The sequence below is a fragment of the Carica papaya genome, chromosome 8 (genome assembly GCF_054855325.1).
Source record: "Carica papaya isolate Zhongbai chromosome 8, ASM5485532v1, whole genome shotgun sequence".
Taxonomy (NCBI): domain Eukaryota; kingdom Viridiplantae; phylum Streptophyta; class Magnoliopsida; order Brassicales; family Caricaceae; genus Carica; species Carica papaya.
In genome coordinates, this window is record NC_142316.1 from 25,156,799 (window position 1) to 25,300,585 (window position 143,787).

General features: G+C 34.2%; 12 protein-coding genes and 1 pseudogene across 23 annotated transcripts; 5 read left to right on the top strand and 8 right to left on the bottom strand.

Annotated features, from left to right (window-relative positions):
- The first annotated feature begins 7,527 nt into the window (after positions 1–7,527).
- Positions 7,528–10,014, top strand: AMT2 (ammonium transporter 2). The gene is made up of 4 exons (XM_022035317.2): positions 7,528–8,347; positions 8,417–8,702; positions 8,844–8,947; positions 9,439–10,014. Exons 1-4 carry the CDS (start codon positions 7,703–7,705, stop codon positions 9,877–9,879), a joined length of 1,476 nt encoding a protein of 491 aa, XP_021891009.1. The 5' UTR covers positions 7,528–7,702; the 3' UTR covers positions 9,880–10,014.
- Positions 10,015–21,387: 11,373 nt separating this feature from the next.
- Positions 21,388–24,550, bottom strand: BAG4 (BCL-2-associated athanogene 4). Its single transcript, XM_022035363.2, has 4 exons — positions 24,129–24,550; positions 23,182–23,438; positions 22,957–23,103; positions 21,388–21,769 (listed from the first exon to the last, which is right to left on the bottom strand). Exons 1-4 carry the CDS (start codon positions 24,343–24,345, stop codon positions 21,572–21,574), a joined length of 819 nt encoding a protein of 272 aa, XP_021891055.1. The 5' UTR covers positions 24,346–24,550; the 3' UTR covers positions 21,388–21,571.
- An 11-nt stretch (positions 24,551–24,561) lies between these two features.
- Positions 24,562–26,047, bottom strand: LOC110809500 (PEBP (phosphatidylethanolamine-binding protein) family protein). 2 transcript variants are annotated; one of them, XR_015814025.1, is made up of 3 exons: positions 25,545–26,047; positions 25,300–25,424; positions 24,562–24,699 (listed from the first exon to the last, which is right to left on the bottom strand). XR_015814025.1 is itself a non-coding variant. In XM_022035360.2 (2 exons), the coding sequence occupies exons 1-2, from the start codon at positions 25,974–25,976 to the stop codon at positions 25,350–25,352; spliced, it is 507 nt and encodes a 168-aa protein (XP_021891052.1). In that variant the 5' UTR covers positions 25,977–26,047; the 3' UTR covers positions 25,062–25,349. The 2 variants fall into 2 exon arrangements, 1 of the variants encoding a protein (XP_021891052.1); XM_022035360.2 differs by lacking the exon at positions 24,562–24,699 and having other exon boundaries at positions 25,062–25,424.
- A 9,865-nt stretch (positions 26,048–35,912) lies between these two features.
- LOC110809465 (receptor like protein 28-like) lies at positions 35,913–39,953 on the bottom strand. 3 transcript variants are annotated; one of them, XM_088209803.1, is made up of 2 exons: positions 39,047–39,188; positions 35,913–38,951 (listed from the first exon to the last, which is right to left on the bottom strand). In XM_088209803.1, exon 2 carries the CDS (start codon positions 38,848–38,850, stop codon positions 36,076–36,078), a length of 2,775 nt encoding a protein of 924 aa, XP_088065929.1. In that variant the 5' UTR covers positions 38,851–38,951; positions 39,047–39,188; the 3' UTR covers positions 35,913–36,075. The 3 variants fall into 3 exon arrangements, with proteins under 3 accessions (XP_088065929.1, XP_021891011.2, XP_021891010.2); XM_022035319.2 differs by having other exon boundaries at positions 35,913–38,961; XM_022035318.2 differs by having other exon boundaries at positions 35,913–39,953.
- A 9,049-nt stretch (positions 39,954–49,002) lies between these two features.
- On the bottom strand, positions 49,003–52,846 carry LOC110809468 (receptor-like protein 39). Its single transcript, XM_022035320.2, has one exon. It carries the CDS (start codon positions 52,586–52,588, stop codon positions 49,400–49,402), a length of 3,189 nt encoding a protein of 1,062 aa, XP_021891012.1. The 5' UTR covers positions 52,589–52,846; the 3' UTR covers positions 49,003–49,399.
- A 13-nt stretch (positions 52,847–52,859) lies between these two features.
- APTX (APRATAXIN-like protein) lies at positions 52,860–56,855 on the top strand. Of its 3 annotated transcripts, none has more exons than XM_088209804.1 (6): positions 52,860–53,184; positions 53,301–53,416; positions 53,670–54,619; positions 54,724–55,381; positions 55,461–55,631; positions 56,220–56,855. In XM_088209804.1, the coding sequence occupies exons 1-6, from the start codon at positions 53,148–53,150 to the stop codon at positions 56,553–56,555; spliced, it is 2,268 nt and encodes a 755-aa protein (XP_088065930.1). In that variant the 5' UTR covers positions 52,860–53,147; the 3' UTR covers positions 56,556–56,855. The 3 variants fall into 3 exon arrangements, with proteins under 3 accessions (XP_088065930.1, XP_088065931.1, XP_088065932.1); XM_088209805.1 differs by having other exon boundaries at positions 53,304–53,416; XM_088209806.1 differs by lacking the exon at positions 52,860–53,184 and having other exon boundaries at positions 53,579–54,619.
- A 288-nt stretch (positions 56,856–57,143) lies between these two features.
- On the bottom strand, positions 57,144–60,476 carry LOC110809469 (pyruvate decarboxylase 2). Of its 3 annotated transcripts, none has more exons than XR_002538835.2 (7): positions 59,649–60,476; positions 59,283–59,446; positions 58,553–59,203; positions 58,346–58,463; positions 57,961–58,149; positions 57,611–57,853; positions 57,144–57,439 (listed from the first exon to the last, which is right to left on the bottom strand). XR_002538835.2 is itself a non-coding variant. In XM_022035321.2 (6 exons), exons 1-6 carry the CDS (start codon positions 60,171–60,173, stop codon positions 57,683–57,685), a joined length of 1,818 nt encoding a protein of 605 aa, XP_021891013.1. In that variant the 5' UTR covers positions 60,174–60,476; the 3' UTR covers positions 57,482–57,682. The 3 variants fall into 3 exon arrangements, 1 of the variants encoding a protein (XP_021891013.1); XR_002538834.2 differs by having other exon boundaries at positions 57,144–57,443; XM_022035321.2 differs by lacking the exon at positions 57,144–57,439 and having other exon boundaries at positions 57,482–57,853.
- Positions 60,477–68,897: 8,421 nt separating this feature from the next.
- Positions 68,898–76,221, top strand: LOC110809479 (kinetochore protein SPC24 homolog). Of its 2 annotated transcripts, none has more exons than XM_022035337.2 (6): positions 68,898–69,394; positions 71,379–71,610; positions 71,914–72,055; positions 72,579–72,680; positions 75,604–75,677; positions 75,826–76,221. In XM_022035337.2, exons 2-6 carry the CDS (start codon positions 71,433–71,435, stop codon positions 75,933–75,935), a joined length of 606 nt encoding a protein of 201 aa, XP_021891029.1. In that variant the 5' UTR covers positions 68,898–69,394; positions 71,379–71,432; the 3' UTR covers positions 75,936–76,221. The 2 variants fall into 2 exon arrangements, with proteins under 2 accessions (XP_021891029.1, XP_021891030.1); XM_022035338.2 differs by having other exon boundaries at positions 68,940–69,394; positions 75,604–75,715.
- A 445-nt stretch (positions 76,222–76,666) lies between these two features.
- Positions 76,667–78,454, bottom strand: LOC110809487 (gamma-interferon-responsive lysosomal thiol protein-like). Of its 2 annotated transcripts, none has more exons than XM_088209517.1 (5): positions 78,047–78,454; positions 77,847–77,912; positions 77,544–77,653; positions 77,350–77,440; positions 76,667–77,258 (listed from the first exon to the last, which is right to left on the bottom strand). In XM_088209517.1, exons 1-5 carry the CDS (start codon positions 78,332–78,334, stop codon positions 76,824–76,826), a joined length of 990 nt encoding a protein of 329 aa, XP_088065643.1. In that variant the 5' UTR covers positions 78,335–78,454; the 3' UTR covers positions 76,667–76,823. The 2 variants fall into 2 exon arrangements, with proteins under 2 accessions (XP_088065643.1, XP_021891036.2); XM_022035344.2 differs by having other exon boundaries at positions 77,544–77,699; positions 78,047–78,452.
- Positions 78,455–78,840: 386 nt separating this feature from the next.
- Positions 78,841–80,587, bottom strand: LOC110809499 (gamma-interferon-responsive lysosomal thiol protein-like). 2 transcript variants are annotated; one of them, XM_088209370.1, is made up of 6 exons: positions 80,312–80,445; positions 80,147–80,238; positions 79,987–80,052; positions 79,756–79,893; positions 79,350–79,442; positions 78,841–79,251 (listed from the first exon to the last, which is right to left on the bottom strand). In XM_088209370.1, exons 1-6 carry the CDS (start codon positions 80,367–80,369, stop codon positions 79,078–79,080), a joined length of 621 nt encoding a protein of 206 aa, XP_088065496.1. In that variant the 5' UTR covers positions 80,370–80,445; the 3' UTR covers positions 78,841–79,077. The 2 variants fall into 2 exon arrangements, with proteins under 2 accessions (XP_088065496.1, XP_021891051.2); XM_022035359.2 differs by having other exon boundaries at positions 80,147–80,587.
- Positions 80,588–101,130: 20,543 nt separating this feature from the next.
- Positions 101,131–103,267, bottom strand: LOC110809486 (ferritin-3, chloroplastic-like; annotated as a pseudogene). Its single transcript, XR_015813988.1, has 8 exons — positions 102,876–103,267; positions 102,656–102,739; positions 102,494–102,566; positions 102,336–102,423; positions 102,153–102,214; positions 101,868–101,945; positions 101,585–101,648; positions 101,131–101,463 (listed from the first exon to the last, which is right to left on the bottom strand). The product of XR_015813988.1 is annotated as a ferritin-3, chloroplastic-like (transcript).
- Positions 103,268–112,619: 9,352 nt separating this feature from the next.
- On the top strand, positions 112,620–122,422 carry LOC110809484 (N-acetyltransferase). The gene is given in 14 exon segments (XM_022035342.2): positions 112,620–112,872; positions 114,150–114,212; positions 114,757–114,854; positions 114,986–115,083; positions 115,256–115,307; positions 118,230–118,322; positions 118,527–118,637; positions 118,806–119,151; positions 119,516–119,991; positions 120,422–120,477; positions 120,479–120,529; positions 121,232–121,290; positions 121,390–121,577; positions 122,049–122,422. Coding segments are annotated over 14 exon segments (2,133 nt in total). The 3' UTR covers positions 122,238–122,422.
- Positions 122,423–123,321: 899 nt separating this feature from the next.
- PRFB3 (peptide chain release factor) lies at positions 123,322–127,307 on the top strand. The gene is made up of 6 exons (XM_022035354.2): positions 123,322–123,698; positions 124,512–124,729; positions 125,158–125,358; positions 125,974–126,183; positions 126,550–126,730; positions 126,994–127,307. Exons 1-6 carry the CDS (start codon positions 123,545–123,547, stop codon positions 127,284–127,286), a joined length of 1,257 nt encoding a protein of 418 aa, XP_021891046.1. The 5' UTR covers positions 123,322–123,544; the 3' UTR covers positions 127,287–127,307.
- Positions 127,308–143,787: the final 16,480 nt, after the last annotated feature.

The window sequence follows — 143,787 nt, forward strand, 5'->3', positions numbered from 1 at the left end:
TTTATGCCAAACAGACAACATACAGCATAAATATCTCAGTCATTCAATCCATAATCAGTAAAACAGTAAAATATGCACACGAAACTATAAAATAAAAACATCAAACCTCATACTGCATTTAAAACTGTAAAACAGGCCAAATAACAGTTAACCGACAAACACATTAGACTCGGGCTCCATTAGCGACCTTAAGCAATTTCACACATTCGTTGGTTCATGAAATACCGTTTTATCATTTATTGAACTTTAATACCGTGATAGGAAATAGGGTGAGGGGTCCTTACACGTTTCGGGGTCCGAACACGGCTTCACAGTGCGCTTACAGGCTGTCCCTAATTTTCCCTGAATTTTTCTCGGGGAACTGAAACGCACTACTGGTACCTGCATGTGTTCCAAAAAAAATCCCAAATTAGGCCCAGGGCTCCTTTCGGCCAATATGGCATTTCCGGCACGGCAGCTCCGCCGCACTCCGGCGACGGCGCCGCCGCTTGCGGCGGCGATTCGCCTCAGTTTGGTCGTTTTTGGCCGTTTCCGGCCGAATTCGGCCACACTTGCATCGATCCTTGCGATTAAACAACTATAGGGCCCTCGGGGGGCCAAAAAATTACGGAAAACCGAAGCTTACCGGCGGCGGTGCTCTCGGGTGCGGCGGCTCTCCGGTGAAGTTCGTGTTTTGGTGATTCGGCTCTGATCAACCTGTAGAGAAAAGAATGGTGATCACGGTGATATAAAAATTGGATTAAACGGAGGCCGGGAAGGGCCTAATCGGAGGCAAAAACCGAGGAGGGGTGCGGCGGCGCCGCTGGGCTTCGGCCGTGTATTCCGGCCGTTTAGCCGGGATTTTGGCTCCGATTTGGCCACAGGGGAAATCAGCGTGGAAAAACGAGTCGGGGGTATGAAATTTACCTCGATCGACGATCGGAAATCTCTCCGGTGCGGCGGTGGGTGGCGGCGGCCGGCTTCTGGTTCGTCTTCTCCGGCGAGGGCAGGCGGCTAGGGTTTGTGGTCTGGTATGGGGGTCTTATTTATACCCTTTTGCCTTTTGATCTCAGTCGTCCATTTTGATTTAATCTGGGCCGTCCTTTTTTGATTGAATCTGGGCCGTCTGTGCGATTGCATCTGGGCCGTCCGATCGCACGTTCGATCTGGATCGTCCGATCGCGCATACACGGATCGCCAACGTGGCCCGTCCCAGATCGACGTGGTCTTGCCACGTGGCAGGTCCCGGTTGGCCGGGACTGCTGACTGGGTCTGCTGACGTGGTTGCTGACGTGGCCCCCCCTTTTTTTTTCTCTTCTTCTTCAATTTCCCGGGCGCTATAAAAAGTATATCTTTCTCAAGATACCGAGCAATCCATTAAGACTTTATTTTTGAACATACTATTAACTTGTAAGTGGTACCTTGTAACATAAATTAAATACAGACAGTGAGAACACATCAAATAATAGATTTTCTTTTGGATTAATTTAAAGTTCACATGTTATACTGAATAACTATCATGTATTTATTATCTCAAATAGGAATGCAAGCATGTTAAATATTATTCTTTCTTTGGACCGATTAATTATATAAATTACATTCATGCAACCATTTACATTATAAAATAAATAAATTATCCATAAAAAAGATCACTTTGATGATATGTTGTGTAAATCGATTCATTTCAATATATATATACACATACCAATATTTAAATTTAAAATTAAAACCAAATTTAGATTGAATTATGAAGAAAATCAACCATAAAAATAACTATAAAAAAAAACCCTGATTTTATTTTTTTTCTTTTGGTCAAAAGATTGACCATTGACCGATCAAAATCAACGTTGATTGTTGATCGTTGACCGATTAAACGTTGATCGTTGACATATCAACTTCCAATCGAGTCAAGCGAGTCAGGTACTTGGTAAGTCGGCCTAGCCTAAACCTTGTCTGAGCTGTGGGCCACGCACATGGGGCCTCTTTTCTTTTCCCTTCTTTCTTTTCTTCCTTTTCTTTTTAGACCTAAGCCCATATAACTTCAAATTAAAAGTTAAAAAAAAAACTCATTTTGAGCCTTCGGCCCAAAACCTAACCCAAATATGTTTTTTTCTCCTTTTCCTCATGCTCGAAGGTGTTCAGGCTGTTTCTGTAACAGTAAAAAAAATTAGTCGTTGCACGCAAAATTCGGATCCATTTCAGCTACCAAAGGGTCACATGACCGTTGGGCTTTCTTCTTCATCTAGCGGCGGTCGGCCACTACTTTTCTTTCTTTTGCTGCATATATATACATATATATTTCTAATATACATATATATATATATATACATACATATTTTTCTTTTCTTTTGCTTTTAATATACTTACATATATTTCTATCTTAAATCCTAATTCCAAAATTCAAAATAAAAAAAAAAGTATGAATATCAAAAATTCAATACGAGAAAAGCTCTTATACCAATTGTTAGAAAAATTGTTCAAATCGAACCAGATATGATAAATCTAAACATACAATCTCGTACTGAATCAATGAAAAATGATAAACGGAAGCGTACTTGGATCTATTATGGAAGATTTGATTGCGTCCTATGATAGATAGTTCTAAATCAACACACGGCCTCAAAGGCTATCTTTTAGTTTTTAAAAAATGTGTGTGTGTATATATATTAATATATTTATATCATTAATTAATAATTTAAAATTTTATTATATATTTGGCGACTTAAAATGATTGTCATAGAATATACAAATACTCTATGTTTTATTACATTTTGCTTCAAGTAATAGAATTATTACTTTACTTACTTTCTAAAATCTAATTATTTTAGAAATTTTAGTTAATATAAATTTTAAATTATTATATTTATAATAATTTGAGAACTATATGATGAGAAAATTGTTATGTTTTTATGTATTAGAAAAACTAGTGGTTTAAGATTTTAAATACTTTAAATAAGTTATTAAAAGTTTTAGTATATAAATAGTGACAGAGTATAATATCCTAATATTATTATGCGAAATCTGTGATCTTGATGATGAGATTTAAGTATTATGTATTATAACATGTCAATAAATATTAAATATTGGTTAATAATTTATGATCCTATCAATGGGGGATTAGACATTGAATATTATAATCCTACCAATGAAAATTAAATATTAATCATACTAACATGTTAATGTGTTAGGAACTAGTTTTGGTATCATACTGTCTATGATAAAGTAGCGAACTAATCGTGATTTTATGACTTGTATTAATGAGATAATTATGACTCATGTTAAGAAAATTTAGTTTTCACATCATTATTTGTTAAAATTTAAAATACCATTATTATTATTATTATTTTTATGATAACAATCAATTATGAAGTATAGGTCGATTTATACATTGTCAAACTCACAAATTATAAGTTTCAAATTTTCAATAGGAAATTTATACATTAAAAAACTGGATGTAATTGTTAGAATTTATTTGATTAGTGAGTTTTGTATATTTATGAATTTTTTTTTATTAATATACAACATTACAACGAAGTTAAATCTCGGGTTTATAGTATTAATCATCATGAAATGAACCTCCCAAACTTAGTATTGTGATGTTATGGATAAACACATAAAATACATATGGGTGACCAAAAAAAAGTGGCGCCACAAACCATTTAAATCCATTTCAGTTTTAATCAAGTAAGAATTTTGATTAAAAAATTGAATTTAAGTTACAATATAAATTTATTATCTATTAAATTATGTAGGAATTAAAATATCTCTCAGATTTCATGCATTTTCAATAAGAAATCCAACACTTAAAAATAGAGAATTTTTTTCATGAATTCATAGATTTAGATAAGTTTTTTTTTCATAAAATTTTGAAAGTAAACTGTGGAATCATTTATAATTTTGCTATTAAATTATGTAAAAAAAAATAATAATAATAATAACATTTGCGTTATTAGCACAATACTCTAACCAACTGAGCTAAGAGGCCATTTGTCAGTGTAATATAACTAAGTAATGATTTACACCATTACATATATAAGTCTTAAGATGATAATTAAACAAATAAGTTAACTAATAGAAAAAGTTTATTTTGTACATTCTTAGCATAAAATCTAATAGGTAGTATGTGTTTATTATCTTACAAACTACATAAGATTGAAGTTAATACTTTAAATACATTTTAAGGTTTAACCCAATACAGAAGTAGAGAATTAATAGAAATATCCATCCTCTTGGGTGGGAGGGAAGTCCCTTGGCATGTTGGTACGTAGATACATACATACATATACGTATGTATGTCCAGTTCTTGAGCAATAATAGAGAGAGAAAAGAGAAAATATCTGGTACGTCCACCCAATCACTTGGTGCCACCTCAGCGTACCTTCATATCTAAATATGAAAATGGTGGCTGTCTGTCTTACAATTGACAAGTTGTACCACCAACCTAACATCTTGTATACATCATCAAATTTTGTGGTGGTAAGTTACCCAATCACACACGGAACTCTAAAAACACAAATAATTAATTTGATTAATTAATTAATTAATTAATTAATCTTTCTTAATTTCTTGTCTTGTATACATACATATGCATTTTCTCCATTAATTAACTGAAAATTGTCTACTCTTTTAGCTAGAAAGAATCATAATTCATGGGAGATAACTAATTATAACCTTAACTTAATTACAAATTAAGCTTTCAATACGGACTGAGCCAATTAATCATGGCAGATATATAAATAATATTGTAAAAACACATACATATAAATATATGTATATGAGCAAGGCTATAATTGATGCTCTATCTATATTTGTTGAAGGGTTATAGGTCTTGTACTCACTTGCACCCGCCATTGAACTGAATCATCGGAAGATTGGTTGGTAAATCGGGCTGGGAGGTCGACAAGTCATCTTTAGGTTGAGTTCGAAAGCGTTTTGTGTAGAGAAGGAAGAAGAGGAAGAGGAGAAAGATAACAAAAAGCAAGACAAGAATAAGCATCATGATCTCACCGTGAAGAGCAAAGTGAGAGTCGCCGGAGAATTGAAGTTGATCATGATGAAGATCATTAGGGGCCATCGAAGTTAAGAATACAGGAGTTGCAGCCATGGGGAAAAGTGCAGATATCCCAAGCAAAATATAGTGATGATTATGTTAATAATATGATATTTACATGTGGTTTAACCGGCAACGTATATGTTTTGTCAATTTTCGAAGGGCGCCAAAATGGTTGGTTCTATCATGGTAAAGTAGAATTGGCATGGTATAAACAGTACATCAATCAGTTAGAATTTGATTGGATATCATGTGCCAAAGCATATGCAAGGAAGGTTGTAACTCGTGATGGCTATATATACACATATTAGCATCCACACATAGATATGTTATGTATGTGCATGCATGCGACGATACATACATATAGTCCAGAATGTATATGTATGTGATATATATATATATATATATATATATAGAGAGAGAGAGAGAGAGCGCACGTTTGGATATATGTTCCCGACCAAAATTTAGTGGCGTGGGGCAGGAGGTGCCAAGACTTGTGCATAGAGGGATGTGTGGGGGTCTTTGCCAATGATTCCATGAATTAAGGATAAGTACTACATAATAACACCATTTCAATTCTAAAAATATTCAGAGGGTTTGGGCATTAGTAAATTATTTATTCTAGAAAAAAAATTATCGGCTAAGTGTATATAATTTTTATGTTCATTAAGACTAAACAAATCACATATTCAACATAAAAAGTTTTACGAACAAAAGGAGGAGCTCCATGGATTTTGCTTAACTAGTTGTTTTTTTTAAATTACTTGTTTAAATTTCTAGGAACCAACAAATTAAACCAAAAAATATTATATCAAATTTCCTACCATTAACACATTATATTATTACAAAGGAAGAAAACTCATAATTTTTTTTTATATTTTGTCTATATAATTATAAATAGTAAGAACTTGTTTCTATTTTAAAAAAAAAAAAAAAAATTATAAAGAAGAGAATTGACCCTTTTTTGAGGTGATGATAAAATAGTTGTTGCTTCCAATTTTTAACATCATCATCACTAGGTACTAAAGGACTAAAGTTCCTTACAAATATTATGAATGGAGGGAATAAAATATTGAAACGAAATTATAAATTTCTTATATGATACAAAATTACATGAATTAAACGTGACAATTTCATCTAAGCTGAAAATAAACTTAAATCATTAAATGTTTAAGAAAAATGAACTATCAAATTAACCGGTACCCATTATTTAAAATACAAAAATAATACTCTACAAATTAATTTAATATAGATAGTTGGATCCGGGTGACTCCACACGTCGACTACGTTTGAGAAATAGACCTCCACGAGGTTTGTTCCTCTCATTGCCGTAACATGTTTCTTTATTTCTACATATAATTTCACATACATTAATTTATGTAATATTTAAATTAGTCTTTGTAGTTTTTTTTTTTTTTTTATAATTTTGAATTTTATATTTAAATAATCATAATCTAATTATTGTATAAATGTATTTTTAAAAGTAGGAAGAAGTGAATTAGACATTTAAAATTAATTGTTACATTGATTTTTTATTTTTTAAAATTAAATTAAATTAATTGAATTATATTTTTTGTTTTAAAAATAATTGAAAATTTTAGCATTTCTCTTAAAAATACTTTTCAAGAGTTACGATAAAAAGATCGAATTGAGTAGTGGGTACTAAAGAATTTATTTTACCTGAATTCAAACTAAAGATTAGTCCAATTTTATTATATTATCAATAAAATACTAATTTTAATAAAACGAGATTGATATAGACATAAGTATAGTTTTAAAAAATACATGAAAACAAAATATTAAAATTACTTTATAATTAAAGCCCATAAAAATAATAAGAATATCAAATAGAAATTTTAAAATTTGAAGGACCAAATTCCATTGAACTTCCACATCATTTTTTTTTTTTTTTTAAATTTGATTTTAATAAAACAAAGTAGAATTAGAATAATAATAATAAAATAAAATAAAATTAAAATGGTTGGTTGTTCGTGAAAGAAACCTCTCATATTATAATAAATCTGACCACTACCGGAACATTGACTTTTGACTTTTGACTTTTGATATAATTTATTGTGAGTGAATTATGGAGACGGAGTCAAACTTGTCAAGAAAATTTCTATAGCTGCTCAAAAATTTACCCAAAAGAAAAGGTAAAAATGTAAGGTGTGATTTGGGATAACCGAAAGTTGATGACACTCATATTTGACTTTTCAACCAAACATATTCCTCATGCGTTGACCCACCCAATCAATTTCTCAGTTCTTTCTTTCGCAATATTTCAAAACAAACCCCCCCCCCCCCCAAGTCAACATATCAGATTCATGAATTACCTACCACTTATAAGCTCATCAACCAATTACTACAAATTTAAGTCTTTAAACTACAAATATTTATCAAACTTTCCTTGATAAGACGTTAACATTAACAATTAAAAGATTTAAATTCTTGAAATTTTCCATCTATAACAATCATAAATAACAAGACTTTGACAATTTCAACCTTTATTAACATATTCATACATGAAGCTTCCATTGAACTAAAATGAAAACACCTTCATATCAAATTCACTATTGTCTAAAGCCGTCATCATAAAAACATTTGACCCTTAACAAACCTCCTCCTCCTCCTCCTCCTCCTCCTCTCAAATCCAACCTCCTAAACGAATTAACCATGGCGACCTTCCCCATAGCCTACCAGGAGCATCTTCCATCTGTGCCATCCTGGCTGAACAAAGGCGACAACGCATGGCAATTGATTGCTTCCACTCTGGTTGGCTTACAGAGCATGCCGGGTCTTGTCATCATCTACGCAAGTATCGTCAAGAAGAAATGGGCCGTCAACTCTGCTTTCATGGCTCTCTACGCATTCGCCGCTGTTCTCATTTGCTGGGTCCTGGTGGCCTACCGCATGGCCTTCGGAGACGAATTGCTTCCCTTCTGGGGTAAAGGTGCACCGGCTCTAGGCCAGAACTATCTCATTGAACGAGCCCAGGTCCCGGAAAGCACCCACCATCGTTCTAATGGCTCGGTTGAGACCCCCATGATCCAGCCTTTTTACCCCATGGCCTCACTTGTTTACTTTCAATTCACTTTTGCTGCCATTACAGTCATTTTGCTAGCAGGCTCTGTTCTGGGTCGCATGAATATTAAAGCCTGGATGGCTTTTGTCCCCCTCTGGCTCATATTTTCCTACACCGTGGGCGCTTTCAGTCTCTGGGGCGGTGGCTTTCTTTTCCACTGGGGTGTTATTGATTACTCCGGGGGCTACGTGATTCACCTCTCTTCAGGAATCGCCGGCTTCACGGCAGCTTATTGGGTACTGCCAACTACTTTAATTACTAATTCTTTTATTTGGTTTGGTGGATACTAAATGATTGATTTGCAGGTTGGACCGAGGTTGAAGAGTGACAGAGAAAGGTTTCCTCCAAACAATGTGTTGCTGATGCTTGCGGGTGCGGGTTTGCTGTGGATGGGATGGTCTGGTTTCAATGGTGGAGCTCCGTATGCAGCTCATATTGACGCATCTATAGCTGTGCTGAACACGAATGTCTGTGCGGCAACTAGCCTTCTTGTTTGGACAACTCTTGATGTTATTTTCTTTGGTAAGCCTTCGGTGATCGGAGCCGTTCAAGGGATGATGACGGGACTTGTCTGCATCACTCCCGGTGCAGGTAAAGTTTTTCTACAGCCTCCATATTTGAAAAGTATGTATATGTATTAATTGGAGAAATAATCTAATTAATTATTTATTGTTTAACCCCGAAAAGTAGAATATATAGGTAGATAATGTAACGGGTACGTGATTGGTGCAGGATTGGTGCAATCATGGGCAGCAATAGTGATGGGGATTCTTTCCGGTAGTATTCCATGGGTGTCTATGATGATCCTCCACAAAAATTCCAGCCTCTTACAGAAGGTACATATATATATATATATTTTTTTTTTAAGATTGATTATCGTAAATTTCTGGTGCTTTGACAAAAGTGTTATGTATATGTATATACGTATATATATGTATATCCCCCATTTTCAAACTATCTAGTGATCATAGGGTTCTTTAGAATTAATGAACATTAATGCTTTAGAATTCTCGTACACAAGTCTCATCATAATAGTAATATGTTAAGACTTTTCCTGTTTGAAAACCTAAATAAAAAATAAAAAATAAAAAAATGAACACGTCCCTACCCAAAGTCTTCGTCGTATGTATGTATGTAAAATGTTTATGTTTGCATTGATTAACATATAAGAAGTTTGTTTTTAAATAGAAATCTAAATGTTTTATTAATTACGTCAGATTATAAAATAATTTTACATCGAGATTATACAAAAATACACCATCTAATTTAACTTTACAATCGCTTTTAAAATGATGACTTACTGACTATTTAGGCTAATGTTGAATAGGTGGATGACACACTGGGCGTGTTCCACACCCACGCGGTTGCTGGGCTCCTAGGCGGGTTATTGACTGGTCTATTTGCAGAGCCGCACCTATGCAATCTCATATTGCCGGTGTCGGACAGCAGAGGTGCGATTTATGGTGATGGGTTTCAGTTGTTGAAGCAATTGGTTGCAGCCATGTTCGTGATTGGGTGGAACATCGTCTCCACCACAATTATTCTAATGATAATAAGATTGTTTATACCACTGAGGATGGGTGAAGAGGAGCTGGCCATAGGTGACGATGCTGCTCATGGTGAAGAAGCTTATGCTCTTTGGGGTGATGGGGAAAGATATGACCCTAAAAAGCATGGCAGTAATTTTCAACAATCTTCTTATTCCGAGATTATTCCAACCACCTCACCCTACACAAATGGTGCTAGAGGTGTAACTATTAGTTTGTAAGCTTGTAGCTATACATACATAGACCTCCTAAAACTATACCCGCCAATATACACACATATAGGATGTCGGATATATATATATATATATATATATATATTATTCTTTGTATATACAATCAAGATTTATAATTTCTTATGTTTTATTGTCTGCAAGTTTTCATTTTAATTAATATTTATTTAACATAAATTTTTATAGGTTACGATAAAAAAAAATATATAATGCACACTCTATATAAAATCAAATATAATATTAAATGTTAATATTTTTTTCTTGTATCAATTAATAAAATTATTAATTAGTTAATAAACAAGAGTACAACCTTCAAATTAAAATACAATGGTATAACCCAATTCGAATTTATAATTTCTTATAAAAGAATAAATATATCAATTATTTAATTAAGAAATGATTGATTAAATACTACTAAGATGATTTGTGATTTATTGTATATGAACAACATGATGTTAAGAGCACATGATTTGGTTGGATGTGAAAATTTTGTAACCTAGTAGTAATCAAAATAATTTTTAATGTAATTTGTAATAAATAATAGATATTATATAAATTTTGTAATAATTACTATTAACTATAGTTGTTAAATTTTAACTAAAAGCACCACTTGTAGTTAAAATTAGTTTCCTTAATTACTTTGTATAAATGCCACAATCACCATTGATGAAAATCATCCTATTCATTTTTTTTCATTCCTGAAAAATCTCTCTCTCTCTCTCTCTCTCTATTTCTATCTCTCTATCCTAATGTTCCTTTCTCACTCGACTACACCTTGAATCAAAGTGTATTCTTGATATTCTAAGTCAATTTCTTGTGATTTTATCAATGAGATTATTCAATTTGGAATCAGAGTGATTTTAATCAAGTTTTTTTTTCTTAGAAGAAAAAGAATAAAGAAACCTTAGTTTCGAAGTTTCTGCGAAATCTTGTACTCCCCTCATCCCTTATAGTTTAAGTGTCGATATATTATTTGAAAGATTTATTATTGTCAGTTAAAGAGATTTTACATGAAAAAATCATCTACCTTAGATCTGTCAAAGATGGAAGAGAACTTTGGGAATCCATACTATGTGCATCTGTAGGAGAATCAATCACTGTAGCTCACCTTAACCGTTCTTATCGGTAGACGAATCGATCTAAGTAACTGAATAAGGATGATCTGATGTACGAGGCCTGGAAAAGATGCAACACCATAATTTATCTTGGATTGTGAGACTTTTATCACCTTCCATAGCATAGAGCGTGATATAGATAGACTATGCAAAAGATCTCTGGAAAAACTTACATGATAGGTTTTTGCAATATGATGTAGTTCATATTTCTAATTTACACGAGAAAATATACTCTCTAAAACAAGGTACTTATTTTATTACAAAGTACCTCACTCAGTTAAAAAGATTATGGGATGAGTTAATGAATGTGAGGCTTGTATTTGCATGTCAATCACATAGTGCCTCTATTGTGTCCTTAGCAATTAGAAATTATCAAGAAGGAGGTCAAGTAATAAGATTCTTAAAAGGATTAAATGAATCATTTAGTATCATAAATGCTAGAACAAAGTGTTTGCCTCATACTCCTTATAAAGTCATTACTAAGTTTGAACAAAGTGTTTGCCTTAATATTACAACATGAAAGACTTGTGAATGCATTTTACCTTTATAGAGTTATGAATCAAACATATTGTATGTAAATAAATGAGGTTTTGATAAGTCATTAAGGACCAAAAATACATATTGTAATTTTGTAAACATGACAAAACCCACTAAGAATGGAAACACCAAGAAGCCAACATGTATGTACTATGGTTTTCTTGGTCACACAATAGACATATGTTATAAGAAACATGGGTACCCATTAGGTTATAAGCCCAAACAAAGGAAAAATCCCAGTGCAAATTAGTTAGGGACATTTCCAACTAATTTAGATATTCATAGTAGTGATGTTGATTCTCATGTGAAATTTAGGAACCAGAGTATTGTTTCAGAGACACGTCATCTTTCATTTACCAAATAATAATATGATAGAATTTTTGCCTTGATTCAACCTACATTGTTAACAATCAATACAATCGATTACAATGCCCTAATGCTAAAAATCAACAATCTTTCAACAACATACAAACATCTAACAAAATCCAACAACATTTCCTCTTCAATTCCTCATTTATTTTCAATAAAAGTAGATGATTAAATAATAGATATCCTGACAAGAGACCATATAGTAAGTTTTATCGAGTTGTTTGCTAGTTATTAACCTATAAATAATGTTTTCATAGAACTGTCTTATTCACAAATAGTGAATGTAAGACATATTTGCAATATGCATCTTCTACCACATTCATACTCCACAATGCTCTTTATGTCCCTCATTTCTCATTAAACATTATATCAGTCAGTAAATTTGATGTAGAACCTGGGTCCAAAAAACGTAATTCAAAACCCCGTATATATAGCAACTAGAAACTCAAACCCTAAGTAAACCCTCCATACTTGACCCACACTGTGAAAACCAAGGTTATAAGGAAAGAAGCAACGAATTAGAATTGAAAAGATACCATAAAACTTACCTCGATAAGTGATTCCAATTCCTAACACAATAAATTAGTCGAAAATTCACTCACTCACTCTTGAAAACTTGAAATTTTAAAACAAGATTATAAACTTTTTAAATGCCTACAACTCTGAATTAAAGGTCTGTTTATAGTGTATGCTCTGTAAATAATAAGGAAAATAATCTCCTAAAATAATGAAAAAATTACATATAAAAATAAATCTAAAATAAAATAAGAAAACTTACAAAATTAAGAGGATTGTTTTCCAAAATAGGATAAATATTATCTACTTTTTTAAATAAAAGAGATCTTGATTAATGGAGAGCAAGATGGCTGCCCATTTATATCCTAAATCGTGAGATTTGGCTTTTAAATGAGTTTTCCCCCTTTTTTTCAATCAACTTGTGATTTTAGGAGCATCTTCCCCTTTTGGTCGATTCTCCTCACTTAAGGGAAATTCTTTCCCTTTTTCTTGTTTGTTTCCCTATTGCACCTTGAGTGAATTGTATATGCCATTATACCCTTGGATTAATGGCTTTGCTATCTTCTTTCTTTGGGCTTTTTTAGTGGATCTAAATTCATTTTCCTCATTGATCCACACTAGTACAAAAAGTTGAAAGACTTGTAATCTTTTAGCTCTCTCTCTTGTAATGAGCCCACTAGGCATTGAGATATCTTCTTCATCCATCCTCTTTCAACCACCAACTTGTCTATTCTTTTGGGCTTAGCCATCAATTTGTCCATTTTTTGGGCTCGGCCGCCATTCATCTCCCCTTAATTGTTCATTTCATGATCCATATTCATGCTCACATCATCCCTCCCTCTTCAAAAAGATTCGTCCTCGAATATAATATGCATAAAAAAGGAAAAAATAATAAACATTAAATGTAATAGACACATTGTACTCACATAAGAGATCAATTTTAGAAGTGTTGTCATCAACACATTCTAGGACTTGAAAAGGTCTGTCTCTTTGGGAGTTCAACTTAGATTTTCATTGATCGACAAATCTTTTCTTTTGCATATAAACTCATACCCAATCACTAGGTTAGAAAACTACTCGTTTCTTTCCTTTATTATCATGTCGTGTATAGTATTCATTTTTCTTCTAGATATCTTGTCAAACCTTCTCATGTATGGTTTTAATAAATTTTGCTCTCTGCTAACTGTTGATGTCCTAAATCTCCTTCAAAGGTAAAAGCGTGAGGTTCAATGAAGTTAAAGGATTAACATCATAAATAATCTTAAAAGATCAAAACCCTATAGTGGTGTGAATGCTCGTATTATATCTAAATTAGGTAAACAATCCTCCCATGTCAAATTTCGACCAGTTACAACCCTCAACAAGGATCCTAGGGCCCTATTAATGATCTCAATCTGATTATCAATCTAGGGATGACATGTAGTAGAGAATAATAACTTAGATCCTAATTTACTTCATAGAACTCCCTAAAAGTGAATAAGGAATTCTACATCTCTATCACTCACGATAATCTTAAGAATGCCATGAAGTCTCACAACATCTCTGAAAAATAAATTTTACAATATTTGTTGCATCATCAGTCTTATGGCAAGCAATGAAGTGTGTCATCTTCCTAAATAGATCTATAATGACAAATATGGTATCACTATATCTACTAGTCCAAGGCAATCCTAATAGAAAATCTATAAATATGTCTATTTAGAGTGCTGTAGATACAAAAAAATGTGTGTATAATTAATGAGGTAAAACCCTAGATTTACCCTGCTTACATGCAATACACCTACTACAAATGCGCTCAATATCTTTCGTCATATTAGGTTAATAAAAATGCTCATGTAATATGTTTAGAGTTTTAGCTACCTTAAAATACCCTATCAATCCCCCCATCATGAGCCCCATATACTAGTAATTCCCTAGGTGAACAGTTGGACACACATAACTTACCATTTCTAAGGAAAAAACTATCATGTCTATAAAATTTCTTGAATGCAAAATGCTCACATGCATAATAAACAGTATAAAGATTATTATTATTAGCATAAAAATTATTATCATTAGCATACATCTCCTATATGTATTTAAATCCTAAAAACTTAGTGCTAAGTATAGAAATCAAAGCATACCTGTGAGATAATGCATCAATAACAATATTATCCTTACCTTATTTGTACCTAATTATATAGGAGAATGATTCAATGAATTCGACCCACTTATCGTGATGATTGTTGAGTTTACTTGAGCCCTTTAGATGTTTTAGAGATTCGTGGTCTATATAGATTACAAATTCCTTTAACAATAAATAGTATTGTCATACCTCTAATGCTCTCATCAATGTGTACAAATCTTTATTGTAGGTTGAGTAGTTCAACAGTCTGCTACTAAGTTTCTCACTGAAAAAAGCCATGGGGACCCCTTCCTACATCAGAACTACTCTTATATCTATACTTAAAGCGTCATGTTCAAGCTCAAAAGTTTTGTTAAAGTCAAGTAAAGCTAAAATATGTGCATAATATAATTTATTTCTCAATAAAGTAAAAGTATGCTCTTGTTTTTCAGTCTATTCAAACTTTAAATTTTTTTTACTAGTTCATTCAATGGTGCTGCAATAGAACTAAAATCCCTAACAAATCGACAGTAGAAGTTCACCAAATCATGAAAACTCCTTACCTCACTGGCTAACGTCGGGGTAAACATTCTCTAATTGCTTTCACCTTATCCTTATCTACCTCAATGCCATATGAATTAACTACAAACCCTAAAAATATCAATTTTTCACTGTAGAAGGTACACTTCTTAGCATTTGCATATAATTGTTTTTTTTTCTAAGGCCTCAAGGACAGACTTGATATGCTGAAGGTAATCCTCAAAGATTTATTGTAAATTAGAATATCATCAAAATAAACTACCACAAATTTACCTAAAAAATATCATAGAACATGGTTCATAAGTCTCACGAAGGTGTTATGGGTATTTAATAACCCAAAAGCCATTACTAACCACTCATACAACCCATACTTAGTTTTAAAGATAGTTTTTCACTCATAGCCAGGTTTTATCCTAATCTGGTGGTATGCACTCTTAATATCTATCTTAATAAAAATAGTATATCAACTCAATTCATCCAACATATCATCTAACCTAACGATAAAGTATCGATATTTTACTGTAATTTTGTTTGCAGCTCGACAATCCACACATATTCTCTAGGAACCATCATTTTGAGGCACAACCAACACTAGAACAATACAAGGGCTCAAACTTTCTCTAACATATTCCTTACCTAATAATTATCCCACTTGCTGTTAAAGTTTCTTTGTCACCTCGGGATTACTTTGGTATGATAGATGGTTGGGAATTGAGGCTCAAAGGGTAAAATTTATCTGATGTTCGATCCTTTATAGTGGTGGTAGACCATCCGCAATCTCCTTCGGGAACACATATTCATATTCCTACAAAAGAGAGAAAATAAACTAAGTAAAGAAGTGCCAATGTCAAACAAATTTAGATAGGCATCCTTATACTCAAATATAATTAAGTTTTTCTTCTCACATGACACTCTTCTCACTTTTCTCTCCTTTATATATAAACACTTTTTTTTTCTCTCTTCTCTCACTTTCTCTCATTGGGCCTTCTTCATTTTTCTTTTGGGCATCTTTTACACTCAGTGGACTTTATTTATTTTTTTTAGCATCTTTTTTCTCTCAGTGTGCCATTCTTTTTCTTTTCGGCCTCTTTTCTTTTTCTTTCTTTTTATTTTTCTTTCTCTGAATGTTCTTTATAGGACCTTTTGATTTTGATTTAATCAGCATAGACCTCTGTTGGAGATAGAAGTGTCAGAATGTATTTTAGGCTATCTAGACATAAAGAATATTAATTTTTAAATCTGCCATGATGTACTTATCTCTCATATTGTCATGGTCGTCTAAACAGGAGATGATCGGCGTGTATACGAACAACATCACTACATATGTCATCTTTATACTTAAATATGGAATAGGGAATCTTGACTTGCTTGTGTACCCTGACTTCTTCATATTCATTAAGCCAATGTAATCTATACAGTTAGGATGTTTAATATATGACAAACCTAACTTGTCAATTAGAAAAGTGTTGACGATATTGGTGCAATTATCTCCATCTATGATCAAATTGTCTACCTTCCCATTCACATGACCTTTGGTGTGGAAAATGTTCTCTATTTAATCGTTGTCTGTCTCCTTAGATTGCATATTCATGGTTTTCCAGACAACCAATATCTCATCCTGCACTGAGGCTGCTAAACTGTCTTCACAATCATCTAGTGATGTTCTATTATCATCATCACTATTATACTCACTAACACTCTCTATCTTGCCATCAACTTGCAATAACATTATCTTTTTGTTAGGGCATTGCGAAGCGATGTGTCCAGAAGGCACCTAAAACACTAAATATAATTTTATTTTTAAGTAATAATAGGTCATTTAAGGTTACCTTTACATTAGTAGAGTTAGGTTTGTCCCTCCTTCATTTAAATCTCTTTCTCTCCTTTTTTTTGGGTAATCTGGAACTAAACTGAGAGGTAAACTAAGAATTACTGCTGGAAGAACCTCTATACTTCAGTTGTCTCTCAATTTTTATAGTCATTTGTACTATCTCATCCATATCTATGTAGTTATGTAGTTCCACAGCATTGGTAATCTCTATGTTCAGGTCACTCAGAAATCTAGCCATGATGGCTTTTAGACTCTCATAAATTATGGCGTGATCATTGTCATTTTTATCTCCTTATAGTAATCTTCCATAAATAAGGATCCCTGAGTCAACCTTTGGAGCTTCTAGTGCAATTTTCTTTTATAATAAGATGGGATAAACCTCTTTTTCGTTATAGATTTCATCTATCTCTAGGTGGATACATGTTAGTCTCTTTCTCTTCTCCTGAGGGCAGTCACTTGATCCCACCAAAAAAGTGCATGATCTATGAACTCGACTGTTGCTAACTTTACTTTTTTAGCTTCACCACAATTGCAGCAATCAAAAATCAACTTTACCCTCCATTCCCACAAGAGGTAGATCTTTGCATCATTACTCTAAACGGGGTATCTGCACCTCGATTGATATGATGTCAACATTTTCCCTTCAGACTCCTCTTTTATCGACTTCACTATTGTGCTCGTAGGACTCATCATCATCCTGGGTGTGTTGGCATTACGGATGGCTACAGTTCCTTCCTCTATTTCTCTCATCCATCCTTATTGTTATACCTTTAATAGTAAGTTCAGTCTATCGTACATGTCATCCATCCTAACCTCCATACGTTTTTCTAAGGTCATAGGTCGGTTAGCTTCAATAGGCTATGATATATCTTTAAAAAGATGTTAATAGAAAAAGAAAAGAAATCACTCTTACAGTTACTCGTGTTTATCTCTCCTGTCTTCTTTCGTAAAGTTATTAGAATTGGATCTCTTGAATAAGGATAAGTAAGGTTATTTTTAAGACTCTGTAAAAAATCCTAAAAGAGAGCTTGTTCTCTAGAAGTTTAAAAGCAAGGACACATAAGAAAAATATATGATGTCTTTATGTTTATTGCTAAGTGTTAAGATACAATTAACCACTTAGATGTATAATGGAATTAGAGCACTTAAGAAAGAATGAAAATAGGAGTAGAAAAAGACAATTCTAGACTTAAAGCGTCAAGGATATGATTAATCCATATGGACATAACCAGAATATTATACCTAATTATTCTACCCATAGGAGGGCTACACTCTAAAACTTACCTGAATTTCTGTTATGTAGATATTATTGCAAGATGTTTGAATGCAATACAGCAAAAATAAATAAATAAATAAAATACAAAAATTGGAAACAAAGGGAAATCAAGCACTTTTTAAAATTTTGGAATTTATCGTTAATGTGCGACCTTGCTTGTTGGTGGCTTGAATGATATTTTTTTTAACCAAGCTTCTAAGCTCTTTTGTGGCCGATTCGCCTTCCTTGAGGGCAGTCGATCTTTCTGGACTTTTTATTCACATAGTTCTTTTTCACATAATATTTTTTGTATTGTAATAATGGAATTTAAAATTCTTTTATAATAATTGAAAGAATTAGCACCTTATGCAATCAGTGGTAATTTAATATAAATCGAATTCAAACAATAAATTAAAAAGAGAGTAGATTTACCGAAATCTAAGCTCTGATACCAACTAATGCAGAATTGGGATCGACAATGCAATTCAAAATTCTCCATATACATCAGCAACTAAAAACTCAAAACCTTAAGTAAATACTCCCTGCTTGACCCACACTCGACAGGGGAGAAAAACCAAGGTTATAAAGAAAGAAACAAAGAAGTAGAATGAAAAAAACACCACGAGACTTACCTCGATAAGTGATTCTAATTCTTAGTACAACAATTCGGTCAAAGACCCACTCACTCACTCTTGAAAGGTTGAAAGCTTAAAATAAAAAAACTTGAATTTTATTGTTATAAAATTTTTGAATGCCTATAACTTTAAATTAAATGTCTATTTATAGTGTAGGTAATGTAAATAATAAGAAAAATAATTTCCTAAATTAATGACAAAATTATGTAGAAAAATAAATCTAAAACATAATAGGAAAAATAACAAAATTAAGAGGATTACTTTTTAAAATATGATAGTTATTATTTCCTTTTTTAAATAGAAGAGATCTTAATCAATAGGGATTGATTTAGGTGGAAAAAAATTAAAAAATTAGGGTTGGCCATTAAAAGAGCAAGATGGTCATCATTTATGTCCTAAACTGTGAGATTTGGCTCTTAAATGAGTTCTCCTCTTTTTTCAGTCAACTTGCAGTTTTAGGAGCATCTTCCCTTTTTGGTTGATTCTCCTCCCCTAAGGGAAATTTCTTTCCCTTTTTTTAGTTGTTTTTCTCTTGCACTTGGAGTGAATTGTATATACCATTATACCGTTAGGTTAATGGCCTCATTGTCTTCTTTTCTTGGACTTCTTTAGTGGGTCCAAGCTCATCCTCCTCATTGATCCATGTTTGGACAAATAGTTAAAAGGCTTCTTCTAATCTTTTAACTATCTCCCTTATAATGGGCCCATTTGGCATTGAGATATCTTCTTCATCATTCTTTTCTTGGCTGCCACTCATCTTCTCTTGGTCGTCCCTTTTATGATCCATGTCCATTCTCACATCAAAATTACTATAAAAAATCTCTATATTGCCTAGTTTTCAATGAAAAATATTATTTTATTTAGGAAACTCAAGAGTAGAATATGATTATTTTAGCGAAGGAAAAGCATGAATTATATCTTCTTCAATACTCAATGGACCAATAATGTTCTTACTCTTGGTTATGTAACTATACAAAGTTCAGCTAGTTCTATTGATTTTTCTAATGTTGTGAATAATCAAACTCTTAATCATCCTTCTTCACCAAGACTTGAAATACTTCATCAAATTGACAACACTATTATTCCTTGTTCATCTTTCATTTGTGATACATATCATTTAGCTAAACAAAAGAGATTACTTTTTACCTATAAGCAGCTCAAAAAGTGAGCACTATTTTGGTTTAATCTATTTTGATATTTGGGATTCTATCTCAACTGCATTCTTGTATGGACATCATTATTTTTTTTACCGTTTTTTAGGACAAAAAATCATACACTTTAGTTATTTTCATTAAAGTTTTTTTTTTTTTTTTTTTTTTTACATTCGTATAGATGCAATTTAATAAGAAAATAAAGTGCATTAAATCTGATAATGGAAAAAAATTTGCTTTGCAGCGAGAAAAGTTATCTACAAAATTTATTCAATACAGCATGGTGGAAGGAAAGTATCAAATGTAGCAAGATCCTTGAGATTCCAAGCTCACCTACCAAATGAAGTTACAGACAGATTGTGTCCTCCATGCAGTGTATTTTTGATTAACCGAATATCTTCTCCTGTCATCAACAACAACAAAGCACCATTTGACCTTCTATTTCATGCCCCTCCCAAATTTGATGTTTATATTATTATGCTTCTCTCTACTCATGATTTCCATCTGTTCAAAGTTTGATCCCAGAGCCACAACATGCATCTCTCTTGGTTATCCTTCTAATATCAAAAGAAATTAGAATTTAGAGTACATAATACTATATATCTCATAAAGTCTCTATTTCTATATATGGTAATTTTGTTGAGCATTCTTTTTTTTTTTTTTTTTTTGTTTGCTTCCTATAAACATGACAGGGTCAACAAAAATAGATGATTATGTAACAGTTGTTAAAAATGATGTTTTCAGGTCCTCAAAACTCATAAGATGATGTTTCTAAATTCATATATTTGAATCTATATACACTCTGTTCTGATAATATTATTCCAGAAACACATTTAGTACCTAAAAACACAGTCTGAAACCCAACACAATTTCAATTAACTCCCTGTGAACCCCTCCTTAATTTGTGTAATTACCCAAATTTTGCTAATTCCTTTTTTATTTATTTGAAGCAACAATATATATATATATATATATATAATCAGATATCATAATCTTACGAGTATTTGACAAGAATTCTTGATTTGACAATGGAAACCATATTTAACTTCTTATAATTTAAAAACCTGACTTTTTTAACTCTGCCTCCATCAAATCTAATCTCTTAAATCCACTATTCACAAAGACGCTGACGACTTCAACTTCTGAAGCAACAGCATGAAGCAATGTGAAGCCTAGGATGTATGACCTATTTCCTACTCATTAAACCACCTATAACCCCCTTCATATGCATATGAACAAGTTGAAGGCACGATCAGAATTCAAGCCTTGAAGAAATAGCAGCCTGTTGTTCAGCAAGTCAAGAAAAAGGGAAATTTTCCACCAATGGTGATTGGTGATTATAAAAGCCAAGAACATAAAAGTTTGATTTACGAGGACAAGACATCCATTTCTTTCACTCACCAACCAAATTGAACAGGTAATAAATGCAAGAATGACAAGCATTAATTGGATTTTAAACCATGCCGCTAATAAATAAAAAATTAATTTCTACATCCTTGGCGCAAAATGCAGCGCCGTTTAAGCAAAATATCATTCTGCTATCAGAAGAATATATGATTTTCAGTATGGTGAATGGTATATATTTTATGCACCAAACAATCATACAACCAGAATTACACAAGACATTAGTCTAATCAAACTGCTCCCAATCCTGAGTCACCTTCGTTGAAGTTGTTGCCGGGGGAGGTGCCTCCAAGCTTCCCATTCCAGATTCAAAAGTCTCCCATTTGGTAGTCAATGACACAGTCTTGCTACTGTTGATAACTGGGTTTGAATTTCTGGCCTTTAGATTATCCAGGGTGTCATGGAAACTCTGAACACGACATACCTATAAGGTAGAGAGCTATAAGTTGAAAGAGACACATCTAGCAACTGCATACTGCCTCGAAATGTATTTGCAAATCAAAATTTAGTAGTATAAAAACCATGCTGTCCAGATTAGCCAGTAGAGGATCATATGCCCGGTCTATTAATATAAAAGGCTCTTCTATTTTAATTAGAGAACAAAATAAGATGCAATAATATGACGCAACAATATCAAACAATGAAGTGGAATATTTGCCTCTACTAAAAGCCAATAGCTAAAAGATATGTGTGAAAGCTCATTTCACTTTCATAATCACATCCTTCAAAGACACAAATAGACCATAAAGGAGCACAACACCTTATGGAAAGCCAACTTCTATGCCCAGGTGAAACCAGCGCATAGCATCAAGCTAGTACTGCTTTTGGGAGAGGAAAATGTTCTGGATAAGCTTCTGAGGGCTGGGAGCGGGAGTAATGGGTAAGTTTATGGTGCATACTGTAGTTATATAGAGATGAGTCATAGTGGCAGAGTCAGAATAAACAAGTCACTAAACTAGGTATTCTAAATAAGCATTGGTATCTGCTAAAGAAGCCTCCAGTCACTTTAGAAAACATATAAGGCTCTGATATGAGTGGAATCATAAGAAAGAGCCCAAGGAAAGTTGAATATGAAAGGCATTGATCTCTTATTAATAACTTGTTTACAAGAAGATAAACAGGGATCCTTCCCCTCTTAATGCTTCATCGATATCCTGCATAAGATTCACTGCCTACATGATATAATAGAAATGCTGATGCACATTAACTGTTTGTCAACATTTCCAGTAACATATCTCATGACCTGCATAATTTTCCACTCCTAATCTCCAGCCTACAAAACAAACATCGAGTACAGAGATAACTTGGGACAACTTTCTCTCCAGTTCTTCCATGGGAATTTCATCAAACATGCTAGTAACAACATTATCCAACATCAGTTTATTCAAAAACAGGATTCCACTAACAAATTCAATAAAATGCACTGACACCTCATTCAGATTAAGTTCCTTAAAGAAATAACAATTAATAAATCCCTTCGACCTACTTGCATATGTGAAATGGTTTGTTTGTTTGTTTGCTTTTTTTTTAATTAAAACTGGTTGAAAGCATAGAAACCATTTAGAGAAAGGAACCAGCATATAACCTTCCTTTACAATGCAGAATACTTACCTCAGCCTTTCTCTGCATTTTTGCTTCTCCTTCAGCTTCAATGCTATCCAGTTTCAACAATTGTCTCATGAGCAACTCTGCCGACATATCAAATTCCTCATTCACAACCTTCGTGCCACTATTGACAGCCACTTCCAGGGCAGCAACCTAATAAAACCAACAATCAAAATGAGCCTCAATAGAAATGTGCGTTTTTGGAAATAGACATACAGTACACGGACTCACCCTTTCAGAGAGTTTATCAATCTCTTCCCTCACTCCAGCGACAGCAGCAAGAGCCTTTGACCTTGCTTCACTTTCCTCTGAATGCTCAACATTCTTCTCTTTACTTTCTGGGTCCTTCAAGAGCAAGACTTTTGACTTATCCTTCACACCAGCTGTATGCAACTCCTCATTGTCTTCTTTCTCTTGTCCCCGGAACAAGATTTTCTGCACTCCGGGCTCCAACCCAGTTTTTTGTGCAATAACTTTCTTCACATCCCCTGTTATGAAGGAAGCAAAGGAGAAGCACATAGTTTATATGAGTTTAAATTACTCTTAATCGTTGTAACAAAATAGAAAAGAATTTGGCCCGAGTTTCGGGCTCAAGGGGCACAAAGGGCCTTTTGGCACCACATGGAATGGGATTCGAGCTACATCTTTCTCTTTGTCTCAAGACATGTACTCCCCCTAGAAGGCCTTTAGGTAAAGGAAAAGAATAGACAGAACGAAAATTTTCGAAGGAACCATGACGTAATGCCTCCAGAAAGAAATTAACCTAAAACAACTAAGCCCTTATATGATTAACCTGAGAGTATACTCGCACAACTGATGTTTGTTACTTGCTTGATCATCGTTTCTAGAATATCCAAAAACCCAAATTCTTGGCTTGCAATAAAATTTCTCGGAAAATAAACGAAAAACAGAGAAACAACAATTTCACCAGAAAGTATTAACAATAAACAAGGATTGGACAAGGCAGTAGAAACAAACAGCGAAACCCTAGAAACGCCAACTAAGAAATTGAAACACTCGCGTATCGGTACCCAGATATGTGCCAAAATTCGGATATAATAATGGACAAGCCGTTCAAGCCTCATGAGGAATTAACAATAAACAAGTGCAGTAGCAGGAAGTATTTCGGGTTTCGAACAAGATAAATTCTACAACTTCTAATAAAATTGAAGAGTTACCGAAAGTGGAGTTCGCAGGAAGAGAGACCTCATGCTGAGCAGGACCATGAGAGACGTTGATTTTGATCGTGGATCCACTAGCAGCCGCTTCATGATGATGATGACGATGATGATGGTTTTGGTGATCATGTCCATTCTCTTCTCTTCTCTGTACGAGCATGCCACCTGGCCTCACCTCCCACTCGGCCTCCTCATTTTTCCCACTTAAATTGTTCATGGACCTCGACTCAAAAAATCAAAGAAATCAGAGGCGATCAACAAGATGTTCTCAGAAAGACGAAGGAAGAGGTGCGTCGAGAACTTGAGGAGGGAATCTGAAGGAAGGAAGAATTTATGTTTGACTAGCGATTTACTTTGCCGCTAGAGTAATCGAAGGACAGGGGTTTGTCGAAAGTACTGTGCGCGAGCTTATAACTGACGTTGAGTTTCTGACCTCTCGGAGAAGTTATATAGGCTGTGCTCCACTCAAGAACACTTTTTGAGACGACGACGATATCGCAAAGATACAGTTGTCATGTTCCCAAATGCAACGGCGCCGTATTGACACTTGAACTAAACGATGTCGTTTTTCCTGATTCCAAACATTTTAGTACAAACGTATGGAAAACATCAGAATTGCTGAGGTTTTATTTTGAGATTACAAATTATTTTATGCTTTAAATTTACGTTACATCCTGCCCTCTCATTTGTCATTTCTCTAAGCTTTAACATTCAAAATTCACTTTGTCTATTCTATAACATTTAATATAAAGAGAAGTCATTACTTTAAAATTTTCAAATATAAATTATAACTCTCTAAAAAAATTTCAAATTATCATTTTTAAACTTCTTAATAAACTCTCCTTAAATTATAAATTATTATTTTTTAGATTTTAGAGTTTCCTTACCTTATAAATTGTTGTTTCTAACAAATATATGTTTAATTTTGTAAAACTAAAAGAATGTTTGTACATAAGATCTTCAATTTAGCTGCCGACAGCCCTCTTTTAATTTTATAGTAACGTTACAGATAGTCTATTTTACCATTTATGATTTATCACAGATTTTATCTGGGTGTATGTAGCACATTATAAATATCTATTCGTTTATATATATATATATACATACATACAAACATACATATGTAAATCTTTATGTTGGAAAAGAAAACCTACTCAATCTTAATTCTTACATAATAAAAAGCACTCATACACTAATTTTGATCAATATTTTGCTGATTGATCAAAATATTGCCATCAAAAGTGCTTCCCCAAGCACGTGTCCTTCGATTGCCTCCAACAGCTTATCCCTCGTCACCTGCATTCCACCATACCAATCCCATTATTCAAACTCTTTATCAGGCTCAACCTTTATATCCAACTATATTTTAAGTATTTTACAAAAATGGTGCATACATGCATTCACGTGTATGATTACCTTATTTCCAAGGCGCACCTCATCATCCAACGCGTACAGCTTAAATTCGAACCGGTGGCCATGACTGGGCAACTTTGGTCCACGCCACCCGGGGATTTTCCAATCATTGTTGCCTTCTTTGATCCCGGCGTACTCACCACCCACCTCCTCCCCTTTCCCGGAAAATCCCTCAGGCAAGCCCTTTATGGCAGGTGGTATGTTAACCACAACCCAGTGAGTCCATGGGACGATCGGACCATCGCGGTCGGGCGCATCGATGTCCTGAACCACAAGAGCCAGGGTCTTGGTCCCCTCTGGCACGTTGTACCATTCCAGGGGTGGCGATATGTTTTTTTTAGCACCCTGACCCTCTTGGGTGTACTGTCTAGGCAACTTCCCTTCGTGGTCTATTGCGGGTGACACAATTCTGAACTCGTCGGCTGGATTTGCCATGGCTTATTGAAATTTGCAAAGCTTCTGTGATGGGTTCGGGATGAGGGATGTTGGGTTTTGGAGAGCAGAAGTGGCGTTTATGGGGAATTAAGGTTCGAGGTTGAGGGTGACACGTGGTGTCAGATGCTTCGAGATGCCCAGAGAAATTGCCAGTGCCCTGACACGTATGTGGCCACGTGGAAGGCGTGTGCAAATTTCAGATATTCAGTCTGATTATTAATTTTAATAGATGATTCGTGACGTCGGAATTGAAGTTTTTTTTTTTTTTTTTTTTTTTATTTAATACTCAACAATGGGTTGAAATAATCCAGTAAGTTCGTTCTGTATAAAAGCGAAAAAACAAAAAGAAAATAGTAAGTTTAGAATATTAGACTAAATTTAGTTGGAGCAATTCAGACCAAATTATTATTTTTAATTAACTTTAGTTAAAAATTTTAATAAAAAATAAAGAATAATAAATTTATAAATTATAATTATTTATCAAACTTAAAATTGAATAAAATAAAATAAAAAGTAAAGAAATCTTTTGATGAAGAATCACTATATTTTTTTTATTGTATTGATATAATATAGAATACATGTAGGAAATCATATGAGTTGAAAAGGAAAATAATCTATCTATTACAATCTATGTTAGAAAATTCATAGAATATTTTGCAATCCAACACCTCAAGCGGAACCCAAAAGATTAATGGATCCAAACTTGTTCAAGAGTTTGTGAAACTAAGTAGATGGTAGAATTTTGGTGAACACATCTACAAATAGGTCACTCGTTTGCATATAATGGTATTAATAACCTTACAATGAGCTTGCTGACAAACGGAGTGATAATATACTACAATATGTTTTGTTCTTTCATTAAACATAGAATTAGCTAAAATATGCTTTCCAGGTTAATTATCACAAAAAAGTATCATCAGAGTAATAGCTAAGCAATCTAGATCAATAAACAAGACTTTTAAGCCATACAAGCTCACACATTACTGTTGATATAGTAAGATACTCAGTTTCGGCATTAAAGAGAGTTACCATGCGTTATTTTTCGCATTACCACGAGATTAGGTTACTACCAACAAACATACAATAATCAATAATAGATCAATGATCAAGAGTCTTTCCAGTCCGATCTGAATCAGTATAACCCATGATGTTAGAGTGCCCACTTCTAGTCACTATTATCCCATGACCTATTTGTCCATTCAAATATCGAAAAATACATTTCACCATACTCGAATGATAAACAATTGGTGCATGCATATGTTGACTAAAAAGATTTACAACAAAAGAGATATCTAGCCGCATGATAATTAATAAATAAGCTTTCTCATAAATCGTTAATAATAACTAGGTGAATCAAGAGCTCTCCTCATTGAATCAAGTTTTATTTTATTATCTAGAGGAGTAGCTGCAGGTTTAATATGTATTATACCTACATCTTGAAGCAAATTTTTAATATATTCTCTAACTAAGGAGGAACCTTTTGCTATAAGTGATCATTTCAATGCCAAAAGAGTACTTTAAGGAACCAAGGTCCCTAATAGAAAATTGATGCTGGAGATTCTTATTCAACCGAACAATGTCAGAATTAACTAATTTTTTTTATAAAAATCATAAATTGTCAGTTACGAGTAAAAATTGATGTTGGAAGATACATATGGGTGGAATGAGCAAGCCACACACATGCAGCCACAATGCGCATGGAAAGCATCGCATACCTACGACAGCGCGCACATAGGAATCGTGTGCCTATAGTGCGCTTGTGCAGATAAGGAGATGAGATGACATTTGGAATTTGAGAAAGCTCGAAGGAACAATGAAGCTTAAAGGAAGAAAATGACAATAATTGGGGGACGAAAATAAAATTTTGATTGTTTTCTTAATTTAACGTGACAAACACTTCATGTGCCACATTATTGCTTATATGTCATAATTTTAACATATAAGCAGTCATATGTCCGAGACTTAACGACGTATAACCTATAGTTAAGGTTGATGGTGGATTCAGTAAAAATTTTAAAAAATGAGTAAAATAGATCCAAAAAATACAGGGGTTTAAATGGAAAAAATCAAACTATCACATGTTTAGAACTTAAAAACCAATAAATGATAGTATTGGAGCGATTCTAGCCATGATCATGATCATGATCACGATATTCTCATTGACTTTTGTATCGTGATATTTTTCTTAATTTTAGGTGTTAGCATAATTATTTTATTAATTGTAAATATTCTCTTGATATATTTATTCTCTCTATATATTCACAACTCAAGAGAATAAAATGACAATGAAAACTTTAGCCTCAAATTATTTACATTTTTACATGGTATCAGAGCTAAGTTGAGTTAAAAATATGTTACTATGGTTGGTGATAGGAAGAAAATAGTTGAAAAAGGGATTACCCGAGCCAACACAATTCAAATGTGAGGAGTTGATGGCAGGAGAAGTGTTGTGACTGATTCTGATAAAATATTAGTGGGTTGAGTGACAAACAGTGAGCCATATTGATTAGTATGTTAAACTCATACAAAGATGGTACTAATAAAAGGTTAATAGGTAAGACAAATCTTTTGCCTTGGATTATTGACCCTGGCTTCGCATCACAATACCGGGACATATACATATTTGAGTGACTTGCGTGATATTATGCCATGCCCGATTGGGTTGCCAAATGGAACGAAGACCATAGCTTTAAAAGAAGGAACAATGAATTTTGGAGAGAAATTAAAAATACGACATGTTTTATTTGTGCCTAAGTTGAAGTGCAACTTGATTTCTATGTTGCAGCTTCTAAATTATTCCAACTTTATTTTTTAGTTCACTAATAAAATTTGTGTTATACAGGATCACAGTTCGAGGAATTGATTGGAGCAGGTGAAAAACGTGAGGGGCTTTATTTTCTCTAAAAAGTGACTCTTATCCGTGTCTTTCGATCTCTAGCATAGAAGAATGGATCATCCCTCCTCTGAGATAGTAGGGTTAATTTTTGAAGTTAGGAGTGCTAGTAAAGTAATAGTTTCAAATAAAAGTTATGCGACATTTGTTTTAGAGTTAAACAAACAAGAGAAGAATTTTTTCCTAGTGATAATAAAACTATAGAAAATTTTGACTTTATCTATTGTGATTTATGAGGAGCTTATAGGATTTTTGCTTCTTGTGGAGCTATTTATTTCTTGACACTTGTTTATTCTCATCTCGTGTGGATATATTTATTGAATAGAAAAGATGAGATTATTTGTACTCCTAAAAAATTTATCGCAATGGTTAGACAAAAATTTGAGAAAGATGTGAAAATGGTTAGAAATGATAATGGTATTGAGTTTATGTGTTTGAAAAAATATTTTGTTGAACATCAAATTTTGCATTAAACTTCTTGTATCAGGACACCCTAACATAATGGACGTGTCGAAAGAAAGCATCGCCACATTTTAAATGTTGCAAAAGCCTTGCATTTTCAAGCATATTTACCTATTAACTCTTGGGGCGAATGTGTTTTTGCAACTGGATATTTGATTAACAGAATATCATCTCATTTATTGGATGCTAGAACACCATTTGAGTAAGCCCCTCAGCAAGTTCATTGCTCACATCAAAATCCTCAAATACACCATATCCTATAATACATTATGTGAATTGTGATAAATTTTTTGTGCAACACCGATCTTTTCTTACATTTATTACCATAGAGTATGAACTTAGTAGTTTTACCTCAGATAGTAAAGGATGAACATTAGAAAGAGGTGATGAGAAAATAGATAGATGCTCTTAAGGATAATAGAATGTGGATAGTATAATATTTGCCTCTTGAAAAGAAAATAATCGAGAGCTATTGAGTTTGCAAGATTTAATATAATTTGGAAGCATTGAGAGATACAAGGCACATTTAGTGATTTTTAGAAATAATCAAGTCGACGACATATATTACAATGAGACTTTCGCCCCAAAAGCAAAGACAGTGACTGTGCAAACATTTCTCGTCATTGCAGCTATTAAGAATTGGGAACTGCATCAGATGGACGTACATAATACATTTCTATATGGTGACTTAGACGAAGAGTTCTATATTGAAATACCATTCAGTTTTGTTTCCTCAACACCCAGTAAAGTATCTAGACTTCAAAAGTCATTATATGGTTTATGACAGACACCCAGGTACTGGTTTACCAAGTTAACAGTAAAACTAAGAACTTACAGATTTAAGCAGTCATATTCTTGTTACTCATTTTTTACTAATAGAGATCGACACATTTTGCTTAACATTCTTACATATGTTGACGATCTGATTATATTTGGAAATGATGGAACAGTTGTGCAAAAGTTCTATTTGAGTAAATGTTTTCATATGAAATATCTGGAAAAACTGGAATATTTGTTGGGGATTGAAGTAGCACGAAACTTGGAAGGTATTTTCTTGTGTCAGGGTAAGTACACACTGGACATCATTTCTGAGACTGATGTATTTAGAGGTAATCCAACTAATACTCCTCTTGAATAAAATCACAAATTAGTACTTACTAAGAATGCTGATTTACACAGTCTTGGACAGTACAGATGCCTAGTAGGGCGGCCAATTACTTGATGATTACTCGGCCCAAATTGTCTTATTATGTGCATATACTTGCACAATTCATGTAATAGTTGAATGACAAACATTAAGAAAAAGCTTTGAGAATTGTTTGACTTTTAAAAGGAACTCGGGGTCAAGGTATCATCTTGCGTGCTGATTGCACCTAAAACTGTACACTTATTTTGACTTTAATAGGGCAAGTTGTCCTTTAACACAATGATCATTAACAGGTTATGTTGTTCTTTTGGACAATTCATCAATCTCTTAGAAAACTAAGAAGCAACAGACAATGTCTCGGTCTTCAACTGAAGCAAAATATAGGTCAATAGCAACCACGATTTATAAACTAAAGTGACTGAAAGGATTGTTGTTTGATCTAAGTGTGATGCATTTAGGACTTATGTGTATGTATTGTGATAGTCAGACGGCTTTGCAAATAGCTGGTAATCCAATTTTTCATAAACAAACAAAGCATATTGAAATTGATTGCCAAATTATACGTTATTAAATATAAAATGGTTATATTTAAACCAAATTTGTCCACACTTCTATGCAACTTACAAAAATCTTTACGAAGGTTTTAGGCAAGTGACAATTTGATTTTCTTCTTGGCAAGTTGGGCATTTGGGATCTTCATTCTCGAACTTGCGGAGGGGTATTGGAGAGATTCTAGGCACAATCATGATCATGATATTCTTCTTGATTTTTGAATTGTGATATTTTTCTTAATGATAAATATTAGCATAATTATTTTATTAATTGTAAATACTTTATTAATGTATATTCCTCTCTGTATATATTTACAACTTAAAAGAACAAAATGACAAACAAAACTTTAGCTCCAAATTACTTATATTCTTACAGAATCTAGTTAAAGCTAACGGAAGATTCAATAAAATTTAAAAATTAAACAGTATAAGAGCTAATAAGATATTTTAACTTATTTTAGTCAAACTAAAATAATAGGAAAAAAAAAGGTCTTAATTTGGATCAAATTGAGGAAAGGAGAATGGAGATTTAAAGAGTTGAGTTTTTTTTGTTGTTGTTGTTGTTGAAATGATCAATTAACAATTCTAATAATTAAAGCAATACAGCCAAGTCCGAAGGCAGCCTTCCCCGTACACATAGAAATGTACATGGATCAGAACGGGGCCTCCCTTTGCAAAACTATGAGCAAGCTTGGTTGCCAATTAATAACAATCTCATACCTAAAGTGATAAAAATAGTTTACAATCGGAAGAGTCCTCCTTTTTTTACCATTTAGGACTTTGCTAACCCTCTGCGTGTCCACCCTGGTATATGGGTAGAAAGGTACTGCAGAATCAATCGACAGCCCATAAGCTCGGCCGTAAAAGATATATGAATCTTTTATTTGGGCAGGTCACATAACTTAAATATAACTACTACAATAATACTTTATTTTTATTTCTTTTGGTTTTGCCTACCCTTGTTTGCTATAATTAATTTTTTTTTTAATTTAAAAATTCAATACCTCATTTTTTACTAGTAATTGATCAAAAGTCATGGAGCATTATACTAATTATTTCTCTATCTTTTATCTTAAAAATAACAGGTAATATATTTAAAATAATTATTTCAGGTATTGGGATTAAACATAAAACTAAGTCTTCATTCATATTTAACTATAAAAAATGGGTAGGGTTAAGACTCCATTTTCACTAATTAGTACGTACCCATTTTATGATGGAATATTTATTTATTGATTCGGTGAGGAACAAGAAAATCTCACATGAAAGTTTTCTCCCTTCTCTTTCAACCGAATCAGACCCAACATTCAAGGGAAACAGTAGCCGACAATTTCCACTTTTTACACATGAAATAAATATATTAAAGAAATCAAGAAGAAGATAAAAGAAAAACAAAAAAAAAAAAAAAAAAAGAGAATTAGGGATCTTTTTCTTAACGTTTGTGTTACTCAACAACTGCAAAAACAAAACAGCAGCTCCTGTATCCTCCATAAACAGTTAAAAAATCTGTTGTCTGGTCTCAAAAGTGACTCGAGGAACAGTAGTTTGATCGGTCCTAAATATTATAATAGACGAAGAAAACGCTTTCTGGTGGGACCAAATTAATTAATTTTCTACGTTAAAAGCCTAATCCAAAATTCAAAACTGATACTAGCACCTACTCCTGTCGCAGCAACAGTAGACATGATTATATAGTTTTTTCTTCTTTTGATATAGTTTTGTTAACTAGTCTAGTCAAAAGCTTAGCTTTTCGAGTAGATTATTACCTGATCAGCAGCTTATATAATTATTATATATATATATGTGAAGATTGTATTTATGTTACGTGATTTATCAGCACTATCACATACACGGTGATGATGACTGATGTGGGTTGATGGCTAAAAAAGCTTTGGATTTGAGAAGACAGGTAATTTCAGCTCTACAAGAAAGAATTATTAGGGTTCTACCCACCCCCAACGTGAAAACCGGAGCCCCATGTCATGTGCTCTTCACCTCATCCTGTCATTTTTAACCTATCAATATTAATTATCAGATCGATTTGATTGATCTCAAAATTTTACTTTGTGAATGAGCATAGGTGGGATTCCTAAGTTCGTCCGAGCACTATTGGATTAAAGAAATTAAGAAGAAGGAGGTGTATGCAGATATATGTGGGTATATATTATATATACGTATACATATGTGGATTATATATATATATATATATATATAAAATAACTACATAAGCTTAAAAGCAGAACCCCGTCGTTTGTGTGGGAGGTGGGGTTTGTGAGAGAGATGCTTTTGAAGGGGATCTAAATTGAATCTAATTCAAACCTCTTTCGTTCTTTTTTTTTTTTTTAAAACAAAAAAATTCCCTTGAAAAGAAGAGCTCATGATATATAAATAATCAATCCTTATTCTTTTCTCCTCAAAAGAGTAGGAATCCTGGGAGCATGAATAGTTATTTTCCTTCACCTAACAGTGCTTAACCTAAAGATAAAAGGCATTATTATATTTATTCGTACACTAAAAAACCCCGCAAAGATTTTTGTTCTTGGATTTACACACACTCGATCTGCAACTATCATACATCCATTTCGATTTCAGAGGAAGAAGAAGGACCCCCCACTTCCCCCACCATCTCCCTCTCTTTCTTTTCCTGATGACTTTCACCTGACCAAATGTGTGGAGATGACTATTGAGTATCTGGTAAAGTTAGGCAAATTAAAACCAGAATTAAAGAAAGGAAAAGTGAAAACTTTTGCGTATTTTAGTTACTAATTAGTATCTTCTCCTTGCTGGCCTATAAACCTAGGGCGGAGACCCGTATCCTGCGCCAAAGATTAGCTGACTCGCATGACGACATCTTCTTTCCTTCATTCATATCAACGTCACACTTGTTGCTTTCCCATCTCTATTTCTCAATCTCTATCTCTATATATACATAATTACCGTCTTTACGTGACGATCAACAACGGCCCTCACCAAGTTCTGAACTTCAAACTCCAAATGGATCAGGATTACTATTTCTCTGCTACTTATCACAATCCTAACTCATCATCTTCATCTGGGTCAGTGTCATCTTCGGTTACCAACAAGGAGAAGAAGAAGGGTGGTATGAAGAAAAGCAAAGGAGTGAAGTTATCTACAGACCCACAAAGCGTGGCTGCGAGGGAGAGGAGACACAGGATCAGTGACAGGTTCAAGATTTTACAGAGCATGGTTCCGGGAGGGACGAAGATGGACACTGTGTCCATGTTAGACGAGGCTATTCAGTACGTGAAGTTTCTGAAGACACAGATTTGGATTCATCAAAACATGATTAACTGGGTCGATTTAGATGATCCTAGTTTCCTCGTTAATAATGCTTCTCTTCATCCTCACCAGAATATTTATGCAAACCCTGACTTAGATCCTCTGGTTCAATACTCCTCGCAGCTAGCACCATTGCCAGATTCGTGCTTCCAAACTCATCCAAACATTTCTAATTATGATGCATGCATAAATCATTAGAAACCATTAAGTTCTGGGTCTGTCAGTATGGGTATGGGTATGTGTATGCGTATGTGGGCGTTGTACAATTAGGTTTCGTCTTTATTGATTAATTCAGTATTATATATGTTGGGTCAGGTGTAATGAAAGCATTATTAGTCAGAGGTTCGGAACGTATGCATGGCTTATATATCTCTTAACTAATGCGCGAATCAAACTAAAAAGTTGTAATAATAATTAGTGTCTTGTGACAATTAAAATATCAAAGAAATATATACATATATATATATATGTGTGTGTGTATTAGATTCATTAGAATTAATTTGAAATGGATTTTTTTGAGTTGCTGAACAAAATCAATCATTAGAAAGCTGGAATTATATAAATCACATTTACAATCTTTGATTGATGTACAAATCAAGGTAATTAATTTTTTTCAGTTTAATTATTCATTTTATTCGCAATATTAGATTTTTATTTTTCAAACGTTTTAACTAACTTTTTTCTAATTAAATAAAAGTTAATTAATTATTTCTCATTTTTCAAATATTTTTATACATATCATTTCATTTAATTTACTTTTTATCTGTTTAATAGCGAAAGTATTTATATAACATCAATATTTGCTATATTATTTAAGATTTACATAATATAAATAATAATTAAGAACTTTATAGTACAAACAAAATAACTTGAAAAATTATATAAGTAATACATTCATGGCCAAGATGACCTTTCACCTCGTAAAATGTTCGCCGACCCCGAAGATATAGCGAGAAAGCTCTACAAGATATGGAGCTCAAGTCAAAGACAAAAATGGTACTGGAGTTCCAGTAAGATATTGAGAAAGAAACAAGTATTATTATAGTTACTGCCGACGCGATTCTAATAAACATATGAACATGGTGTTTTGTCCGTGCTGTTTAATATGTTTCTGATTATGATGAATATGTGTTTCGAGAAGGTTGATGTTTCTCGATCAATGAACACCACTTGTTTGTTAAAATTCCTCAACCAAAACGATACTATTTATATTCATAGAAATAAATTTTTCTTAACATGATTCAGTACATAGGAATGAATAATTTAATTTTAATAATTGTAAGTCTTGTTTTTTTTTCTTAATTAACATAATATTAAAGTAATGACTCCAATAATTTTACCCAAAAAAATGTTTTAAAGAGTAAAAATAAGAAAAATGTTAAGGCGGGGGTCTATTGATGATCCGCACGCAGATGATCAGAACCGAGAAACAATGGCGTTTGAAGGTAAACCAAAACTAATATCTACTTATTAATTCGTGCTGAAACCGGGAGTCTGAATTTTTTCCTAAAAATTTTCTGGTTGGATGAATATACGTATCTATCAGGTGATCTCAAAAGTCTCGACATGTTCGAAGAAATTCCTGAATGAAATAGTTTCTGTCGCATTATCATGCTGCGCGGCATAAACACACCCAAACCGGGAAGAAAAGATCCAGTCGAAAGAAAAAAAAAAAAAAAATCAAGATAATTTAAATCGATGTTTTTCTTTTTTCTCTTATCGCCCTTTACAGGGTTGATGCTCTCTCTATCTATGTACAGAGTGAGAAAAGAACGGGAAAAGATTCTCAGGGGAAGATGAGAATGAAGAGGAATAAGAAGAGGAAGATATGGGTGGTGAATCATGGCATGTACATTTGAGGTCATGAATGGCCGTTTTCATGATCATATCAAGTTTGGAACAATGTACGCAGTACCTCCCTTGAAATTCTTCGTCTTCTTTTTCTTCATTGTTCTCATGATCCTTTTCCGAGTCCTCCTTGTTCTCTTCTTGGGGATCTTCCTCTGCCTCTAGCATCCATCTATGGGAAGTCGAGTACGTTAATCCCAATATTGGAAGAATCACTAGAAGGAATCTATCAATACCATCATCAACGCATTTACCAGCTCTCTTCCAAAACATAATTGGTGCAGCAATGGCTCCAGCACCTAGACCATATCCTAAACCAGTGACTATGAACTGCAAATCAATTTTATCTCCTGCCTTTGTGGATTCATTGTTTGAATGTACCTCAGGTGATGCAGACTTGCAAGTCACGTTTAATGGGGATCCACACAATCCTTTGTTCCCTTCAAAGCAAGCTGCTGAAAATGTTCCAAATTGAGCTCCTATCGGGATCCTTCCCGTTAGTTGATTGTTTGAGAGGTTGAGGAACGAAAGAAAATTTAGCCTTGTTAGCTGCGTCGGTATCTCCCCGTTGAGGTTGTTTCCAGAGAGGTCTAGAGATTCGAGCTGTATCATGTTGCCTAAATCTGAAGGGATTTGGCCTGTCAAAGCATTATGTGAAAGATTAAGAACATAGAGTCCTCTAAACTCTCCCATCTCTTCTGGAATAGGCCCTTCAAACATGTTGCTTGAGAAATCAATGACAGTTAAGAGTGTTAAAACCTTCTCAAACTTTAATTCTCGACCTTTGCTGGTAACTGTTACTGAGTCCTGATAATAAAAATTGTTGAGTTGCAAGAACTTAAATTGGAGGTGGTCGTGATCTTCATTTACCATTATTGCCTTCCAAGTCTGCAAGCATTTTGGTGGTATAGTACCATTGAAATTGTTGGAAGCTAGGTCGACAATTTGAAGCATTTGCCAAGGACCTGTATTTGATACTGGACAAGCAATGGTGCCATAGAATAGATTGGATCGTAGAACAAGTACGCGCAGGCTGGATATGTTCTTCAACTGGCATGGGAAACTATCAAATATCCTATTGTTTCCCATATCTAACACTTCCAACATCTTACAGTTGGACAGAGACCTTGGGACCGGTCCTTCCAACTGATTTCCGTTGAGATCCAGAGTTTGTAAACCACAATATGCTGAAAACTTATCTGGGATGTTACCTGCAAGAATGTTTCTCCTTAAATTTAAGACACCTAGACTTGTCATTTGAAGTAGGCAGTCTGGTATTGGACCACTCAACTTGTTTCTTGAGAAGTCAAGCACTTGGATATACATAGCCTTGCATATAGATTCAGGAATTGCTCCAGTCAAGCTATTTTTTGATAGGGAAAAGAAAATGGTGATGGAGAGAGAATTTCCAAAGTCAGCAGGAATAACTGAAGAGAAGTTATTGGAGGAGTAATCTACATAGGTTGCAGATGGTGGTATCTTTGGCAATCCTCCATTGAGCAGGTTGGAGTGAAGGTCAAGAATGGTGAGAGAAGGAAGAGAATAGGGTTCTTCCAAATCCGTGAGGCTGTTTGATGACAGATTCACTTGATTGAGAGAGCCATTACCAATGCTCCAAAGCCAACGAGGCACACTTCCAGAAATTTTGTTCTCTGAAAGGTCCAAAGAGAAAAGTTTTGATTGCTTCTTCAGATCAGGAAACACTTTGAGTGAGCAAGAAGCCAGTTTTAATGTGGTAAGCTGTGGGAAGGATGAAATTGTAGAATAGTTACCACTGGCATTGACAATCAAATTGTTGTAAGAGAGATCAAGGTTGGTCAGGTTTACAAGAGTCTGGATCATGGCTAGCTGTATAGTTCCACTGAACTTGTTGGAACAAAGCTGAAGTATATTAAGTCCTCTGAGTTGAAAGATGGACATTGGTATTGGCCCTTCCAATTCGTTGCTGCTCAAATCAAGAGTATCCAGAAGATTAGAAGGAAGACTTTGAGATTCATGTAGTTGACCAGAAAATTGGTTGTCAGAAAGTTGAATCTTTTGCAGTGAGGGAAGAGAAAAGAGAGATGGTGGGATTGTGCCACTGAGCATGTTATTTCGTAGATCAAGATTAACAAGTTTTTGAAAGCCTTTCCAATGAGTTGGAATTGGACCTGATAACAAGTTATGAGAAAGATTTATATAGGTCAGATTCTTGGACATACGAAATGATGGTATTAATCCGCTGAACTGATTGAAAGATAAATCCAAATAAACCAATCGCGTGAGGTTTGCCATTGAGCTAGGAATTGATCCACTGAAACTGCAATTTACGAGGTCTATTCTTGACAGCATTGTAAGATTGCCAATTGAATCTGGTAATTTCCCCGAGAAATTTGTGTAACTTAGAACCAGAGACTGCAGAGATCCGTTTTGGGGGAAATCCAACACAGAGCCTTGAAGAAACTTGTTGAATGACAAGTCAAGAGTCTGTAGCGTTTGTAGTTGAAAGACCCTCCCGGGAAGATTACCCGACAATCCACAACTGCTGAGTCTCAAGGAAATCAAACTTGAAAAATTCCCAAAAAAATCTGGTACTGAAGTTGAGAAGTTGTTGTTATCCAGACGAATGATTGAAAGGTTCCGAAGCTTTAGCAACGATGGATCAATGGGCCCTGCAAGATTGCAGTTGGACATGCTCAACTCTCTCAGATTTGGTAGGGATGAAGATATGGCCTGGCACCATGTCTCCCCTCTTGCTGAGATTCTTACACCATCAAGATAGAGCTCTGTAAGGTCTGACAGGTTCTGAACAAGCATGGTTAGATTTGGGTTCTGAAGTTCCAGTGAGAACTTTCCTAGAAAAAAGGCAGATAAATCAAGGCTAACCAACCTTGTCAAACGTGAAATCTCAATCGGAATTTGCCCCCCGAATCCAGCGTTTGACAAGTTCAAATAAACAAGATTTCCTAGCATGCCAATCTGGGTTGGAATTTGAGAACGATTGAAGTTGTTGAACCCCAAATTCAGGCTCCGGAGATGCTGAAGATAAAAAAGACTGCTTGAGTTGTCAATTACGCCGGCAATATTTTCCGTACTGAGGTCGAGACCCGTGACTCGACCATCTTCATCGCAGCTTACGCCATTCCAACTGCAACAATCTACGCTCTGGATCCAGTTCACCAATTTTACAGACGATGCAGGACTGAAGTTGAGGCTGTTCTTGAGTTGGAGCAACAAGGATTGCTGATCACTTTGACATTCAGCAGAAACCAAACTTATCTCGGTGCAGAATAAAACTCGGAAAACTGCTAACAAAAGAAGCCATAAATAGATCGTAATTCTCATTGGTAGCAATATAGGGAAACACCCATAAAAGTGAGAGATGAATAGATTACAGAGTGAGTAATAGGTGAAGGAAGGAAAAGACCCATTAACATAAAGCTTATGAGCGATTGATTTCCATCAGAGTGGCCAACCAGAGGTAATTTTGGTTTGGAGAAGAAGAGGAAAGAGAGAGGGAGAGTCAGCAAGAAAAGAGTCGTCAAAATAAACCGCGTCTTATATTATTTTCGTTTATTGTTTTTTCGTCTCTTGCATACCAAGGAAAAAATCAAACCGTCGAGTTGACAATTCTTATTGTAGGTGAGGAGGAATCAGAAGTTGTTGATTGGAATTGGTGTTTAAGGAGGTGCAATAAAACCTACCATTCACAAGTAAGTCTTCCGTGTACAATTAAGTTCAGTTTTTTCCCACTCTTTCTTCAGACCTTTTTCTTTTCTCTTTATCATTTTTCTTTCCTGGTTTGAAGACATCCGTAATTTCATTTGCATCAGGCTTTTTATTAGTGGGCGCCCCAGTGTTTTTTTTTTTAATTTATATTTTTTAATAATCAATTTGTGTATACCCATTTGATAAATAATATTTACTAAAACATTGAAATTCCCAACAACAAACAAACAAAATATATATATATATATATATATATATCTCAATATGGTTTTATATATGAATCAAGTTCTAATTGTAAATATATATATATATTAATTATAAAAAAATAGATAATCAAATCTATTTCTCGATTCAATAGAAGCCCAAAAGAGGTGAATAGAGTCCCAAATAACGAGAGATATGTAAAAAGTAAGTCCGATGCATAAATTAGGGGAATGTTACCATGTCTCTAAAAAGTATGGTGTCTCCATAATTCAAAACTTTAGAATCAAGTAGAACAAAATTATAGTCATTGAAATTCTTTTTACTCTCTCTCTCTCTCTCTTATTGTCTAAAAGCCATTTTGCCTCTAAAGCACGTTATTACTAATAATAAAAGATAAAAATTGAGCTACTTAAAATTGGTCTATCTTTATTGATACAATCTCTTTATATATATAAAGAGAAAAAAAAGAGATTAAGTAAGAAATAAAATTGACTAGAAAATATATAAATTAAGTACATGATTATAAGAATCTATTAAGGAACATAATATGCCAAAATCATAAAATTAACATCACCATAATTAGAGTTAATTATGTTGACATCTCCCTTCAAATTGATGTTAGGTGTCAACAAGTATCAATTTGGAAACCAAATAATGATGAGGAGCATATGTCATGGATTTGGTAAGCAAATCAACAACTTGATCTTGAGAAGGCACATGATGAAGTTGTGGAATCTATTATTGTACAAGTTTACCAATATAATAACAATCCACTTCAATGTGTTTTGTACGTTCGTTGTGAACAGAGTTAGTAGCTATGCAAATAGCATTAATATTGTCAGCATAGAGAGATGTAGGCTTATCATAAGAAACATGAAAATCCAAAAGAAGTCGACAGAGTCAAATAATTCTAAGATGACATGGAGCGGTATTCTACTTCAGTTGAAGACTTAGCAACACGATCTTATTTCTTGCATTTCCATGCTACAGGTGTTGAACCGAAAAAGACACATCAACCACTAATAAACATCGTGTATCAAGGCACCCAACATAATCAGTGATAGTAAAGGCAACAAGCTCCATAGATGAAGTGGAAGAAAAAAAAAAGAAACCTCGATCCATTGTATCTTTTAGATATTAAATGATTCAATTAAGAGAAAAAAGATGTAACTTGTAAGGATCTGAAACAAACTTACTCACAAATTGACTGCATAAGAGATGTCAAGACGAGTCATTGTAAGATATATGAGACTACCAACAAGACGTCTATAAAGAGTAGGATCAAATAATGTTTGACTAGCATCCTTTGTTATTTTAAAGTTGAGCTCCATTGGTGTAGCACAAGATTAGTTGTCAGGAAAATTGGTCAATTTAATCAAATCGGCAGTATATCTACGTTGACATAGATATACACCATCCTTAGATTGTGAAACTTCTAAACCCAAAAAATAAGTCAATTCTCCAAGATCTTTTATGAGAAATAGGGATTGAAGAAGTTGTTTTAACTTATCAATACCATGTTAATCATTACCTGTGATAACTATATCATCCGCATATACTAACAAAATATTGATGCCATTAGAGGAATGAAAAGTGAATAATGAGTGATTATTGGAACTTTGTTTAAAACCAACTCATTTAATTGTGGATGAGAATTTTCAGACCATGTACGAGGAGCTTATTTGAGTCGATAAAGAGACTTGCGAAGCTTATATACCAAATTTTGATTAGAGAGTGGGTAGCTTGGTAGAGGTTTCATACACATAGTTTCTTTCAAGTCACGATGTAAAAAAGTATTTTTTTATATCAATTTGATACAAATTTTCAAACGCAACAGACAACATAATTCAACCATAGTCATCTTAGCAAGTGGAGAAAAAGTCTCCTCATAATCAATACCATATTCTTGTGTGTATCCTTTAGCAACCAATCTAGTTTTATACATGTCAATAGAACTGTCAAGCTTGAGTTTAACAGTATATACCCATTTACTACCAACTATTGAGCATCAGAAGGAGCAGGAACTAAGTCTCAAGTTAGGTTTGTCTCTAGAGCCAAAATTTTCTCATCCATGGCACTTTTCCAACATACAATTTTTACTGCTTGCTTATAAGTAGAAAATATGTAAATTGAATCAAAAATACCAAGATAGATAGTGAAAGGATCATATCGTTCTGGAGAATAACCGTACTGATTTGGAGGCTACCCAAAATTAAAACGAGTGGACCAATGTGGTTGAGGTGAACTAAGAGAAGGTGATGATGGTGATTGAGGAGCTAGACCTTTGGGTAGATGATCAAGTTGAGGCATTGAAGAATTTTCACTTCTCCTAGATGAATTATTTTATAAATTACTCTCAAAATTAATACAATCATTTGAAAATGAAGGCATAAAAGAAATAGATTCATTATGAGAAGTTATAGAAGAAGGAGAAGAAAAATAATACATATTTTCAAGAAAGGTTACGTTACAAGAAATGCACATTCTTTTTCCTGTAAATCATAACAAAGATAACCTTTATGTTTGTCACTATAACCACGAAACACACATTTAGCAGACTTGGGAGATAACTTTGTTCGTTTATACAGAGGCATTAAGACAAAGGACACACAACTAAAGACTCTAAGATGTGAGTAGTTAGGTACTTTATTGTACAAACAAAACGAAGATGTTTTATTTTTAAGCATAGGTGTAAGTTGTCAATTGATAAGGAAAACAGCTGTATGAATAGCTTCCACCAAAAACTCTGTGGGACATAAGAACCGAGTAAGAAAGTACGGGCAATTTCAACAACATGTCGGTGTTTTCATTCAACTACTTCATTTTGTTATGGAGTTTGGGGACAAGATAGTTGATGTAAAATTCCCTTTTCTTGAAAAACAATAACAAGTTATGAACAACAAAATTCTCCCCCAGAGTTAGACCGAGAAGTCTTAATGAGCTCAAATTGTGTTTCAATCATATTGACCAAGGGTTTTATTATATTTATAAGATCAGATTTAGTACACACAAAAAATACGTAAGTAAAACGTGTGTAATGATCAATAAATAATATAAAATATATATAACCCAAGCTAGAGAAAAATGGTGATGGTCCCCATAAATCAATATGAGCAAAATCAAAAGGTGCATCAACATTAGAAGAACTAAAAGTAAAAAATAACTTTGTAGTTTTACCAAGAAAATAACTGTCACAATTAAACTTCAAAAAAATCTGTCAACATCTAATGAAAATAAAAAACACTAGAGTAAAACATATGTTTAAGTCTATTTGCATTAGGATGTTTAAGGCGTCGATGCCAAAGACAACACTTTTTATTATCATTGTTTGAAGAAGAAACATAACAACAAAAAAAAAGATGCATGATCCTAGTAATATTGATTATCCACGTTCAAATGAAATAATCTTCCTTTTTTATGCCCTCTCCTGATCACCTTCCATTGTGAAGGTCTTGTATATAACAACTACAGGAGAAAAATTAACTGAATAATTTTGATAAACTAATTGACCAACATAAATTAAATTTGCAGTTAAATTTAAGACATAAAGAGAATTAGAAAGTAAAAGGATTTATTTAATGAAAGTGTTACTGTGCCCTTGATAGGTAATTTTTCTTCATTAGCAACAATAACAAATTGATTTAGTGGATAAGGTTGAATTTTTGAAAAATTGTGTTTATAGTTAGACATGTGGTTAAAGGCTACAGAATCAAGGAACTAAAGAGATGAATAACTGATTTTACCTGATAAAACCAACAACATAAAAAAAAAGGAAATAACATCTGGTAGAGTTGTTTGTAAGGTAGTTTGGATCATCTATTGTATGATTTCTCAAGTGATGCTCAAGTTACTACTAGAGGAACCACCAGTCTTGTCATGTTCTTCACTCAAACCATTAGTGAAAATGCATATTGATCTTCTTGTTGTTCTTTTGCAAGAGTCGACAACCAAAAAATCACATGTCCCTTCTTCTTACATTAGTTATATTCATTCTTCTTCTTCCAACGAGATTGTATGCGTCCAATTCTATTACAAATTGAACTTTGCTATAATCTCCACTTGATTGCTTCATTTGAGGCCTGTCACGAGAAACTAAAAAAAACATATCAACAGAATTAGTTTTAGCACCCAAAACAGTTTAAGTGTGTAGTTTGGTTTTCTCACGAAGAAAATCACCTAAAACTGAAGCAATATCTATTATTCATCAATTTATTACATTGGCTCTAACATTTTCATACTTAGTTCTGAGTTTCATGAGAAACTGTAGTACTCCACTCCTATCTTTCTCTTTCTTTAACTCTTGGTAGGCTGACTTCTCAATAAAATTTAGAGACACCATATCTAACTCAGTCCATAATCCCACCAATTGAACATAAAAATTTCTTATATCCCAATCATCTTGATTGAGTTTAGCAATAATATATTCAATTTTAAATTGTCTAGCTTGGTTTGTTTGGGAATACACTTTGTTAAGGTGATCCCATATTGAACTAGTAGTACAAAAAGATCTCAAACTCAAAGTAATATCTTTCTCAACAGAATTCAAAATCCAAGTAATAATTTTAGCATTAATTGTTCATCATTTTTCTTTTTCTTTATTATCAATAGGTTCCATCAATGATCCATCTAAAATTCCATTTAATTTTTTTCTTTCTATAAACATTCGAAAATAAAACTCCAAAACAGGATAGTTTTTTCCATTAAACTTAATAGAAATAATATCATATTTTGTAAAATTCATGAGATGGTAAGAGACAAAGTATATATTATACATGAAAATTTGTTGAAGTGGAAGACGAACACCAAAGTATGATTGCCTATAATAGTCGAGAAGCCAAACCAAAAAATATTTCTGACGAAAAAAATTCAGATTATCATAAATTTGATACCATTATAATAAAAGAACAGAAATTGAGCCACTGAAAATTGATCTACTTTTATTGATACAATCTATTTATATATACAAAAAGGAAAAAGAGACTAATTAGAAAATATACAAATTAAGTACATAATTGTAGGAACATATTAAGGAACATAATCTGCTAAAATTATGGAATTAACATCACCATAATTATAGTTAATTATGTTGACAATTATAATTTTTTCAATACTAGATGAAAACTTATTTACCAACATATTGTTTCATTTCTGTTGTAGCGGCAAGGGTTGGATGTAATTTATCGTATGATTTTAATTACTGAAAGAAGAATATAGAAACAGTGACAAGGAGAACTTAAAGCTACTACCAAATGAAATGAAACTTTTTTTATATGAAACAATTGTTATGTTAGTTATCAACATTATAGTTTCTTTTCTTTTCGAGACTTAAAAGATTCAGTACCAATGTAGTCAAACATGTTTAGTGTCATCCATGGGTAAAACTTCAACAGTTTCATTGGAAGGAAAAATAGGATTCAAACTAATATCCATATGTTTCAATATTTTTTTCACAACTTTCTGCCCCATTTATGCTTAATTTGAGAGTGATTTATGGTTTTGGAATTTTGACAAGAGTAAAGACGAGAAGACGAACGAGGTACCTAATGCTTTTTTTCATCCTCACTATCTAGTTTATAGTCGAATATGGAGAATATGAACTCATCACATTCTTCCTTTCGGTACGTTGTTATGAGCAGCTCTAGTGCTCAATATTGGGTCTTAGGTGTGGGTCGGATATTGATAAAGAGGGTTTGGTGGTTGTATAATTCCCAAGCTCTAAGTCATCTACTTGCAAAGTAGATGGGGTGATCAAGCGGCCCTTTCTGCGCCAACATACATCAAATGGCATAGAGTGATGTGTCTGTAATAGCCTGTGTCCCAAAAAAGAAGGCGCTACGCTCAGCCCTCCTTTGCTATAGATGAGATTAGGATGAAAGGGCTTGTTTTCAGTAAAGGTGCATAGCTTCTTTAAATGTCCCACTGATTGACTACTACATCTAGGGACGGGTCTGATCCCGAAAGAGAGGTCTTTCTCTCTGGTTATGAAATTGCTTAGGTTGAAAAGCAAGTCGATGATGCCATAAGTCAAATGGGCGGGTGAGAGTCCTTCATTGGAGAGGGTTGGGTCACCCTCAATTCTAGAAAACTTGGACTCATAATCATATATATAGTGTAGAGAACATTGTTAAAAATTGTATCTATATACTAGAGAATCTAATTACTATTAGGAATATGTTCTTGTTTTCTCTCTCTCTCTCTCTCTCTCTATTACTCTATCTCTCTCTAAGTTAGGGATAATGCAAAGAAAAAGAAAGCAACAATGTTTTTAAAAGATTGAATTCCATTATTTAGCCTTTAAATTGTTCATAAAATGTCTTTAGCTGAATGGAGTAAATATACAATTTTTAGTCTAAATTATTTGATTATTTTTTTAAACCTACTTTTGGTAAAAATGTGCAAATTTCATTCCAGACTAAAAAATTGAATTGAACTAATTAATTCAGTATACATTAGATCACATTTAGGCAATATATCTAGTTTATTCTTTGGTTCTCAAAATATCAAGCTAAATAATCCAGTTTAGACCTGGTTTGGACCAGTAATAAAAAAATAATTAAATATTATTTTACTCATAATTTACTCATTTGTATGGTTCGTTATTCAGTTTGGCTTATGGGGTTTACTTGGTTCTTATATGCTCTCAATTCAATCTTGTCTGGTTAAGTTTTGGACCGTTACGTGCCCCTACTTATTAGAACTTTTAAATTATTATAAGATTCGTCTCTTGTATCTAAGTCTCTCATTATAAGAGGATAGATTCCACATACTAAGATAAGATATGAAGTTCACCTCTATGCGAGAGACACATAGTATGCCAGAGATATCATATAACCTCCCTATTAATTGATTACTTTTTAATTTATATGATTAACTATAATTTTATTAAAAATAATTATACAATTTTAATTTATATGATTACCTATAATTTTATTAAAAATAATTATACAATTAATTACTACATATTATCCTAGTTTAAATTCAGATTTATACCTGATAAAAAAGTAAATCATTTACGTAGATATCTTATAAACCATATTTGGTCATAGAATTTCCATGAGATGACATTTTCAAGTTTAACATGAAATCATTCTTAGACAAAACTTGTTTTAGGTTTCTAAGTTGAATTAGTTTTTCTACTTTCTTAAAAACTAGACTACTTTTATTACCTATAAATAGATTATTTAGTTCTCATAACTAAACAATTTGAAATTTACAAATACTCTTATAAATTATTCAATAGAGTTTTAAAAGATATTTTAAAAAATCTTAAAATTTTTGGATTTTTTCTTTAAGTGTGTATGAAACATTAAAAAAAAAATTCTTGTATACTCATACCATAAAGTAAAAAAAAATAATAGTTAGTAAAACAATTGTTATATATATTTGGAAAGGTTCTGTAATCTAAATGAAAAACTAAAAGAACCCCAAGAAATTGTTCAAAATATAAACTCTAAATTAGTCATGATTGCAAATCTAGAAAAAGGATCACTTCCTGTTGCATGTTAGATTTTCATGAAATTAAACTCAATTTATATTTTATTTGATCAGAAATAATGAAAACTTTAAATTCCTTTAGACTACCTTACTTACAAGCCTAGTAGACATAATGTCAACGGAAATTAAAGAGACAATATTATTATGAGCAAGTCGAACTTACCAAATATATATATAAGTTAGGAGGTTTTCTCCTTGGTATTATTGTAGCCGTGAGACTTATGTTTAAGCCAACACCAAACATAAGTCTCATGTTGAAAAAGTATTCCTAGAGAATAGGGAGATAGCTATTTGAGACTATAAGAACATTATCATAATCACACAAGATTTAAAGACAAATCCATAATAGGACATGAAACACTTTTCATGTAGTGCCTATTATAACAAAAATGATTGGTTGGAAGACAATTTTGATGTGTTAGGCAAATGTTGCAGTTATGTTTACTAGAGCCGTTAGCTTTTCAAATTACTTCCAATTTCATCTATTATTCTATTGTTAATATCTACTAATGGAACAAAAAACTAACTTTCAAGTATGTTTTCCATATTTCTTAAGACTCTAGAAGTTACAACCAAGTGTGTGATCATCCTTGAGGAATAAAATAACTACAGTGACATTTTTTATAGTATTCGTTATAAGCCTTCAGTAGTAATTTTGGACAACATTGTTTACTTTAAGTCCTTTTCATCTTTGTAAAACATTGTTGTCTGTCGAGACCATAAATATGTCTCTAATTGTAGTATCATATATCGCACAATAAAATCATAATACCCTTATTAATACTCTATTCGATACCTTAGATAGGGTTTTTAGTATGAATAATACATTATTGTAAGGAATATTATGAGATTAAGCTTTAGTATTGAGAAGATTCCTTCTATTGCAATATTCTCCCTACACGTGATTTTTCAACCAATTTTGCTAATGTAAGAAAATTGACAAATAATGAGACTCATAATATATCACGTTAATCAACATTCACCATAATTTTTCTCTAAAAAATTGTCATAATATATGTAATCTTTGAATGAAAAACTAATCAAAAATTTAAAACTTATACTCATATTACAGAAAAATAAAGAAATACTTGTTTTTAAAACAAAATGTGTAAAGATTGCTTAGAATAAATAAATGAAGTTGTCTAAATGCTTTTCAAGATATAGTTTTAGTAGATTGAAATGAGTTGTGAATATAGGATCAAATTGTTGAACAATTTACTTATAATTCGTGAGACGTAATATTTGAATTAAACATTTATGGTTTGAACTGTAATTTGTAACAAAAAATCTACTATACGTAATACGATCGATCAGAAAAGAAATTCTTGTGAAAAAAAGAAAGGAAGAAGATTTCACATCTCTAGTCCCAATAAACAAAATGAGAAGGAATGGAAAAGAAGGTGATACAATAGAATTGAATTTAACAGACTATATATCTCTTTCTAAAAATTAAATTCATCGTCTGACCTTAATTAATGTTTAAAGAAAAGTACAAGGCATATATAAACAAAATTATACTAAGAACAATATACCGTATCCTCTTAGCACCTCCACGATGAGTGGTTGACGGCGGTAAGGGGGCGATTTGCGCAACAATCTTCTCCTATCTCTTCAGTTTTTCTTAAGAAAAATTTATATCTATCATTTTCCCTCTCTATTCCATTTTTCAATCATTATTTCAAATTTTTTGCTAATGTTTTAGCAGAATTGAGATGGTATTTTGCACTTGATTTTACCATTAACTAACACAATTAGAGTAGCTGGTTGTAGAACGTGTCGGATCACTGACCAAAGTAGGAGAAAACTGCATCCCTAATCATCTTCCCCATCGTTGCTGCCTGCTCCTTGCGTTATTTCTTCTTCCTCTCGTGGATCTACTATGACTTGTAGAAGCTGAGAGAATGAGTCGATCAACTCTTCCATTATACCATATCCTCCATCTCTTACAAAACACAAGAGGCAAATTAAAAATTCCCAGACCAAACACAAATCCAAACAAAGGACCTGTGAATTTCAAATCAACTCCTACCCTATCATTCCCTTCACTGTCTTCCGTTGTTTTAGCCTCTTCTTGGACTCTGCAAGTCACGTTTAACGGGTATCCACACAATCCTTTGTTCCCTTCAAAGCAAGCTGCTGAAAATGTTCCAAATTGAGCTCCTATTGGGATCCTTCCCGTTAGTTGGTTGTTTGAGAGGTCGAGGAACGAAAGAAAATTTAGCCTTGTTAACTGCGTTGGTATCTCTCCATTGAGGTTGTTTCCAGAGAGGTCTAGAGATTCAAGCCGTATCATGTTGCCTAAATCTGAAGGGATTTGGCCTGTCAAAACATTCTGTGAAAGATTAAGAACATAGACTCCTCTAAACTCGCCCATCTCTTTTGGAATAGGCCCTTCGAACTTGTTCCTTGAGAAATCAATGACAGTTAAGAGTGTTAAAACCTTCTCAAACTTTAATTCTAGACCTTTGCTGGTAACTGTTACCGAGTCCTGATAGTAAAACTTGTTGAGATGCAAGAACTCAAATTGGAGGGGGTAATGATCTTCATTTCCCATCATTGCCTGCCAAGCTTTGAACCATTTTGGTGGTAGAGTACCGCTGAAATTGTTGGAAGCTAAGTCGACAATTTGAAGCATTTTCCAAGAAACCTTATCTGATCCTGAACAAGCAATGGTGCCATGGAGTTGATTGGATCGCAAAACAAGTACACGCAGGCTGGATATATTTTCCAACTGGCATGGGAAATTATCATATATCCTATTGTTTCCCATATCGAACACTCCCAACATTTTGCAGTTGGCCAGAGACCTTGGAACCGGTCCTTCCAACTGATTTGCATTAAGATCCAGAGTTTGTAAACCACAGGATGCTGAAAATGTATCTGGAAGTCTACCTGTGAGAACGTTTCGCCTTAAATTTAAGACACCAAGGCTTGTCATTTGAAAGAGGCACTCTGGTATTAGACCACTCAACATGTTGCTTGAGAAGTCAAGAACTCGGATATACATAGCCTTGCATATACATTCAGGAATTGGTCCAGTCAGGCTATTGTTTGATAGGGAAAAGAAAACGCTGTTGAAGAGGAAATTCCCAATTTCAGCAGGAATAACTGAAGAAAAGTTATTGGAGGAGTAATCTAAATAGGCTGCGGATGATGGTATTTTTGGCAGTCGTCCATTGAGCAGGTTGGAATGAAGATCAAGACTGCTAAGAGGAGGAAGATAATAGGGTTCTTCCAGATCCGTGAAGCTGTTGGATGATAGATTCACTTCATTGAGAGAACTGTTACCGATGCTCCAAAACCAACTAGGCACACTTCCAGAAATTTTGTTCTCCGAAAGGTCCAAAGAGAAAAGCTTTGATTGCTTCTTCAGATCAGGAAACACTTCGAGTGAGCAAGAAGCAAGTTTTAGTGTGGTAAGCTGTGGGAAGGATGAAATTGTAGAATAGTTACCACTGGCATTGACAGTCAAATTGTTGTAAGAGAGATCAAGGTTGGTCAGGTTTCCAAGATTCTGGATAGTGGCTAGCTGTATAGTTCCCTTGAACTTGTTGGAAGAAAGCTGAAGTACATGAAGTCCTCTGAGTTTAAAGATGGACGTTGGTATTGGCCCTTCCAATTTATTGCTGCTCAAAATAAGAGTATCCAGAAGATTAGAAGGAAGACTTGGAAATTCATGTAGTTGACCAGAAAATTGGTTGTCAGAAAGTTGAATCTTTTGCAGTGAGGGAAGAGAAAAGAGAGATGACGGGATTGTGCCATTGAGCATGTTATTTCGCAGATCAAGATTTACAAGATTTTGAAAGCCTTCCCAATGAGTTGGAATTGGACCTGAGAACATGTTATGAGAAAGCTTTATATAAGTCAGGTTCTTGGACAAAACAAATGACGGTATTAATCCGCTGAAATGATTGAAAGATAAATCCAAATGAACCAATCTTGTGAGGTTTGCCATTGAGCTAGGAATTGAACCACTGAAACTGCAACCGGAAAGGTCTACTGTTGCCAAGCTTGCAAGATTGCCGATAGATTCTGGTAATTTCCCTGAGATATTTGTGCCACTGAGAACCAACGTCTGCAGTGACCCATTGCGGGGGAAATCCAAAACAGAACCTTGAAGAAACTTGTTGTTTGACAAGTCAAGAGTCTGCAGTTTTTCTAGTTCCAAGACCCTCTGAGAAAGTTTTCCAGACAATTTACAATTGCCGAGACTCAAGGAAATCAAATTTGAAAAGTTCCCAAAGAAATCTGGCACTGAACTTGACAAGTCGTTGTTATCAAGACGAACGATTGAAAGGTACCTAAGCTTTAACAATGATGGATCAATCGGCCCCGAAATATTGCAGCGGGACATGCTCAACACTCTTAGATTTGGTAGCGATGAAGATATGGCTTGGCACCATGCCTTCCCCCGTTCAGAGATTCTTACACCATCAAGATAGAGCTCTGTGAGGTGTGAGAGATTCTGAACAAGCATAGTTAGATTTGGGTTCTGAAGTACCAGTGAGTCTCCTAGAAAGAAGTTGGATAAATCAAGGCTAGCCAATCTTGTTAAACGTGAAATTTCAATCGGAATTTGCCCCCCAAATCCAGCGTTAGACAAGTTCAAATAGACCAGATTCCCTAGCTTGCTAATCTGGGATGGTATTTGAGAACGATTGAAGTTGTTGAAACTCAAATCCAGGCTCCGGAGATACTGAAGATCAAAAAGACTGCTTGAGTTGTCAATTACGCCGGCGATATTTTCCTTACTGAGGTCGAGACCCATGACTCGACCATCTTCATCGCAGGTTACGCCATTCCAACGGCAACAATCTATGCTCTGAACCCAATTCACCAGTTTTACAGACGATGCAGGATTGAACTTGAAGTTGTTCTTCAATTGAAGCAACGACAATTGCTGTTCCTCAAAACATAGTTGGCTACAGATGGGAAGGATATTTAGATGGAGAAAGATTGCATTTATAGTTAACAGAAATAGCCACAACTGGCGGGAAAATTTCATCTTAAAACCTGTAAAACCTCTCTAGTTAAAGAAAATGCGATGAGATGGAATTCGCAGATCTGAGGAGTTGAAAACTTATTAGGAAATTGGAAGAACACAAAATTCTTCACTTTCGGCGTGTCAATCCCGTCTGACTTGTCCAATGAAATCTCTTTGCAATGTCCATATAGTCATCAATTTGGTCTCCATCTTCCATTTTTAAGATGGAATAACATTAACATTTTTATAAATTAAAATTTTTGTAATATTTTTCTTTTTTAAAAAAATCTACCCAGTTGAAAATGGAATCGCGGAGGTGTTTCATGTTTGAATTCCCGTGGGCTTGGACCCATTTATTTGTTTTCAGAAACCCAACCTACTTGCCACTTCAAAGAAGTTTCTTCTGCTTTTAATTTTTTATTTTTTATTTTCATTTTTCCAGGATTAAAAAACACGAAAAAAGAACTGAACCCATCTCTACGCCTAGCCAAAGGTGTTAAATCAGAGAAAAGCAACTGGCGAAAAGGGAGGCAGGAATTTGAAATTCGAAGTCGTAAAAGACATTTTAATCAGATCAACAATGGACATGGACATCGATGGTAATTCTGAAACCAAAGGTATGCTCCTTCGGAACCCAGTTCCTAGGGTTTTATTATTGTTAATGATCAATGTCCGTAGAACTACTATTTATCTATTTGTTTGTTGTTTGTGTGTGTGCCTGAAAATGGTGAAGTAGAGAAGGGAAAAACGATCATGCTACTGTTAGTGGGTGCACCAGGGAGCGGCAAGTCCACCTTCGCTGACAATATCATAAGCTCTTCTTCTCGAACCTGGATTCGTATCTGTCAGGTTTCTTTCTCAAACTCCTTCTGTGATAATATCACGGTGCACGTCATACGTGTTTGATAAAATGCTTCACCAGGGTTCGGTTTATTTTTCCATATTTAGTTACTTCTATCAGGTGGATTGTTATTCATAAATGATAAACCTCCTCGATGCATCTCTTTTTAGGGGATAAAGAAGTCAATTGACCCGATTTTGATTCCATCATTAATGGGTCGAAGTGGTGGGGTGATCCAAATTCTCTTGGCTTCTTACGCAGGATACTATTAATAATGGCAAAGCTGGAACTAGGCCTCAGTGTTTAAAAAGTGCAGTTAGTGCTTTGAACGAGGGCAAAAATGTTCTTATTGATAGATGCAACCTCGACAAAGAACAACGTGCAGAGTTTGTGAAATTTGGCAACTCGCAAGTAGATGTTCATGCTGTGGTGCTTGATCTTCCTGCCCAGCTTTGTATTTCTCGCTCTGTGAAGCGAACTGGGCATGAAGGTAACTTGCAAGGTGGAAAAGCTGCAGCAGTTGTGAATAGAATGCTTCAGAAGAAAGAATTTCCCAAGCTAAATGAGGGTTTTAAACGAATAACATTTTGCCAAAATGATAATGATGTTCAAAACGCTCTTATCATGTACAGTCAGCTTGGTCCTCTGGACAAGCTGACTGAAGGCTGTCTTGGCCAGAGGAACCGAGATTCCAAAGTTCAGCTTGGTATAATGAAGTTCTTAAAGAAGGTGGATGCTCCATCTGGTGCAGGCTCAAATTTAAATAACATTCAGGAGCATGTGTCTCATCAAACATCTGAGGGAAAGAATTGCCCTTTTGCAGGAGAGGACGTGTCTTCAGCATGTGCTTCTTCCAGGGAGGCGGGAAAGAGAAGTGAAGACCTGGTAGCATCTTCTGTTGATCAGAATGATCCTTCAAATGATGTTCCCACTTTGGCATTTCCATCTATTTCAACTGCAGATTTCCAGTTCAACCATGAGAAAGCGTCTAATATTATTGTGGAGAAAGTGGAGGAATTCATGAGTAAACTTGGAACTGGTAGACTTGTTTTAGTGGACTTGACCCATGGATCAAAGATATTGTCTTTGGTCAGGTCTAAAGCTGCGCAGAAGAACATTGACCAAAAAAGGTTCTTCACATTTGGTGGGGATATAACTAAGCTTTCGTTAGCAGGTCTACACTGTAATGTAATTGCTAATGCTGCTAACTGGTAAGCTTGCGTAACTGTATGCATACAACCCTCTGATTGTCCCATGGGCTTGTAATTGTATGTATAGATCTCATGGAAGACTTACGAGTGACCATCCTGTGCAGGCGACTGAAACCTGGAGGAGGAGGTGTAAATGCTGCAATTTTCAAGGCTGCTGGTTCAGCGCTAGAGGCTGCAACGAAGGAACAAGTGAAGTCCCTTCTTCCTGGGAATGCTGTGGTTGTTCCTCTCCCTTCAACTTCTCCCCTGTATAGTAAAGAAGGGGTAACCCATGTGATACATGTTCTTGGACCAAATATGAATCCTCATAGGCCAAATTGTCTTAATAATGACTACATCAAGGGCTGCAAAATTCTTCGTGAGGCATACACATCACTTTTTGAAGGTTTTGTATCTATAATAAGGAACCAAGTAAAGTCACCAGCGAGAAGAGATGAAACCATTGGATCAGAGGCTTCCACATTGCTTGATCTCACTGAAAATGGCCCTCATCAAATTTCATGGAGTGATAGAAAAAAGAAAGACACTAATCATGAAAATGAGAGGAGCAAGAAGTGGAAGGGATCTCAAAATGAGGCTAGCGCTGATACAATTGATCCTACTACCATAATTGCACCTAGCAACAGTGGCAACAGTAATGGAAATGGCTGGGGCTCATGGGCTCAAGCTCTTTACCGCATTGCCATGCATCCTGAGAGACATAAGGATGTTGTGCTGGAGGTGTCGGATGATGTTCTTGTGCTAAATGACCTTTATCCCAAGGTAAATGAGCACTGTGTAATAAATCCTCTTTTCAAATCCCTGCTTGCAAGATCAAATATATAGCTCCTTCATTATGTAGGCACGGAAGCACCTATTGGTGTTGGCACGGTATGAAGGTCTAGATCGCTTGACAGACGTATGCAGGGAGCATCTTCAGCTGTTGATGACAATGCATGATGTTGGCTTGAAATGGGCCAATAAATTCTTGCATGAAGATGCATCATTGGTCTTTCGCCTTGGTTACCATTCAGTATGTTTTACATTCAAGATCCTTGTGTTGTTTAATTGTATTTCCCTTTATTCTCTCTCTTGGTGCTTTCTTCCTTATGCTTTTAGAAAAATGTTGGGTTTAGTTTATTGGAAAAAATTAATCATTTATTGAACAGAAATTTGGTATATAAGTTGTGACATGGTGAGTAGGGGATTCTCTGCTATAGACCTACACGCCAACTAGACAGTTCAAGAAGAGGATGGATAGAGGTTATAGATAGATTTGAAAATAATGCTAAACTTCAATGATCTGAAAGAAATTTAATTATTCTCTATTTCGGAAGTATAGCATTCTCTGATATTAGTCCTCAAGAAAATTTTGCCTGTTATGTTGTAATAAGTTTGGGCCTCAAATTCAATGTAAGCACTACAATTTTAAATGTTAGATTTTAATTTTGAAACTTTTCTTAGATATCAACATCAAATGGTTAGAAAACTAGTGCCTAAAATTTACGTTGTAAGCTCGAGTTTACTTTAGTAGTTTTGCTTATGAGTATAGATTGTATAATGAAACATTTCTACATAGTACAAATCATTTAGCAGGTTGCTTACCTGTATAATTTTTCAGGCCCCATCAATGCGACAACTACATCTTCATGTTATTAGTCAAGACTTTGATTCAAAATATCTGAAGAATAAGAAGCACTGGAATAGTTTCAGTACTGCTTTTTTCCGTGACTCTGTGGATGTAATTGAGGAGGTTAGCAAGCAAGGAGTAGTATCACTGGCAAGAGATAACAGCTTATTGTCAATGGAACTACGCTGCCACCGATGTAGAAGTGCACACCCCAACATGCAAAGGCTAAAATCACATGTGAGCAATTGCCGAAGCCCCTTCCCTGCCACCCTACTCGAAAATGGCCATCTGGTGCTCACACAGAGTAGCGGTGACAGTAAGCTGTAGATATCTACCGATCACATTTCATCAACTTTGTTGTTTGTATCTGGCGGTCCTCCTTATGTTTTATTTTGTATCAAGCTTTTTTGGTTTTTCGATGAATTGTACTAACAGAAGTCTGGCATTTAAGTGCGGAATTTTGTGGCTTTGAAGCATCAGTGTGGTAGCTTCTCTACACTCGATGGCTCCTTATGTTGAAGGGATCTATTTTTTTCGGGTCCTTATCATTTTGGCTTCATGTAATCTAAATGCTGGATTATGAAGACATTAAAGGATGTTAGAAGAAGGGATGATGACTTTCTGCAAGTAGTATTTGATTGGCATGTGATAAAGGGTCCATGAGGTGTAGGTATCCTCGCATGTTGGGCGGCTGAAAGTTCGACTCCAAAGTTAATATGCCATTAGAATAGTCTGATAAGTTCAAAGTCTGAACAAGGTTTTGGATAGGAATGTTGGATCACATCCTTTTGTTCATGACAATTCATTTTTCTAGTAGTACGATTAAGGAGAGTGTAGACAATCATGCATCTACCAAGTATTGGAGTAATTATACGGTTAATTAATTATGATTTTATGTATTAAATTTGTACTGGGTCCAACTCCAAATCAATCTTGATTTATTAAATCATTCACATAACATCTTTGGTTTTTACTAGATCAAGAAAAGAAACAGTATTGTTCGCTTAACTACTAATAGAAATATTTCTGCAATTAATCCGTGGAATCCACTCCTACTATTTCTTTTCTTTTTCTTTTGGCTATTTTCAGCAATTAAGAATTGACAGTCTCGGTCCGTGGAGATTTTTGTTTTTGTTTTTTCTTCTTGGGCCCAGCACCGTGCAGAACGTGGTTGTCCCGCGTTGTTTGCATGTGAATTTTACACCAATGTTCTTCCTTGTCACATGGAGCCATCGACAAAACAAAGAGAGAAATGAAAACCAGAAGACTTGGGGTTCTTTCATATAATCAAATTCAAAGGAAATTTACATCAAACACCAACATGAAACCCGCAAAATACAATCAAACTCTTTGAATACAACATATACTCATAACTTACTAACCTTTAGGAGCAATATAAGAGTTTCTCATCTACTTGGAATAACCCAATTGTTGCAGTGAGCTAGAAGAAGAGTCTACTGAGGATTTGGTGGGCGACTATTTGCAGCAGACACCCTGGAACCCCATTCAAGAAGCTCTTTGCTAGTATCATCCTTGTGAACTATCACCTCAATGAAGCACAAACAATCCTTCTTGGGCCCTGTTGCAGCAGAGATTGCTTCAATGAGTTCTTTCTCACACCGAACCTGCAGTTGCAAAATCAAACACCCATCTCACTGACTAATATTTTGTAAATTATATTTTATGTTTTAGCTATAAATGGAAATGATGACGACCCATGAAACCATCTAACCTTGGCTGTCCAGCACTTGCCTTCCCCATTGTGAATTGCATCAACTAGGGCAGTGTAGTTCCAGTTCTTGATCACATTGTATGGACCATCATGGATCTCAACTTCAATGGTGTATCCACCATTATTTATGAGGAAAATGATGCTTTTCTGCCCACATCTTATCATTGTTGACACATCTTGTGCCGTCACCTGTCACCCAGAAAAGAAATTCAATACCACAGAGCAAGAATAATAAAAAAGAAAAGAAAAAAGTAAAAGATTTCACGAGGAGATCATGAAACCCTAAACCGTGAGCTCAGCAAATGAGTTCATGATTACTGTTTGGTTTTTCCAAAGAAAAGAAAAGAAAAAAGTAGCAAAAGGCAAACGAGAACCACGAGCGTACCTGGAAGCTACCATCACCAATGCATGCAATAACACGCTTCTCTGGCACAGCCTGTGCATACCCAAGAGTGGCACCAACTGACCATCCAATAGATCCATATTGCATCTGGAATTCATACCTGCAAATCCAAATTCCTCATGTTTTAATAAACTGTCCGTAAAACCCAAGAGCCAAACATGAAAAATAACAACAATTCTCCATGCTCACCCGCATCCCTTTGGCAGTTTCAGCTTCTGACAGTTAAACCAAGAATCCCCTGTCTCAGCAATCACGGCACTGTCACCAGACAGCATATTTTGTATGTGCTGGAACAGAACATTAACCCTTAAGGGTTCTACAGGATCACCTTTCACAGGCTGCCCTTCAGGCACAAAAATCCTATGATAATTCTCATAAGCAGTATCGTTCTTCTTCAGACGTTTGGCCAGCGCTTTGAGAAAATCTTTCATCAAAACACACCCAAAAGCAGGCCCATTTGCAACCACCACACGATCAGGCTGCACGATGATAGCTTTCTCCTTCTTAAGAAGCAGAGAGTAGCCAACAGAACTGTAGTCATTGAAAATAGGCCCTGCAAACAAGTAAGCATCCGCAGATTCCACTATCTCAGCACAGAATGCAGTGCTCACCGCACCCCAGTAAGTCCCAATGAAATGAGGGTGGTGCTCAGGAACAAGGCCTTTAGCTGATGGCATGACCGCAACCGCGTAGCCGCTAGCGTCGGCAAGCTCAACAAATGCATCGCCTGCTTTTGCAACCCGCAGTTTAGGTCCACCAACCAAGACTGGTTTAACTGCCTTGTTCAAGAACTCTGCAGTTGCCTCCACAGCTGCCTCTAAACCCAGGTGATTACTCAATCTGTACGGACAAATTAGTGAATAATCATATCGTTAATCAAAGATCAAACCCTTATATACAAACCGAAGAGAAATATTACCTGGGGGAGAGGAAAAATGGAACAGGTTCACGAACAAAAGTGGGATGAGGGATTGCTGGCAAGTTACAGCTTATACTGATGTAAACAGGCTTGCTCTCTTTCAAAGCAGTTGATACCGCAGTATCAATCTGTTCATGTGCATCCTCCAAGTTATTCACCACAGCCTAGAAAACATTAGAAGCCATACCCCATTATTCATAAAGCAGTACCAAACAAATCAATATCCTACAAGATCACGCTTGCTGCCACTCATGGTCCAACTCACTCAACAACATTATCTGTCCCCATTACAAGTCATTAATATATAATACTGAAAATCTTGATAATTAGTAGAATATAAAAATACCCAGTTGGATTTTCTTTTACCTGATAGCAGGTCACAGTCTGGAAAGCTCTAAGCTCTTGGCTGAAGTCAGGCAAACCAATAGTGTGATGAAGAATCCTGTTAGTCCCATAATCGTTTGAGTTTGGGCCACCGACGATGCAAATGACTGGAAGATTCTCGCTGTAAGCCCCAGCTATTGCATTAAGCACGCTGAGCCCACCGACGGTGAAAGTAACCACGCAAGCACCGACGCCACGCGACCTTGCGAAACCATCAGCAGCATACCCGGCATTAAGCTCGTTACAGCAGCCAATCAGCTTGAGCCCCGGCTCGGCGATCAAATGGTCGAGCAGGGTAAGATTAAAGTCCCCGGGCACGGAAAAGACATCGGTGACACCGATTTGGACAAGGCGGCGAGCGAGGTGGCGGCCGAGGGTTGCCTCGTAATCCTTGATGAGTGTTGATGTGACGGAGTTCTGGATGGTGGAGACGTCACCGTTTGGTCCGCTTCCGATGTCGTTGCAGGTGGGTTTGCAGGTCTCAAGCGATCCAATCTTGGTGTCCATAGGATGTTTCCTTTGGAATACTATAATCCTTCCAAAGAGAGCTGATAATTTTCAGGAAAAAGAGAGTCTGATGATATTAGAGAGGAAAATTTTAGAAGGAAATTGAATAGGAGTGAGATTGTTGGTAGGGAAGGAATGAGAGTGGAGAGATTTTTATAGGAGGGAAAATGGATCCTCATACAGGGGGCGGTTTTCTGAGTGGCATTTTAGAAGATGCGGATTCTGTGGATTCCTCTAGTAGTATTTCGTATCAACTTTTTTCCCAGGAAACAAACAAACAAGAGGCCTTCACTTTTGCAGGCAAGAAGAATGTTGCGCAAGAAACGCGTGCTCACCACGCGTATACTTTTAACTCCTGAAAAACAGTTGCCTTAAAATCTTTTATGCCCCCCCCTACCCCTAGCATCATTAACATTTCCGTTAATATTCTTCCTTCATAAATTCATTTTTTTCACTATTATATTATTTGGTACTATAATTTATTTAAAATTCAATGAATAAAAATACTTAATAAGGAAAAGTTAAAATTAATAACTATTGTTAAATTTAATAATTACCCATAAATTAGAGAGGATTTTATTAAACGTGTTCTTAACTAGAAAAAAATATATATATTTCTTCTACAATTTTATAAGTTTCTCTAAATCAAAAATATTTATTTATATATAAGAGGATTTGGTATGGTGGTGTCTGTGAGAGTAGCTTTTTATTACATAGCGTCAAAAGTAAGGTGAATTTTTTATATTGTGTTTCAATTATTATATGAATTAATAATATATATTTTTGTATTTATATATTTATATAGATATATATACATATAGCATTACAATTTTGCAGGTATATCATATATAAGTTAATTATGGTTAAGTAATAATATTTAATACAGTAAAAACATCCTACTTAAAATTCTAGCCCGCCTTATATAAAAAATTAAAAAAATGTAAATAACAAATTGGGTTTCCCCATTTGAACATGAGAAAGTTCAAATGATGCGGTCACCAAAACACATACATAATATTTGCCCGACTCCCAATTTTGATCATACATACAACTACATCTTTGAATGTAGAGGAATCTTTATATATATATATATATATATGTGTGTGTGTGTGTGCATAAAATCTGCTGTTATTTTCATTTATTGTTTTTATGTAATTAGAATGGATAAGTATTCTTTTACCATAAAAAAAAACTAGTAATATAATTTCTCAAGTTATTCACATGTTATAAACCTTAAATGAGTAGTTTTCAACATTTACATTATAAAAGATTGCTGCTATGTAAATAAACTTGGTCATAGTAGTAGTTATCAAGCTATTTGTAACATGGTCTCTAGTCATATCCTATAATTTTTTGTAAGGTTTATTAATTATTAGAATGATTATCAAACTTTGTCTTATTTTGAAAAAATTATCGTCTCTTCACTAAAACTTTAGTTATGTGAAAATTCCAATTGGCTCTATTGCTTAAACAAACTTTATTAATCACTAAACCACTTGCTAAAGTGAATACAATTGAAGGTTCAATTTTTAATTATATTCCTGATCATGGACTCAAGGAAAATAGAGTCAAAACGTCAACGTTTTGGATTAACGGGAGCGTCAAACACTTGCGTAGCTGAGCTGTGCCATAGTTTTCGAGACATACACAATAGTTGGATTTATCGTGTTCTGAAATCCTAAAATAAAAACTATCCCACTCTCAGCTGGTCACGCGCACGACTAGTTATCAACAGTTGGCGCGTGGCATGATTAAGACAATGACTGTTTTTTAAAACCATAGGTGACGAGTCCCCGGTAATTTTATTTTTTTCTCCAAATTGCTAATCGCTTCTTAAATTAAAACGAGAATGACGCTCAATCAACCACGTGGTTTGCATGCGATGCAGTCTGAAAAAGTCCGTCAGGCCCCTTCCTACCGACACGTGTCATCAGACAAGTAATTGACACGTATCGTGAAATGCGAACATGGGTGATGAAACGCAAATTAATATATAAATTATTTTTTTATGGTTAAAAATTGATGAAACTTTTTACTGATATCATTAGGCTTGATTTTTGACTTTATTAAGAATTTATTCAGAAAATAAAGCAATTTTGTTATTTTCGGATTACATTGTATTAAAAATGTAAATTTTTTTAAAAAAATTTCATATTCATCTTTCATACCAATTATATAAATTAAGTAATAATTCAATTATACAAATTTGAACTACTTTTTACTTTCTAATTTATCTTATAATATGTTTATTTTATTCTTATGAAAAATGGACATTTTTCAAAATTTAGATGAGTCAAAATCAAGAGTAAAGATATACAATTAGTTGATAGTGCACCAATATATACCATATTAAAAGATAAAAAAATATTTCTCATTTAATATTGGGTTGAAGCCAATGTTAACACGATATATGGTAGTATAAAAGTTAATAATGACTCTAAAAGAGCAAGTATATTATACTTGGATGAACAAATATGTTTATAAACAATGCATCATTATCTTGTAAATTTAAAAATAAATTATTAAGTTATAGGGTATTTGTCAAAACGGATATCATATTAAAAAATATAATGAGAAAAATACTAGATGCTTCTGTATTACGAGTATCATCTCCGATAGAAAATGTGTAATAAAAAAATTATCGACAGTTTTTTAAAATTTGTACTCCAAGAATATTTATATAATTGAAATAAATGCAATAATAGACTAGAAGTTTATTAAAACAAACTTTTTATAGTTTGACGTAACTGATTAGGACATCCTGCTTCAATACTGATGCACATAATAATTAAGAATTCATATTGACATCCATTAAACAACCAGATGATTCTTAGATCGAATAGATTCTTATGTGCTTATTATTCTCAAGACAAATTAATTATTAAGTCATCACTAGCTAAAGTTGAGATTAAATCCCCTACATTTCTAGAAATAATACAAAGATATGAGCCCATCCATCCCCCATATGGACCATTTAGATAGTTTATGGTTTTAATAAATGCATCTACAAAATGGTTGTATGTGTGTTTATCATCAACTTCATTCTACATTTGCAAAGTTACTTGCTCAAATAATTCAATTAAGAAAACAATTTCTAAATTATACTGTTAAGAATAGTTTTTTTTATTGATATATATTTCATTAAATATTATAACTCTCTATATATAGTTTTTCATGACGTAAAAGGAAATAGATAATTAATTATAAATGGTATAATTTTATCTCTTTAATATCTTGATTTACTTCTTTTTTATTACCATAATTTTCTTTCTCTTTAATACCAAGATTTTCTTCTTTAATACTATGACTTTTTCATCTTAAACATTCTTACTCAAGCTAAGTAATAAATGTTGTCCATTCCCAACTTGCCGGTAAGAGTTTGGAATGTTGAGTTGTTTACAACTATAGCTAATAAGTCTATGAGTTGAGAATTGGTGAGTACATATGGCATACATATTAAGCCACTATAATTTTTTTCTTTGATAAAATATATGTCAATCTTAATGTATTTGGTCTTATCGTGTTACACCAGATTATGATTGATGTTTAACCTAACTTGTTATTATAATATAGTCGTATAAGATTTTTTCATTTGATTTTAAGATTTTACATAACTCATTTTATCCTTAATAGTTCATATACTTCTTGTACCATTACCCAAAACTCTATTTTCCGCACTTGATCTTGCTTCTTAGTTCCCAAGGTAACTAGGTTACCTATGATGAAGGTACAGTAGTCTGCAATATATCATTTATCTAAAATCGATCTTGTGTAATATGTATCAGTATAGGCTTATAGAAGCAATTTTTCATTCTTTTTGAATGCAATTCCTTTCCTTAGTGACATTTTAAGTATTGCAGCACTCTGTAGGCTATTTGTAGATGCACTTTTTTTAGATTATGCACGAATTAACTTATAACACTTATTGTATAGGTGATGTTTAGTCTTGTATGGGATAGGTTGATTAATATCACAATTAATCTCTTATACATTTCCTTATTTACTGGCGTATCTTCATATATTATTCCTAGTTTGTTATTAAGATCAATTAGAGTGTTACTTGGTTTACATATTATCCTCTTAGTATCTTTTAACAAATTATGAACGTATTTCTATTGAGAAATAAAAATTTTATATTTAGAACAGACAACTTGAATTCCCAGAAACTAGTTCAACTCGCCTAATTTCTTGATTTTTAATTCTTTTACTAGATATTATTTTAGTATTCATTGTTCCTTCTTATCATTTTCTGTTACGATAATGTGATTAATGTATATTAGAAGAGCTATAATTCTCCATCTCCATGAGGGTTTGATAAAAAGATTGTGCTCTCTTTGAGCTTACTTAAATGATAGATTTATCATCACCCTTGCAAACCTGTCAAACCTCTTGGTGATTGCTTAAGTTCATATAAAACTTTCTTTAGTTTACATACCTTTTTGGTCATGCTCCTCTGTCAAAGTCTTATGGAATATCCATGTACACTTTTTCTTCTAAATCTTTATGAAAGAACATATTTTTTTACATCAAACTGTTCTAATTGTCAATCAATGCGGATAACTAATGACAACATGATCCACACAATATTCATCTTGACTATTGTTACGAATGTATGTTGGTAGTATGTTCTATATGTCTATGTATATTCTTTTGCCACTAGTCTTACTTTATATCTCTCAGTTGTGTTATTTACTTTATATTTGATTGAGAAAACTCATTTATGCCCCATTGGTTTCTTGTCTTTTGGTAGATCTATAACTTTTCAAGTCTGATTCTTTCAAGTGTTTGCATTTCTATACTCGTATTTTTTAATTTTTTACAAGACAATGCCTCTGATATCATATTAGCGATATAATCATTATTTAAAGTTGTAAGAAAATTTCTATGGGTTGATGAACACTTATAAAATGACACAAATTATGATATAGGATCCATATAATATTTGATGCATTTTCTAGTATTTTATGAAGTGCAATAGGTATATTATTATCAAAGGATTGTACGAGTATTCCAGGACTTACCTCAATTTTAGGATCAAAGTTATATTCTTGGACCTACTTTGCTTCAATATTCGACATCTTCCTCCTTGTGTGCACTTGAAAAAACCTAAAGTTTGGTATGGTCTTTTGAGATAACGGATTTTAAAAGTTCTCTTGCTGTGATAAGTTTTGTACTGGGTTCTTAACGTTCTATTGTAGCGATAGCTTTGAGGTGTGTGGTAATTGTAATAGGTTAAAATTTGTTATGAATTCTGGGGGTAAGGCTCCCCTTAAATATATGTTAAGTGAAGTAGAATTCTTGTTCAACAAATATAATATATGTATACACATAAAAAATTTTGGGTAGATGAATAGTAACATTTATATCCTTTTTAAGTGGAGTATCCCACAAATACATATTTAAGGGTTTAGGCATTAAGTTTTTCTCTTTGGTGAGAACAAATATGAATAATGACAACACATCCAAATATCTAATGGACCAAATAATTTGTGATACTTATTGTTGGACAAAATTACTAAATTTTTTTGAGATGAATTATGGAGTCAAAAACTGTTGTAAATAGATGATTAATAATATATATATATATATATTTTTCAGGATAATGGTAAGGTTAAGTTTAATGTTGCTCTTACCTATAACTGTATTGAGAGAACCATTTACAATGTCAGTTTTTCTATTACTTGGACATGAAACATATGTATAAAAGTATTTAAAAGTATTAATCATATAATATGTGGCTCTTGAGTATATAATCCAAGAGCTTTTAAAGGATTTATATAAGACATTTAGTTCCTGTGAGATAGACATCATACCTGAGTATGTCAATAAATTAATATCTGTTTGTTTCTCTAAGGACTCAAGTCATGGTTTTCGTATTTCAATTTATACTCTGAATTTACTAAGATTTGAAGTTGTTATTTAGAATTTACTTTAGTAAGTTGGTTGTATGAGGAAAATACTAATTATGCATTGAGTTAACTCAGTGATTCCACCTTAACTTAACTTACTTATATCTTGACAAAAGTTGTGGTAAAGGTACTGGGAGCTGCCACGCATGCATCTATACGTAAAGAGTTGCGAGAGAGATGAGTTGAAGATGATGTATATCGCGATTTGGACTATGGTAATAAAGGGAGAAACAACGAATTCTAGGGCCAACTATGAAGGCTAACTAGAGGTAGAGGTGGTCAGTCTTCTGGTCACGGGTGACAGGAGGGTCTACAGTTATGAAGGTTTGGCTTTTAATATATTTTTTTTAATTTCGGCAATGAAGGTTGTTGTGATGTGAACTCACCTAGCAGGTCACTAGTTCGAACACGTATTATAGCAGTAAATTCGGATATCGTCCCACGAGGACTAATATAACAATCACTAAAATAACGACTAATTGATATTATTTGGCCAACAACTAAGAGAATGAGTATAAACTAAAACTTAACAACAACAAAAAAACAATGAATTAAGATTAATTAACAATCAAGATATAATAACGATTAAGATCTTAAAATCCACCCTAAGTTCAACTATGAATTTCCTTAATTCAATCTACAACCAGAACTTTACCCCAATTTCATTTAATCATGTAGTAATCTTTTTCTCGAGATCAATTATTCTACCTATTTCATAATAACACACATATCTCTATGGATTAGTATGAATCGGTGCATTAACATTCAATCATCAAATTTATAGAATCATTCCAACAGAAAGTTTAGTTACAGATTCTATACAAAATTGCAAGAATAAAATCTAAAGGAAACATGAAATGATTAAGAATAACCGACTAGAAGAAGTTCTTGGTATCTGTAGTCGTCTTCTTTTTCTCGTCCTCCGGTTTGTGTTTTTTTTTTTTTTTTTTTTTCAGATCCTCTCCTTTTTATATTGTTCAAGACCTAATTTTCTGATCTCGGACACGACCGTCTCTTCTTCAAAATTACGTCAATTTTCAGCTTTTAGACACGACACGACCATGTCTCCCGGACACACGGTTGTGTCTCTTTCACTTAGCGAAATAGAAATGCTGCATACTTAACACATGGTCGTGTGTTGACCCAATATAGGGTACACGACCGTGTCTTTTAGGAGCATGCCGGTGTCTCACTCCTCCTCAGAAATAGAAACACTGGCTCCATAATACATAGTCGTGTGTTATGGCCATGTCCCCCACATCTTCATGTTTTAACCCTTTTTCATCTAAATCTTGTTCCAATCCATTCTAATTTGCTTCTAAGTCCTAAAATCATTTTTGAAAAGTGCCAATGACAATCCAACAACATATGTGGCAAAAATCAATCAAAATCAACTCAAATAAAATAGGAAAATATCTAAAAAATAAAATAGGAAATTCACATATAATTTATAGAAGTTTTGTGATTTCTTAACTTACTCTAGTACCATGTTGAGAATAATTTTCCGATTGATATGCTTCTATCGAATATTATAACTCTATATATATATATATATGTTTTCTATGACATAAAATGGAATACACAATTAATTATAATTAATTATAAATGATATAATTTTACCCTTTAACTTGATTTACTTTTTTTTCTAGCATCATGATTTATTTCCTCTCGAACATCTTAATTTACTTCTTTTTTAATGTCATGATTTTTTTTCTTTTAAATATATATAATCAAGAGAATCCATCTTAATAATATTGATGAATTTACATATAATTTTTTTAATTATTACTATTCAACTATTAGAATAACTATCAAATATTCTAAATCTCATATTAATGTACAAAATGATTTGGCTAAATCTTTAATTAAACATCTCCAATTAATAGCCAAATGATTACCTTAGAGAACAAAACTCCCATTTTTGTTTAGAGACATACTATTTTACGTGCAGTAGCACTTATACTCTAAGTTCCACAAATTACCATAAGTTCTCTCTTTTGCAATTGCCTTATGGTCAGGAGCCAGACATTTCCTACATTAGAATTTTTGGGTGGACGATATATATTCCAATTACTTTGCAGCAATGCATAAAAATGGGTATTTAAAGAAGATAATAATATATATTGGATGTAAATTTTCATCTATAATTAAACATTTAAATCCACTCACTAAAAAATATTTTTACGAATTTAATTTGTTGATTACAAGTAAGGAGAAAAAATAAACAACTGATAAAGAAATCACTTAAAATACGTTGTGTTTATCACATATTGATTCACAAATAAATTAATCTGAACAAGAAGGTTAAAAAATAATTCATTCATAAAATATAGCTAATCAACTACTATATACATTCATTGACATTAAAAAAAAAAAAAACAAAATCACATGTACTAGCTATAAGTGCACCAATTGGTATTGACGTTCATGTTGGAAAATTTATATGTATCGTATGCACACATTAAATACAGTAGATGAATTGGTGTCATAGATCATAATACTAAAAAAATAAAAGGTTTATATTATCGAAATATTCAAATTGATGAAGAGATTAACAATCAAGATTCCCAATCTAAGAAGGTATGTGCTCGTGAAGGGTTTATTGACATAATTAATCATAAAAGTTCAAGAAAAAAAAAAGCTCAAAGTATGTAAAAATGATAATAATGAGACCTTGATAAATTATGTTACCACAAGAATTTGGTAGAATTGTGAAATATATAGAACATTTTTTCTTATAATGTAGAATGCAATATTATTGAAGAAAACAATGAGTATATTATTAAATCTAAATCTGTCAATGTAGAAATGATTGAATAAAATGGAAAGATGCAGAACAAACATAAATGCAATTATTCAATAACAAAAATGATTTTGGACTTCTTGAACTGCATAAAACCAATTAGCTACGAATGGGTTTTTTCCCTTGGAAATTTTAATTTGACGTGTGGCACCTTTGTATGATTCTAGGTCTTCCTTCCTCGTTTAAATTCGATTCCAAATTTGAGTTTTCTTTCTCTCTTACTTTTCTCTCGCCTGGGATAAATTTTATGCGGAGCCCGGAGTTACTCTATCTACCAAGTTCTCTGTCTCATTCAACGTGTGCACTCCATCTCCGGTATTGAGCTGTGGTGGCCATTTAACCACAAAGATCCTCGACGACTTCCTCAGTTCCGCGCCTGAACAGGAAGTTAAAGAAATTGAGAACGACCCGGCTTCTGGGTTCGGGATTTGATAAAGCAAGCAGAAATCTTGAAGTCGGTTCGAGGGGATTTCAACAATAAAGGGATCTTTATTTTGGGTGCTACCTAGGTAATTTTCTCTAAAATTCCTTTCTCAAACTTCCGTGATATGAATATCGTGACATTTTGCTTTACTATGTTTCCTGGTTAGTCCCGTTCCCTGGATATTGTAAGGGCTGCTAAATAATGAAGTCCAGGTATCATCACCGTCTTACTGCTAATTTGGGTTTTGTTTTGTGAGGAATTATCCATATTGTGCATGGTTATAATGAAAGACAGAGAGAGTAAAAGAAGGTCTTGGAAAGCTTGTTTAGGAAAAAGAGAGAGTGAGTTAGGGGGCTGGGAAGATTCATCAAAACTGAAGGAAAAGAAGAAACTTCAAAAGCACCTAGCTGTGGGTGATAAAATCTTTATCACTTCCCTTTTTCAAGTTCGTATTTCATTACGTTGATTGTTGGATGATGAATAGAAATGATTAGGTTAATGTTTGATCACGGAATCTATGACCAGGCATGAATATTATTGTCCCTGTTTATGGTTACTCTGATTTTGGGTTTAGACTTGTTACTATCCTCTCTAAGCTTGGGGTTTGAATTTTTAACACTAGTTTTAAGTAGCTGTGTACTCTTTAGACCTTGTCATGTTATTCTTAAAATATTCTAAGTTTGTTCATTATTTCAAATCTGTTTAACCTTCTTTAATAGTCCTTAAAATTTGGTTTTGGTCCCCTTGCAAGTATTGCAAATCTGTTTAAATCAAGTCAGATTGGGCTCCTCATTTTCTTTTCAATTTTGGCTTTATCTCTCCCTAGTGTGTCTAGATCTGTTTTGTGTTTTTGCTTTGGAATCTCAAATCCATTTTACGTTTCAGGATTTGTTTTGAACTTGTTATTCTCCTCACTCAATGGTGAATTGTGTTACAGCCCCAATTTTTTTCAGGAGGTTTGGGGTGTGTCTGTGTGATGCAATTTGAGGGTTTCAAGATAATGAGAATTGGTTACACAAATTTTGTCATTTAGGCATTCAGATCAGGCTTGCTTAGGTAAATGTTCATTGGCTACTTTTGAGATTCTTTTTTTTTTTTTTAACAAGAAGACAACGGCTATGCTGACAGATTTTGCTCCCCTCGAAATCTAGATTTTACTTTAGACATGTGTTATAAGCTTCTACAATTGTGTGAGTAATTTGGCACTGTTTGGAAGGATAAAGTGGCTACTTTGGCATGTTTCAGATGCAAAATTCCATTTTTAACCACAAATGCATAAATATTTCTATGGGTTTTTGCATCGCTTGACGGCAAACTTTTGGAATAATGTTTAGGTGACTGAATTGGCAGATTTGTTTGCTGTTCAGGGCTATCAAAAGGGTTAACTGACTGTTTTTGGAACCTTTGATATGGGAACATGTTTGCTTGGAAATAACCATGTTAGATCTACACAAAGAGTACCTTTGCAATCCAGGGCATGCTTGAGAAATGGGGATTCTAAAATAAAGTTTGATTTTGTTAGGATCTAAATGCATGCTTGGGAACCTTTTGGATAATTGAGTTTTACTCCAACTTGTTTCATTAGATTACTTTATTAACTGTTATCTTTGGTTCTGAATATTATCTTTGGTCCTAGATTGAGAATGTGTAAGCAAAAATTAAATTAGTCTATGGCTTCAGGTGGGTGTCTTACCTCCTCCAACCTGCTTTTTTTTTAACTTAATTTCTCTGTATTAATTTTTTTTGTGGAGTTTTGCCTGCATCATTGTTGTGACATCCTAACCCCTTGGTTTTAAATTAAGAAGGTTTAAGTTTAACCAATTCAGATTCAGTGATGAATGTTTCTGGCATTTGTTTCCATGCCAAATGATATTTATTTTATCACTAATTATTTTGAAATTTATCAGCATTTGTGGTTTTAATTTGCTTATTTCTGATTATTACTACCTTAAGTGTAGCCGATAACCACCTTTTGTTTGACAGATATTGAATGAACTGATCAGTTTATGCATTTGGTCTTCCTTCTTATGAAGCCTCGTTTTTTGATTTTGACTTTTTTCTTCATTTAGCTCAAATCACCAAACACATATCTGGCAATCTTGAGGATCTAGTGGTGTAAAAAAATGGGGAATTTCTCAAGGGAGACAGATATGGAGAAGTTAATTTCTTACAGCAACGATCTAATTGAGGTTTTGAAGGATAAGAAGGACATTAATAACTTGACCCAGTGTCTGGAGCACAGAGAAGTACTTCAGTCCTCTTGTGATGCTGATTTCGAAGAGATTCAGAAATCTATTGAAGGTACTTCTGTCTTCTCTAATCTTTGCTTGCCTTCGTGGTTATTTCTACTAGTTTTTCCTAAAAATTTTTGAGATATGATCATAAGCTAGGTTTGTGAAGTGATATAATTCTGAAATTGGATGAGAAATAAAGTCAAATGATTTGGGATTTTAGCCTTCAAAAATTTTTGGATTATACTTGGTCATTCTTTTCTATGTTGGATTTACCTTTGGAAAACACTGACTTCGATGAATGTGGATCATCGTAAATGAACATCTCTGTGACTTTTAAGCATTGCGACTGAAGAGTTTTTTAATGAGATAGATTATCAAAGGAGGATAAGCGCTTGCAAGGAGAAAACTGAGGCGGCAAAGTCTGAATTTGCTACTGATGCTGAAACTGACCATCTACAAAAAGAATTGGAAGAGGCACTTGACAAGGAGCGTATGCTTAAGGAGGAACTTAGATAAGTATATACAAAATGCACTTGTTGTATTTTTTAGTTTAAAGTGTTTGGGATTGCTTAAAGGAATATACTTACAACTGGGTGATGTTTTAAGTTACTTAAAACAGATAAATTCTTATTTAAAAAATAAGCAGTTATGCAAACATATAAAATGCTGATTGCAAAAAATAAGTAGTTGGTTTTTATTAAAAGATGAATGGAAAATACATTTTGTTATTTACATTATTTTATTTATGTATTGTTAATTTTAAAAAGATATCAAAAGGATAATTAACTAAATTAAGTCAGATAAAAAGATAAGAACCTAAAAAGTTTAAATTAGAGTGCCTATTTTCTACCTTCTAAAGTCACTTTAAAAAACTAGTAAGTATCCTGAATTTTGACGTTTCCAAATGCAGATGTTCGAGTATGAGTGCTTAAAGCTGATTATAAGCTTCAAATAAGCAATCCCGAATACTCTCCTAGCTGACTAACAAAGGCATTTATTCTTTTCTTCTGAACATCTTTTTTCAATTTTGAATACAGTAATAACCAATGAGATTAATGATCTGGATCAGCAAATAATTTGGATTGAAGAACGAAAGCAAGTGTTAAAGAAAGTCAATCAACAGGAGTTCAAGGAACAGTAAGTAGATAGACTGAACAATCTCATTTGTTTTTTCACCTTCATCCTTGATTGCATACTCAATTGTTGAGATAGTGGTAATAGTTAGACATTTTGATTTTTTAGCTTCTAGTTTCAAAAACCGAAAGTTTGATTTCATAAGGCTTTTATGTTCTTTTTCTGTCAGTAAGTTGGTGATCTGGGCTTAAGGCTTATAGATACTCATTCTGAATATACAGTTGATATTTTGTTTGATCACTTATTTAAAAAAGAAAGTTATTTTGTTTTATCTCTGGAAGAAACTGGCTTTTGTGTGAGCCTCTGTTGGAAAGGTTTGGGATAAAATTTCAATGGACATTGGCCATTTCCTAAATCTGGGAGTTGGTAAAGATTCAGAAGTATAGTTTTCTTCCATTGTTCAGTAGGTTCAGGTGCACTACTCTCAGTGTTTGGTTGCCCCTGTCAATGATTATCCTTTCTGGTGATTTGAGCCTGCATGTCTTTTAAATAGAACCAAAAGCCTAGTTCATTTTCCCCTTCAAAATATTTTTTGGGCATTTTTGTTGGGAGTTTTTCTTATAGACCCTGAAAGAACAGGTCTGATTCTCAAAACAGATTTTGCTTCTTGAAAATCCATCCTAACACTGCCATCATTCGTAATCATTAGGGGAATAAAGTAATGCAGCCAACTAGGGCTGGTTTGCTTTTGAATTTTTCATCACTTAACTGCATCTAGAATTTGTTATAGCCTATCTATCCTGATGTGGGATCCAGGATCAACAGTGCAATCGAAAAACCCACATATGGCAGTAGCATTCAGAAATCTTAAATCCCTAATTAAACTGTCCTTACTTAAACCATATTCATCCTGTGAATGCAAATCAAGATAACTAGGAGATAAAATAGAAATAGAAAAGACATCATGGCTTACCTGATAAATTGATTCGATTCTTTGACTCAACAAGATGGTTGAAACAACCTCTCTTAATTGAACGCTCTCACAATTAGCAACAAGCTAAAAGAAATAATCTGAAACTTTATTAATATGAAAAGTGGATGTATTGCAACCTAGGAGTGAGCCCTTTATAAAGGCATTCACCGGGTTAATTTTAAATAAAATAAAACTCTAAAGTTGTAATGAAATTCTGAAAATAATTACACCTAAATTATATTAAAATAATAATTAAAATAAACAAATCTAACTAGGATAGATCTTCTCCTCTCATGGCTGATTCTTGGAGTCGTCGGGATTGAATATTCTTCATCTTCTTGAATTGTTCTTTCATTAATTAATTGATTTCTTGAAATGTTTAAGTTGAAGAATAACGAAATTTCTTTGAGAATGGAGTGAGAGAATTCGGCTAGGACTCTTGAATTTCTTGGCCGATTTCTCCGTGTGATTTATCCCAAAGAAGCTGTTTTCCTCTTGCATTCTCTCTGTCAATCATGTAGGACTCTTCTTGTTGAATTCCACCTGAAAAGAAACACAAAGAAAAATAAGAAACATGTGAGAAAATAGGGGAAAGAAGTTTCCCTCTCGGACTGCACTTCTCCCTCGCAGGTAGGACTCTTCTCCTTGCGGGATTGTCTTTCTCGCGACTTCTTCTTCCAATAGAACTCTTCTTCAGTTTTCCCTTGATCCTTATCTTCCTCTTGCCGCTTCCTTAAGTCCAAAAAGGACTCTTCAATCGGTCTTTGAAAAGACAAGAGTTGTGGGTGAGGAGGGCTCCTCATGCTGCAAGGAGTCCGCGGGATCGGACTCCTCTTCTTGGCCGCACATGTGAGTTAGGACACTCACATGCATGGCATGCTTGGGCCATTGGTTGCCCCGGAAACTTGGGTCTTTTCTTTCAAATTCTTGGGCCTCCAAAATCAAGTCTTCAGTTATCCATTCTTTGTCCAAAAGTTTGGAAGTTTGTTGAAGTTTCTGGGCCCTATTTCTTGTGATTGGGTCTAAAGGCATCTGAATCCGTTTTCCTAATTCTCCAAGCCCGTCTTGAATGATCTTGGGCTGTTCTGGGACTTGTGACAGATTAGAAAACAAATTTGGGCCAAGATCGGTTTCTTTTCTGGTGTTAGGGCCGCAGAAATCCTCATGGAAGGAGGATTCAGTATTCCCGCAGGATAAATCCCCTTCCTGCGAGCGTGAGTATTCCCCCTGTGTGCACACGGGACCATCCCTGTGATGGGGTCCGCGTGCGCGGCTCCTATGCTGCGTGCATGTGCGCGATGTCCGTGGCGTGTCCTTCCCGTGTGTCTTCATGCGCGCGGGTGGCATTTCTGCAGGCTTGCTCGCGGGTGGCATGCTTGTGGGTATCCATGTTGTCCATGCTCACATCATCCATCCCAATCATGATGATATTCTTTGATTTTTCCAGTATAAAATGTATCTATTGTTCAAGAATATCTATATGGCCATGAGAAGTTCTTTCTGCTTTGGTGTCCTGTTGCCTACAGCCTATGGACTTTGGTATATGGTTACTTTATATTAATTGGGTCATCGCGGATTATGTGAGAAATGAACTGTGGGTTTGGGATGGGTTAAGTAGGGTGAAGAAAATTGTAAATTTAATACCACTTGCTATTTTTTGGATTATGTGGAAAGAGAGAAACCTAAGGGCATTTGAAGGAATTGAGGGTGGGATCTTGAAGTTGAGGGATAGATGGATGCATATAGGCTCTTCATGTTTCGGTCATGATATTAATAGGGTGGAAGATTTTGAGAATTTTATTAATATACTGATTGAACTGTAAATATTTTTATACATGGGCGTGGCACCCCTTTAGTTCCTTTTTGTTAATATACACCTCATACTTTCTATTTCAAAAAAAATGAGAACTTCTTTTTGTAATCTGTTGCTGGGTGGCTTATTTGTCCTTTTTCTTTCCAAGGAGGGAGATTGGTAGATGGTTGAAGATGAAATATTTTTGTCTGATTTTGCAGGAGAAAGCTTTCAATGTTAGCTTCTGTAACAAATATTATTCCAGACTTGAATGATGAATTGGAAATCTCAGGCCGTATCCTTGTGCTCTCATTTTTTTTTGGGGGAGAAAAGGTCCTTATTTCCCTTTTATAGAAAGTATCTTGTCTTGGTTTGCAGCTATATTCAGATCTAACGCAGTTTCAAATGGCACATGGATTGTCCTTAAATCAATTGAATAACAGATATTGTGGATAGGGACAAAAAAGTGCTCGAGAAATTTGCATTTGACCCAACGAAGATGACTTCCTATGATATATGTGACAACATTTGGAAGATGATAAATAAGCGATAGAAACTAAGAGGTCCTTCCACTAAGTTGTTTGTGTACTATATTTGATGTAATCTGCTTTTTGGCATCTTTTGATATGTAAACATATTGTTAGTGGTGACACATTGTAAACTATAGATTAACGTTTTTTTTTTAGTAGTAAAATTTAATTCAATCCTAGGAATTGACTTAATTCTCTCCATATCATACAGAACAAATTTGTGAGTCTATGTTATTTTGTTGTTTCTATGGCTGAGAAATTCAGGAAGTTATTGTACTGAAAATGCTGAATACAGGAGTTGTTGCAGTAGTGATGTCATGCCAAAGTATGATTATTTTTAGTTTTATGAATGCATTGAAGAGCCATCTTACCAAAAAAACAAGTAATGAAAGATGCTGAACAAAATTGTTATTTATCAGGTCTTTCGGTAAATTCCGATTCTAATCACACAAAAAATTTGATTAATATAATCTTAACATGTGTGTAAGATAAACTCAAAAATTTACCTATGTGTATTGTCACTAACTCAGAATGCAATAACTGGAATTTGCAATACCGTTCCACAGGTCGCCTCTTCTGTACAAAAGACCGACTTAAACTACTGTTGAGAATTCATGGGAGGAAGAAATTAACCTCTCCCCGTGGCATATTAATGAAATATATAAATGCTAGCATATATGAAAGTGAAAGGTTCAGTCAAAAGTCAAACCATATATATCATTTATATATATATATATAGTTTAGCTCGTGAAAATTTGCAGAAAGAAGTCACATACATACATATATATATTTTTTAAACTAGTCGACCTTCTTCAAATCCTTCATAAGTACAAAACCTTAAACCAAACACTAATAGCTGCATGAAATAAAAATCTCAACACAAATAACCAATGGAGACAAACTACAAAAGCTTATTTAACAAATAAGTCCTCTAAACCAGCAGAACTAAGTTGATGCAGAAGATCACACAAATTCATGGCTTTATCTTGAGCTTTGGAATCAATTAAAGCAAATCTTGTGGGCTCGGTGGTGGCTCGGAGTGAACTTCTATGGGTGAGTCTTGATGATAAAGCAAATCTTGTGGGCTCGATGGTGGCTCGGAGTGAACTTCTTCCTATGGGTGAGTCTTGATGATAAAGCAAATTTCGTGGGCTCGGTGGTGGTTCGGAGTGAACAACTATGGGTAAATTCTGCTGTGAGTCTTGACAATAATGATAATCTCGAACGCAAATTCCAGCCACACTTGAATCTGCAATCTTGTTTCTTGGAACTGAATTACGGCATACTTTTGGTTGGTTTTTCCCCTTGTAAGCCTTGCAGATATAACAAATGTAATCCATATAGTTCTGCACAAGTGAAGTATATTATTGAGATGATTATGAAAAGGAGATATATCATCATATGCAAATAGATGATAGAGAAGAAGTGTGTACTCACTTCCAGAGGTTGACCATTGACAACCACCCATGGTGTGAAATTCAAGAGGTGGATAGAGATTATCAGTTTCTTTACCATAAGCCAGCTCAAGCTACAATTAAATTTCTATTATCAGCATTAATCAAAAGCTAAGATTTAGGCAAGAACACAAATATGCTTTGGTTGGATTGATAAGTTTATGAATGGAGCAAAACCTGTTTTCCCAATCCACTTTCAAAACATTTCTGAATGGGTTCCTGAGGATACAGTAATGCCTTAGCACATTCTCGCCATACTTCACTTCCACGATATCCAGAGTTGTTTGCTTTTAACATGTATTCCATGCAATAAATCATCATGGAATGCTCAAACTGTTCCAAGTTACATTTGTGAAAATTTAAGATCAAACTTAACATATTAATAATTAGTATCATAGTACAAAAAAATTTATGATAAAAAATAGTTTATAATAATAATTAGTATCGTAGTATACGAAAGATTAAGGAAATCAGGTGTACCGTATCAGGTAACGCATGTATGATACATGCATAAATAGTATTGTAGTAGCATTCCTCTTCTCCATGCTGCATACAAAATTTTGGTATGTAATTTTAATATACTCATTAGAAATGAGATTCAGTAACTTCACAGCATATGAAGGAGAAAACTATAGAACATTTAAGAAAAATGATAAATTAAAAATGAAAAACAAGAAAACCTGGCAAACGATGGTGTCATTTTGTTTAAGTTCAGCATTGCCCCAGGGAACAAACCGAAGATTAACAATGTCGATGAGTCCATCTTCTTTGAAGAGCTTGATTAAGCCATTGCCATCAGTAATGAAGTACTGATAACCTGGACAAAGAGCTTCGTAGTACAGAGACAGGTTGACTTTCTTATCATTAACAGGCCTATAACAAATGGAAGGAGAGATGAACAAAAGCAGCAGCAAAGAAGTAAAGAGAAAGGAGGAGAGAAGTTGAGCAGGAGCCATTGTGTTTTTCATGAAAGATCTGTTTGTGTTGCGTGTTAGGGTTTATGTAGCAAAAATGTTAAGAGTGATTGGACAGTAATGTCCTTAGCTGATATTCAAGCTAGTTTCTTCTAAAATTATACTTTGATTATTCATCCACCGATATGATCTAATAATAGTGAAAAGTAGCTGAATACCACTTGTTTTTTTTTTTTTTTAAGATGGTTTACAGACTGAGATCATAATTTACTTTATCCAGGGTGGTTTAACTTGATACTTGAGCTATATATATATACAGTCATCCATGGTTTTAAATGAAATGCATTTTTTGACATCCTCTGGTTTCTTGCAAGTTGATTTGTACGTAAATAAGTAGAATGGTGACGAGCTGTAGCACCATCAAAATGTGGGTGTCAGCTTCTCTTTTTGCACAAGAAAATCGGAATCATACAATTTTGTTTTGATTTTCTGATTACCTTCATCTTTAGGTGCTTTATTAATCTTGGTTTTTATTCATTTATGTCCTATACCATAATTACTTCAAAAAGCAGAATAATCTTCAATTTCATTACACAAGCTGATATCCAAATTAAAGGCATCCCTCATGCCTCATATATACATACATGGGGCTTTAGTTACATCATCTATGCTCCGAAAAAATAAATTCAATTGGGTGTTCAGATTCAAATAAATCCCAGTTCAGTCATCATATTAATAGTGATCACTATGTATACATATAGTATATATATATATATATATACATATTGTGGTGATTTTCAGGGAATTTGGTTTGTTGCTGGTGCTAATGTATTGTTGGCATAGCAAACTCGATTGATTGAATTGGACTTCTCCACCCAGTACTCATTCTTCAATGGAAGCCCAAGGCACGCCTCTGGTAATCCATTGCCTTTATAAGCATTGCAAATATAGCTCATGAAATTTTCGTAGTCCTTGTATAGACACAAAATTTTAAAACTTTAGTATATACATACATATATATATGTTATAATTAAAAGGAAAAGGAAAAAATTAAAACCAGGAAACCAACCTCTTGCAGTGGTTGATTATTCACAACCAACCAGGGCACAAATCTATGCGGTGGATTTAGCTGACTAGTTTCTGCAAAATCTCTCTCTTCTAGCTGCATAATACAAGGCCAATATTTTTTTTCGTTTTACAATTATATTTTCATTGTTGATATATCACCCAAAAATTAGGATGGTGAATGTGCATTGGTAAAAGTTGTTATTAATTATTGAAATTATACAACGGAGAAATTAAACTTATGTTAAAAATTATATAAGATATATAAAAATAGAGTTGGCAAAGCATTCTATTCTATTTTGCTCCTACATCACCTAATACTTATTATATATAATTGGAGTCAAAAGAATAATTTTTTAAAAAAATAAAAAAATAAAACATAAAAGAGAGTAGAAGTTAAACAAACTTACTGATCTTCCATATCCATTTGTGTAGCAGTCAATAGGTTCCCTACTCAACCCAGCCATTTCAAAACAGTTGGCCCACGAGCTCAGCTGGTTCATCAATGTCAATCGCTCTATGCAATAGATAAAACTGAAATGCCTTTCCTATGTATGTATACATCGTAAACATTTCCAATTCAGCTTACGGAATATATATTAATCGATCTATATATATATATATATAATATATGAACTCACCACATCAGGGTACATGTTTATAGCGCATGCATCAATGGTATTCAGCAAGCATTCGTCTGGTCCATGCTGCACTCCAGAGAAGAAGAAGAAAACAGATTACCCAGATGATGATCAATATAAGGGATGTATGTATATATTATATATTAGAAAAGAAGCAAACCTGACAGACAATGGAGCCATCGGTTTTGAAGAAAGCATTTCCCCATGGAACCAACCTGAGATCGACAATGGAGATGAGGCCGTTCTCGAACACTTTGACCAGATGATTCACTATAAAATCAGCACAATACGGACACAGAGTTTCGTAGTAAAAAGAGACAGATACCTTTTGACCAGAAGATGCAAATACGAGCAACAGCCATACACATGTGAAAAACAAACATCGCCCACAGTCCATTTTCTTTTTTAGTTTCTTTGGAGAAGATGAAGTATACTTCAAAGCTTCCTCAGGTGGGAAGAAGAGCCTTGTAAGTAGAGGTGTGTGCATCTGTTTTCTTTAAGCTTCAACTTACGTTTAACTTTTTCTTTTCACTTTAGCTTTGAAATGTTAAGAGTAATTCCACTTGTTTGCTATCTTTTGAAAAAATAAATAAATAAAGCAAGAGAATTTTGGGTTTCTATATAGTTATCCAAGCATTGTGGGTTTAGAATCTTAGGTAATATCTTTTAAAAAAGAAAAAAGTTGTAAGCAGTAATTATGAAGCTTTTACGGTCATCATCTACCTCCTTTACGTTTTGCAGAAGACTAAATTAAGCAAGAAAACCAAGTAGGAGCAAGTAATGGACTTTGGTAAACTGGGTGAAATATTTTTATCCCAAGAAAGAAAAAGAAACCAAATTGCAGTCTAGCCAGAGGGTGAAGACCCATGGAGGAGAAGGGATAAAGCAACAGGACAAAACAACATTAAAATTTTGATGAGAACATAAGAACAATTACGCATGCCCTCCACTTATTTATTTTCTCATTGTTGTCTCTTGTTTTCTTCAAACTCATCTACCACCCATTTTTATCCCTCCCTCCTGAAGAAAATAGCGATAGTGACTAATAGAAGACTATCATTAATTCTGTAAAATGACAACTTTTATCAAGAAAATATTAGTGAGGAGTTTGTAGAAATTAGTCAATTGGCAATTATACCTCATCAATGCTACAACAATTTGTGAAATTTTCTGCTCTTAACTTGCATTCTTCCTCGACATCATGCTACTCTCACTTGATGTTTGGTTTTAAATTTATAAAATTTAGATTTTTAGAACGAAAATTTAAATTTCTACAATTTTCAAAGATTCAAAGAGAAAATAGACATAATTGCAAATTTTTTCATCCTTTTTTTTTTTTTTTTTTTTCTATTTTTTGTGTTTTAATTTTTCCAGCTGAATTTTCATTAATATTCAATTATATCCAAGGTTAAAGATTTAGATAATTCAATATTTCATCATAAAAATATTTCTTTTTTCAGGATTAAAAACATGGGTTGAAGTTTCAAAGTTTAAATAAAATTCTTTACGACCTTATGTTCAATGTTCTCCAAATCTTAATATGTAATCTTACCCCTACAGAAGAATTTCTAAATTTCTCAACATTTCTCATTACATTGTCATATTAAAAAATCCTAAAAATGCAAAGAAATACGTAAAGATAATTAATCGTTACATTAAAAATTTGAACACTTATCTCATTAAAAAATTTTAATAATAATATACCAAATGAATGAATAGCTCACAAATTAATAAGATTTTACTTTACCCTTTTATAATTTTTAAACATTATCCGGTTTCATTAAAAAAAAAAAAAAAAATTATTATTTCCAAGTATCTTAATTTATAAAGACAAGATTCTTACCTATTCAATATTGACTTATTTAATTTTAGGTTTCATTATGAGTTTCTTAAATGACATCAATATAGGTTTGCACGCTTGTGCAGGACAAGACAACCCACGTATTGCATCCTCCTTGAAATGGAGCATTTATGAGAATACTAACATATTATTATGCACAATACCCACACATATTAGATACAAGTTAAACTCCAAAATACAAATTCTAGGGGGTTTGTATTAATTTTTTATCTAATAATAAAAAATCACTATGGTAAATTTCGTTTGCTCCCTCAAGAATAGTTGAAATTTTAAGGATCTTACAAAGCTTATTAGGAAATAATAATACATATTCTCATACACAGTTATGTGATAAGAATTTACATAAAGTGAAAGTTTTAAAGAGTAATGTTTACCATTCCAATATTCACACAAACCCTTTAATGATGTATCGACTGCCTTGCTTGAGGAATAGTTTCATGAAAATGGAGACAAACCAGAATAACATCCAATCTTGTTTTTGGATTGAATGGAAAATGGATATATAAAGTTCGCTTTGTTCCTCTTTATATCTTTGTGATGGGTAAATCCCCATGAAAAGAGGACACCTTTTGTGTAGTTTATGATTGTACGTAACTATTAAGATTTTTTCTTTGATAAATCTTTCTCTTAATAGATTCTTCTTATTCCTCAATCTTTGGAGAATGCAACATTGTATTATTGTAAGTTCTCTTTTTTGAACATTTCTTGAAAGTATAAGACAAGTTTTAAATTTTAATGCAAACAAAGGATATCTTGATGAATCAATCTTTTTCACCATATCATGTATAATGGGAATTGAACGCCCTCTGCTGGTGGTGGGTGGATGGATAATGTTATACCTCGATCCAACAACTTCTCAAGAGTCGGTTTTGGCTGCCCCTTTCTTCAAAGGTAAGTTTTGAAAGGTCTTTTTATCTTGAGCTAGGGCTTTCATATGGACATGATGAAGACGTTTCATAGGAAAACCATACTAAGTCTCAAATATAGGTTAAACTCTAAAATATAGATCCTAAAATTTGTCAAAAGTTCCATCAGTGCCCAAAATGCAAGAGATGCATATGAAGATTGCAAAATAACATAAAATTAACTCCCTAAACTATACATGGAAATAATAATTAAAATAATGATCTACACCAGTAATATTCAATCAAAATTTAACTACTTCTTAAGTGGAGATGGCAAACTAACACAATAGTGACACATGGAAAAACTACATAAAAGAAGAAATTTTGACATCAAAATCATAAATCTTTTGAACGTGTGGCAACACTATCTTTTGCTAAAGAATTTATGATTCACATAGATCATAAATCTTTGAAGTATTTGAAAAGACAAGGGAAGCTCAACCAAAGGCATGATAAGTGAATAGAATTTATTGAGTCTTTTCCATATGTAATTAAGTATAAACAACGCAAAGAAAATGTTATGGCCGACACATTATCAAGAAGGTAGTATGATACGAGTAAGGGGAAGGCAACCCACGGGAATCAAGATTAAAGAATCTAATTTTATTTTTTTCAAGAATTCATTTAGGATTAGGAATTGCGAAAACATGGATGTTGGAGTCAAATTGGTATTCTAGAGTCCAAGAGGATTTTTTTTACTTCAAAAAATTAATTAATTAAAGAGAGTTGGAATAATAAAAGAAGAAAGAAACCCAAAGGAGGAAGAATTCCTATTCTTAACCGAATTCTCATCCTTAATTTGCTCATGGATAATGTTGGATTTCCTCTTAGATTTTCTCATGGAAGAGAAATTGTTTTCTACTTTAACTTGGAAACTTTTAAGGCATCTTCAACTCAACTTCTTCAACAACAATTAATTAAATATTGAAGTCCAAGTCCAAGTAAAATAAAGTATGGAGAATTCAACCACAACCCCACCATTTTTCAAGAGAGAAGACTTTTATTTTAATCATGTTTATGCTTCTTTAAATTAATATTTTATTAGAATCCTATATAAGTATGTAATTAGAGGTTTTTCTTTTTTTACAATTTAGCTTTTAAATTCTAGTAAAATTAGTAAAGCTTATGCCTATATAAAGGCCTTACTCCTTTGATTGTAAACATCGAAGTTGAGATCAATAAAATTAAGTTTTTAACTTTGTTTAGCGGTTGGCTAAGTTGTTTTTTAGAGAGGTTTCTTTAATCTTCTTGTTGAGAAGAGAATTGATGTTTATTTATTAAGGTAACTTGTGGTATTGATGCAAAACTCGGGATCAACTAATAAATCAAAAATTTTGCATAGAACATTAACATTCAGAATCATGAAACTCTTAATATATCCTCCCTAAGTAACACAATAATTCACTTGGAATTATGGACTAAGATAAGTTGGATAGTTTGAATTGATTAAAAATGCCACAAGTATGAATATGATAAGTTAGAAATTAATTCGAAAAAAAAATTGATAAAATGCCACAAGAAGTTACCTTGATAAGTTAAATCAATTCTCACTTAAAAAAAAGGTTGAACAAAACCTCAATAGTTGAAAACTAAAACTTTGTAATTTTATTGAATGAAACTTCAATTATTATAATTATGAATTAAAGACCTATTTATACTGTAGACCACATGCATTACACAGGAAATAAATCTATTAAATTAATTATAAAAAATACATAGAAAATTAATTCTAGACTTAAATAAGAAAACAAACAAAATTAAGATAATTACAACTAAAATAGGATATATATGATTTAAATGGAGAGTATTTTCATTAATTGTGGAGATACCTTCTTTTAAATGGAGAGTATTTTCATTTCTTGAAAGATTGATTGATTTAAGAAGATTTTGTAGTTAAATAAAATCTTTTGAAGATATCTTAATTTAATGAAGATGTTTGGATCTTGAGGAAAGTAAATCCATCCATGATCTTATGATAAATATTTAGAATCATTCCATGATCTCCCTTGATTTTTTTCACATGCGAATATTCTCTTTTAGGAAGACATAATGTTGGTTTGAAAACTTAGAAATATATAATTTTGATTCTCTCTTGATAGATTTCCACAATTCCTGGATTTTGGGTTCCTTTTTGACATTTGAGAAAGATATGGAGACGAAAAGGAAACTTTCCTTCTTGAGAGAAAAATATCTCTTGAGTGCGAAAAAATCTCTCATGAGTGGAGATAGATTTCCCATGTGTTTTTAACTTCTTTAAGGGTTACTTCCTTTCTTGACTTGGTTGCTTGCTTGCTTGAATTGTTCACACCCTTCGTGCTCACATCATACTCTCATTTTTCAAAAAAATTAATTTTTGAATCTTGACTTTCTTGAGCTAGGGACTTTTCTCATGAGTAATCAACGAAATCCAGTAAGATATCACCACTGAAAAAAAAAACCAATAAATACAGCTCATCTAAGCTGCCGACTTCTTCCCCTTCTTTTATATTTTCTGTGATATGCTGCTCAATTTTTGCGAAGCATGGATATTTTCTTGACTAGGAGGACTCTTTATCACATCATTACATGATCGAACCGCTTCTTTCCTCAGTACCTCTCGCATTGATTCCCTCCATTTGTCAAGGAGATATTGGAGTTTTCGCACACAATATCATATTTCACTAAAATCTTCATGAAAACTCATGGTGAGGAAGTTGTAAAAAAGGTTAATATAAACAACATTCCCTCAGTCACTCATGTTTTACGTATCTCTCAATCTTTTTTCCTCAAGTTCAGTGTCGGAAATGACTCCTCTTGAATCAAGGTACTCACACGTGATATATGCAGTGGGATATAACACTTGGATGTAGCTGGTGGGTGGGAGAGTAATATGACCTTTTTTATTATATGGTAGATAGGAATATACAGGGGATAACTGATGGAATAAAATAAAATGTAATGCAAGATAGGAAGACTTATCTCTAGCTATTGCTCTGATACCAAATGATGCAGGACTGGGATCAACTAACAAATTAAAACCCTCAAATATAACATCAATATTCAAATTCATAAAAACCCTCAATAGATCCTCCTTACTTAATTGAAAAATTCACCTAGAATTATGAATTAAGGTAATTAGGATAGTTTGAATTGATTAAAAATGGCACAAATATAAATTTAATAAGTCAGAAATCAATTCAAAAGAAAATTGATAAAATGCCACAAGGACTTACCTTGATAAGTTGAATAAACTATCACTCAACAAGAAGGTTGAACAAAACCTCATTAGTTAAAAACTAAAACTTTGTAATTTTATTGAATGAAACATCAGTTATTATAATTATGAATTGAAGACCAATTTATAGTGTAGGCCATGTGCATTACCAAGGAAATAAATCTACTAAATTAATTATAAAAATTACATAGGAAATTAATACTAGAGTTGGATAAGAAAACAAATAAATTTAAGATAATTACAACTAAAATAGAATATACATGATCTCCCTATGAGTAACCCTTTTCAAATGGAGAATATCTTAATTAATTGTGGAGATACTTTTCTTCAAAAGTTGGAGATTTAGTTTCCTAATTTCTTGAAAGATTGATTTATTTAAGTAGATTTTGTAATTTAAATAAAATCTCTTGAAGATTCTTAATTTAATGAAGATCTTTTGAAGATATCTTAATTTAATGAAGATTTTTGGATTCCTTAGGAAAGTAGATCCATCCATGATCTTGTGATAAATATTTAGAATCGTTCCATGATCTCTCTTGATTTTTTTCTTATGTGAATATTCTCTTTTAGGAAGATATGATCTTGGTTTAAAACGTTAGAAATATATGATTTTGATTCTCTCTTTATAGATTTCCATAATTCATTGATTTTGGTTTCCTTTTTGAGAGAAAAATATTTTTTAAGTGGGAAAAAATCTCTCATGAGTGGAAAGAGGTTTCCCATGCATTTTTAACCTCTTTAATCATTGCTTCCTTTCTTGACTTAGTTGGTTGCTTGATAGTTTAAGTCATTCGTGCTCACATCATACACTCCTTCAAAAAAATTCATCCTTGAATCTTACCTCATGAGTAATCAACAAAATCCTGTAAGATACCATCACCGAAAAAAAAAGAGTTAGTCAATAAACATGGCTCATCCAGGTTGCCGACTTCTTCCCCTTCTTTTGTATCTTCAATGATATGGTGCTCAACTTTTGCGGGAGCGTGAATCTCTTCTTCACTTGAAAGACTCTTTGTCACATCATTCCATGACTGAGATGCTTCTTCTGTCAATACATCTCGTATTGATTCCTTCCATTTGTTAAGGAGATATTGGATTTTTCGCACATAATATCGTATTTCACTAAAATCTTCACGAAAACTCATGGTGAGAAAGCTGTAAGAAAAGTTAATATAAATAACACTCCCTCATAGTCACTCGTGTTTTACGTATCTCTCAATCTTCTTTCCTCAAGTTGAGTGTCGGGAGTGACTCCTCTTGAATCAAGGTACTCACACTTGATATGTACAAAAAAAATTTCTAAGGAAAATGAGGATGTAGAAAGAATGTTATATGCAATGGGATGTAACACTTAGATGCAGCTGGTGGGTGGGAGGGTAATATGACTTTTTTTTAATTATATGGTGGACAGGAATATGCAGGGGATAACTAGTGGAGTAAAATAATAAGATTTATCTTGAGCCTACATTCTGATACCAAATAATGTGGAACCCAGGATCAACTAATTAATTAAAAACCTCACATATAACATCAGTATTCAGAATTATAAAATCCTCAACAAATCCTCCCTACTTAACCCAAAAATTCACCTAGTTATGAACTAAGGTAATTGTGATAATTTAAATTGATTAAAAATGCCACAAGTATGAACTCATTGAAAGAAAATTAATAAAACACCACAAGAACTTACCTTGATAAGTTGAATAAATTCTCACTCAACAAGAATGTTGAATAAAACCTCACTAGTTAAAAACTAAAACTTTTAATTTTATTGAATGAAACTTCAATTATTACAACTATGAATTGAAGACCTATTTATAGTGTAAGTCATGTGCATTACAAAGAAAATAAATCTACTAAATTAATTGTAAAATTACATAAAAAATTAATTCTAGACTTAGATAAGAAAATAAGTAAAATTAAGATAATTACAACTAAAATATGATATATATTATCTCCCTATGAAGAAACCTTTTTAAATAAAAAATATCTTAATTAATGGTGGAGATACCTTCTTTTAAAGGTTGGAGATTCAGTTTCCTAATTTCTTGAAAGATTTATTTATTTAAAAATCTCTTGAAGATTTTTAATTTAATGAAGATCTTTGGATTCCTTAGGAAAGTAAATCCATCTATGATCTTGTGATAAATATATAGAATTGTTCCATGATCTCCCTTGATTTTTTTCATATATGAATATTCTCTTTTAGGAAAATATGATGTTGGTTTGAAAACTTAGAAATATATGACTTTGATTCTCTCTTGATGGATTTCCATAATTTCTTATTTTTGGTTTCCTTTTTTCCATTTGAGAAAGATATGGAAAGGAAAAGGAAATTTTCCTTCTTAAGAGAAAAATATCTTGAGTAGGAAAAAATCTCTCATGAGTGGGGAGAGATTTCCCATGCACTTTTAACTCTTTTAATTATTGCTTCCTTTCTTGACTTGGTTGGTTGCTTGAATAGTTTAAGCCATTCGTGCTTACATCATACTCTCCTTCAAAAAGATTCATCCTTGAATCTTGACTTTCTTGAGGTAGTGACTTTTCTCATGAGTAATCAACAAAATCCAATAAGATATCATCACTGAAAAAAAGAGATAGTCAATAAACATGGCTCATCCAGGTTGCCAACTTCTCCCCCTTCTTTTGTATCTTCTGTGATATGGTGCTTTTGTGGGAGCATAGATCTCTTCTTGACTAGGAAGACTCTCTGTCACATTATTACATGGCCAGGCCACTTCTTCCCTCAGTACTTCTCGCATTGATTCCCTCCATTTGTCAAGAAAATATTGGATTTTTTACACACAGTATTGTATTTCACTAAAATTTTAGCAAAAAATCATGGTGAGAAAGCTGTAAGAAAAGTTAATGTAAACATCACTCCCTCACAGTCACTCGTGTTTTACATACCTCTCAACCTTTTTTTCTCAAATTGAGTGTCGAGAATGACTCCTTTTGGATCAAGGTACTCACATTTGATATGTAAGAAAAAAATTTCCAAGGAAAATAAGGATGTAGAAAGAATATTATATGTAGTGGGATGTAACACTTGGATGCAGTTGGTGGGTGGGAGGGTAATATGACTTTTTTTATTATATGGCGGATAAGAATATGCTAGGGATAACTGATGGAATAAAAGAGAATGTAATGCAAGATAGTAAGACTTATCTCGAATCTACGCTCTGATACCAAATGATGTGGAATCCGAGATCAACTAACAAATCAAAAACCTCGCATATAACATTAGTATTCAGAATCATAAAAATCCTAAAAAAATCCTCCCTAATTAATCCAAAAATCTACCTAGAATTATGAACTAAGATAATTGGGATAGTTTGAATTGATTAAAAATGCCACAAGTATGAACTTGATAAGTTAGAAATCAATTGAAAAGAAAATTGATAAGACACCACAAGAACTTACCTTGATAAGTTGAATAAATTCTCACTCAATAAAAAAGTCGAAGAAAATCTCACTAGTTGAAAACTAAAAAGTTGTAATCTTATTGAATGAAACTTTAATTATTACAACTATAAATTGAAGACCTATTTATAATGTAGATCGTAAACATTACACGGGAAATAAATATGCTAAATTAATTGTAAAAATTATATAAGAAATTAATTCTAGACTTGGATTAAAAAAAAAAGTAAAATTAAAATAATTACAACAAAAATAGGATATATATGATCTACCTATGAGGAAACCTTTTTAAACGGAGAATATCTTAATTAATTGTGGAGATACCTTCCTTTAAAGGTTGGAGATTTAGTTTTCTAATTTTTTGAAATATTGATTTATGTAAGAAGATCTTGTAATTTAAATAAAATCTCCTGAAGATTCTTAATTTAATGAAGATCTCTTGAAGATCTCTTAATTCAATGAAAATCTTTAGATTCCTTAGAAATAATCCATCTATGATCTTGTGATAAATATTTAGAATCCTTTCATGATCTTCCTTGAATTTTTCCGTATATGAATATTTTCTTTTAGGAAGATATGATCCTAGTTTGAAAACTTAAAAATATATGATTTTGATTCTCTCTTGATGGATTTCCACAATTCCTTGATTTTGGTTTCTTTTTTACCATTTGAGAAAGATATGGAGAAGAAAATAAAACTTTCCTTCTTGAGAGAAAAATATCTCCTGAATGGGAAAAACATCTCTCATGAGTTGGGAAAGATTTCTCATGAGCTTTTAATTTCTTTAGGGGTTGCTTTCTCTCTTGACTTTGCTGATTGCTTGAATAGTTCAAGCCATTCATGTTCACACAAGGTGTTTTCATAAATCTCTTTTCTTGAGTTAGTTTTAACTTATCAAGATATTTCTTGTAGTATTTTAATCAATTTGATTTGTCCCAATTATCTTAGTTCTCAATCACAGGTTGATTATGGGTTAAGTAGGGAGAGTTTATTTAAGGATCTAAGTTTCCGCGTGCTAATATTATACGTGAGATTTTAGATTGCATTATTAATCCTAGGTTTCACATTATTTAATATCAGAGCTTAAGTACTTTAAATTACATTTTTGTTCTATTACGTCACTAAGTAACTAATTGAATCCCAGTTATTTAGCCTCATACATAAACCCACATCACCCTCATCTGTGTGTTTATAATTTATTACATCTAGAATTGTTCTATAATTTTTTGTCCTTAGAATTTCTTAAAGTTTCCTGAAACAAAGCTTGATTAACTTGTTTAAAGTGAAATCAGTTCTGGTATTCAACTTAAGGGAAGAAGATTTAAAAAGTGAGTCTAAACACAAATGAACTGTGAGGGAGAGTTTTTCCACTAATTTTTTCTTGCAAGATTATAAGAAAGCAGAGTTGGTTAAACCACTACATGAGAATGCTATGATTCGAGGATGAATCATTTTGAAGAAGGGGAGAATCGAGCTTAAAGAATCCAATTTTATTTTGTGAAGAGTCCTTTTGGGACTAGGAATTATGGCAACATGGATGTTGGAGTCAAATTAGTATTCTAGAGTCCAAGAGTATTTTTCTACTTCAAGAAATAATTAGTTAAAGAGGGTTGGAATCATAAAAGAGGAGAAACCCAAATGAGGAAGAATTCTTATTCCTGGTCGAATTTTCATCTTTTTCTACTCATGGATAATGTTGGATTTGATCCTAAATTTTTTCCCTAAACTTTCTCTTAGATTTTCTCATAGAACGAAAATTGTTTTCTACTTCAACTTGTAAGCTTTTAAGGCATCTTTAATTGAACTTCTTCAACAATAATTAATTAAATATTAAAGTCCAAACCAAGTAAAATAAAGTATGGAGAATTCGATCACAACCCCACCACTTTTCAAGAGAGAAGACTTTTATTTTAATCATGTTTATGCTTCTTTAAATTAATATTTTATTATAATGCTTATATAAAGGCTTTGCTCTTTTGGTTGTAAACATCGAAGTTTGAGATCAATAAAATTAAGATTTTAGTTTTATTTAGTCGTTGACTAAGTTTGTCTTTAGGGAGGTTTCTTCAACGTTCTTGTTGAGAAGGGAATTGATGTCTACTTATCAAGGTAACTTGTGGTGTTTTCATCAATTTCTTCTCTTGAATTAATTTTAACTTATCAAAATATTTCTTGTGGTGTTCTAATCAATTCGATTTATCTCAATTACCTTGGTTCTAAATCATAGGTTGATTATGCATTAAGTATGGAGAGTTTATTTAGAAATTTAAGTTTCTGCATGCTAATGTTATATGTAGGATTTTGGATTACATTGTTGATCTATGGTTCCGCATCATATTATATCTTAATCTTTACTCTTAGTTCTAAATTATTAGGCTTTGAGCAAATTAATGATATGTATGCTAATAATGTTGACTTGACTAATGTTTATGAGGCGTGTTAACAATCTGTATTTCAAATATTTTATAGGCATGATGGTTTCTTTTTTAAAGATGGTAAATTATGGATGCCCAATTGTTCTTTAAGGGAATTGCATACACGTGAAGCACATAGTGAACGACTTATGAGTCATTTTGGGATAGTTAAGGCTTTAGATATTTTGTAGGAGCGACTTTTATTAGTCTAATATGCGAAAAGATGCTGGAAGAATTTGTGCTAAATGTACTGTATGTAAGAAAGCAAAATCTAAGTCTTTACCTCATGGTTTTTATATTCTTTTGCCTATTCCTAATGCACCTTATATTGATATATCTATAAATCTTGTTTTGGGGCTTTCTAAGACTAGAAAAGGAAGAGATAACATATTTATTGTGTTGAGTAAATTAAGTAAAATGATATATTTTATTGCTTGTCACAAGGCATATAACACAACAAATATTGCTAAGTTGTTCTTTATGGAAGTAGTTCGTTTACGTGGCATTCCTAAAATAATTTTGAGAATAGAGATGTAAAGTTTTTTAATCACTTTTGGCATGTTTTGTTGAATAAACTTGATACTAAATTGTTATTTTCTACTATTTGTCATCTACAAACTGATAGTCAAATTGAAGTGATGAGCAGAATTTTATGATCTCTTTTGCATTCTTTTGTTGGCAAAAATTTACCTGGAAAGATTTTTTACCATTGGTTGAGCTGGCTCATAATCGTAGTATTCATTCTTCAACAAGTTTTTCACATTTTGAAATTATGTATGGTTTTAATTCATTAACTCTTAATTTAATGCATTTACCATTATATGAGATTACTAATTTAGACATATAAAAGAAAGCATAGTTGGTTAAGAAAATACCTAAGAAGGCAGATCAACTCTTGGGGAAAAAAATATGAGTCTTATGCTTGAAATGCCAACAAAGGGAGAAAAAGAATGGTGTTTCAACATGGTGATTGGGTTTGAATTCATATTAGGAAGATGTTGTGTCCTAATTAAGGAATATAATTAGTTGTGTAAATTAAAATAATCATCAAGTAAAATAATAATGATAAGCAAAGATATAATCGCAAAAGAAAATTGATACAGGATTTTACGTGCAAAATATCTATTGTAAAGAGAAAAACCATGGGTTAACTTCAAATTAAATCTACTATATCTTAAAATAGGTACAAGATAATCGATCAAGAGTAAAGCAAAATAGACAAAAAAAAATAACTCCTTCCCTTTTTTATGCATGTGAGAGAGAGGGAATCAAATAAAAAAATAGGATGAGTTTTAAGTTCGGTGGACTTAAAGTGATGATGAGAAAGAAAATAATAAAAAATGAAAAAAAAAAACCCTTGTTTTCTTTGTTTCTTGGCTGCCACAAGCTTTATATATATGTGTATGTATGCGCATAAATATTTATATATATATATATATATCCAACCTCTCATTTTTTTACTCTCCCTTCTCTTTCTTCTTCTCTCATTTTCTCACACACACAGACTCTCTTTTTTGTTTTTTTTTCTTTTCTAGTTTGATTTTTTCTCCTCACGGCTTACATCTCCCTCGTTCCAAGCTCCTTTTCTATAGGTGAGGCAAGCCTATTACGATCCACATTTTTCGCTCGAAAAATCTACTTTGAAAACACGATAGGAGATTTATAAATTTAGGGCTAGCCTTTCTTGTTGAAATCTCACAATTTAATCTTCATCCTACTTAAAACCCTCCTCTCATGAGAAATCCTCCATCACGTAATCTCATCTTCATCATTGTGCTGAAATCCTATGATTTATGGGTTGGAATTAACAATTTCCCCCTCCAGTCCATGGGAAGAAATTCCCACATATATTGTTCAATTATCATTCAGTCTCACCGTCTTGGTGTAGTACTACTTGTCACGAGTCATTATCTTGGCTAATATGTCAAGCGGATCAGAGTGAATGAAGTTCTTCAAAGAATTAATCTCCTCCAGCATTACGTTCATCCACTAAGCTTTTTTTTTTATTTTGAACTTCTTAGAAGCTCTCGGACCCCCTCTTCGGTAATCTTAATATACTCAGAAGTAGAATATCTTCTAGATGCATGGTATATTATGTTTTGTCTTCTAACCTGAGATTCTTCTACAATCTAAGGTGGAGTGGGTTGTTCCACCTACTCAACATCATTATTGGCATTTACTTATGCTGACAAATCTCATCTTTTTCATTTGTGATATCTCTTATTGAATGAGAAATCAATATGAGAAGAGGAATGTCTTCATTTTTTAGTTTTCTATAATATCTCCAAATCCAACAGGGTCCTGTATTTGTCAAAAATCACATCTTTAGACCTGATAACTTTCTTCTTCACTAGTTCCCATAACTTGGATCCAAATTCTACATCTCCATAACCCAAAAGAATACATGAAATAGTTCTATCATTCAGTTTCTATCTCTGCTCCATAGGCATATGTACAAATGTCTTGCACCCGAATACCTTCAAGTGAGAGTAGGTATTGTCCTTTTAAATCATACTCTCTCAAGAATATCTAAATCTAAAGTAGCTAGCAGAGAGTGATTCATTAGATAGCAGGTGGTGTAAAGTTCTTCACCCTAAAATGATATTAATAGATTAGCCATTTTCAGCATATGTCTAGCCTTCTCTAGGATAGTTTTACTTATTCTTTCAGGAACACCATTATGTTTAGGAGTACTGGGTATAATCTTCTCATGTTTGATTCCATGTTATAAACAATAATTCTCAAACTCCTTTAAAGGTATTCGTCATCGTTGTCACTGCAAAGACACTTTAAGGATGTTCATTTTTCTCTTTTCACCATAGTATAGAATTGCTAGAAGTACTATAAAACTTTATCTTTTATTTTTAAAACAAACATCCAAACTTTTTGCGAAGTATCATCAATAAAATTAACGAAATATCTACTATGATCTAATAATTCCACAACAATGGGACTATATATATCAAAATACACTAACTCAAGTATATTCTTTTTTTAGAAGAATTATTAAAAGAAATTTCATGTTGTTTATCACATAAACAACCATCACAAGGGTTTAAACTCATATTTTTGCATAGAAAATCATAGACTTCTTTGTCAGGATCTCAGCCCTTTTTCACTCATATGAGCTAGTCTCACATGTATAACTCTAGTAAAGCATCACCCTCAGCTGCATTCAAAACACTTCTGATTGTCTTTACTTGAGTTTTATAGAGTTTGTGATGTAATCTATCTCTAGCAACCACAATTGAATATTTAGTGAATTTTTATTTTCTATCACAAAATGAGTTATAATGACTATCTAGATCTAGAGCATGAGTAAAAATCATATCCAAATGAATATTGGGCACATGTTGCAGATTTTTCAAAGTCAATGTGCAACCAACATTTTTCCGTACACAAACATCGCCAATGCCCACTGTATCTATATAGCTGTTGTTACCCATCTTTACTCTACCAAAATCTCTTACTTTGTATACAGTAAAGACATCGCCTCCTAGGTGTAGCATGTTAAGATATTGTTTAATCAACAACTCACTCAGTATCAGGATCAATAATGTAACTATGATCCTCAATAAAAGAAAGTGCAACCAACTCTTTATCATCGGATATAGTTATCATGGTATTTTGATCATCCATCTTTCTTTGATTATTATATTCATTTTTTTAGTCCCTATAGTTTTGTTTCATATTCTTCTTTACTGCAGTGATAACAGCTGAATTTTTCTTTATTACGCCCTTTAGTACCTCTACTTATTACATCTACCCCTACTCTTTGTGATAAGGGTCTGTAAAGTATTAGTACTCATATATTTTCTTATAGTCTCCTCATTATAGACTATTTTTTACTAAGAAGAAGAACAAAACACTGTTTGAATTAGAGTTATTAAGAGACACCACTACGATCTCGCAACTGTCTAGCAATAAGCTTAAGAGTAATAATGTCTCCATTTCATTATGTAGAGTTATTTCCATAATGTTCAATTAATTTATTAGAGCTTAGAACTCATTCAAGTGTTCCGTTATTAACTGTCCATCTCATAGCTTCAGGTTCATCAATTTTCTAATAATAAAAGCTTTATTTTGAGCAATTTTTCTCTTGTACATATACTCCAATTTCTTCCACAAATCCTGTGCATTAACTTCTTTGGTTATGTGGTGGTAGGTAATGATGTCCACCCACTGTCAAATAGTTCCAATAATTTTTCTGTGCATTTTCTTCCAATCATCATCTTATCTCCCAAATTGCTTAATAGATCATAATTTAATAGAATCATAGAAATCTTTACAATAAAAAATATTTTTCATCTTCAACTTCTAAATTGAGTAATTTAAAACTATAAATTTAATGATTATACCTACGAGTTCTTCCATTCTAATTCACACAATTAATTTCGAACTATAGATCAACCTGACTCTGATATCATTTATTTGGTCCAAATTAAGGAATATAATTAATTATGTAAATTAAAAAAATCACTAAATAAAATAATAATAATGATAAGTAAAGAAATAACCTCAAAGGAAAATAAATACATGATTTTGGGTGTAAAACCCTCCATATACAAAAAAACCATGGGTTAAACCTCGAATCAAATTCCCTATATCTACAAATAAGTACAAGATAATCCATCAAGAATAAAGTAAAAGATATAAAAAAAAATAACCCATCCCCCTTCTTGTGCATGTGGGAGAGAATGAATCAAATAAAAAAATGGGTTTTAATTTGGTGGACTTAAAAAATAAAAAGGCCCCTTATTTCCTTGTTTCCTAATAGCCAAAAGTTTTATGTATATGTATGTGTTTATATATACATATATATATATATAAAAATCCAACTCTCTTTCTTTTACTTTCCCTTCTTTTTCTTCTTTTCTCTTCTTTTCTCACAACCAAACTTTCCTTTTTTATTTGTTTTCTTCTCCTCTTAGTTTGTTTTTTCCTCGTTTTAGGCTCCTCTTTTTATAAGTGAGAGAAGCCTATTACGTTTCACATTTTGTGTTCGAAAAATCTACTTTGAAAACACAATCAAAGATTTAGAAATTTACACTAAAATCTTGTGATATGATCTTCATTCTGTTAAAAATCCTCCTCAATTAGAAAATCCTCCATCACGTGATCTCATCTTCATCATTGTGCTAAAATCCCATAATTTATAGGCTAGAATTAATAGAAGAGAGGTTTCCTAAACAAAAAAAAATCAAAATTGGATTCAATAAATAGTGGTTCATTTCAAGTTTTATAGTGCATCAATGATAATGTTTACAAGATATATTTACCTTGTGAGTATTCTACGCCGACTACTTTTAATGTCTCTCATCTTTTTACTTTTAATATAAGTCTCGATTCAAGGATAAATCTTTTTAAGGAGACGGGTGATGATGGAGATCAAGACATAAAGCACAAGAGATGAACATGGCGTGAATACAACTTTAAGATGCACATGGGCCACATGGGACAAACATCATCATGCCAAGTGAGCCACTCACTAGATGATGGGCCAAGAGACTCAAGTAAGCATTTTAAGCTTATGTTTAAGAAATGGATCAATGGAGAAGGAAGGCTCAAGTCGAAATTGGATAGCCATGAAAAAGGTGGACTGAATTCATTAAGTCACATGGAGAAATAGCCCATTGAGTTGAATTTTCGAACTCAAATTCATGAAGGATAAAGCCCAAAATTTTAATTAAGCAATCATGAGTAATGTGTAATGTGTGAAGTGGTTTTTAAATTGGATTCCTCATAACACATAAAATCATTTTTAATTGTGCCACATGAATTAATTATTCTTTTTTCTATTAAGATTAGGAATTGGTTTCCATGTAGGACTCATCCAAATGAATTAATTATTTTCTTTTCTATTGTGATTATGAATTGGTTTCCATGTAAAGCTCACCTACATATATTAATTATTCATTTTTATATTGTGATTGGGAATTTGTTTCCATGTAGGATTTATTATTTCTTTTCCTATTATGGTCAGGGATTGATTTCCATGTAGGATTCATTAATCCACATAAATTCATTATTTCTTTTCCTATTATGGTTGTGAATTTGTTTCTATGTAGGATTAATTGTTTCTTTTCCTATTATGATTGAGTTTTAGCGTTGAACTAAATCATAGCCTTAGGATTAGATTAAATTTAAGGGTTAAGATTATTTCTTAATTCTTCAAGGAATGGGATTAGTATAACATTCCCTATATAAAACTCTTTTATGTGTATTTTTCTTCATTATTCTATTGAAATGAAATAATTTCGAATAAATATTATCTTTTGTAACTTGTAAGGTTCTTCAATCTTCTTATTATACCAAGAATTGGTTTCAACTTATCAAAATTTTTTTATGGTATTTTAATCAAATTTTTTTTTTCTTTCATCCCAAATATCTTAGTTCCAATTACAAGTTAATTGTGTATTAAATAGAAAAAATTTGTTTAGGTTTAAGTTTTAATACTAATTACGTATGTGTGGATTCAAATTGCATGTTAATATTGGTTTCACATCAACATTCCTTTTAGCATCAACTTTAGGGTTCTTTTTTTTAGCTATCCTTTTTTTCAAGAACCGCCTAGAATTTTAACTAGAAAAATAAAATGATTTTTCATCATCTTAATTAAAATAATCAACCTTCCAACCATTGGCATACTATAATGATTTAGAATATTTTAAAAATTATTTTAAACTTTATTAAATCAATATTCAAAATCCTAATGATACATTGTGAACGTTAATGAAAAATCCAAGTGATATATTCAATCCAAAACATATCTAGGTACATCGAGGATCAAGCTCGAATTTAGAAATAATTGCTATTCTTTTACTCTTAATAAATAACTATTCATATCTATTACCACTAAAATTTATAACTTTCTTTATTCAATACAAGAAACTCGTAAAACATATAATACAAGATATAAAATATAATTCCATTAAATTTTCAGCTATAATATGACACAAGTAATATATTATTTTAGCACATTCCATTTTATTTATTAAATATTGAAGTTCAAATTTTTCATATTTGCACAAAGGATAACCAACTTTATAGGTTCAATTCTCTTAATATAGACTAAATTCATACGCGCATAAGTTAAACATATAGAATCATAATTTAGAAGAAAAATTAATCAAAAATGTTACTGAAAAAGAGAGATTTGAGAGTGTAAAACTGCTGCCACGATTCACAAAATTTCTGTAGCTTTAAATATTAAAAAAATTCATAGCTGATCTCAAATTTTATTCAAATTATGAAATTTTATTGCCTATGAAAAAATTATTATATATATATATATATATAATCATAGCTTTTGTGACAAAAGAAAGTGCAGAATCGCTGAAAAAATTATTGCTAAAAGAAATTACCTAGATGATACATTGTTGAATTTCTTTTTCGGCATATTCTAGGAATTCTTGGGCCAAATCTTAATGAAATAAATTCATGTACATGCAGGGTGACTAAAATTTTGAATATAATCCTAAAGTTTTGTAAGTACATAATTTGGTATTCTTGGATTTATAATATTAATTATTTTTTGCTATTTAAAGTGCTATAAATTCTTTTATCAAATAGATTATGACCGTCCGATTTCAAGATAAATACAACTAAAAAAGAATCCTAATAGAATCTTACGAATCTAATTATGGTAATGGGATTAGAATTGGTACCAATTCGTAATGGTAGTGCACCAAAATTAAATGTCACTAACTTCATAATTTCTGGATTCAAATTACTAATTCTCAGAATTTTAAAAATTAACTGAATGACTTTATTTATTTGATTTTGCTCTCTAGTAAGCTATAACTGCGTGACCTTGTTTTGTGTTCAAAAGGTGTGTGGGAGACCACTGTTCCTTTCATTTTAATGGAAATGTGGGGAGGGAAGCAACTAAATTTAGAGCGGACAAAGTCGGAGGTTTGTAATCCAATCACTAATCTATCAGTGACAAGGAGGCTTAAGTACAGTGCGAAACATGAACAAGTAGCGTATAAAATGGATCAGGAGGCATTCCTGTGCTTTAACCAATCTATTTTTTTTTTTTTTTTAACAAGAAAACAGCTTTCTGATAAAATTTAGTCTCCATCTTCGATACTAAATTCATTATCCATTACTCTTGCTCTATGTATGTCTTACACCTGCACATACCCAGAAGATTTAATAGCTTTAGAATTCATTTCTTTGGAGAGAGTTATCTATCACGCTTAAGTTTGCACATGTGATGATACCGTACCCTTATCTCTTTACAATGGAATCTTGTCGAGAATACAAAGATATACAAGTCATGTGGGAGATAATTCAATCTTCTTCTCCTGCCAATTCTTAAAACAACAGGAAGACCAGGATGTCTCACTTTGGAGATTCTGTTTAAAGCCAGCTTGAGAATTATGTTTTTCTTAATGTTCTCTGAATGGGAGGAGGGAATATGAAAATGGCATGTAAATATCAGCAGCCGGTTTGGGACTAAAGTTTTGGTTTGGTTTTGTTCATCCCAGAAACTTGTGTATCATGATTCTTCAAAGATAAAGCTCGAACTTGAAAGCCATGGAAATGATCAAGGGGTTTCAAATATTATCCAGATTCCTACAGGCTAAGGCATCGTATTCCTCAATCTTTCACTATACTGTCCCAAGCGTTCACCAATCATGCGATAATAAAAGATAGACTTGACTAATATGTCACATTTCAATCAAAAACAAAAAAGACGTCAAATTCCAGCACAAGAAGCATAGTCCTCAAGCGGCATCTCCCCAGTGGAGAAGCATCCAGTCAGAATGTCATCGTTTATTTGCTCTTTGATTAGTATGTAGTACTAAATATTCTTTATTTTCCTTATATATTTAATAATGTTTGATGAGTTTTAATTATATCTAATGCTAAAATAATATACCAAAAATCATATATAACAAAATATAAAACATAAATATAATATATGCAATATTTTAAAATTTTGAAGTTTCTTGAAGATATATCTTCAAATAATAAAAAATGAAATAGTTTTATTTCATTCAATATAACCAAAAAAAAAAAAAAAATCAATTCTAAAAATTTTAACATAAAATAATGTGATCAAATAAAAACAAAATATTAGTTTTATGAAGTAATATAAATATTTTATATATTGTATATTATAACTAGTTATATATATATACACACACAGGGAAGGGGCCTGACAATACAACGTGTACATGTACATACAAGTAATGCATGTATTGTATTTTCTGAGGGAGAGGATCAGTATTCAATAAGTAACATGGTGACTTCAGAGGCAACAGGTTGGGAGCGGCAATAATTCAAGATCAATCATCCAGATCAAAGTTTATGCTCTGATTCAATAAGCAACATGGTGAATTTGATTGATTGTAAACTTTTAACTTGAAAGTCATGTACCTAATCGATCACAGCTTTTCAGTACTATCCATATCCCTACACCGCCATCTGTTACTACACTAGCCCAAGATTTTCACCAATCACTGGACCAATATACCACACATCTATCTGACAATATCAACTTATTATTAGCCTCCAGTAACCCAAATCTTGAAAACAGAAATACCCCCTAATTCCAGCACAAGGAACAGTTTTACATCATAATGAACAAGAATCGATTTATTCATCAAGCAGCAGCTCCCCCGTGAAGAAGCATCTGATCGAAGTGCCAGACTGACTCGTGCAAGGCCATCAGAAAGGAAGCTTTTAAGCAAAGAATGATTACAAATATCACAAGCAGATAAAAGGATTGCTGTAAGATTGTAAATTTGGAGGGAGTTGGCATAATATTTACCGTGGCCTTTTCCGACGAACCTCAGTTGACTAACATAGTCTGATATCTTCTTAATGGCTTCAACCTGTGTTGCAAAATGCATCAATCACACTCCAAACAATTCGTGACTATCATATTTAATATAGAATTTGTTTGTTAACTCTCTGTTGTTGCCCCATGGACAGAATAGATTGTGGATGTTGTTCTAATGCTTAAGTAGCAAGGCACACTTAAGAAATTGTAATTAAATCTACCTAACAATTATTCAAGCAACTAATGAATCCAATAGGAAGAAAATCAAAGCTTCTATACTCCCTTGCTCAGTTAAGAACTCACTCTCAATGAAATCTGCCATCTGGGGTTCATTGTTCCGATCTGCAACCTGTTATTCATCAAGAAAAGGGGTGTCCCTCATTAGGACACCATGGTAAAGAATAAAAAACACACAAAAAAGAAAAAGAAAAAGAAAAATACTTCAGCAGGCCCAAACAGAGGGAATAATGGTAACGGAAGATTCAAGATTCAACAAAGTAACAAATCCATTTTATTAATTGAAGTTAAAACACAAGAGAGGGTGAAAATATGTTACACTGTGCAGGTTTAACAGTTTTTCATTTGTTAGCTTCTCCAGAGACAGTGCCAATTCCATAGCTGGATCAACAAAAGGGAAAAACATGGCAAGTTAATATTATGTACAACTGGTTGAACATGTATTAGCACAAGAATACCTATTTAGTGTAAATAACTGAAAAAGAGAGAGTAAGAAACTTACCGTAAAGTGCCTCTCCTTTCTCTTCATGCTCGAACTCTGAAGGTGGCATCAATATGGAGGGTAGTTTTACTTTCCCTCCTCGCTTGTTCTAATTATAATGATTAGTACAAAAATCCACAGGAAACCAATAAGAAAATCCTAAGTTTAAAAGAGAATACTTTCTCAAGTAACTGATATTCCATCAATTTTTCTGCGTGTTGTCTTTCTTCTTCACTAGACTCCTTGAAAAATCTGATAGCAACAAGACCATAAATCACCAAATTGTTTTCACACAATTCCAGATAATACACATCGAGAAATTGAGATATTGTTTAAATTACTTGGCAAGCCCTTCCAGAGCAACATCGTCCCTATCGAAGTATGCAAACAGGGAGTGGTACACATACGAGACATTGTATTCCACACTGCCACAAAGAACAAGGAAAAACCATAAACAACTGCATTTATATACCCCGCTTCGATAGTTTCTTGACTAATGAAATTCGAGCCGGAACCTAAAGTCAAAAGCAAATAAAAAGGGTAAAAGAGGGAGGTTATTACTTGATCTGCTCGTTGATTGCTGCTTCACACTCGTCTGAAAATTTCTGGCGAGCAAGCGAAATCTGAGGGAGATTGGAACAGGAAGAGCGTCCTTGTTAACTTCTGCAAATGGCTGGAAAACTACGCCTGTTAGTGGCGAGTTATTGAGCTCTGTAGAGACAGATACCATGAACCCATGTCCATACTTTCTGTGCACAAAGGGCAGAACAGAAGAAGAAGAGGAAAAAGGAGCAGAGAGCCTAGAAGACGATAAGTTAGAGGAGCCAGGGAGAGAAAAAGCTGAAGCTTGTCTCAGAAACATTGCTTTGAGTTCTGAATATAAGTAGAGGAATTATCAGAAATGGAGATTGTAAATCAGAGACTGGTGGTGGCGGATGGAACGTGGAGGAAGATGACGTTGTTTATATACACCAATACGAGGGCTTCTCACATTGAGTACCACGCTGGCAAGGCTCTATTTGAGTCGTTGGATTAGAGGACACGTGTATGGTGGATATTAAAAAAAGAATCGAAGGCGTGTGGCGAGCTCATGGCTTATCCTAAATACCAGCGTGAACACGTGAATATCCGTTTCACGTCAACATCTTCAGTATTAGAATTGTTGACAAACACCCAGTCGCTCGAGTCTGGCCAATGCTTCTGTACTCGCGGCTTTTCAGCAGCACCTGTGTGATTTATTTTTATTCTTATTTAACTTCATTTTAAATAAAAGCTAAAACTTATTCTATACTTCAAAATCAGTTTATTTTGATGAAAATTTACTTTTGAAAAAATATTATAAATTTAATAAGCACGAGCATTTAAATTTAATAAAATTTAGAAATAATTGTTTGTATTTAATTTGAATAATATATAAGTGTACTAAAAATTAAGATGTTGAATTGTTTACACAATACAAATTTATTAATTTATTTATATATTTTTTCCTGTTAATTTATTTATATTTAGTAAATGTAAAACCTGTAAGCTAGTAATTTTTTTCACCTGGCTAAAAAATAAAACCTTAAAAAAGGTCAAATATAACAAATTGTATATATGGGAATACAATTTTATAATTCCAAGAGTTACTCCATTTTGCAGAGGTTGCTCAAAATTATATTCAACAAATATCTAAATTTATTATTACAAAATTTTATAAATTGTGTAGTTTATAGATTGTTTCGTTACTTAAATGCATAATGAATTTTAGAAAGTTTATAAAAATTATATTGAAAAAAAAAATTCTAGGTGTTAAACCTCATGGATTTAGAGAATTATAAAAATGCAAAGAAATTTGAAAGTACAGCTCGAGAAAGAGTGAGCACTAATGCTGAAGAGATTTTTAAAATGAACTTTCTAGATTTTTATTAATTGATTATCTCAGTATTTATACAGAGAGGAAAACAAAACTTTCAGTGTTTATAAAATAAACCTTATTATTATAATATTTACAAACTAAACCCAATATAGTAGATTAATTATAATCCTAACAAAATTTGTTAAGTATTCTAATAGCCTCCCTCAAGGTGGAGTACACAGATTTTGTATATCCATCTTGGATATAGGATTCTGAAATGGTGAGCCAGCTAAAGCTTTGGTGAAATAATCTATCAATTGATGATAGGAGGGAACTGAAAGCAGATGAATAAAATCTTATGAAAGTTTTATGCGGACAACATGGCAATCATTCTCTATATACTTAGTCCTTTCATGAAAGACCGAATTTTTAGCAATCTTTATAACTCACAAATTATCACAATAAAAAGTTGTTGTATGAAAAGGCATGTGCATATCACTAAACAAGTACTTCAGCCACTACAATTCACATGTGACTGCAGCCAAAGCCTTATACTCTGCTTCAAAAGAAGACCTATAAACGACATTTTGCTTTTTTGTCTTCCAAGAAACAACTGTATCTCTAAGAAAAATGCAAAAACTAGTGATAGACCATCAGAAATTAATGCAGGATGCCTAATCGGAATCACTAAAGGCCTTGAAATGTAAAGAATTCTTGCTGGAATAAAACAGCCATTGCTCAAGTGTACCTTTGAGATACCTTAAGACTCGGTGAGCGGCTTGCAGATGCACTTAATTAGGTGCATTTAAAAATTGACAAAGCTGTTGTACAGCAAAGCAGATATCAAGACGAGTATTTATAAGATACAACAACTTTTTTATAAGTTGATGATATCTAGTGATATCAACTATAAACGACCCATCTTACCGAGAAAGCTTAAGAGACGAAGCCATAAGAGTGGGGCTTGGCTTACAAACAATAAAACCAGTGTCTCTCAACAAATCCAGAGTGTATTTCCTCTTGAAACTATTAATACCTGTATGTGATCTAGCAACCTCCAAGCCAAAGAAAAATCTCAACTCACCAAGATTTTTGATTCTAAACTAATCATGCAAATATTTCTTAACTGATTGAATTTAAGAAATATCATTACTTGCTAAAAACACATCATCCACATATATGACTAAAATAATGAATGAATCATTGTATTTAAGAAATAATGACGAATTCACATGAGCCTGCAGAAATCCTTGGCTTCTTAATGCATCTATAAATTTAAAGTGCCATTACCAGCTAGCTTGCTTTAAACCATATAAACTTTTCTTCAGTTTACATACCTAATTTTTGTGAGAAACTTGAAAACCAGGTTGAGGAGTCATATATACCTCTTTATGCTAACCACCATGTAAAAAACATTATTTATATCCAGCCAGTGCAAAAACCAGCCTTTAACCATAACGATTGCTAAAATAGTTCTGATGGTAGTCAACTTTGCAACAAGAGAAAAGGTGTCCAAATAATCAATGCCAGATTGTTGTGTATATCTTCAGCAACTAATCTGGCTTTATATCGCTCAACGGACCCATCGACCGTTTTCTTCGTTTTATAGACTCATTTACAACCTATGGGTTTTTTATCAAATGGTAGGGTAACCAAGTCCCAAAGTTTTATTTTTTTCAAGTACTTTCAACTCAACAAACATTACCACTTTTTAGTGGAAAAAATGGATTGCTTGATTATAAGTCTTAGGCTCAATATCTTTGGAGATATATGAGATAAATGGCTTTGTATTTTGGGAAATTTTGTCATATAAATTACACAGGAAATACAATGTGGTGTTGATGAAATGGAGTTGATATGGGGCTTCAAACCATATAGATGATAATCTTGAAATCAAACTAGTTGCTTTACAAACCTAATAGACATCCTGGTTGGTTGTGGACTTACGTTATCACAATGGATAAACTCTATGGATCTAGTAAGATTACTTTCTGTATATGTTGGCTCAATATTTTGGTTAATAATAAAATTAGAAATAGGAAAAGGTGAAGAGGAGTTACCGGAATTAACTGGTACACTAGAGGTGGCATGCACTATATCACCCTATTGGTTATAAGGCCCGATTAAATTATTGTCAAATTCTGTCATAAAATCATCACCGAAAGGTATCACATGACATTCAATATTTGAGGATATTGATGCATAAGGAAAAACATGCTCAACAAAACTGACATTTGTAGAAATAAAGACTCTTTGAGTTTGAAGATCATAGACACAGTAGCCCTTTATTTGAGATGGATATTTAAGAAATCGACATTTGGATGCACAAGGATCAAACTTAGAATGATGAGGATCAAGTATAGAGGTATAACAAAAACAACTAAAAACTTTAAGATGTTTTAGAGTTGGAGGAGTATTGAACAAGAGCTCAAATGGAGTTTTATTGTTAATGATTAGGGAAGGTATATGGTTGATCAAATACGTGGCATGCATGACACAATTAGTCAAGAATTTCATAGGCAAAACAGCTTAAAATCTCAAAGCCCTTGCCACATTCATTATATGTTAGTATTTCCTCTCCACCATATCGTTTTGTTGTGGTGTGTTCGGACAAGATTTTTGGTGTAAAACATCATTCTCAGCATAATATTTTACCATGTTAAATTATTTTTCATTGTTCGTTCAAACCACTTTAATCTTTGTATTGAACTGATTAGTAACATATGCAAAGAAGTCATGCACTATTTTTCTTGTTTCAAATTTTGCTTTTATGGGAAATAACCACAAATACCTATTCCTATCATCAACAATAGTCCAAAAATAGTGGTGACCATACAAGGAATGAATTAACACTAGTCTCCATATGTCAATATGTACAAGATCAAAACAGTGAACACTAATTGATTTACTGATTATAAAGACGATCTCTCTTGTTTAACAAAGTGACAGATGTCACATACAATGTTTGAACAAAGAACAATAGAATTTTTAATCTCATGAAGTATTTGAAGTCTTGATGAAGAAAGACGACCAAGACTGTAATATCCCAAGTCCAGAATTTAGGCTTGGTATGACATAATTTAATTCTTAATAATAATAATAATAATAATAATAATAGTCAATTTTAATTTTTTTTTTTGAGAAATATGGATTTTGGATGACTTTGAAAACAATTTAAAAAAAATAGCAAAACTGTAAATAAAGAATGGTATATTTAAAAGAAAAGTTCAAAAACAGATGTCAAATCGTTAAAAAGAGAAATGCGGACAAGTGGAATGGCCATATCAGCGGCACGGTGAGTCAGAATGCGTCACGTGGCAGACACCTAGCATAGGCTCCACGCGAGAGCCACGAAAGCAATCTGTGTGCTTGGCAATCCAATGGCTCGTGCTCACTCCTACGCGCACGAACAACCCGAATTGACTTTCCGAATAAGCAGAATCAGACGACCCACATTCTTTCGATCGAACAGCCCAGATCCTTTTCTCTAATAGGCACAATCGGACGATTGAAGGAACTCCACGCGGGTCAGGATGGACAGTCCAATTTGAGAGGATGGGGTATTTAAGCTTCTCTTCCAAACCAAAACCCTAACCCTAGTCGACACTCTGTCACTGGAGAAGAAGAAGAAGGGCGGCTAGAGGAGAAACCACCCACCAGCGTTGCCACACCGGAGACTTAAAACGATGCTGACAAATGTAGTTTTCTCCCATTCGCCCTGTTTTTCAATTCTAAGCTAACCAAAACACTCTTTAATGCAGAAAAATCTGAGGAAAAACTTTAACCCAAGGAAGTAGAGGGAGGAGCTTGGCTGAGCCACCATACCAAAAATCGAAAAACTTTCTGGTAAGCTGAATCCTCTTCTTATTCATTCTGTTTTCCTCACGCTTTAGCCACATAACCTATTTTTGATGTAGAGTGGTCGAAAAAGTCACAAGCTGTAAGGGAGGAACGACAGAGCCCAGCTGAGCTGTTGCATCGGAGATCGAAAAACACTGGTAAGTCTCGATTTTTCCCTTTTTTTCGCTGATAGACACCCTGTAATAATGATTTAAACATGTTTTTATCAAGAACCGGCCAAAAATAACCTGAAAGAGAGGAGCCGCCGAAGGAGGAGGAACCGACAGTGGACATGGCAACACTACCGCGTCGGAATCCCAAAATCAACCCCCGATAAGATTTTTCGTCTTTTTAGCCATTTTTGCGTATTTCCATGTTATTTTGATGTACATTTTAGTTTTAGTAGAAAAATTTAAGAAATTCAAAAATCAAAAACTGTCGGAAAGCATAGTGAAAAAGACAGTATTCTGAATACCGACCAAGGATAAGAATCTCTCACTCTTTTTTCTTGTTCGGTAAAATTGAAACTAAACTAATAAATAAATGAAAAACTTAGTTAATCTACGGTTCTCTAATTGATTAAAGTACATGTTGTTAATGGAGTAAGTAACCGTTCAGTTTACGTCTGTTTGAGTTTTTAATTGCAGTAAATATTCCTATAGTTGTTTATTATGCTATTTTGTTTACTATACTATTTACCTTAATATGTTTGTTCTAAATTCTATGGCGAATACGGTAAGGCCTCTCTATATATTTTGTCATACTATTCAATTGAGCATTTAATAGGTTTCTATCGGTATAATGCATGCTTATTTCATGTATTTACCCTAAAATGTAAATTTATTACTCATGTAGTTATGATACCTATATACGTACCTTTTAAGACTAAATAGTAAATAAAAGAGAGCATACGCATGAATTAATAGTGTCAAATAAAAAGGGTTTACCAAGTGTCTTGGAAAAAAGTGTACGAACTTGATGCATAGGGTGAACCCTACCGTGAACATTATCTTTAGTCAAACGGAGTTGGAAAGTTCCATACCAAAAGGGGTTGGAAATTATTTTAATTACACTTGTATCATACAGGGTATCGAGGTGGTTGTGTATTTTGACGCTCATTACTGGATAGGGTATGAGACGTCTGTTTGATTATAGAATGAAGGCTCGTATCCACGTGTAGTAGAAACTCCTTTGGACCCCAATGGCACCGGTAGGTAAGTTAAATTGATAAAGACGAATGAGATAGGAATCCGATTTTGAGAAATAATGAAAGATTAATTGTTATATATTGTTAAAATACGCGTTATAGGTTACTATCTTGATATTTGCCTCAATAAATGGTATTTAAGGACTTACAGGTGAGTTAAAAAAATTAACGTTTTTAGTTAAATGGGTTTTATTGAAAATAAGCTTCATTAGTTGTTTTACAATTTCTACAAATATTTGATTTTTTCATATCAGTAGTAAGACGTTGATATTTTTACTGAGCTAGTATAGCTCACCCTTTATTATTAACCAATTCAGATCAGGACGGCCAAAACTCGGATCCTGAACAGCAAGAAAGCTAACTAGAAGACTGCCTCTCCGCTTCTCCAGTTTCAAGTAGAGATTAATCATATTTATTTTTTTATTACTCTTTTTCATTTAAATCTTTCAAGAACATTCCTGTAATCCTATTGGCATTCTAAGTGAACATATAATGAATGTAACCCCAAACTTTAATTGCTTCTGCTAAATTATAAATTTCAGTATTATTTATTTTACTACTATTAAGTTATACGCTCGAAATTCCTAATATGGATTTAGGTTTTTACCAAGACAGAAATGTCAAAGGTTTTTATTAATGACAAGTTGGGAAGAGTCTAAAGTACTTGATCTAATAATGGAATTTACAACACGAAAATCTTTGGTCCTTAGCGATTTCAAGTGATACAGTCCATGCCTCTCTTCAACTATACCAATCATCTTCTCACTGTTCATGTCCAAGTTAATACAATAACTATTGTTGAATGTTAAATAGTATTTTGAATATTGTAATAGGTGACTCACTGAAAAAAGGTTAAAAAAAAAATTGTGAGGTAAATAATACATCTTTAAGTACAAGCAAAGGTGAAATACGTACATCACCTATGTGAGTAACTTCAGTAATTTGAGAGTTGGCCATTTTTTGTGTGTAAGTTATCTACTTGTCTATATGAAACAAACAGTTCCTTAGACCTAACTATATTATCAGTTGCCATAGAGTCAATTATCTATTCATTTGGCTTTATTTGACTAGAAATGAACAGTACCTGATTCATGGATGCGCTGGAAATTAATGAAAACTGTATTAATATGAGGAATGTTTTGCAAAGGTTTTGATGGTTGAATCAATGCCAAGATCTTATTATATTATTCTTTAGTAAAAGTAGGAGGCAAAGCTTCTAAATTGTCACACAGAGAAGAATTTAACTTCACTTGAGAGCCAGTCACACTCAGATCTGTCTTCACCACTTGAACACTAGCTTGATTAATACTGAACATATTTCTCGGTTTATTTCTATAACCAGGTGGACAACCATGCTTCTTATAGCATTGATCCACCGTATGTCCTAAGAAATCACAGTGTGTACATGTCAGTCTCTTAGGATTAGCTCAATTAGGTGGAGTTTTATTTTTTTTAGTGGTTGAGTGAGCTTATTTGCATAGAATACACTCGACTCAACCTATTGTATATGAGGTCCAGTATTTAAGCTCCTTTCATGTTGTAGAACCAGACCAAACACTTTGGTAAGGTTAGGCATTGGGTCGATTAAAAGAATTTGAGATTTTATAACATCAAAAGATTCATTCAGTACTCTAATAAACCTAATCACTTTATCCTCCTCCTAATATCTCTTAGAAACATGTTCACATACAAAAATCGGTCTATAATTCAAAAGCTCATCTCGTAAAATCTTCATTTAAGTAAAATATTCTTGTACAAAAAACGTACCTTACTTCAATGTATAGAGTTCATTTTAAATATTAAAGATTCTTACCACATCTTTTTAAGCGAATTGATCATGTAGATCCTTTCAGAGGTCCTTCACATAGTCAATCAAAAGTATAGATTGAGCTATGAAATGCAATAGGGACTTCAAAATCCAGGATAACACAATGGTGTTGCAACACTCTCACGTTCCATAAACTGGATCATCCTTCCTCGGAATAGGAATCAAACCATCGACGAACTTTAACTTGTTTTTAGAGATTAATGTTATACACATCGATTTTGACCAGGAACGAAAATTATTACCTATCAAGATCGAAGACGTAAGCATTAACGCTGGACTTTCATTTGGATAGAGGTAAAAAAAATTGGCGAGGATCTCTTCAATCTTCGAAGATTTTGAATTTGCAAACATCCCTTCCATCTTTACTTAATAATACTTCAAGAAAATTGCTACTGACAAAAAAAAAACAATGAATTATACGGTACGTGTGTATATAGATAAATTATTATATAAGACTTAGTAATGATAATGAGTAAAGAAAAGAAAATAACAAGTATTATTAAAACTAAAAAAACTACGAGAAGGGAGACCAAGAAACTCGAACAAAATGGACGAAGTAAACCCACCGCCATGGGAGGTTGTTGAACTTTTGGGTGTTGTTCGTTTAGTACCATGGTTATTGGGGCTACCACCAATTTTAGGTTTGGATTTTTGGGAGGGGCGACTGCAGAAGAATTTTTTTTTTTTAATTTAATTAAGTTAATTTTGGGGAGGAGTATCTACTATTTTAAAATTGACTTATTGGTTTCTATTTTTATGTGATAATTTTACTTAATTTTGTTATTGAATTAATAAATACTTTATTATGTATTAGATATTATGAAGTAATAATTATAAATATAAAATTTTCAGCAACCTTAAATAACCTCTTAATAATTTTTTCTGAGTTGTTGTATATTAGTTTAAAATATTTAGATTAATTTTTTTTAATGTTTAAAATGATTAAGACATATTTTTATAGTGTAAAATAAAAAAAATAAAAAAATACAGAGTGTTTATACAATTCTTTATCTTTATAATTTGAAGTAAGACAACTAACTTATTGACAATCATTGAATGTCGAATACGTACCACCTGTTTCACGGTTCTTGTAATCGAAAACATTATTCGAATTTATTATATTTAAAAATAATATTATTTTTATATTTATTAAGTTGATTTGATGGTAGAGATTTGACTTATAAATATTTATGAAATAAAATATTAAATTGATTATTAGGTGAATTAAGCCGGTTCAAAAGGTGTAATAAAATTTAGTGAAAATGATTAATAAAATATTGGGAATCCAAAAACAAAAGTTTTATGTTTCACGTATTTTATATAAATCAACTATATTATTTATTTTTAATTAGACAAAAAAAAAATTAGATCAGGCACTAAAGTATTTCTCGTAATAAAAATTGATGAAAAATATTAAGTTACAATTGAAATATATTAGCATTTTTATTTTTAAAAAATAAAGTTATATATTCAACCGAGTCACTCCCACTTAAAAACTGTAATATAACTTTATTTATAATTATGGTCCTCAAAATTTATGAATTTACGAGAATACCCTCGTCCCCGCCTATAAAACTATCTAGTCTGCTACAAATGCCTATTTTTCATACTGGAAACTTCGAAATTTCGCTCCAAAATCAATGCCGCCAATTAAAGTCCCACCCTCCTCTCCAATACCAATTGGTAAAGATCGCAGGGCAACCAACCCCCTACTTTTCCAAACAGTCTACCATTTTTTTTCCAGGTAGTTGCCAAGTTACGGTGGAAGCGCACAACTTCACTTGCAAATCTGATCCAAAAACCCTCGAAATCTCTGTCCCAAGGAACACAAAAATAAAAATATCAGGTTTTGGACTTTCTTCATTTTCTTTTTCATTTTGTGTTGTTCGGTGGAGCTGATTTCTATGAATATATCTGTTTTTCTTTCTCTATAGAAACTACCCGTTTGTTTGGTCTTTGGAAAAAAAAAAAAAAAAAGAAAGGAAAATATAATATATAATCCTCAGCATTCTTAGTTTGAAGCGAGATTTTCTGTTTTTTCTTATTCTTCAATTATCAAGACGATATACATTCCAAGGTGAGATATGAAGCTTAAACTTGAGAACTAACCCTGAATATTGGCAACAAATTTGTAAAGACATGAAAAATAGTACTCTCTGATTAGCTATGTGTCGAGTTTAATTTGCAGTTACTTGAAGGTCCGCCTAAATATTCATAAATATTTCCGAATTTTTTAACACAATTTTAAGTCTTTGATGATGAAACTGGACGGCTAGAATTATAGACAAAGTAGGCGCCTTTAGCTTTGAATCGTGGCCAGATTTTGTTGGAGAAAATCTTGGATTCTCCACATACCTTTCCATCTCCTTTTGGGTGAGAGCAATCGTCTAGGACTCTTGGAATAAGAGTTGGACGGCTCCCATGTTTGTAGGAATGAAAAACCCGAGAGTCCCTGATGGTGAAAACTCTTTGGTGGCCGCTTGCTTGAAGACTTCTTGGAAGAGATTTGGCCAAAATTCCCTAGGTATTAGGACTCTTAAATGGCCGGCTGTGAAGAGTTGAAAAAGGAGAAAAATTCTTGTGAAGGGCTGGCCGCTTGTGATGTGAAAAATTAGGAGAAAATTTCTCTTGAATGAGAGAAATTTGTCATTTGCAAATCCAAGCTGTTTATAATTTTGAGAACTCCTTTTGGCTTGATTTTGATGAGTTGGAGGAGGATAAAACTCCCTATGGATTTGTGACTGAGAATCCTTGAGGTATAGGATTCTTTAAGGGTCGGTTTTGCTCTTGTTGCAGGACAAGTTATTGGTTACCTCTTCCCTTGACTTGATGAGCTCGACTTTCCCCTTTCAAGACCTTTAAGGTTTTGGTCCAAGTCCATCTTGAATCATGTAAAAGCCTTGTTTTTCTTGTTGGCCATCATGTGTTTGCAGCTTAGAGCCCAAACCGTCTTGATCATGTGTTGGATAGCCTTGCTCGAGACATTGAGGGATGTAATGGTCCCTTGAATATTCCATGCCATTTAGGATCATTTCACATATATTGTATTCAGGCTTTTTTATCCTTTATTTTATTCGTTTTTTAGTTGGCTTATCATTGTTGTTTGTTTACTCTCCATACTAGTGAGGGAAGAGACGCACAAGAAATCAAGCAATGGTATTCGCTACTCGAAATCTGAAGCTAATGGTAAGATTGTCTTTCAAATTCTGTCATTGCTTTTGATGCTATTTTTGGGATTAACATTTAGAGGGAGGGTTTTATCTGGCTATTTTTATGGTTGGAGAGAAACACAGTGCTTAGTAATCAGATAAAAATTAGCCAGTGTGTGCTGAAGCTATTATAAAAAACATTATTTCCTGGCAGAAGCTAAACGCCAGCATATTAGTGTTTTAAGTCTGTTTACAAAAACCAAATGTGTTGTTTAAGTTAGTTATTGCCTGTTTATTGCCTGTTTCTTAGTTGCAATCTTCATCTTATATGTTAGATAGAACTTCTTGTGCGATGCTTGAGGTCATAGTTTAGTTGGCTAGTTCTGGTTTTTTCCTCCTTGGCCATGTCTTGTTCAGATTTTGTTAAATGGTTTTTGCTTGTTGTATCTGGCAAAAATACTACTTTGCTTGTTCTTTGGAATGAATCTGCTCAATTCCCCAAGCAAAAGCAAACCAAGATCAGTGTAGTATACTATGTTAATTTATTTTTCCTTGTTAACATTCTACTTCAATAACTTCAGGGGATGAAGAAAGAGTATCTGCTTCACTGGATAATTATTTGTTTGTTCTCGCTAATCCCAAATATGCCGATGATAGTCATGATAGCTCTGATATCCAGGTGTGTTCCTCTCTACGCTTTTATATGTCTGCTCAGGATCAAGGGCTTGTGGTCATGTACCTTGCTATTTTTTGGAGGGATTGTGGAATATATTTTGACAAGAGGTGCATGTATCATTTTTCTTTTTTTAGGAAATACTGAGCATATACACGAGGGAACTACCTTCGATGAGTTATGCTGCAAATACTGGAAAACAATCAACATTCCTTGAAAAATGTGTATCAAATGGGTAAAGAACATTTACTTTCTTTTTCTCCTTATCTTCCCCTAGTTTCAAAAATAGCTGTTCCTAAATTAATTGAGTTGTTTTAATCTTTATTCTATGTTTACCAACACTTCTATTATTTATTGATAATTGTCATGCGTTAAAAGGAAAATAACCAATGTGAACAAATTTGCAGGAAATATTGTACGTTGCTTTTGAAATCCAAGTTGATTGAAGACGATGAATTGGTAGGTTCATTGTGCTCCCTTTCTTGGATATTTTTAGGCTATTTAATGATCAGCTGTTGAATATTCTTCCTCCTAGCACATGTGGAAAGTGTGTATTAGCTGCAGTTCGTAAGGAAGCCGCTGAAAGTATATTATAGGAAAAGGGGTAAAAATGTTAATAGGTGTGAGTAAAGAGGACAGTTTTATATTTTAGTTACAGCATGGGTTTTTGGCTTAGTTTGGTAATAACAATAAGGACACACCTAACTGAAAGATGTTAGATGCATATACAAATGGTTCATGGCAGGAAGGAAAGGTAGATCCGTTTTGAATTTAGATTCCAATTCAAATTCTCTCTCGATTCCCTCTCTCTCTTTCTCTCTCTGTCTTTTTTTTTCATCTGTATTTTGCTTAACCGATTCAGTCACGAACCCATAAGTAAGGTTTCTGACAAGTTGGTACCAGAGCTGCTAGAATTCGAAGAAACCTATGCTTCTATAGTATCACAAACTCAATCTAAAGTTAAATCCATTGTGATGGAGGACAGAAGATACAACACATGGAATCCGTGAATACTACTTTCATCATCCTCATCCCTAAAAGAAATGGTGCAATGAGTTCAAAGACTTTAAACCTATAAGTTTGGTGGGCTGCATTTATAAATTAATTGCTAAGGTCTTGGTTAGGAGATTGTCCAGGTTACTTGGAGAAATAATTGGGGAATACCAACACGCATTTGTGGGGAGAAGACAGATTCTTCATACTGTGATGGCTGTCAATGAGACGGTAAATGACTTATTGACTAATAAGAAGGATGGCTTGGTGTGTAAACTTGATATGGAGAAGGTCTATAACTATGTAACTGGAACTTTGTTGATTATATGCTGTATAGATTGGCTTTTGGACAGAAATGGAGGAAATAAATGAAATCGTGCATCACAACAACTTCTTTTACTACTACTAGAAGTTTAAGACAAGGGGATCCTCTTTATTTTGGTTATGAAAGCACTCAATGGATTATTAGGGAGGGCTAATGAGCTCCAGTTGAGTAGGAGAGTCTCGGTGGGTAACTATCTTTTCTTTACTGATGACACATTAATCTTCTGTCAACCAGATTTGAGAAATTTACTTCATCTGAGATGTGTACTTTTATGCTTTTAAGCAATTTCGAGTCTCAGAATAAACCTTAATAAGTCAGAATTAGCTAGAATTGGTGGCAGCGGTAAAGCTAGGTCTTATGCCAAAATTTTGGGGTGTAGAGAGGTTAAATTTCCTTTTAAGTACCTTGAGGTTCCGTTGGGTGCAAATTACAAAGATTAAGCTACTTGGGAATCGGTTATCGACATGTTTGATAAAAGACTTGCGAGGTGGAAGAGAAGTTTTCTATCTAAAGGTAATAGGTTCACTCTAATTAAAAGTACTTTGGCTAATCTCCCAATTTATTACCTCTCAACAATGACTATTCCTGTCAAGGTGGCTAAGAAGTTGGAAGCCATCCATTGTAGGTTTCTTTGGAATGATGTTGATGATGAGTGCAAGTATCATTTGGTGAAATGGGATGACATCAAAGATCCACTCAACTATGGGGGGCTTGGTATACGATCCATGGTATTAAATTGAATGAAGCGCTTCAAGGAAAATGACTATGAAGGTATTGGAGGGAAGAAAACAAATTATGAGAAAGGATTGTTGACTCGCAATGGGGTGAGTAAATGGCTGGAAAATCTGGTAACAGAATTGCTATACCACATGGACGAGGTTTGTGGAGGAAAATTTTGATGCAGTGGAATTGCTTCCAGCAGTGTATTAAATGGAGGATTGGTAGAGGGAATAGATCAAATTTTGGGATGACGACTGAGTTGGTGAAGGCTGCCTAAGTAGAAGATTTTCCAGAATTTGTAGTGTTGCCCAATCTAAGGACATGGTTGTAGAGGAGGCTTACCTCGTTTCAAATGAGAATGTTGCTTGGTCAGTTAATGTTAAGCAGAATTTGAATGATTGGAAGATTGGTGAGTTTGAAGAACTGTTGCAAGTATTTGCAACACAGCAGGTGTTAAATTCTGAGGATCAAATAGTGTAGAAACTGGAAAAGAAAGGAATTTCTCTGTTACTTTGTATTACAACCATCTGAGTAGTATGGGAGGTGCTGTCAGGATAGATTTTCCTGCTAAACTCATTTGGAAAACCATTGTTTCTCCATGGACTGCTTTTTTTGCTTGGGAGGCATGTTGGGAGAGAATCTTAACCATTGACAAGCTGAGAATTAGAGGTCGGATACTGGTGAATTGCTGCTACTGCTATGTGAAGGCAGAGGAAACATGTAAGCATCTTTTATTATGGTGCCCTACAGTATACAGCTTGGGGTGTATGATCTATGGGTTTTTAGGGATTGATTGGGTTATTGCTGGCTCCGTTGGTGAGAAGGAAAGGCTGATACATTTTTAATTCAATTTTCAAATCAAATTCTCTCTCTCTCTTTCTTCGCAGTTCCTGTTTTGCTTAACCGATTCAGTCATTAGTCCATGAATAAGGTTCCTGACAGAGTATTAATCCCAATAAAACTTTATAATAGTGTTCTTTTTATGTATGTGGAGGTAATCCCAACCATATGCTGCCATAGGACGCATGCTTCATATCGGTTACGGTCTTTCTTGTTTTGTTTCGTACTTTTTGTATAATATTATGAGGCACTAAGAGGAGCCACCTATGTGCAAAAAAATGTTACAAGTTAGTCAAAATATCTAACATGTTCCCTCCATTCTCCTCAAAGGAGAAAGGGTGATACTCAATCAAGTTTATGTTATTGGACACAAATATTGTCGTATTTTTATTCTTGCCTTCTTGACCTTCCTCACTGGTTTAGTTTACACCTATAATGTAATTCAGCTGACCATAGTATTTCCATATTTTTCCAGTGTAACCGTTTCCTTTCTTTGTATACAGATTATAGCTGCTATTACTTATCAAATAGTCCCTGCTGATACACATTATGCTGAGATACCTCTGGCTGCTGTCAGATCAATGTACCAAAAGAAGGTTAACTATAGTTGCTCTTTCTATTTTAGGACTTATTAAGTATTAGTGATTTTATTGGATGATTTTTTTAACTGTATACCATGACCTGTTATTGTACCACTAAAATTTCTTCCCATTCTTTTTCCTATTCCTGTGATTGATAATATGCGCCTCATATGGAAAGTCCTTTCTCAGTAGAACTAGTGTATTTTGTTTAACTTTCAGGGAATCGGTCGCGTTCTCTATAATGAATTAAGGAAGCGGCTTCAGAGTGTTGGTGTTCATAATATACTCTGCTGGGGAGATAAGGAATCTCAGGGATTTTGGCTTAAACAGGTATGTTAAATCAAATTTCCTAGAAAGTTGAGCTGGGAAATTCGCTTGGCAATTTTCCTTGAGTTATATTTTTTGGATGTAGCTGCTAGTTTTTTGTTGATTTTTTCTTGTGGAAAAGAAAATGCTGATTGAATTTTCATCCTTTTGTAATGATTGAAACAAGTTTAGGGCTTTATATCAATAGCAGAGATTGGCACCAAGGGTAGAGTTCGAAGATTGCCTATTAAAGCTGGTATTCAGAGAGCATTATGTTTTCCTGGTGGATCTACGCTCATGCTTTCTCATCTTAAGGGGGCTAATGCATTTAATCCTTCAGAAACTCTGAAGTTCCTTCTACCACTAAAGCATCATGAGAAATCTTCCTCAGCTTCCAATAAATCTGTAGCTCATGCATTTCTGAGCGAGGGTGAGAATATTGTGACGTCATTAGGCCAAACAATCTCCAGAACTGAATGTTCTCAACCTGAGGTGTTGGTGAAAGATAGTTTTTCTACAGAGAACTGTAAGTTAGATGGTAAGTATAAATTTGAGTTGTTTTGATTATCTGTACATTGTTTAATAAATAAATTTGGTTCTTTTCCTGGGCAGGAATTAAAAGGATTCCATACTGAAGTAAATTACTTATTTTCTTCTTTTCCACTAAATAAACTGAACCGTCCGCTATTTTTGAATTATTACATAAGTGATTCACGATAAAGAAAGATTTTACAAATTTGAAAAAGAACGCAGAACTTATTTGTGTCTCGAAACGTGTACAACTGCTTTAGAGGACATGAACATTAAAAAGAAATTATGGTGTGTGTCTCGTACTAAGTTCTACAACATACCTTCATAGGTTTTCATCATGCAACCCTGTTCTTTTCTTTTCTTATTCACAGGGTTCTCTTCTGATCGAGATTCAATACACAACTGTCAGGACCCCTGCACTTTTGGAGGAGACGAGGTAGTGCAGTGCAACATGGCTATGGATGCAGCCAAGGAAAGGTGTGATGCTGTAAGAAAAAGCTGTTCTTGTTCAATTCAAGGCAGAAAGAAAAGATTTTGGGAATCTTCATTATCCTCCCTAAAGTCAAAAAAGGTTAAGGGAACCCATCAAGATGTCTCTCGGTTAGGTTCCAACTGGGCTGTAGTGTCAGAGTCTGAAGATGGACAACCAAAGAGCAATTCTCTATTAGAAGTTTATGCTCCTGAGTGTTTGTTCATTTGCAGCAAAGAAAATAATGTAGAAGAAGGTATACCAAGATGTATGATAGTGGAGTCCCAGACTGATAAAAAGTGTCAATCAAATGGAGAAATTTTTAGAATCATGTTGATGAATATTGCAGATGATACTAAGAAAGCACATCTTACAAAGGTATATCTCATTTATGTATTTGTTGGGCACAGCTTCACAAGTCATCTCATAGTTAAGTAGTTTCCATTAATCATGATTTGCTGAGATTCTGCCATTCTTGCTGCTGGAAATAAGATCAAAAGAAAGTTTCCACTGTTTCCCATCTGTCTCCTAGTGGTGCTTCTCAGGATTGGGTGTTTGTGGGCCTAATTGTTTGGCATACGAGGAACCTTAAAAAAACTGTATCTTGGTTTCACTGGAGAATAAAAACCATTTAGGATGGTCCTTCATAAACGGAAAAGAACAGCCCAAATTTGCTGATGACCTGTTTTCTTTGGTTACTAACAGAGATTGTTGTTTCAATTGTATAGATTTCCTTCTCTCTTATGTTTCACATATGCAATCATAAATTATTTTTTTCACATATATCATTGCTTTTCTTTGGGTATAGGTGATTGAAAACCTAGGAGGCGTTGTTACCTCTGATGGAAGTGTTAGCACACATGTTGACAGGAAAAGCAAGGAGGACATTGAATTTCTGTGCTGCTCTTTGTTCAGGGTCAGTCTTAGTTACTTTGAATTTTTCTCAGCATTTATTGTATGATCCCAATGAATTCATGAAAAGTCATCAAAGTGAGTTAAAATCTAACAGATAATTTTATAAATTCAAAACCGGTCTCTTTTATCAAAATCTACTTTGTTTTGGGCATCTCTACTTTTTGGATAAAAACATTTAAGTTTAACTGATGACCTTAGAGTTGCATTAGTCATTTAACTAGAGGATTTTCATCCTGGTCATGGAAAAACACAATCACTGTATTTTTTTGGTGCTTGTTTGTATATTTCTGTGTATCTTGGATTGCTGATTTTCTAGGAGAGAGAAATAGAGCTAGCATGAGCACTGGAGCAAGTACGTTGCTTTCTGCATGTTTCCAGAGCAAACACCCTATGGAAGTGATTAATTTTATGTCATTTAAATGGAACAAGGTCAGCCTTTGGTGAAGAATCTGGGAACATTTTATTTTGCTTTTTCTCGAATAAAAAGATATTGTAAGCCTCCAGAGGCAGCACTCTTATGGTGTCATCTCAATGTTCATTCCCATACTTCTGTCTATATATATAGTTATTTTCCAGTTGGCATTTTTCTGAGGTTTCTTGCTTTTCTGCATCCTTTGACTTGAATGTATTGATTGTACATGTGCCTTGAATGCTGGTTCTTTATTGTTTAAGTTATAACCTAGAGCTGTGGATGCTGAAGCAGAGCTTGGATAGTCTCCCCCAGCTGGTTGAAGGACAGTTACAGGGAGGGTAGATTTGTGGGTGAGTTGGAAGAGATATTTTCTTTCAAGTGTTGAGTGGAATCAAAAACTTATAAAAAAAGTTTGAATACCATATTAACGCTGCGTCTTTTTTGTATAGATGAATATTCTTATCTGCTACATGATGAAGATTACATATTGAAGTACAGAACTGAGTTGAAAACCGCAATTCTTAGAGCCAGAGTTAGAGAACATGGTTTGCTTAAAGAATATGATATATGCATAGCTTGTCATGTTCAACCTGGTGCTGGAACCCTTTCAGCCATTGTCAGGTGTGCTGGTGGAAATGTAAGTCCCAGCACATGAATTGTTCTGATTCTTAGCTAAACAGGCATGTGATTGCAAATGGAAGTTTACTTGTGGTTAGCATACATAGCAGAGTCACATTAATGATCACACATTACTTAGCATGCTGTAACAAATTCAAAATATATGGACAAGAATGCAATATCAATTTCGAGACAGTGAAAAAAACCTATAAAACAGCCTATGTATGAAAGTAAATTGTATTTTATTTATGTTTTCTGGTTCCTGTGTCCAACTTGGACACTGAAGAAAAATAAGACTTCCCGAATATTTCAATAACATGTTATAGATGTTTCAGATTAGCCTCACCTGGATCATAATACATATACGATATATGGGTAATTTACATATATAAACTTGGATGCATTTGATAATAGCTAAAGCATCCTAGTAACATTTCCTTCAGCAATTTCACATGCCCTTCAAAATTATTGATCATGTTCAAAAATTCAGACTATCTGTGGATTGAACAAAGTTGAAGACACATCAAAAACAATCTTCATTGCATGTGAAGACGACATGGACGAGGCCTTATCAGCTATTAAGAAAGAAATATGGACTTTCAGCAGTGACTGGTTAATAAACTGTGTCATGAGACAGGAACTTGATTTCGAAGCTCCTCAATTTGCGGAGTCACTGTAAAAGCTTATTTTTTTTTGTCAGCATTCATTAAAATTTATATTAGAATATATTGTAAATTCTGATCCTTACCAACACTATAATATATTCTTTTGGTTGGAAATGACTTTTGTAATATTATTTGTAAAAAGTTTAACATTGTTAAAAGTACCTATATTATAAAACAAGTCATTTTCAAAATTCACGTATATTGAATTTCTTCATACTCCATAGTTTTAACTATTTTCTACATGTTTTTGTATTGAGATTGATTTTTTCTTTTTAGACAATTTGAATATCTTTCTTTCAAATATATGTATTAAAAAAAAAAAAGATGTCTATTAAAATTATGGTATCAATTTAGGAAACATAAAAGTTTTATATTCCTCTTGTGTTAGTCATCAAAAGATTTTTTTAGTTGGGAATGGTATATTAATTGAGTTATATAATCAAATGAGTTTCATAACTAGTAACATGTAACCATCTTTATTTTTTGTTTAAATTGAATCTTGTTTTTTTAAAAAAACTTTTAATATCAATATGTTTCTAATAAGAGTAATTTTGTTAGGAAAAATCCAGAAAAAAAAAAGTACATGATATATAACAACCGAAAATTTTTAGGCTATGTTTAAAGTATTGAATTTATTTATAAATATACGTTTATTTCAATAAAAAAAATATGATAAAATTTTAAATGAAATTAAAATAATATGTTTTAGATTTAATCAAGATTATGCTAATTCCAGACATAAAAATTTGTGTTTTTCATAGTTAAAGATGTATTCGGATTTATAAATAAATATTATATAAATTTTAGAACAAAGTAACTAATGGATCATTAAGAATTGTGTGCTTTTAAACTCTGAACTTTATTTGTTTGAGAAGAAATAATGTTTTGGGAATTACAAAAAATTATATTTTATCCTTATAATTTTTTTAAATTATATTTTATAAATAATCTCATACTTATATTTACCTATCTAAAAGTAAATAGTATTAAATTAAAAATTAAATACTCCTCTCCTTTTTTTTTTTTTTTTGGTTTCTGTCATCTACTATTTTCTTCGGGCATTCGTTCCTTCTTTCCCGCACTAATCAAAATTAATGTAAGGAATTATGAACGTAATGCTTTTCCATTTTAGGATAAGGGACAGCCCAAGGGAAGCCAGGAAGAATACGTGGATGTCCGGAGAGTCTCAGATTCTTGGCCCTTTCTAGTGATTGAAACAAATGAATACCCATCGCCATGACTAGAATGAAGGTATTTTCTTCTCCATGGATTTGTTAAAATCCCCATCTTCTTGTGAATAGCTCCTGCTATTTGCCATGCCATGGCAGCAGAGCCTTCATTTGTAAGAGTTCCGGCTGGGTCATCGCGAGCTTGCCCAAGAAAGTATCACAAGAACACATCGGCTCAGCGTCTGGGCTTCGCTGTCCGAGCTTCTCATTCCACTGATGACAAGGACAGGGTGTATAAGCAACTGGGTATATCTCTTCTTTCTCTTTCTGGTTCAATGTGTGTGTCTCTGTGTTCGTCTGTGTATAGCATGTCTCTGGACTCTGGAATTGCGGTTGAGAATCTATTTTTTGAAGATTTAACGGGTAAATATCAGCGGAGTTCATTGGCTTCTAGCTCATTTGAAATGTTTGAGACAATTTTCTATTGAAATTAATTTTTTGTTATTATCATGAAAATTTTTGAGAAGATACTGGAACGGAATTTGAAGTTTCAATGTTTGGGGTCTGTAACTGTTAAAGGTATTTACATGGTGAGTCAGATGTGACCGCATCAAGTGTGGAACATCTTGACAAATATACTCCCCGTTTTATAGATCAATGAGTTGTGACTCAGATAGGTGTATCCATTCTTTAATGGATGTTCTAGCTACTGGTTCTTGTGGGATTTTAGCTCTTCAAAATTTTTAAATAATTTATTGCCACCAGTTATTCAACAATACATGTCCATCAAACTTAGCAATGAAATTATTTTTTTTTTCCTTTTTGATACATTTGTCTAATATCATCTTAAATAATTCATTGAACCAATATCAAATATCTAATAGAACAGACGAAAATCAGTTAGTTATGCCTTAATACATCAACACCACTATCTTTCTTCAGAACCTTAGGGCAAAGCACATCATATTGTGAGTTCACTGATGCCACCTGCATATCTTTAAATCTTATTAGATGTTGGATAGTTTACAGTTACTTGTTTCCTATACTGAATTCTATGTCAAAGAAAGTAGATTTTTGATAATTTCATGGCAAGCTCTAGTGATGATTGTGTGTGTTTAGGTTTGTTTTCATTAAAAAAGAAGATTGAAGACGCAATTCTCCGTGCTGAGACATTGGCACCAACAGCACTTGACCTTGAAGAAGAAAGATGGATCAAGCAAGAAGCAATGTTACGTGACTATAACTTGTGGGATGATCCTGTCAAATCAAACGAGGTTCTGGTGAAGTTGGCTGGTATTACCAAAGCAGTTGATTCTCTCAAAGATCTAAAGTATAAGGTAGCGTCTAAATTCATTGATTTTCTGTGCAAGTCTTCAAGAAAAAGAATTTGCATTTTATTAAGAAAAAGTTTGTCATCAAGACTGCTGCGTTTGTTGTTATGTTATAGGGTTGAACTATTGGAAAATAGGGTTTGTTATTTATTTGATCTTTTCATTTTCCTTATACAACGCATCCTTTTGTCATAATTTTAATGTACTTGTTTTAGACGTATCTGCAGTACGCAACATGTAGTACCCAGTCACTTCTTTTCAGGCTTTGATGTTCATTCTTATATGTTTTTAGTGGATATATGCACCTGGATAGCCCCAGGATAATATATAAAATTGCATTAATCTGTATATAGATCCATTTAGGTACTTATTACTCATCAAAAGAAAGTGAAATGGGGAATAGTTTCAATGATAATTTTCTCCTGTATTGCTAGGTTGAAGAGGCAAAATTGATAACTCAATTGGCAGAGATGGATGCTATTGACTATGGACTTTTTAAGCAAGCATACACTGTGTCGCTGGATGTAAGCAAGTGCTTGCATCAGTATGAAATGTCTAAGCTTCTTACAGAGCCATATGACATGGAGGGAGCATGCATGTTCATCAAAGCTGGATATGGAAGCACATATTCTGAGGTTTTATTTATTTGCTGCTTTTTCCCTCTTAGTTTGACTTTTTCCTGGAAGAGAAGTTTTTCCCCTGAAAATGAAATGTTATTAGCTTCAATATACGAAAAAGACCTGCTTTTGCTCTATGAAATTAGCATAGCTGCACAGGAGATATCTAAGATAGATGTATATTCCGGATAATTAACTTTATATTATATGGGGAGTCAGCCAGATTATCTGGTGCAGCCTGATTACTCACTATCCTATAACTTCATGTACATGGGGACTCAATCAGATTATCATTGGTTCTTCTATGCAGTTCCTGTACAAAGGTTCCTTTTATCCTTCTTAAATTTCAGTATTCAGATATGAAACAGTTTCCAACCGATCCTGATAGCACATGCAATTACATTTCAACCATGTCAAAAACCACAATTACTCTTCTCTTTGTTCCATGCAATGGAAAAAGTTTCAGAGAGTTGCAGGAGCTTTTCTAGTATATGGCATTAGATGGACACCATTTTGTAAAGGTGCAATGCTTTTTGAAGCTTGGTAGACCTGAATAGTTATAAGACCAATTTGTGATCTCCAATTTATTTTCCTATTATTGAATACGGTTTTATTTTGAATTTCCAAATCTAGATTTGGGCAGAACAACTTCTGAGCATGTATACCAAATGGGCCGAAAAACAAGGCTATGGAGGAAGGCTGGTCGAGAAACGTCTTTCCATCAGTGGTGGCATCAGTTCAGCAATAATTGAGTTTGAGTTTGAGTATGCTTATGGATATCTAATGGGAGAGAAAGGCGTCCACCAAATGATAAGAAGTTCTCTAGATGGATCACATCATGAGGTATGGTTACTGTTTACCTTAGATGGCCTAAAAGTTTAAGACATCTAAGCTACTCTTATCAGTCAAAATGAAAGAAAATTTTCGCTCAACTTTCTCTATTTTATGTAAGTAGATTTTTTTATCCTTTTGGTTGTCACTATTGGTACCTTCTATTGTCCTTTAGTTCTTACAATTAAGGAGTTAGCCTTGAAGCTGTTGCTTGTGTTTTGTTTTCTGCTTGGATGTTTGGCTTGCCACCCGTAGATCATGATTTTCTTTATTCCATTTCATTATAGAGTCTGTGTTTGTTGCTCCTACAATACACTAGCCATTTTGACCAAGGTGTGCTTATTTCACCATTTTATTTGTGAATTATAAATTTTTCAGGGAAGCTCTGCAACAGCAAGTGTGAATGTTGTTCCTTTGTTCCTTGGAACATCTCCTGAAGTACAAATCAATGATGATGACTTGATTATCTCGTTTCCATCATTTGGAGACAAACAGAGCCTTACCGAGCCAATGGTTTGCATTCAACATATTCCTACTGGAATAACTGTTGAATCTTCAGGTATTCAAAATTTTGCTTATCCTATACATAGTAAGATCTTCAGTTACCAATCATTCATTGACTGGATAGTCGATATTTCCACCAATTTCTATGAAAATGTGGATTTGAGTAGTGGGTTATGTGTCATGTCTGTTCTTATTAAGCTATTATATTACTATAATAAATATGTGTTCTGTTTGATCTGTTGGTAAACAATTTCTTAATGATTACTGTGATGCTTTGGAGAAGAAAACTCAGAAAACTTCTTGGTTGATTACAAACAGGTGAAAGGAGCTGCTTCACAAACAAGATCAAAGCCATTAATCGACTAAAAGCAAAGCTCCTAGTGATTGCAGACGAGCAAGGAGTTCGTGACGTGGAGAGCATCAGGAGAGATGGTATTGCTGATCCATGGCAAACGGAGGTGCGGAGATACATGTCTCATCCTCACAAACTAGTACATGATCTGAAAACTGGTCTGCAACTCCCTCACTTAAACTCTGTTTTGAATGGTAACATTGAAGCTCTTATTGGAGCTCATATCAGTACCAGACGATCATCCACTGATAGTATTTAATTAAAAGCACATGTTGAATTAGTTGGCTTCATAAATTTCTAATTACCACTTGTGCTTTGTGTTTTATAAAATAAATAAGAAAAATAGCTGGCTGCCAGCCACATTCAGCCATAGAATATTACTATAACAATGGAATCAAGATTTGGGCACATGATTTATAGTTGTAGTTGGAGGAACATGAAAAAAGTAAATTTCATATTTTATTCTTTATATATTTTTAAAATTTTACTTTTATAACATCTAACTATCAGGACACTGAAAGATTCCGGAAGACATTGAAAGAAATCTCCTAGTCTTTTAGTTTAAATTTGTGATGTAAAAAAAGTTGAATTAAGATGTTTTGTATCGAAATTTTTCTCAGAGAATAAAATCTAAATTTTTATTGATTTCACTCTCTCTACATTTAACAACTTAAAGTGTTTTTAAATAAACTTATATCGAATTCAAATTTTTTAAAAATAATTTATCATAATTTAAAAAATAAATATAAATTAAATATTATAAAAGATAAACTTTAATTAATAACATAATTTTTAAAAAATAAATATATTATAAATCTAATTAAAAATAAATTCTATTTAAATTTAAATTAATAAATAAAATAAATTATAATTTTTATATTTATTTTCAACACTTTCTTTTAATGTAAAAATTATGATCATCAAATTTATTTTGTTGTAACATTTCTCTCTAATATTTCTTATTTGATTTTCATATTTTGAAATATTTCTCTTCAATTGCTGATGTACTTCTCACTAATATCCGATTATTAATGCACTTCTCATCAATTTTCAATTATTTGATGTACTTCTCATCAAAATTTCTTAGAACATTTCTCTCTAATTTTTTAAAAATGATTTTTTTTCTTGAGCAAAATTTGTTTGCTCATTCTTTAATTTGTAATTTTTTTATATATATACGCCAAATCTTTTATAATAAAAATATTATAATTTATTCTTGTGCTAATAATATTTTTTATCATGATTGTTTTTCCTGCATACTCCGCATGGTGAAAATTTTTCCTTTTTGATATTGATGAAGATTTATTTGACATCTTTAAGACTTATTCCATAGTTTTTTTTTTTTGTTCTTTTTCTCATTGCTCTTCTCTCTATATTATTTGTTCACATGCTCATAATTAATAAATATTCTAATACCAGTTGTTAGGATTTTTTCCAAAGAAGAAAATCTAAACTTTCATTAACTTTACTCTCTCCACATTTAACAACTTAAAATATCTTTAAATAGGTTTATATCGAATTTAATTTTTTTAAAAATAATTTATCATAATGTAAAAGATAAATATAAATTAAATTTCATAAAAGATAAATTTTAAGTAATAATATAATTTTTTAAAAATAAATCTATTTTAAATCTAATTAAAGATAAATTTTATTTTAATTTAAATTTATAAATAAAATAAATTATAATTTCTACATTTATCTTCAACATATTATAATTAATTTTAATATAATAATACCTTATGTATTTTAATTATAATATTTTTGTTGGTTTTACTAATTGGAAATGATGTAAAAAGGTTTGTAACCATTGAAATGAGATCGCGATGCTACAACTTTTTATGGCTGAAATCTAGTAGGATACACTTAATATTCATAAATTTAATTTTATGCTCTTGGAAATTAGATTGTAAATCCTATGTAGAAAATTAAAATAATTAATAACTTAAAAAAATCAGCTTTTTTTTTTTTTTGATAAAACAAGAGATAATATAACGACCCCGAAAATTTAAAAAGAAATGCATATAATAATTTGAGTGTAGAAGTGAAATAAAAATTAATATTAACATCCCTTACACGATAACTCAAAAGTATTAACAAACATTACAGAACAAATTTTCTGAAAAAAATACGAAAAATAGAAAAAATAAAGGAAATTATAAAGTATATAGGGTCTACTCGTAGCCTTCTTGCAGATCGGGCTCGGGAACCAGATTTTCTTGATCTGAAATGGTTAAATAAGGGGTGAGCTACACTAGTCCAGTAAGAACATCACAATATATCGTCGTCACAGAAGTAAAGGTTGGTAGAAAACAAAAAACAACCAATGCAGTACAAATTTTAAACAAATTCATTTATCAATAATAAGACCATTTACCGTCCACTTACCGTAGTGAGATTTATAAAAACAACCTATGGAAATAATAACATTATAAATATCATGATTTCATATACAATCTGCAATATAGCACATATTATACTTTTATATTCAAATTATTAAAACAACAATTGCCTTTTTTATCAGCCTATTAGTATCCATGGGTACATAGCACATATTATACTTTTATATTCAAATCATTAAAACAACAATTGCCTTTTTTATCAGCCTATTAGTATCCATGGGGATCCATAGGGGTGTCTCCGCTACACTTGAACCATTTTCATTAACAATCTTAATTCCAGGACCGTTCCCATACCCCATCCGATATGACCGTTAAATGACCAAGTCTCTATACCTCGTTCAGTATGAGACAACGTTCTGATTGCAGAGTAATATGCTTTTTCGATCCGCAATGCCGATTGGTACTTCCTCGTATGATAAATCCTCATAGAGTGGAAAAGATTCGTGGGCCAAGACATGAGAGGGGTCCGGGTTGTACTTGCGTAGCATGAATACATGAAACACATTGTGGACCTTAGAAAGTTCTAGAGGCAGTACTAGTCTGTAGGCGGCAATACAAATCCTGTCTAAGACTTCAAATAGTCTAATAAATTGGGGATTCAGTTTCTCCCTCTTGCCAAACCTACTGATTCTCTTAAAAGGAGTGACCTTAAGGAACACCCGGTCGCCTTTCTCAAATGTTAAATCTCTCCTCCGGGTGTCCGCATAACTCTTTTGTCTAAGCCGTCTGAATGTTCTTCTTGATCTTAACTATTTTAGATGTAGTCTCCTCTACTAGCTCTGGGCTGAACAATTTTCTATCGTCCACTTATTTCCAATAAATCGATGATCTGCATGGATGCCCATATAATACATCATACGGAGCTATACTAATACTCGCTTGGTAGCTGTTGTTGTAGGCGAACTCTATCAGGGGTGGATGGTCATCCCAATGGCCTCCGGAGTCAAGTACACAAGCTCGGAGCATATCCTCGAGTGTACGGATTGTCCTTTCTAACTGTCCATCAGTCTGAGGGTGGAAGGCAGTACTGAGGGACAACTTCGTTCCCATGGCTTACTGAAAGCTACTCCAAAACCGAGAAGTGAACCTGGGGTCCCTATCAGACACCACTGTCACTGGGACTCCATGCAATTTGACTATTTCTCGGATATACATTCTTGCCAACTTGTCCAAGGGATCAGCCATCCTGATGGCCAAGAAGTAGGAAGACTTGATAAGCCGGTCAACAATTACCTAGATGGCATCATGTCCTGAGTGTGCCTTAGGTAACCCTGCCATGAAGTCCATGGTGATATGTTCCCACTTCCACTCTGGGATCGGTAATGGCTGAAGCAACCCGCTTGGGCGCTGATGCTCTGCTTTGACCTGCTGACATACCAAGTATTTAGACACAAAGTCAGCTATATCTCTCTTCATCCCGTTCCACCAAAACTGGTATCGCATGCTTTGGTACATTTTAGTGCTCCCGAGATGCGTGGTAAACTTTGAGCTATGGGCCTCTGTCATGATGTCTTTCTTTAACTCATTGTCACCTGAAACACACACCATGCCCTAGAATCAGAGTAACCCATCGGCGGAGACTCGGAATTCTGAGTTAACTCCCTATTCTGCATCGTTTTTTAGGGCTACTAGGGCGGGATCAGCTGACTGAGTTTTTCTTATTCTCTGGATTAACTCAGGTTGGACGATCAGATGATCCAAACATGTGACTCTCCTCAAGTCCTGAAGTCGAACTTATTGTGTGGCCCCAATTTGCCTACATTCTGAAACCATCAAATGGGCTAAAATACCTACACTTTTTCTGCTGAGTGTATCGGCTACCACGTTGCCCTTACCTAGATGGTACAAGATGTCACAATCATAGTCCTTAAGAAGTTCTATCCACCTTCTCTGATGTATGTTAAGATCATTTTGAGTGAATATGTGATTCAAACTCTTGTGATCGGTATAGATTTGAAAGGTCTCTCTATATAAATAATGGCGCTAAGTCTTCAAGGCATATATGATTGCGGCAAGCTTTAATTCATGGGTGAAATAATTTTTCTCATGACTTTTTAACTGTCTGGACCCATAGGCTATGACCTTCCTATGCTGTATTAGAACACAACCCAGGCCTAGATAGGAGGCATCACTGTAAATTGTATATCCCCTCGATCCACTCGGTAAGGTCAGCACAGATGCAGTAGTCAGTTGCTTTTTTGGTTCTGAAAAACTTCTTTCATAGTCCTCATTCTACTCAAACTTGACATTCTTATTTGTGAGTCGGGTTAGAGGAGCAGTTAGACTAGAAAATCCTTCAAAGAACCTATAGTAATAGCCCACTATTCCCAGAAAGCTACGAATTTCTTTAACTGATGTCAATTTCTTCTAGCCGAGCACCGCTTTAACCTTTTCAGGATTCACTGATACTCCATCCTTTAATATGATGTGTCCCAGGAAGGTGGTCTGCTCAAGCCAAAATCCACACTTACTCAACTTTGCATACAACTTCTTTCTTCTGAGAACCTGCAAAACCTGAGCTAGATGGTGAGCATGTTCCTCTTTGCTTTTTGAATAGACCAGGATATCATCAATGAACACGATAAAAAATTAATTTAAGAATTGTCTGAAGACACTGTTCATCAGATTCATGAAGATGGCTGGGGCATTGATTAGCCCAAATGGCATGACCAGAAACTCATAGTGTCCGTACCTGGTTCGAAAAGTCGTCTTGGGGATATCTTCTATCCTTATTTTCACCTGATGGTAATTTGATCGCAGATCTATTTTGTAGAAGACTTGCGCACCCTGCAACTGATCGAAGATATCATCAATCCTGGGAATGGGATACTTGTTTTTGATTGTGACTGTAATTAATACATAGTCTCAATATTCCATCTCCCTTTCTGGCAAAAGTGACTCTAGCACCCCAAGGGGACACACTATGTTTGATAAAATTACTGTCTTGCAATTCAGTGATCTGTTTCCTCAGTTCCTCCATCTCAACGCGGCTCATGCGGTAAGGAGCAACCAAAATAGGGTGGGTGCTTGGCTGTAGATCTATGGTAAATTCGACTTCCCTATCCATTAATAGTCCAGGTAGTTTATCCGGAAACACATCTGGAAAGTCTCGGACTACCAAAATCTCTTGAATATAATTTTCTTTCTTAGGTTTGCCTAGTTAGAGAAAACAGCAAGGTTAAGGTACTCAACGAATAAGAAAACTTGCCATCAAGGAATAAGTACTAAATAATTTTATTAATTTGTAAATGGCTCTTCATTAGGAGAATTGAATACAACCTTCTTACTAAAATAATCTACAGTGGCGTGATATGCCACTAACCAATTCATCCCTAAAATTATATCGAAATTTCTCGTGTCTAATTTTATTAAGTCTACACTCAGTTTTCTATTTACTATCTCTACGGCACAAGCCCTGTAGACAACTTCTTCCAATAGTGTTACACTTTCAGCAATAGACACAAATAATATTGAATCAAGTTTATCATGTAATACCTTAAATTTTGATGCAAAAACAAGTTAACAAATGAATGCGATGCATCAGTGTCAATCAAAACATGAGCAAGATGGTTACAGATAGTATACATACCCTGTACCACATCCGGGTCGGCTTCAGCATCTTGCTGGGTGAGGTTATAAGCTCTGCCTTGAATAAGAGGTCTACCTTGATTCTGGTTCCTTGGGCACTCTCTCGCATAATGTTGGGCACTACCACATATGCAACAAGTGTTGTTGAGGTGGTAGCAAGGTTGGTCCCCGTGATCCCTGCCGCAATGATAACAGATCTTACCATGTCCTACCACTGGAGCTTGAGGGGGAGCCTGGATCACCGGTTTGGACCTCTTGTTCTGTTAGACAGCCACAGTAGCTGCTGGTCTGCGGGGTGGAGCTGAGGGTTTGAGGTTCCCTGCTGCCTGAGGGAGGGTGTGGAAGCTCCTCTCAACCAGCTGTGCCTTGGCCAGAACAGCCGAATAGGTCTTGAGCTCTAATACGAACAAATGCTGCCTGATCTCTAGGCGGAGGCCCCACTAGAATCTCCTAACCTTCCTGCCCTCATCCAATAGCGTCTCAGGGAGTATCGGCCCAACTCCAGGAACTTACGAGCATATTCTGACACAGTCATGTTCCCCTAGACCAAGTGGACGAACTCCATCTCCTTTAGATGTCAAAGATGCTTTAGGAGGTACTTTGCATGAAAGGCTGCTAAGAACAGCTCCCAAGTAACCGGAACAGGCAAGGTGGTCTGCTTGAGTTCTCATCAGTGGTCTGCTTCTCCCACTAGCATGTAGGTAGCAAGGGTGACCTTCTACTCGGAAGTCACCCCTAAGGTCTTGAAGGCCTTCTATGTCTCTGCCAACCAGTACTCAGCTTTCAAAAGAGAATCCCTCTGCAAAAGTGGATGGGTTTAGTCTCTTGTACCTCTCTATATAGCCTGGGTCAATCATGGAACAAACTAGGTCCCGTGGCAAAGGGATTGGGCCATGCTGATGGTAGATTGGGGGGTCCTGTAGTGGTACTTGTTGATATGGCAGGTGCACTGGATTATACGGTGGCGGTGGTACTGTGGAGGAGTAGGGTCGTACTATGGTGGCTCAGGATCCTCTCATTGCAGTGGTGGCTCAACCTGTGGCAGCGGGGGAGGGTCAGGTATCTCCCTCCTCTTCTCTCGGCCCTGCTGAGCTGCAATGAGTCTTTCTAATATCTCAAATATCATGTCCACGTCTTCCCTGAGCAAACCCTCCCGGGCTGCTTGGTTTAGTGGGTGTCTTCCTCTACTCATTTCTTTGTACCTGTATTTCACAAGGAATGGTTGAGTGATAATTCATTGTTTGGTGTTTCTCTAAGTATTATTGTGTAAGGGACAGGTCCGAGGAACGCGGCTCTAATACCAACTGTAACGACCCCAAAAATTTTAAAAGAAATGCATATAATAATTTGAGTGCGAAAGTGAAATAAAGTTTAAGGTTAACATCTCTTACACAATAATTCAAAAGTACTAACAAACATCACGGAATAAATTTTCTGAAAAAAATACGAAAAATGAAAAAACTAAAGGAAACTATAAAATATTTAGGGTCTACTCGTAGCCTTATTGCGGATCGGGCTCGGGAATTGGATCCTCCTGATCTGAAATGGTTAAATAAAGGGTGAGCTACACTAGCCCAGTAAGGACATCACAATATATCACCATCATAGAAGTAAAGGTTGGTAGAAAATCAAAAACAACCAATAGAGCACAAATTTTAAACAAATTCATTTATCAATAATAAGACCATTTACCGTCCACTTACCGCAGTAAGATTTATAAAAATAACCTATGGAAATAATAACATTATAAATATAATAATTTCATATACAATCTGCAACATAGCACATATTATACTTTTAAATTCAAATCATCAAAACAACAATTGCCCTTTTTTATCAGCCTACTAGTATATATGAGGATCCATAGGGGTGTCCCCGCTACACATGAACCTTTTCCATTGAAAATCTTAATTCCAGGACCGTCCCTATACCCCGTCTGGTATGAGTGCCAAGATACTAAACCTCGATACCCCGTCCGGTATGAGAGTGAAGCGAGCTATCCCCATACTCCGTCCAGTATGAGCGCCAAATGACCAAGTCTCCATACCCCGTCCGGTATGAGACAACGTTCACGGTAGGATTCCCTATGAACCCGGTCCGTCCACCATCTCTCAGGATATCTAATGAGGCTGTCATGTTATCCATTTGTTAGATCACATCTATTTTCTGTTTATCCTTAATCTTCGTTACCAAATTAAACACAATCACATAAACAATGAGCATTACCCGGTAATACAATCATATCTTAAATTCAAAAATCACACAGTGGTCAAGTAATACAGTAATACATGCATTTAAAACTCTAAACCAGACATCATCATGCATTAAAACTGTAAAATAAATCAACAGGAATCAACAGAGAACAATGTTCGATTTCGGGCTCCATTAGCACTCCGTAATTAATTATGCATATTTATCTAACTTGTACAAAAGTCTGTATTATTATTTTGTTCAAACTTCACATCTATGATAGAAAATAGGGTGAGGGGTCCTTACTTGATTCGACACCGAAAACTAGATGGTTACTGCGCCTATGGGCAGTCCTTAGGTTCCCTGAATTTTTCTTCAGGAACTGAAACGCGCTTACGGTACCTATAAGTGTCTCAAATAAACCCAAAAATCAGACCTAGGGCCTTCTCGACCAATTTCAGAATTCCGGCATGGCGGTGCCGCTGCCTGCGGTGGTGATCCACCTCGGATTGGCTGTTTTCGGCCAAATTTAGCTGAACTTGTACCGGTTCCTGCGAGAAAACATACTTAGGGCTCTCGATGGGCCGAAAAAATACAAAAAACCAAAACTCACCGGCAGTGGGGCTCTCTGGTGCGGCGGCTCCTCCGGCTCACGTTGTGGTTGGGTGTTTTGCTTCGGTCAACCTGTAGAGGAGGAAACGGTGGCCACAACCGTGGAAAATCACATCGAACGGGAATCGAAAATGGCCTCATCGGAGGTATTTTTTAAAACACTCCGTGGCGGCGCCGCCGATCTGCGGCAGCGTTTTCAAGCCAATCTGTCGGTTCTTTTACTCCAATTTGACCATGGGTGCGTTTAAAATTGAATTTCATGCAAGAGAGAAAATTTTTACCTCGTTTGGCGGTTGGAAATTGCTCCGGTACGGCGGGGGGTGGTAATGGTCAGCTCCCTGGTGGCTGGGCTGTCTTCTCCGACGAGGGGCTCTGACGGCTAGGGTTAGGGTTTGGGTGTAGATGAGGTTATTTATACCCATCTATTTTTGATCTGGGTCGTCCATCGCTTTTAATCTGGATCGTCCGATTGCGATTAAATAAGAAGTGAATCTGGACCGTTCATCGCGATTCAATCTGAGCTGTCCGTGCGCGATTCAATCTGGGCCATCCGTGCGGGATGCAATCTGGGCCGTCCGTGCGCATTTTTTATCTGGGCTGTCCATGCGCACGGAACGGATCTCAACCGTTCAATCGCGCGCGCGCGAATCGCCCACGTGGCTCCCCCCGCCTGGCCTCCCGCATCAGCGCCTCTGCCACCTAGCACGTCCTGGTTGGTCGGGACTGCTGACCGGGCAACTGATGTGACGTAACTTTTCTAAATTGCGTTTTGACCTCCAGTTTTTTATTTTTCTTTCAAAAATACCCCCAAAACCCAAATTTTCACCCATTTTTTCCAAAATTATTTTCAATTAAATCCCTAATTAATTTTTTACCCATTATTATTATTATTATTTTCATTAAATCAAATTAAAATAAAATAAAATAAATTAAAATTATATAAATAATAATTATATTTATATAAAAAATAATAGTTAAATAAAAATAAAAATAATTAAATGTTGGGTGTCACAGATAACATTTGAATTTGAGTTATTAATTTATAATACAATTAGAGTCTTTATAAGATAAGATAATTTGAACTTTAATTATTTTTTCTACAAATATAATATTATCATGTATAAACTAAATATTATTTTAGTTATAAATATAATACTCAATTTTTGGGGTAAATTTCTATAATCTTATCTCTTTTAGTCTATCATAAAAGAAGTATAATAAAATCTTCCACAATATATAAAATATATACATATATACTTGTACTTTTACCATTTATTTTAAAAAACTTTAATAGTTAATTTTTTACTTTTAAATTAAGCTAACATTAAACTTGAATTAATATCAAATACATGTTCAAATTAAGTTAAATCCAAATAAATAAATCTAGCAAATCTATTTACTTCAATTCATTTCAAACTGAAGTGAACATAAAATTGTTTGACAAACTTATTAAGTTATTCTGATTTAATTCAACTCAATTCAATTATTAACCTCAATTTATTAATCATCGTTGTTATATATCCAATGAAACTCATTTATGGTCATGTTTATTAATATTTTTATAAATATTTGTCAATTGTAATAATGATGTTGAGTTAATAAAGTCAAAAAATATTATTTTACATTAAAAATAATAATATAATAGTTAAACTTTTTATTTTATTTTTTTAAAAAATAAAAATGTATAATACTTCATCTAAAGTACAAAGTTAATTTATTTAAATGATTTATATTATAAGTTACTCAAGAATTTAAAAATAATAAAAATAAAATATAATACAAAGTAGTCCATCAAAAATAAATTAATGGTTATCATAAAAAAACCGGTTCATGACCGTAAATAAAATTTAATTTTATTTGAATATTGTATTATTAGTACTGTATTTTTTATTTATTTATAAACAAGGGTTTTTTTTTTTCAAAAATAAATTTAATCATGAATGTATTGTTTACACCATCATCACTTTTTGTAACGGCCCCGGAAATATTAAAATGAAATGAGTATTTAAATATATCAAATGCGGAAGCGAGATCAAAATTTCAGTTAACATCCCTTACACGAAAAACCAAAAACGTACTTAAAATATAAAAGATTAAACTAACTAAGAGAGAAACTCGAAAATAAAACTATGAGTATGACTACAGAGTCTCTAGGCATCCCCTTCGTCGTCCTCCTGCTGAACGGGCTCGGGAACCATGTCTTCCTGATCTGAAATGGTTAAATAAGGAGTGAGCTACACTAGCCCAGTAAGAACATCACGATATCTCACCGTCACGGAGGTAAAGGTGGGTAGAAAAACACAAAAAGACCAATGGAGCATAATTTACAATAAACTCGTTTATTAACATGAAAACCTTCACCATCCACTTACCTCGGTGGAATTTATGAAAACAATATAAGAAAAATAATAACATTATCATAATCATGGAATAATATAAGCTGTAAAACATAACACTTATTACGCCTCTTGTAATTCAATCATTGTACAACATATCTTTTTTTCATTTACCAGCCTACTAGTATCCGTGGGGGTCCATAGGGGTTCCGCTACCCGTTAACCTTTAACATTCATAATCAGTTTCCAGGGCCGTCCCCATACCCCGTCCGGTATGGGCGCCAAAACCATGAACCTCAATACCCCGTCCGGTATGAGGGTGAAACGGGCCGTCCCCATACCCCGTCCGGTATGGGCGCCAAAACCATAAACCTCAATACCCCGTCCGGTATGAGGGTGAAACGGGCCGTCCCCATACCCCGTCCGATATGGGTGCCAAAACCATAAGATCTCCATACCCCGTCCGGCATGTGAGACCACAATCCCGGTAGGGTTCCCTACGGACCTGGTCCGTCCACCATCTCCCAGGATATCTAGTTAGGCTGACCCTCATAATACAATTATCAGTCTACACAATCTTTCATTTTCCTTTTCCTCAGTCAGCATCATCAATTCACATACAAACAAGCAAAACAGTAATTCATGCCGAACAGACAACATACAGTATTAGTTTTTCAGTCATTCAACCCATGATTAATAAAAACGTAGTATTTGCACACAAATCTGTAAAATGAACACATCAAACCTCATTTTGCATTTAAAGCTGTAAACAGGCTAAATAACAGTAAATCACCAATCACACTAGACTCGGGCTCCATTAGCCACCTTAAGCAATTTCACACATTCGTTAATTCAAGAAATACCGTTTTATCATTTTGAACTTTAATACCGTGATAGGAAATAGGGTGAGGGGTCCTTACTTGTTTTCGGGATCCGAATACGATTCACAGTACGCCTGCAGGCCGTCCCTAATTTTCCCTGAATTTTTTCCGGGGAACTGAAACACACTAATAGTACCTGCACGTGTTCCAAAAAAAAATCCAAATTAGGCCCAGGGCCCCTTTCGGACCAAATCGCAACTCCGGCACGGCGGCTCCGCCGTGCTCCGGCGACGGCGCCGCCGCTGGCGGCGGCGAGTCGCCTCGGGTTGGCTGTTTTCGGCCGTTTTCGGCCACACTCGCATTGGTCCTTGTCAGAAAACAACCCTAGGGCCCTCGGGGGGCCAAAAATCACGGAAAAGCGGAGCTTACCGGCGGCGGCGCTCTCGGGTACGGCGGCTCTCCGGCGAGGTTCGTGTTTTGGTGATTCGGCTTCGGTCAACCTGTAGAGAAAAGAATGGTGATCACGGTGATATAAAAATTGCATCGAACGGAGGCCGGGAAGGACCTCGTCGGAGGCAAAAACCGAGAGGGGTGCGGCGGCGCCGCTGGGTTTCGGCCGCGTATTCCGGCCGTTTGGCCGGGATTTCGGCCTCAATTTGGCCATAGGAGGAATCAGCGGAGAAAAACGAGTCGAGGGTATGAAATTTACCTCGATCGGCGGTCGGAAATTTCCCCGGTGCGGCGGCGGGTGGCGGCGGTCGGCCTCTGGTTCGTCTTCTCCGGCGAGCGGCGGGCGGCTAGGGTTTGTGGTCTGGTGTGGGGGTTCTATTTATAACCCCTTACCTTTTGATCACAGCCGTTCATTTCGTTTTAATCTGGGCCGTTCATTTTTGATTGAATCTGGGCCGTCCGATCGCGCGATTGATCTGGGCCGTCGGATCGCACCCACGCGGATCGCCAACGTGGCTCCTTTCGGAGTGACGCGGTCTTGCCACGTGGCAGGCCCCGGTTGGCCGGGACTGCTGACCGGGCCTGCTGACGTGGCCCCCCCCCTTTTTTTTTTTTTTTTTTTTTTTTTTTTCCTCCTTTCCGGGTGCTACAACTCTCCCCCCCATAAAGAAATTTGGTCCCCAAATTTGCCTCATTACTCTTGATCAAACAGATGAGGATATTGGGCCCTAAATTCTGATTCCAGCTCCCAAGTCGCCTCCCTAGGCGTGTGGTTCTGCCACAAGACTTTTACAAATGATATTTCCCGGTTACGGAGTATTCTGCTTTCTCGGTCCGTGATACTGACCGGTACTTCTTCATAAGACAAGTCCTCTCGGAGTGAAAGCGGTTCATGAGCCACGACATGAGAAGGGTCCGGATTGTACTTGCGCAGCATAGATACATGAAACACATTGTGAACCCGGGAGAGCTCAGGGGGCAGTGCAAGTCTATAGGCAGTGGTACCAATCTTGTCTAAGATTTCAAAGGGTCCAATGTATCTGGGGTTTAATTTTCCCCTTCTGCCGAACCTACTAATTCCCTTGAAGGGGGTGACTTTAAGAAACACCCGGTCACCTTTCTCAAAGGCCAGGTCTCTCCTCCGGGTATCAGCATAGCTCTTCTGCCTACTCTGAGCTGTCTGGATGTTCTTCTTGATCTTAACTATCTTGGACGTGGTTTCTTCCACCAAATCCGGGCCAAACAATCTTCTATCGCCCACTTCCTCCCAACAAATCGGTGACCTGCACGGACGCCCGTATAGCGCCTCGTATGGGGCCATGCCGATGCTTGCTTGGTAACTGTTGTTGTAGGCAAACTCTATCAGGGGTAGATGGTCGTCCCAATGGCCTCCGGAGTCAAGGACACAAGCTCGGAGCATATCCTCCAGCGTACGGATTGTCCTCTCTGATTGTCCATCGGTTTGGGGGTGGAAGGCAGTACTAAGGGACAGCTTTGTTCCCATAGCTTGCTGGAAACTATTCCAGAACCGAGAAGTGAATCTGGGATCCCTGTCGGATACCACTGTTACTAGGACCCCATGCAGTCTGACTATTTCCCGGACATACATTCTTGCCAACTTGTCCAACGAATCAGTCATTCTGATGGCCAGGAAGTGGGAAGACTTAGTGAGTCGGTCAACAATTACCCATATGGCATCGTGTCCCGATCGTGCCTTGGGTAGTCCCGATACGAAGTCCATGGTGATGTGTTCCCACTTCCATTCTGGAATCGGTAAAGGCTGAAGCAACCCCCCTGGGCGTTGATGTTCTGCTTTGACCTGTTGACATACCAAGCACTTAGATACGAAGTCGGCTATATCTCTCTTCATCCCATTCCACCAGAATCGGGGTCGCATAGTTTGGTACATTTTTGTACTTCCTGGATGCATGGCGAACCTTGAACTATGGGACTCTGTCATGATGTCTCTTTTTAATTCATTGTCGTCTGGGACACACATTCTGTCCTTGAAACGAATCAATCCGTCGGCAGAGATCTGAAATTCTGAGTTCACTCCCTGTTCTGCATCCTTCTTGCGGTTTACTAGGGCGGGGTCGATTGACTGGGCTTCCTTTATTCTTTGGATTAACTCGGGTTGGACTGCTAGGTGGCTCAAACATGTGGCCCTCTTCAGATCTTGCAGTCGAACCTGCTGCGTAGCCCCAATGGACCTGCATTCCGAAACCATCAGATGGGCTAGGGTGCCTGCACTCTTCCTACTGAGGGCATCGGCTACTACGTTGCCTTTACCTGGATGGTATAGGATGTCACAATCATAGTCCTTGAGGAGTTCCATCCACCTTCTCTGACGCATGTTGAGATCCTTCTGAGTGAAGATGTGCTTCAAGCTCTTATGATCGGTGTAGATCTGAAAGGTCTCTCCATACAAATAATGGCGCCAGATTTTCAAGGCGTGTATGATTGCGGCAAGCTCCAAGTCATGGGTAGGATAGTTCTTCTCATGATTCTTTAGCTGTCTAGACCCATATGCTATAACCTTTCCATGCTGCATCAGGACACAACCCAGGCCCAGATAGGAGGCATCACTATAAACTGTATACCCTCCTGATCCACTCGGTAGAGCCAGCACGGGTGCAGTAGTCAGTCGCTTCTTCAATTCGGAAAAACTCCTTTCGCAGTTCTCATTCCAATCAAACTTTGCATTCTTCTTTGTGAGTCGGGTTAGAGGGGCCGCTAGACTGGAGAACCCTTCGACAAACCGGCGGTAATAACCCGCCATCCCTAGGAAACTGCGAATTTCCTTAACTGTTGTCAGCCTTTCCCAACCAAGTACCGCTTCAACCTTTTCGGGGTTCACCGACACCCCTTCCTTCGATATAACATGTCCTAGGAAGGCGGTTTGCTCGAGCCAAAATCCACACTTGCTCAACTTTGCATACAACTTCTTTTCCCTGAGTACCTGGAGGACTTGGGCAAGATGATAAGCATGTTCTTCTCTACTTTTTGAGTAGACTAAGATATCATCGATGAACACGATGACAAATTTATCCAAAAACTCTCTGAAGATTCTGTTCATTAGATCCATAAAGATGGCCGGGGCGTTGGTTAGCCCAAACGGCATAACCAGGAACTCATAGTGTCCGTACCTGGTTCGGAATGCCGTCTTGGGGATGTCTTCAGCTCTCACTTTCACCTGATGGTAACCTGATCGTAGATCTATTTTAGAAAAGACCTGTGCACCCTGCAACTGATCGAAAAGGTCATCAATCCGGGGGAGAGGGTACTTGTTTTTAATTGTTACCTTGTTTATCCTTCTATAATCAATACACAGTCTCAACGTTCCATCTCCTTTCTTTGCAAAAGTAACCCCGGCACCCCATGGGGAAATGCTGTGTCTAATGAAGCCACTGTTTTGTAGCTCAGTGATTTGTTTCCTTAGCTCTTCCATCTCGATGCGGCTCATTCGGTAAGGAGCTACCGAGATGGGTTGGGTTCCTGGCTGTAAGTCTATGGTGAACTCGACCTCTCTGTCCCCTGGTAGACCGGGCAGTTCATCCGGAAATACGTCTGGAAAGTCTCGGACTACTGGAATCTCTTGGATACAAACTTCCTTCTTGGGTTTACCTAGTTAGGGAAAATACAATATCAACGCACTGGGAATTAAGAAGAAAAGAATTTGTCATTAGAGAGAATCAGTACCGAATAATTTTATTAACTTGTAAATGGCTCCTCGTTGGGAGGATTAAATACAATCTTTTTATTAAAGCAGTCTATGGTGGCGTGATACGCCGCCAGCCAATCCATTCCTAGGATTACATCAAAATCCCCTGTGTCTAACCCTATCAGGTCTACCCTCAATTTCTTATCTGCTATCTCCACGGCACATGCCCTGTAGACAACCTCTCCTAGTAATGTCTCCCCCCCAGCGGTAGATACCAACAATAATGAATCAAGTCTATTAGGTGATACACAAATTTTGGAAGCAAGAACATGTGAAATAAAAGAATGTGATGCACCAGTATCAAACAAAATATGAGCAATGTGGCCAGAGATAGTATACATACCATGTACCACGTCCGGGTCTGCATCGGCATCCTTCTGGGTAAGGTTGTAAACTCTGCCCTGGATTGGAGGCCTCCCTTGATTCTGGTTCCTAGGGCACTCCCTCGCATAGTGCTGGGCACTGCCGCATATGCGACAGGTGTTGTTGAGGCGGTAGCAGGGTCGGTCCCCATGATCCCTGCCGCAGTACTGGCAGGTCTTCCCACGAGCTGCCCCCATAGCCTGAGGAGGGCCCTGAACGGCAGGCCTGGGTCTCTTACTGGGTTGGACAGGCATGGTAGGCGCTGGCCTGCGGAGCG

Bases quoted from the DNA above. Each gene is read 5' to 3' on its own strand.
- LOC110809500 (XM_022035360.2), bottom strand. From the start codon at position 25,976: ATGGCAAATCCAGCCGACGAGTTCAGAATTGTGTCACCCGCAATAGAC. The intron at 25,425-25,544 runs GTAATCATACAC...GGTGGAATGCAG, and splicing joins AGGTGCGCCTTGGAAATAAG to GTGACGAGGGATAAGCTGTT.
- APTX (XM_088209804.1), top strand. From the start codon at position 53,148: ATGGACATGGACATCGATGGTAATTCTGAAACCAAAG. The intron at 53,185-53,300 runs GTATGCTCCTTC...AAAATGGTGAAG, and splicing joins TGGTAATTCTGAAACCAAAG to TAGAGAAGGGAAAAACGATC. The intron at 53,417-53,669 runs GTTTCTTTCTCA...CTTCTTACGCAG, and splicing joins CCTGGATTCGTATCTGTCAG to GATACTATTAATAATGGCAA.
- LOC110809469 (XM_022035321.2), bottom strand. From the start codon at position 60,173: ATGGACACCAAGATTGGATCGCTTGAGACCTGCAAACCCACCTGCAAC. The intron at 59,447-59,648 runs GTAAAAGAAAAT...AATGTTTTCTAG, and splicing joins AGACTGTGACCTGCTATCAG to GCTGTGGTGAATAACTTGGA. The intron at 59,204-59,282 runs GTAATATTTCTC...TTGTCCGTACAG, and splicing joins CCATTTTTCCTCTCCCCCAG to ATTGAGTAATCACCTGGGTT.
- LOC110809487 (XM_088209517.1), bottom strand. From the start codon at position 78,334: ATGAAAAACACAATGGCTCCTGCTCAACTTCTCTCCTCCTTTCTCTTT. The intron at 77,913-78,046 runs GTTTTCTTGTTT...TTTTGTATGCAG, and splicing joins ATGACACCATCGTTTGCCAG to CATGGAGAAGAGGAATGCTA. The intron at 77,259-77,349 runs GTGAGTACACAC...TCACTTGTGCAG, and splicing joins TCAATGGTCAACCTCTGGAA to AACTATATGGATTACATTTG.
- LOC110809479 (XM_022035337.2), top strand. From the start codon at position 71,433: ATGGGGAATTTCTCAAGGGAGACAGATATGGAGAAGTTAATTTCTTAC. The intron at 71,611-71,913 runs GTACTTCTGTCT...TTAATGAGATAG, and splicing joins GATTCAGAAATCTATTGAAG to ATTATCAAAGGAGGATAAGC. The intron at 72,681-75,603 runs GTAAGTAGATAG...CTGATTTTGCAG, and splicing joins CAACAGGAGTTCAAGGAACA to GAGAAAGCTTTCAATGTTAG.
- LOC110809468 (XM_022035320.2), bottom strand. From the start codon at position 52,588: ATGAAATTTTCCCGCCAGTTGTGGCTATTTCTGTTAACTATAAATGCA.
- BAG4 (XM_022035363.2), bottom strand. From the start codon at position 24,345: ATGAACAATTTAAGTGGGAAAAATGAGGAGGCCGAGTGGGAGGTGAGG. The intron at 23,104-23,181 runs GTGAGTCCGTGT...TGGTTTTATTAG, and splicing joins TTGATAAACTCTCTGAAAGG to GTTGCTGCCCTGGAAGTGGC. The intron at 21,770-22,956 runs GTAAGTATTCTG...TCTACCTTATAG, and splicing joins AAATGCAGAGAAAGGCTGAG to GTATGTCGTGTTCAGAGTTT.
- AMT2 (XM_022035317.2), top strand. From the start codon at position 7,703: ATGGCGACCTTCCCCATAGCCTACCAGGAGCATCTTCCATCTGTGCCA. The intron at 8,348-8,416 runs GTACTGCCAACT...ATTGATTTGCAG, and splicing joins GCTTCACGGCAGCTTATTGG to GTTGGACCGAGGTTGAAGAG. The intron at 8,948-9,438 runs GTACATATATAT...AATGTTGAATAG, and splicing joins ATTCCAGCCTCTTACAGAAG to GTGGATGACACACTGGGCGT.
- LOC110809465 (XM_022035318.2), bottom strand. From the start codon at position 39,501: ATGAGAATTACGATCTATTTATGGCTTCTTTTGTTAGCAGTTTTCCGA.
- PRFB3 (XM_022035354.2), top strand. From the start codon at position 123,545: ATGGCAGCAGAGCCTTCATTTGTAAGAGTTCCGGCTGGGTCATCGCGA. The intron at 124,730-125,157 runs GTAGCGTCTAAA...CTGTATTGCTAG, and splicing joins TCAAAGATCTAAAGTATAAG to GTTGAAGAGGCAAAATTGAT. The intron at 126,731-126,993 runs GTATTCAAAATT...GATTACAAACAG, and splicing joins AATAACTGTTGAATCTTCAG to GTGAAAGGAGCTGCTTCACA.
- LOC110809499 (XM_022035359.2), bottom strand. From the start codon at position 80,473: ATGCACACACCTCTACTTACAAGGCTCTTCTTCCCACCTGAGGAAGCT. The intron at 80,053-80,146 runs GTTTGCTTCTTT...TCTGGAGTGCAG, and splicing joins ATGGCTCCATTGTCTGTCAG to CATGGACCAGACGAATGCTT. The intron at 79,252-79,349 runs GTTGGTTTCCTG...TGTCTATACAAG, and splicing joins ATAATCAACCACTGCAAGAG to GACTACGAAAATTTCATGAG.